The 138,479-nt window shown below is 47.6% G+C and overlaps 2 protein-coding genes, 1 non-coding gene and 2 pseudogenes across 23 annotated transcripts, besides 21 other annotated features; 2 read left to right on the top strand and 3 right to left on the bottom strand.

The window, feature by feature from the left end:
- Nucleotides 18,185-18,684: an enhancer, noted in NCBI's record as "H3K4me1 hESC enhancer chr17:41669551-41670050 (GRCh37/hg19 assembly coordinates)". NCBI's record gives its function as "activates a minimal SCP1, AML or CMV promoter by ChIP-STARR-seq in primed H9 embryonic stem cells {active_cell/tissue: H9 hESC(primed)}" and the evidence as "EXISTENCE:reporter gene assay evidence [ECO:0000049][PMID:30033119]".
- Nucleotides 31,241-31,858: an enhancer, noted in NCBI's record as "NANOG-H3K27ac-H3K4me1 hESC enhancer chr17:41656377-41656994 (GRCh37/hg19 assembly coordinates)". NCBI's record gives its function as "activates a minimal SCP1, AML or CMV promoter by ChIP-STARR-seq in naive H9 embryonic stem cells {active_cell/tissue: H9 hESC(naive)}" and the evidence as "EXISTENCE:reporter gene assay evidence [ECO:0000049][PMID:30033119]".
- Nucleotides 31,241-31,888: a biological region, named in NCBI's record as "NANOG-H3K27ac-H3K4me1 hESC enhancer GRCh37_chr17:41656377-41656994".
- Nucleotides 31,839-31,888: an enhancer, noted in NCBI's record as "active region_12246". NCBI's record gives its function as "activates an Ori minimal core promoter by ATAC-STARR-seq in GM12878 lymphoblastoid cells {active_cell/tissue: GM12878}" and the evidence as "EXISTENCE:reporter gene assay evidence [ECO:0000049][PMID:35858748]".
- Nucleotides 33,952-34,246: an enhancer, noted in NCBI's record as "tiled region #2376; HepG2 Activating DNase matched - State 5:Enh, and K562 Activating DNase unmatched - State 12:CtcfO". NCBI's record gives its function as "activates a minimal TATA promoter and a strong SV40 promoter by Sharpr-MPRA in HepG2 and K562 cells {active_cell/tissue: HepG2 | K562}" and the evidence as "EXISTENCE:reporter gene assay evidence [ECO:0000049][PMID:27701403]".
- Nucleotides 33,962-34,081: a silencer, noted in NCBI's record as "silent region_8561". NCBI's record gives its function as "represses an Ori minimal core promoter by ATAC-STARR-seq in GM12878 lymphoblastoid cells {active_cell/tissue: GM12878}" and the evidence as "EXISTENCE:reporter gene assay evidence [ECO:0000049][PMID:35858748]".
- Nucleotides 54,222-54,291: an enhancer, noted in NCBI's record as "active region_12245". NCBI's record gives its function as "activates an Ori minimal core promoter by ATAC-STARR-seq in GM12878 lymphoblastoid cells {active_cell/tissue: GM12878}" and the evidence as "EXISTENCE:reporter gene assay evidence [ECO:0000049][PMID:35858748]".
- Nucleotides 55,719-56,219: an enhancer, noted in NCBI's record as "H3K4me1 hESC enhancer chr17:41632016-41632516 (GRCh37/hg19 assembly coordinates)". NCBI's record gives its function as "activates a minimal SCP1, AML or CMV promoter by ChIP-STARR-seq in naive H9 embryonic stem cells {active_cell/tissue: H9 hESC(naive)}" and the evidence as "EXISTENCE:reporter gene assay evidence [ECO:0000049][PMID:30033119]".
- Nucleotides 64,102-64,261: an enhancer, noted in NCBI's record as "active region_12244". NCBI's record gives its function as "activates an Ori minimal core promoter by ATAC-STARR-seq in GM12878 lymphoblastoid cells {active_cell/tissue: GM12878}" and the evidence as "EXISTENCE:reporter gene assay evidence [ECO:0000049][PMID:35858748]".
- Nucleotides 64,352-64,401: a silencer, noted in NCBI's record as "silent region_8560". NCBI's record gives its function as "represses an Ori minimal core promoter by ATAC-STARR-seq in GM12878 lymphoblastoid cells {active_cell/tissue: GM12878}" and the evidence as "EXISTENCE:reporter gene assay evidence [ECO:0000049][PMID:35858748]".
- Nucleotides 64,383-65,160: an enhancer, noted in NCBI's record as "H3K27ac-H3K4me1 hESC enhancer chr17:41623075-41623852 (GRCh37/hg19 assembly coordinates)". NCBI's record gives its function as "activates a minimal SCP1, AML or CMV promoter by ChIP-STARR-seq in naive H9 embryonic stem cells {active_cell/tissue: H9 hESC(naive)}" and the evidence as "EXISTENCE:reporter gene assay evidence [ECO:0000049][PMID:30033119]".
- Nucleotides 64,422-64,561: a silencer, noted in NCBI's record as "silent region_8559". NCBI's record gives its function as "represses an Ori minimal core promoter by ATAC-STARR-seq in GM12878 lymphoblastoid cells {active_cell/tissue: GM12878}" and the evidence as "EXISTENCE:reporter gene assay evidence [ECO:0000049][PMID:35858748]".
- On the top strand, nt 64,527-83,021 carry ETV4 (ETS variant transcription factor 4). Of its 10 annotated transcripts, none has more exons than NM_001079675.5 (13): nt 64,527-64,682; nt 65,199-65,309; nt 65,500-65,593; nt 65,845-65,892; nt 74,388-74,441; nt 76,882-77,008; nt 77,519-77,680; nt 77,928-78,193; nt 80,686-80,760; nt 80,915-80,983; nt 81,191-81,363; nt 81,631-81,732; nt 82,124-83,021. In NM_001079675.5, the coding sequence occupies exons 2-13, from the start codon at nt 65,250-65,252 to the stop codon at nt 82,346-82,348; spliced, it is 1,455 nt and encodes a 484-aa protein (NP_001073143.1). In that variant the 5' UTR covers nt 64,527-64,682; nt 65,199-65,249; the 3' UTR covers nt 82,349-83,021. The 10 variants fall into 10 exon arrangements, with proteins under 10 accessions (NP_001073143.1, NP_001248366.1, NP_001356296.1 ...); NM_001369367.2 differs by lacking the exon at nt 64,527-64,682 and adding an exon at nt 64,968-65,006 and having other exon boundaries at nt 76,885-77,008; NM_001369368.2 differs by lacking the exon at nt 64,527-64,682 and adding an exon at nt 64,968-65,006 and having other exon boundaries at nt 80,686-80,745.
- Nucleotides 64,612-64,731: a silencer, noted in NCBI's record as "silent region_8558". NCBI's record gives its function as "represses an Ori minimal core promoter by ATAC-STARR-seq in GM12878 lymphoblastoid cells {active_cell/tissue: GM12878}" and the evidence as "EXISTENCE:reporter gene assay evidence [ECO:0000049][PMID:35858748]".
- Nucleotides 65,161-65,938: an enhancer, noted in NCBI's record as "H3K27ac hESC enhancer chr17:41622297-41623074 (GRCh37/hg19 assembly coordinates)". NCBI's record gives its function as "activates a minimal SCP1, AML or CMV promoter by ChIP-STARR-seq in primed H9 embryonic stem cells {active_cell/tissue: H9 hESC(primed)}" and the evidence as "EXISTENCE:reporter gene assay evidence [ECO:0000049][PMID:30033119]".
- Nucleotides 65,182-65,231: a silencer, noted in NCBI's record as "silent region_8557". NCBI's record gives its function as "represses an Ori minimal core promoter by ATAC-STARR-seq in GM12878 lymphoblastoid cells {active_cell/tissue: GM12878}" and the evidence as "EXISTENCE:reporter gene assay evidence [ECO:0000049][PMID:35858748]".
- Nucleotides 65,272-65,331: a silencer, noted in NCBI's record as "silent region_8556". NCBI's record gives its function as "represses an Ori minimal core promoter by ATAC-STARR-seq in GM12878 lymphoblastoid cells {active_cell/tissue: GM12878}" and the evidence as "EXISTENCE:reporter gene assay evidence [ECO:0000049][PMID:35858748]".
- On the bottom strand, nt 66,068-126,892 carry DHX8 (DEAH-box helicase 8). Of its 12 annotated transcripts, none has more exons than NM_001322219.2 (24): nt 126,682-126,892; nt 121,333-121,418; nt 120,404-120,476; nt 119,617-119,702; nt 118,575-118,684; nt 117,827-118,186; nt 117,278-117,422; nt 116,981-117,184; nt 114,599-114,686; nt 111,908-112,005; nt 110,764-110,911; nt 106,042-106,223; nt 103,670-103,864; nt 103,179-103,364; nt 102,848-103,058; nt 102,347-102,528; nt 97,365-97,505; nt 93,545-93,700; nt 90,600-90,737; nt 89,988-90,116; nt 89,302-89,498; nt 88,641-88,820; nt 74,369-74,455; nt 66,068-66,705 (listed from the first exon to the last, which is right to left on the bottom strand). In NM_001322219.2, the coding sequence occupies exons 1-23, from the start codon at nt 126,827-126,829 to the stop codon at nt 74,389-74,391; spliced, it is 3,510 nt and encodes a 1,169-aa protein (NP_001309148.1). In that variant the 5' UTR covers nt 126,830-126,892; the 3' UTR covers nt 66,068-66,705; nt 74,369-74,388. The 12 variants fall into 12 exon arrangements, 8 of the variants coding, with proteins under 8 accessions (NP_001309148.1, NP_001309149.1, NP_001289552.1 ...); NR_136228.3 differs by lacking the exons at nt 66,068-66,705; nt 74,369-74,455 and adding exons at nt 84,077-85,888; nt 86,682-87,239; NR_136225.2 differs by lacking the exons at nt 66,068-66,705; nt 74,369-74,455 and adding exons at nt 85,197-87,239; nt 92,805-93,035 and having other exon boundaries at nt 117,827-118,205.
- Nucleotides 69,965-70,465: an enhancer, noted in NCBI's record as "H3K4me1 hESC enhancer chr17:41617770-41618270 (GRCh37/hg19 assembly coordinates)". NCBI's record gives its function as "activates a minimal SCP1, AML or CMV promoter by ChIP-STARR-seq in primed H9 embryonic stem cells {active_cell/tissue: H9 hESC(primed)}" and the evidence as "EXISTENCE:reporter gene assay evidence [ECO:0000049][PMID:30033119]".
- Nucleotides 81,731-82,272: an enhancer, noted in NCBI's record as "H3K27ac-H3K4me1 hESC enhancer chr17:41605963-41606504 (GRCh37/hg19 assembly coordinates)". NCBI's record gives its function as "activates a minimal SCP1, AML or CMV promoter by ChIP-STARR-seq in naive H9 embryonic stem cells {active_cell/tissue: H9 hESC(naive)}" and the evidence as "EXISTENCE:reporter gene assay evidence [ECO:0000049][PMID:30033119]".
- Nucleotides 84,732-85,026: a silencer, noted in NCBI's record as "tiled region #5739; K562 Repressive DNase matched - State 17:Gen3'". NCBI's record gives its function as "represses a minimal TATA promoter and a strong SV40 promoter by Sharpr-MPRA in K562 cells {active_cell/tissue: K562}" and the evidence as "EXISTENCE:reporter gene assay evidence [ECO:0000049][PMID:27701403]".
- LOC124904112 (U7 small nuclear RNA) lies at nt 124,409-124,469 on the top strand. Its single transcript, XR_007065986.1, has one exon. It is a non-coding gene; the product is annotated as a U7 small nuclear RNA (small nuclear RNA).
- Nucleotides 126,357-127,199: an enhancer, noted in NCBI's record as "OCT4-NANOG-H3K27ac-H3K4me1 hESC enhancer chr17:41561036-41561878 (GRCh37/hg19 assembly coordinates)". NCBI's record gives its function as "activates a minimal SCP1, AML or CMV promoter by ChIP-STARR-seq in naive and primed H9 embryonic stem cells {active_cell/tissue: H9 hESC(naive and primed)}" and the evidence as "EXISTENCE:reporter gene assay evidence [ECO:0000049][PMID:30033119]".
- Nucleotides 126,628-127,057: an enhancer, noted in NCBI's record as "active region_12243". NCBI's record gives its function as "activates an Ori minimal core promoter by ATAC-STARR-seq in GM12878 lymphoblastoid cells {active_cell/tissue: GM12878}" and the evidence as "EXISTENCE:reporter gene assay evidence [ECO:0000049][PMID:35858748]".
- RPL29P31 (ribosomal protein L29 pseudogene 31) lies at nt 134,102-134,713 on the bottom strand (annotated as a pseudogene).
- On the bottom strand, nt 137,177-137,282 carry RNU6-971P (RNA, U6 small nuclear 971, pseudogene; annotated as a pseudogene).

The following is a 138,479-nucleotide window of genomic DNA, read 5'->3' as shown; positions in this document are numbered from 1 at the left end:
GGCTGGGCGTGGTGGCTCATGCCTGTAATCCCAGCACTTTGGGAGGCTGAGGCGGACAGATTGCTTGACGCCAGGAGTTCAAGTCCAGCCTGGCCAACATGGTGAAACCCCATCTCTACTAAACTTACAAAAATTAGCTGGGTGTGGTGGTGCACGCCTGTAATCCCAGCTATGTTGGGAAGCTGAGGCACAAGAATCACTTAAACCTGGGAGGTGGAGGTTGCAGTGAGCTCAGATCATGCCACTGCACTCCAGCCTGGGTGACAGAGTGAGACTGTCTCAAACATATACAATATTCTAGAATACAATACTCTAGAATACACTACAGTACAATACAATACATAAAACCCACTCATGAAGTCAACGGTCATTTACAAGACACCTGTTATATGCCAGGCACTGATCTAGGTCCTGGGACTAAAGAAACCTTAAGGCATTTCCAGTCTAGGGGGAGGGACAGACATGGAAATACATAATAACACTCTAACACAGCAATAATGGAGCATTATTGCAGTAAAACTCCAAGTGCTGGAACCAGGGTCTGTGCAAGCTGCTGGAGGACGGGGAAGCTTAGCACAGGGCTACACAGAACAAAGAACCAAATCAGCTTTCCTTTGTTTTCTTTTGTTCCCAGCCAGCCCTCCTACCCATCCAGAAACTTGAGCCTGGTCCGGAGTGAGTGCTGGAGTCCAGGAAGTGCTATGGAAGCAGCTGTGAATCAGTTACTGCTCTTTCACAATAACAACCAATGCTTATTGGGCATTTACTAGGTGCCTTCCAGACAGGAAAGGCACATGCCCTGCCCTCAAGGAGATCAGAGTCTCCTCGGGAAGACATTCAGGAGACAAAGTGGTGAGACCTACCCAATAAACAGACAGTTTTTTTGGATAAACATAGATATTGCCCCTTCTGGTCTTAAAGCTTGAAACTTACATTTGTTTTTATCTGAGTTCCTTCCTCAGGAAAAGAAGTTCAGGCCTCTAAAAAAAAAAAAAAAAAGTATCAAAGAACTGAAACTCACCAGATCGCCACATCCGGACATTGAGATAGATGCCCATTCCTTATTCATTATGATTGCTTCCTTGCCCCTCCCTAGTTCCTGTTATCTTGAACATTGTTACATTTCTTCCCTGCTATATAAACCCCTAGTTTTAGTCCACTGGGGAGATGGATTTGAGACTGAGCTCCCAACTTCTCAGCTGTAGGACCCGATTACAGTCTTCTTCCTTGACAATATTTGTCATCTCAGTCATCATTAGCTTTCTATGTGGCGAACAGCAGGACCTAGACCAAATGCCTAGTGTTTTGGTAACAGTGGCACTTCTCTCTGCAATGGCACCAGGACTGATGGCATGGAGTTCTGACTCTGTGGCCTTGGGCAATTCATTTAGCCTTTTTTTTTTTTTTTTTTTTGAGACACAGTCTCACTCTGTCACCCAGGCTAGAGTGCAGTGGCACGATCTCAGCTCACTGTAACCTCTGCCTCCCGGGTTCAAGTGATTCTTCTACCTCAGCCTCCTGAGTAGCTGGGACTGCAGGCGTGCGCCACCACGCCTGGCTACCTTTTTTTGTATTTTTAGTAGAGATGGGGTTTCACCATGCAGGCCAGGCTGGTCTCAAACTCCTGATCTCAGCTGATCCTTGGCCTCCTAAAGTGCTGGGATTACGGCCTGAGCCACTGCACCAGGCTTTTTCTTTTGTTTTGTTTTCTTTTTTTTTTTGAGACAGAGTCTTGCTCTGCCACCCAGGCTGGCGTGATCTCAGCTCACTGCAACCTCCACCTCCCAGGTTCAAGAAATTCTTGTTCCTCAGCCTCCTGAGTAGCTGGGACTACAGGTGCACACCACCACACCTGGCTAATTTTTGTATTTTTATAGAGATGGGGTTTCACCATGTTGGCTGGGCTGGTCTTGAACTCCTGGCTTCAAGTGATCTGCCCACTTCCACCTCCCAAAGTGCTGGGATTACAGGTGTGAGCCACTGTGCCCGGCCTATTTAGCCTTTCTGTGTCTTAGTTTCTGCCTCAACAGAAAGGTGATGTGGCCCCAAATATCCATCCTCCTCTTCTTCCATTAACGACAGACTAGAATTTCAGCTGAGCATATGGCTGCCCAAGAGAGACTATATTTCCCAGCCTTGCTTGCAGTTAGATTTGGTCATGTTGAGGTAGGAGGTGGGACTTGACTCCAGAGATGGGGCTCAGCAATGAATCAGACTGAGTAATAGCTAAAACAGGGAAGGAGGGGAAAGCACCTCTCTTTAAGACATGGCCTCCACTGTGCCATGTTACTTTGCCATTGCCATGGCAACACCCAGAAGTTACTGTCCCTTTCCATGGTAACAACCTGACAACTTAGAAGTTACCACCCATTTTTCAGAAATTTCTGCATACATACTCTGCCCCTTAATTTGCATATGACTAAGGTGGGTATAAATATGACTGCAGAACTGCCTCTGAGCTGCCACTCTGGGCACACTGCCTATGAGGTAGCCATACTCCGCAAGGAGCAGTCTCTCTGCTGCTGCTGTACACCACCACTTCAATAAAAGTTGCTATCCAAGGCTGGGTGTGGTGGCTCATGCCTGTAAATCTCAGCACTTTGGGAGGCCGAGGTGGGTGGATCACCTGAGGTCAGGAGTTCGAGACCAGCCTGGCCAACATGGTGAAACCCTATCTCTACTAAAAATACAAAAAATTGGTCTGGCACGGTGGCTCATGCCTGTAATCCCAGCACTTTGGGAGGCCGAGATGGGTGGATCCCCTGAGACTGGGGGTTCAAAACCAGCCTGACCAGCATGGAGAAACCCCGTCTCTATTAAAAATACAAAATTGGCCGGGTGCGGTGGCTGACACCTGTAATCCCAGCACTTTGGGAGGCCGAGGCGGGCGGATCACGAGGTCAGGAGATTGAGACCATCCTGACTAATATGGTGAAACCCTGTCTCTATTAAAAATACAAAAAAAAAAAAATTAGTCTGGTGTGGTGGTGGGCGCCTGTGGTCCCAGCTACTCGGGAGGCTGAGGCAGGAGAATGACGTGAACCCGGGAGGCGGAGCTTGCAGTGAGCCGAGATCACACCACTGCACTCCAGCCTCGGCCATAGAGCGAGATTTCATTTCAAAAAAAAAAAAAAAAAATTTTAGCCAGGTGTGGTGGCACACACCTGTAATCCCAGCTACTCTGGAGGCTGAGGCAGGAGAATAGTTTGAACCCAGGAGGCAGAGGTTTCAGTGAGCCGAGATCGCGCCATTGCACTCCAGCCTGGGCAACAAGAGCGAAACTCTGTCTCCAATATATATATATAGTTTGTTTGTTTGTTTTTTGTTTTTGAGAAAGAGTTTCATTCTTATTGCCCAGGCTGGAGAGCAATGGCACGATCTCAGCTCACTGCAACCTCTGCCTCCTGGGTTCAAGCGATTCTCCTGCCTCAACTTCCCAAGTAGCCAGGATTACAGGCATGCGCCATCACATCTGGTTAATTTTTTTTTTGTATTTTTAGTAGAGATGGGGTTTCACCATGTTGGTCAGGCTGGTTTTGAACTCCTGACCTCAGGTGATCCGCCCACCTCAGCCTCCCAAAGTGCTGGGATTATAGGTGTGAGCCACCGTGCCCGACCCAAAATATATACATATATATTATACAAAAAATTAGCCGGGCATAGTGGCGTGCACCTGTAGTCCCAGCTACTCGGGAGGCTGAGGCAGGAGAATTGCTTAAACCCAGGAGGCAGAGGTTGCAGTGAGCTGAGATTGCGCCATTGCATGCCAGCCTGGATGACAGAGCAAGACTCCGTCTCAAAAATAAAAAAAATTTTAAAAAGTTGCTATCCTACACCACTGGCTCACCCTTGAATTCTTTCTTGGGTGAAGCTAAGCACCCGCCTGGTCTAAGCCCCAATTTGGGGGCTCACCTGTCCTGCATTTTTATGGTGAATATAAAATTGGGGTGGGGGTGGGGCTGGCGTGAGGGATCAAGTTTGTGACTTGAACTTCCTGCTGACACCAAAGAAGGGAACTCCTGGGATTTGCTTTTTTTTTTTTTTTTTGAGACAGAGTCTCGCTCTGTCGCCAAGGCTGGAGTGCGTGGCATGATCTCAGCTCACTGCAACCTCCGCCTCCCAGATTCAAGCAATTCTCCTGCCTCAGCCTCCTGAATAGCTGGGACTACACGCACGCGCCACCATGCCCAGCTAATTTTTGTATTTTTAGTAGAGACGGGGTTTCACCATGTTGGCCAGGATGGTCTCAATCTCACGAGCTTGTGATCCGCCCACCTCGGCCTCCCAAAGTGCTGGAATTACAGGTGTGAGCCACAGTGCCTGGCCGGGATTTCTTTGTTTTGTGATTGGGTCTCCCTATGTTGCCCAGGCTGGATTCGAACTCCTTGGCTCAAGCAATCCTCAGCCTCCAGTGTACCACCATGCTAACTTTCCTGGGCTTTTTCAGCTAGCCAGACATGGGCACAAAGTGAAGAGAGAGGGTAGGGCTTAAAAGCTGTCAGCAGTCGCCGAGCGTGGTGGCTCACGCCTGTAATCCCAGCACTTTGGGAGGCCGAGGTGAGTGGATCACGAGGTCAGGAGTTCAAGACCAGCCTGGCCAAGATGGTGAAACCCTGTCTCTACTAAAAATACGAAAAAATTAGCCAGGCGCTGTGGCAGGTGCCTGTAATCCCAATTACTCAGGAGGCTGAGGCAGGAGAATCGCTTGAACTCAGGGGGTGGAGGTTGCGGTGAGCCGAGATCGTGCCACTGCACTCTAGCCTGGGTGACAGAGTGAGACTCCATCTCAGAAAAAACAAAAAAAACAAAAAACTGTCCGCAGACAAATATAAAAAATAGTCAGACCTTTTCCTACACCCTTCTTTTATCCTTGCTTGGGAATACAGAAGTGGTGGAGAGCTGTCTTGGGCCATGCAGACAAAGGCAATGCTCTAAGGCTGGCTGAGCAAAAGAAAGAAGGAGCCTGGGTCCCCATCACTCTGGAGCCACCATATTAATCCTAGGAGCTTGACTGTGAGATGGGAGAGTTGTTAGCAGGAGTAAGTGATACAGTACTTGGCCTATTACAGAGGCTCAAAAGATAGTCCCACCCACTTGCTACCACGTTGTAGAAAATCCTACTTTCAAAAAGTGAAAGAGCTTACTATTTAAGTAGATTCTGCTATGATTAGGTAGAGATTGCTTCACTAATCATTCCTAAATTCCAAATACCTGAAAGTTCAAACGGCAGAAAATCAGAGGCTTGCCTGACAGTACAGCCTGCCCCCCAAAGCAGAACCTTCTCTACCACTTCCCTGACAGGGCATCAGCTTCTGCTTGGATACAACCAGTGACAGGGAGCTCACTATCTACCTAGGCAGTCCTTTCCATTATTGGGCAGTTCTAACTGACACACCAGCTGAATAGGCCTCCCTGCCATTTCTCACTCATGAGTTCTCCCCTCTATGTCCACAATCCACATGCAATTCAACAGCCGCCCCTTCTTAATAAAGAGCATGTCTGTCCTCTGTCCTCCCCTCCCACCTCGTATTCCCTCCTCCTCCCCTGTGGTAGGCAGCCTCTAAGGTGGCTTCCAAGGAGCCCCACCTCTCGTACCCCCTCCTCTTGAGTGTCAGCTGGACATAGTGACAAACAGAACAGGGTAAGAGTGGTGGGCTGTCACTTCCAAGATTAGGTGACCAAAAGTCTGTGACTTCCATCTTGCTTGCTCTTTCTTCCTGTCCCTCAGAGCCGTCACTCTGGGGGAAGCCAACTGTCATGTCGAGCTGCCTAGCACAGGGCAGGAACTAATGTCTCTGGTCAACAGCCATGAGAATGAGCTTTGAAGCGAATCCTCCTCCCCTGAACCACAGCCCTGACCAAAGCCCTGACTGCAGCCTTGTGAGACCCTGAGCAGAGCACTCATACCAGATTCCTGACCCACAGGCACTGTGAGATAATACGTGTATGGTTTCTTAAGCCAGCAAGTTTGGGGATAACCTGTTACACAGCAATTAATAACTAATACACAGCTCAGCATCTCAGTTCCTTCAGCCTCCATTTATTTCCAGACCCTTCTGTAAGAATTAAAGAAAGAGGAAGGAAACATGAAAGGTGGCTCACCAGTCAAGACAGGTTTATTTTAGAGAAAACAAACATGAGAGGAGCTTCTGGCTGAGTTAGGTGGGAGGCACACTCTCTTACAGACTAAGAGTTTTTAAGGATTCAGGGTGGGAGAGTTTATCAGAGGCTTGGAATGCTTCTGTGTCTTGTTGTTGTGCTTATCTGGGAGGGAGAGTTGTGTGTCTGTTCCCATACATCTTTGTGCAGCTGCAGGCATACCCCTGAGTCTGCTTTTAGCTTCCCTGTCTTAGTGCACCTGAAGGGAAAGGAATGTGCTTATTAAGGCCCACTATTTTACTGGGGCCTTATTGTATGAGGGGAAAGTTTGGCAGTTACCCAAGAGACTTTCCCCCACCTCCCTTTGTGCCCAAGCTGTCTTATCTGTTTTACTGTCTGCTCTTTCTGGCTGTTTGTAGTTAGAAAAGAAGTGATTTCCCTGAAATGCATGAGGCTAGAAAGGCAGCTGGAACTTAAAGTGACGGTGTCTGTCTGAGATGACGGTGCTCCTGCTCTGTCACCTTCCCCATCCTTTCTCTGTATATACTCCAATATATCAGTGTCCTTCCTAAAATATGGGTCCTAGAATGGGTCAGAACACTCTAGATGTGGTTGTGCAGTGGGACTGTTTCCCCCTGTGTGATGGACACTGTCCCTGATTCCTGCCCAAGATGCCATTAGTATTTTAACGGATGTATCTCACAGACAATTTTCTTTTGATCTTGTGGTTGACTAAAACCCCTAGGTCTATGCCCCATGAACTGTAAGGAAAGCCTAGTCACCCACCATTGCATAATTGTGCCACTGATTTTTTTTTCTTTTTTTTTTTTTTAGACAGAGTCTCTCTCTGTTACCCAGGCTGGAGTGCAGTGGCGCCATCTCGGCTCACTGCAACCTCCGCCTCCCAGGTTCAAGCAATCCTCCTGCCTCAGCCTCCCCAGTAGCTGGGACTACAGGTGTGCACCACCATACCTAGCTAATTTTTGTATTTTTAGTAGAGACAGGGTTTCACCATGTTGGCCAGGCTGGTCTCAAACTCTTGGCCTCAAGTGATCCTCCTGCTTTGGCCTCCCAAAATGTTGGGATTACAGGTGTGAGCCACCTTGCCCAGCGGAGACACTGATTTTCAAAACCCAAATGTAGGACTTTACAGTAGCTCTAGAAAACAGTCATTCTGCCTGCCCTGGCCAAGTGAGGACCCTGCAGACTTTATTTTGCATTTGCTGTATTCATTTACTCTCCCAGCTCTGAGCCATCTGCATATGTGGTCAAGCATCCACCCAGCCCTGAACCATCTTGTTGACTAAAATGATGAGCAAATACAGAAGCTGCTCTCAAGGGTCCCAAAAGGAAGGCAGGAACCCCACACTGATGGAGACTCATTAAATGCCAATCTTTGCCTGGTCCTTTTACATAGGACACCTCACCTCATTCTCCTATAACCCTACAGAGTAGTCACTATTTGCAGATAGACTGAGGCTCAGAGAGGAGAAATAATTTTCATTTATTCCAAGGAAATAATTTTTAAAAAGAAAAAAGCCAGCCAGGTGCAGTGGCTCACACCTGTAATCCTAGCACTTTGGGAGGTCAAGGGGGCAGATCACTTGAGGTCAGGAGTTCAAGACCAGCCTGACCAACATGGCGAAACCTGGTCTCTACTAAAAATACAAAAATTAGCTGAGCATGGTGGCGCGTGCCTGTAATCCCAGCTACTTGGAAGGCTGAGGCAGGAGAATCACTTGAACCTGGGAGTCAGAGGTTGTAGTGAGCCAAGATCACAACACTGCACTCCAGCCTGGGCGACAGAGTGAGACTCCATCTCAAAAACAGAAAAGAAAGGAAAGGAAGGGAAGGGAAGGGAAGGGAAGGGAGGGGAGGGGAGGGGAGGGGAGGGGAGGGGAGGGGAGGGGAGGGGAGGGGAGGGGAGGGGAGGGGAGGGGAAGGGAGGGAAGGGAAGGGAAGGGAAGGGAAGGGAAGGGAAGGGAAGGGAAGGGAAGGGAAAAAGCTGGAGGTGGGGTGCAGTGGCTCATGCCTGTAATCCCAGCACTTTGAGGGGCTGAGGCGGGTGGATCACCTGAGGTCTGGAGTTTGAGACCAGCCTGACCAACATGGAGAAACTTCATCTCTACTAAACATACAAAATTAGCTGGGCGTGATGGCGCATGCCTGTAATCCCAGCTACTTGGGAAGCTGAGGCAGGAGAATCGCTTGAATCCGGGAGGCAGAGGTTGTGGTGAACCGAGATCATGCCATTGTACTACAGCCTGGGCAACAAGAGCAAAACTCTGTATCAAAAAAAAAAAGAAGAGGGCCCAGCGCGGTGGCTCACGCCTGTAATCCCAGCACTTTGGGAGGCTGAGGCGGGCAGATCACGAGGTCAGGAGATTGAGACCATCCTGGCTAACACGGTGAAACCCCGTCTCCACTAAAAATATAAAAAATTGGGAGGCTGAGGCAGGAGAATGGCATGAACCCGGGAGGCAGAGCTTGCAGTGAGCCAAGATCGTGCCACTGCACTCCAGTCTGGGCAACAGAGTGAGACTCCGTCTCAAAAAAAAAAGAAAAGAAAAGAAAAAAAAAGCTGGAATCAAAATGTAATTCATCATTGTGATAGTTATAATAATCAGACAAAACCTAAAACACATTTGTGATCTGGGCAAATAATTTATCCACTCTGAGCCTCAGTTTCTTCATCTTTAAAATAATATCCATCTCACAGGGTTTGGAGAAAGACTTGATGAGAGCCCGTCTGTGGCACATCTGGTACAATGCCCTGCACAGAGTAAGCCAGCAATCAGTAGAAGGCATTTGTAACTAACTTAACTTGCATAAAACAAGTGGTTAAATCAGAGGGAGAGAATACCATCATAGTGGCGTAGTTGAGAGAGCTCAGGCTTAAAGTCTAGCTCGGCTACTCACTCATTGTGTAAACTTGGACCAAGTGCCTACCCAGCTCACAGGGTAATCGTGAGGAGGCAGGCGGAGTAATGTGAAATGCAGGGCAAATGTTGGTTCTTCTCATTACTGGACTTCTAGGTTGTTGGTGATTAGTGTCACTACCATACCAGTGGACACCTTCTTGCCTGTAGTGCTTTTCTTCTTTTGAATTATTTTCTTGGGACAAATTCAAAATCCTTTCTCCAACGCTTTCTGTAGTTGTCAGATCCAAGAAAAGCAGGTAGTAGTAAATCCTGCAGCAGCTCAGGCTCAGGACCAAGTTGTTACTGCTCCCCTGCCAGGAGCGGCCTGCAGTGGGTGACCCGCAGCTGCTAGTTCTAGCTAAGGCCCATGTGCCAGGTATGACATCATCGGGAAGGACAGGTTCTCAGCAGTGGGGACGGGAGGGGTGGGGGTAGCAGGAGACTTTTGATTCTCTTGGGACTGCTGCATCATCCTGAGGGAGAGGAGAACTGGTACAAATGCAGAATGCCAGGATTGCCCAGTGGTCCTTTGAGGACAGTCCAGAAAATTCCCAGGGAGTGTATGTATCACATCTCAGAGTAGAGCTAGAGGGGCCTGAGTGTTAGGGGTGGGGGCCTCAGCCCTGGAATCTGTGGCGTGAGAGGAAGTACACCGATGAGAGTGGTTAAAAAAAAGTGAGAACCAAAAAAAGAGATAGGATCCAAAATGGGGGCTCTCCACTGCATGAGTTTTGGGAGATCCTGAAGTCCCAGAATTGTATGCAGTATTTTGTGTGTATAATCCAGACATCAGCCAAGATATCCAACTTTTTTTTTTTTTTTAAGTAAGGGTCTCATTCTGTCACCCAAGCTGGATTGCAGTGGTGCAACCATAGCTCACTGCAGCTTTGAACTCCTGGGCTCAAGCAATCATCTCGCCTCAGCCTCTTGAATATCTGGGACTAGAGGCATGTGCCACCACACCTGGCTAATTTTTTTTTTTTTAATTTTCATAGAAATGGGGTCTCCTTATGTTGCCCAGGCTGTTCTCAAACTCCTGGCCTCAAGTGATTGATCCTTTCCCCTCGATCTCCCAAAGTGCTGGGATTACAAGCATGAGCCACCACACCTGATCCTTTGAGTTCAAATAAAATCAGCATCTACTCCATCCCACATGCACCCCACTCTCAGGCCCCCCAGGGATTCTGGGAACTGGCTAATGACTTCCTGGTTATCACTGGCTCTACAATCTTCCAAGGTAATTCAGTCTGTGAATCATCTTGTCATCTTGCAGGTACTACTCGTGTTCTGTTCTCTTCTCCATGACTCCCTTGCGAAAAAAAAAAAAATCACTCATATACAAGTGTGTTGCAGATTTGGCTAGATGTTCAAGGATCAGTAAGACAGAGTAGATGTTCATGTTACATTTGTGTGTGTGTGTGTGTGTGTGTGAGTGTGTGTGTTTGTTTGTTTTTCCTGCCTAGTGTCCCTTTCACTATCTGGTAAAAACAGAGAACTGCCTTTCCCCAATTCCATGTTTCTGGAAGTTCTGCCATCTATGATATCCCAGCCCACCCAGCCACAGGTGTTACTAGGCTGGTGTGCAGTAGGTCTAGAGTTATTGGGGCCATCTTCTCAACTGTAGGGAAGAGGCCTCTTTACGGGGAAAGAGACTGAAGCCAAGGTCAAAAGAAGCTGAGCCAAGAGAGACAGGGGGACAAGAAGAGAAGTGTCCTTTGAGTCCCTAGATCCAGTTGAGCCAGATGTGAGAGCTGCCAGAATGTGAATGGTGCCCCCTTTGAGTTGTGCAACTCACAATCTTGGCTCCACTGGCAACTTCCCAGTAAGATGAGTCAACTTATTCCATCTGCCTTTCTTTGTTCTTTTTTTTTCTGAGACAGAGTCTTGCTCTGTCACCCAGGCTGGAGTGCAATGGTGCGATCTCAGTTCACTGCAACCTCTGCCTCCCAGGTTCAAGCAATTCTCCTGCCTCTGCTTCCTGAGTAGCTGGCATTACAGGTGCCCGCCATCATGCCCTGCTAATTTTTGTATTTTTAGTAGAGATGGGGTTTCACCATGTTGGTCAGGCTGGTCTCGAACTCCTGACCTCAGGTGATGCACCCTCCTCAGCCTCCCAAAGTGCTGGGATCACAGGTGTGAGCCACCGCGCCGGGCCCGGTTTTTTTGTTTTTAGATACAGGGTTTCACTCTGTCTTCCAAGCTGCAGTGCAGTAAGCACAATCATGGCTCGCTGCAGCCCCAACCTCCCGGGCTCAAGCCATCCTCCTGCCTCAGCCTCCTGAGTAGCTGGGACAACAAGTATATGCCACCATGCCTTGCTAATTTTTAAATTTGTTTTTCTGTAGAGATGGAGTTTTGCCATCTTGCCCAGGCTGGTCTCAAACTGCTGGGCTCAAGTGTTCCTCTAACCTCAGCCTCCCAAAGTGCTTGGGATACAGGTGTGAGCCATCACGCCCAGCCTCTTGCAAGAAATTCGAGTTGAGATTCAATCACTCACTACCAGAAGACTAAATACAAAGGAGGTTCAATCTACTCTGCTTTGCTGGCCCTCAAACCTTTAGCCAAGTCTACAACACAGCTTCTGGTATTGATGTCATGGAGAAGGGCTGATTTCTGTCTAGGTCAATCAGAGCAGAGCAAGGGCAGTGCCTGCAGGGTGGTGAGATAATCCGTGAAGTTAACCCTTTTCTTACGCAGAGCAGCAGGGTCCTCCCTTGGTTCTGCTCCTGCCTTTCATACCCTGCCCTGGGGCCCATAGTCCCGTCAAGTAATTTTCCCAAACAAAGACAGGTTCTTGATCAAAAGGGATCTGGATGCTCCAATAGTTATATTTTCACTGTATGCATATATATTTTCCTGTGTATATTTTTCCAGGGAGAGGATTGGTAGCTTTCATCAGATTCTTGGAGTTCCATGGCTCAGAATAGTAGAGCAAAAAAAAGATGGCAGTGGGAGGGGCGAGGCCCTCATGCACTAACGCAGGAAGCAGCTGCCAGATAGAAGCAGAGCCAGACACTAAAGGGCAGATCACAGACCCTTCCAGCCAGAAGGATCCTCGGAGGTGTTCAAGCATTTTCAGCCTCAGCACCCTTTGTTCAAACAAAATCTTACAGGAAAGCCCAATCTGTGAAACAGACAAAAGGAGGCAGGGAAGGGGGCAGGAGGAGGAGAGCCTTGACCCTCCAAGACTCCTGAGAGGTGCTAAGGAGGGTTTTGTGAAATCCTTAAAACTCCTCATTGTACACCTTGGAAAATCCCTGGTCTAGCCTAATCAACCCATCTTACAGATGGAGAAACTGAGGCCCACAAAGAAGTGAGTTGCTCATGTTGCCCGGCTAATTGTGATGTCATTGAGACTGGAATGCAAGACTCCTGGGCTTCAGTGGCCAGGTCTATGCCCCTCCTTCTGCCTAGGAAAAGGTGAAAACCACACTTTCTCCCCAAAAGGCTAGGTGCTCAGTCCCTCCCACAGCTCACATGCAGGGGCCTGCCTCCAGTCCCATGAAATACCCTTCATCCCAGCCTTGTGACCCTCCTGGCCTTTAAGGGCAGGACACTGGGGATCTCTTTCACCCAGGAGAGAGTTTGGAGGAGGAATCGGAAGACGCCTCCTCCCTTTGCTGGCAACAAGGATCCTGGATGAGGCTGTGTCTTCTCTAACAGGGCCCAAGGAGGAGCCAGCGTGAACCTGGGACCCCAGGGACCGAGATCGGCTCAGGGCAGAGTTCTGAGATGTCTCACTTTACAAGGATGGAATTTCACGACTTGTGTATTTTAATTAAATTTTTATTTTTATGGAATTTTAGCAAGAGTTCCCCCACTCCTGCAGCTCGCTCATTGTTATTAAAAACCATGACAAGATGAGGGGGAAAAAAAACCAACAAAACGCTGTCCAAGTGGCCAAAATGAGGCCATATTTTAGCAAAGATCTGACCACAGTGTACACTTGAAACCCGCTCCCTGCCTTCGGATGCTGATTCCACCCCCGTGACTTCATAGACCAGATTTTAAGTCTGTGGCTTATTGCTTTCTGAGCCTCCTGGGGCTTATAGGATTATTCTGGATTTAATCCTTTAATAATTTTTCCTCCCTCCTATCTAAGGTCTCATTTTCCAGTTGAAATTGGCCTGGGTGGAGCAGCTTGCTTCTAGCCCTGATGGACTCCCCTCTCAGACTGCTGTTCTCTGTCACTGAAAGAAAATTAAGGAAGGGGCATGTGTAAAGCTGACCATTGCAGCTGGCCGGGCACGGTGGCTCATGCCTGTAATTCCAGCACTTTGGGAGGCCGAGGCAGGCGGGTCACGAGGTCAGGAGATCGAGACCATCCTGGCTAACACGGTGAAACCCCATCTCTACTAAAAATACAAAAACATTAGCCGGGCGTGGTGGCAGGTGCCTGTAGTCCCAGCTGCTGGGGAGGCTGAGGCAGGAGAATGGCGTGAACCCGGGAGGCGGAGCTTACAGTGAGCCAAGATCACACCACTGCACTCCAGTCTGGGCGACAGAGCAAGACTCCGTCTCAAAAAAAAAAAAAAAAGCTGACCATTGCTGAGACTTACAAGAGAAAGCTGAAAGTCCTTGTTCGGAAGCTTTGATGAAGAGGGAAAGGCGGCCCATGCCAAGGCCTGTACCTGAAGCTTGGTGTATGTCATCTTTATTCCTTCCTACAGCCTTGGAAACCACATAATTATCCCCATTTTACAAAAGAAGAAACTCAGGGTCAATAACAACAAATGACTTGCTCAAATTGACACAGGTGGTCAGAAGTAGAACCGGGCTTTGAACCCTCTCTGGCTGGGGTCTAGAGGCCTCACTCCCTGAGCAACACCAACTGCCTGGCTCTTTCCTCTTTCACCCCAACCAGTTATCCCTTCCAGCTGAGCATGTGGCTAGCAGACAGGAATGAGGAGTGGGGAAGGAGACTCCTTATTCAGCCAAGCAGCTCTGGCAGTCTAAGAGTGGGAGCAATGCCCCAACCTGATCTACCTCAAACAAGAGCTGCTAAGGAAGATGAGCAGGTGTGATCCACTTCCAAATGCCCCAACTGAACACCCACCGTCAACCAGGCACAGTGCTAGAGGCTGGAGAACAGGCATAAAGAATGAACGAGACAACCCATCTAGTACAGGAACCAGACCCATGGCAGTAAAGCTGCCACCATGTGAGAGCCCAGAGAAGCAAATGAGCCTCTAAGACCTGCCCAGAAGTAGCCACATTTGGACTCAGTCTTAAATCAGTGAGTTGGATGTCCACCTGCAAAGAAGGAACACAGGAATGCTGAGCAGGGGAAACAGCATGAGCAAAGGCTTGGAGGTGTGAATGAAACGATACATTGAAGGAACTATAGAAAATAGATCCAGGCAGTGGGGCGCAGAGGCTCAGACCTGTAATTCCAGCACCTTGGGAGGCCGAGGTGGGCAGATTATTTGAGACCAGGAATTTGAGACCAACATGGCGAAACCCTGTCTCTACAAAAAATACAAAAATTAGCTGGGAATGGTGGTGCGTGCCTGTAGTCCCAGCTACCTGGGTGGCTGAGGTGGAAGAATCACGTGAGTTCAAAGAGGTCGAGGCTGCAGTGAGCCATGATCATGCCACTGCACTCCAGCCTGGGTGACAGAGTGAAACCCTGTCTCAAAAAAAAAGGAAAGAAAACACAGATCCTTATGTGGAAGGTGAAGGAGTAGTTCTCAAGATTATTAAGACTTAGGATGTGTCCTCAAGGAGTTTGTAGTTTGGGCAGGGATTGAGATCTTGCCCTACTGTGTGGCCAGAGCATAAGATGGCAGGAAAGGGGGCTGGGGTCCAGACCTAATTCAAAGGAAAGGCCGGGGTTCTGGTATCCTTTCATCACTTGGCATTTCCAGGTTTCAGAGGAAGAAAATCAAGTTAAAATCCTGATTCCCCATTTCTCCTTCTGGCATCTCTGATTGGCATCCTTTACAAGGATGGAATTTCATGACTTGTGTATTTGTGTACTTGTGAATCAGTGACCCTCTTGTTTTGGACTTTATGGGAGACTTGCGTGGGGAGAGGGAATTGTGCTCATTCACCTGGGGGGGTTGGGGTGATCCCCACTTGTCAAAGGTGTTTGAACCAGAGCAACGCCATCTTGAGTAGCAGCTGGGCAAAATGAGGCTGAGACCTGCTGGGTTGCATTCCCAGGAGGTTAGGCATTCTTAGTCACAGGATGAGACAGAAGATCAGCACAAGATACAGGTCCCAAAGACCTTGCTGATAAAAGAGAATGCAGTAAAGAAGATGGCCAAAACCCACCCAAACCAAGATGGCCACGAAAGTGATCTCTGGTCGTCCTCACTGTTCATTATATGTTAATTATAATACATTAGCATGCTAAAAGACACTCCTACCATCACCATGACAGTTTACAAATACCATGGCACCTTCCGGAAGTTACCCTATATAGTCTAAGAAGGGTAGGGACTTTCAGTTCTGGGAAATCTCTGCCCTTTTCCCAGGAAACTCATGAGTAATCCATCCCTTTTTAGCATATAATAAAGAAATAACTATAGCCGGGTGTGGTGGCTCATGCCTGTAATCCCAGCACTTTGGGAGGCTGAGGCAGGAGGATCACTTGAGGTCAGGAGTTCAAGACCAGCCTGGCCAACATGATGAAAACCTGTCTCTACTAAAAATATAAAAAATTAGCCTGATGTTGTGGCGCACAGCTGTAATCCCAACTACTTGGGAGGCTGAGGCAGGAGAATTGCTAGAAACCAGGAGGCGGAGGTTGCAGTGAGCTGAATTGCACCACTGCACTCCAGCTTGGACAACAGAGCGAGACTCCGTCTCAAAAAAAAAAAAAAAAAACCGGAACAATAAGCATACTCAGTCAAGCAACTCATGCCGCCGCTCTGCCTATGCAGTATCCATTCTTTATTCATTTAGTTTCTTTTTTTTTTTTTTGAGACGGAGTTTTGCTTTTGTTGCTCAGGTTGGAGTGCAATGGCGCGATCTTGGCTCACTGCCACCTCCACCTCCTGGGTTCCAGCGATTCTCCTGCCTCAGTCTCCTGAGTAGCTGGGATTACAGGCGTGAGTCACCACGCCCGGCTAATTTTGTATTTTTAGTAGAGATGGGGTCTCTCCATATTGATCAGGCTGGTCTCGAACTCCTGACCTAAGGTGATCCGCCTCCTCGGCCTCCCAAAGTGCTGGAATTACAGGAGTGAGCCACCACGCCCAGCCCGTTTACTTTCTTAATAAACTTGCTTTCACTTTACTCTATAAACTCGCCCCGAATTCTTTCTTCTGCAAGGTCCAAGAATCCTCTCTTGGGATCTGGATTGGGCCCCCTTTCAGGTAACATACTCATGACCCCAAAAGCCCTGAGAACCAGCCCTCTCACCAGCAGACCTCCTCCCCTCAACTGAGCTCTACAACTAGCAGGTTGGTTCCAAATCCACAATTCATTCAGTCAACAAACCTCCAGTGATCAGCTTCACTGTTTGCCAAGCAGTAGGATAGAGAAATGGAAAAGACAGTCCCAGCCCTCCCAGTGGGAGGGAACAAAAAATAAGCAGGTGGCCGGACAGGTGGCTCACGCCTGTAATCCCAGCAGTTTGGGAGGTCGAGGCGGGTGGATCACTTGAGGTCAGGAGTTTGAGACCAGCCTGGCCAACATGGTGAAACCCCGTCTCTACTAAAAATACAAAAATTAACCGGGTGTGGTGACAGGCACCTGTAATCCCAACTACTCGGGAGGCTGAGGCAGGAGAATTGTTTAAACCCAGGGGCAGAGGTTGCAGTGAGCCAAGATGGCGCCACTGCACTCCAGCCTGGGTGACAGAGTGAGACCCTGTCTCAAACAAAAAAAAAAAAAAGAAAAGAAAAGAAAAAGGCGGGTAATTGCAGCACAGCAGGGTAAGTTCCACCAATGGAGGAAGTGATCACAGGGGGCTGTAGCAGCATCAGTGTCTCCTGAGATCTTGTTAGAAATGCAAATGTGCAAGCCCTACTTCAGACCTATTGATTCTGAAACTGGGAGGGGCCCAGCAATCGGTGTTTTAGCAAACCCTCCATGCGATTCTGATGAGGGCTAATGTTTGAGAATCAATAAGCTGTAGGAACACAGAAGAGAAAGTGGAATTTTTTTTTTGAGACAGAGTCTCCCTCTGTTGCCCAGGCTGGAGTGCAGTTGCAGTGATCTCGGCTCACTGCAAGCTCCGCCTCCCAGGTTCACGCCATTCTCCTGCCTCAGCCTCCTGAGTAGCTAGGACTACAGGCACCCACCACCACGCCTGGCTAATTTTTTTGTATTTTTAGTAGAGATGGGGTTTCATTGTGTTAGCCAGGATGGTCTCGATCTCCTGACCTTGTGATCCACCTACCTCGGCCTCCCAAAGTGCTGGGATTATAGGCGTGAGCCACCCTGCCCGGCTGAAAGTGGTAGTTTTTTTTTTTTGAGATGGAATTTTGCTCTTGTTGCCCAGGCTGGAGTGCAATGGCATGATCTCGGCATACTGCAACCTCTGCCTCCCGGGTTCAAGCAGTTCTCCTGACTCAGCCTCCTGAGTAGCTGGGATCACAGGCGCCTGCCACCATGCCCAGCTACTTTTTTGTATTTTTAGTAGAGATGGGATTTCACCATGTTGGCCAGGCTGGTCTTGAACTCCTGACCTTAGGTGATCCACCAGCCTCGGCCTCCCCAAGCGCTGGGATTACAGGCGCGAGCCACCACGCCCAGCAAGTACTTTTTTTTTAAATTTAATTTTGTTGTTGTTGTTGAGATGGAGTCTCACTCTGTCACCCAGGCTGGAATGCATTGGCGCAATCTCGGCTCACTGCAACCTCCACCTTCTGTGTTCAAGCGATTCTCCTGCCTCGGCCTCCCGAGTAGCTGGGATTACAGGCATGCACCACTGTGCCCAGCTAATTTTTGTATTTTTAGTAAAGATGTGGTTTCACCATGTTGGCCAGACTGGTCTCGAACTCCTGAGCTCAAGTGATCCGCCTGCCTCCGTCTTCCAAAGTACCAAGACTACAGGCATGAGCCACTGCTCCCAGCCAAGAAAACAGTACTTAACCCTGAATGGAGTGATCAGGAAATGCTTCCTGAAGGAAGAAACTCCTGAGGTGAATCTTCCAGAAGGAGCCTGATGAAGAGGTAAAAAGATGCCCCAGGTGAATGAAGCTGTGTATGCAAGAGCACGGAGGGTAAGGAGTTTGCAAAGAACCACAGGGGTGGGTGGTGGGTTGGCAGCCAAGTGGCTAGAGATGGGGAGAGTGGCTGGGAAGAGACATCGGGAATCAGAGATTTCAGTTTCTGAGTGAAGGAAGGCGAGAGAGTGTGGGTGTGCCGTAGACCCCATTGCAGTAAACAGCCTCGCCTAAACCAGGCAGGGCAGATACCCCAGGCCTCCCCTGGGGCCTAGAAGCCTCCCCATCTCACTCTGCAACTCCTCGGGTTAACCAAAGCAGCATGACCTCATGTGTTATGGCTGCAAAGGCGCGGGGGAGGCCATATCCGGTGTTTGTATTGAAATTAATTGGGGGCTCCTTGGATGATGGAGGCTTTGAGGAATGCACAGGCCCCCGCATATGATCCTGTGAACAATGGTGTCACTTCAGACCACCGAGGCCCCCAGCGGCCCGCATCTGCACGTCCACAGCCCTTCTCGATGAAATAATAATCATAGACAGATATGAATATTTACAATACGAAGCAGCAACTTGCGATGGGGAGAACTCAGGCAAGCACCCCAGAGCTATTTTTAGCCTTGGAAACGGAGCCCCATTTTACCAGGGCAGCAGCGTGTCGATCAGGAAAATCAGGAAAATCCCACCGCTCCCCGCCAAGCCCTGATTTATGATGATTCAGAGGGGAGATGCTGCCAGGAATGGGCCGGGGCCAGGAAAATTTCATCTGTCTGGAATCCGACAGGAAAAAAGAGGCCTGGAAATTTCAGAGGAAGCTGGGATCTGCGCCGGTTACAGCGCCTCTGTGTTCGCTCAGCTGGCTCCTGTTAGCCAGTGAAGGGTCCGCTGAGGAAAAGCGTCAGGCCAGGTTTTTCCATCATTCCAGAACCTTGAGCCTGATCCCCAGGCAGCCGCTGCTCCTGCGACCTCCGACCCCAAACAACAGGAGCCTTCACCAGGTTTCCCCCAGCCCCCCAGCCCTAGGCTATATCTTAAATCAACATCTTTGTTTTTTTGTCTTTTCCCTTACCACAAAAAATGATAGCAAAGTGATTCTATCTTTTTAGCTATTTGTTTAACCAGACATTTAGCACACTTAAGAAGCAGGGTTCAATATGAAAACCAATTAATGCAATTTAGTTTTAATTTCCTCCCCTGAAATGGCCCAGCTCTCCCAAGGTGGCCTTCTCACCCTCCTCTCTGGTGCTGGGGCACCAGGAACCCCTAGCCTCCAAACCTGATGCTACAAGCTCTAAAATGAGGCCAGAGATTAGGATTTTGCTCAAAATCTTGCTGGCAGATCCTAAAGGGGCAAACAAGATGGTGATGGAGTTCAGGACATGCTACCCCAAAATACAGCACCTCGGCAAAAGCAGCAGAAGGAGGAAGATCTCTCTGACTTGCTGCTACTATTCTCCCCTGAAGCAGATCATGAAAGAATTTTCTGTCTTTCTTCTAAAGTAGGTCATAAGACCCTCATTCCAGAGGGGTCCTCCCTATATCCAGAGGAAAGGAATGAAGAAGCAGAGAAGAATCTGAAGAAACAGGCCTTGCTAAGCTCCCCCAAGTTGATTACTATTAGATCATACCCCCTTTCTTCCATCATATTTCTTCTTCTTTTTTTTTTTTGAGATGGAGTCTCGCTCTGTCTCCCAGGCTGGAGTGCAGTAGTGTGTTCTCCGCTCACTGCAACCTCTACCTCCTGGGTTCCAGCAATTCTCCTGTCTCAGCCTCCCGAGTAGCTGGGATTACAGGCGTGCGCTACCATGCCCAGCTAATTGTTTGTATTTTTAGTAGAGACGGGGTTTCATCCTGTTGGCCAGGCTGGTGTTGAACTCCTGACCTCAAGTGATCCACCCGCCTCGGCCTCCCAAAGTGCTGGGATTACAGGCGTGAGCCACCACGCCTGGCCTCGTCCATCATGTTTCTACACAACGCTCTACTCCTCATTAAACCTAAGCATAAAATATACACAGTATTCCCTATTTCCCTGGGTCTTCATCTCCCATGTCACGGAAACTTATTATATAAATGTGTATGCTTTTCTCTTGTTAATCTATCTTTTGTTATAGGGATCTCAAGCCATGAACTTTGTGACAGATAAGGAAAAGATATATGCCTAGAAGTGGAAATTAAAAGTTTTTTTTAAATAAAAGTAATAGATATTACTCTTTCCCCCCTACAATGGCATCCTTTCCATCCATTCATTCCTTCATTCATTTACTTAATGCCTATTTTGTGCCAGAGTCTGTACTGGGGGTAGGGGGATGGTTTTCGGGGGGATACAAAATGGACATCGCCTGCCTTCAAGGAGCTCACAGTTTGGTGGGGGACACAGACCTGTAAATAGGTTTAACTATGGTGCAGAGGAACAAATGGGGTAACAGCTAAGCAGAGAGGAGTCAGGAAGCACGGAGAAGACTCTTGGGGCTGGCTCAGAGGCAGACGAGAGGAGAAAACGTATCAAAGGAAAGGGACTGTGTGTATAAAGACAGAAGCAGGAAAGAAAGGGGACACACTTACCCCACAACATGAGGAGTCTGGTGTGACTGCAGCGTAGGATCCACGGGCAGCTGGTCCGACTCAGGGAGGCAATTTGTTCTGTTAAAGAAAAAATTATTCTTTTTTTTTGAGACAGAGTCTCACTCTGTCACCCAGGCTAGAGTCCAGTGGCACCGTGTTGGCTCACTGCAACCTCCGTCTCCTGGGTTCAAGCAATTCTCCTGCCTCAGCCTCCCGAGTAGCTGGGATTACAGGCATCCACCACCACCCCCGGCTAGTTTATATATATATGTATATATAAACTATATATATAAAAACTATATATATAAACCATATATATAAACTATAAACTATATATATAAACCATATATATAAACTATATATATATATATGGTTTTTTTTTTTTTTTGAGACAGAGTCTCACACTCTCACCCAGGCTGGAGTGCAATGGCGCGATCTCGGCTCACTGCAAGCTCCGCCTCCTGGGTTCACGCCATTCTCCTGCCTCAGCCTCCTGAGTAGCTGGGACTACAGGCGCCCGCCACCACACCAGGCTAATTTTTTGTATTTTTAGTAGAGACGGGGTTTCACCATGTTAGCCAGGATGGTCTCGATCTTCTGACCTTGTGATCCTCCTGCCTCAGCCTCCCAAAGTGCTGGGCTTACAGGCACGAACCACCACGCCCGCCTTTAGTTTTTATATTTTTAGTAGAGATGGGTTTTCACCATGTTGGGCAGGCTGGTCTCAAACTCCTGACCTCAGCTGATCCACCCGCCTCAGCCTCCCAAAGTGCTGGGATTGCAAGCATGAACCACCGTGCCCGGCTGAGAAAAAATTATTCTTAACACTTATTAAAGACAGTAAGGAAGATCTTATTTAAGGGGGGCGGGGCTGCTACACTGGGGTTTGGCAATAGGGAAAAGCGATCAAAGACAACAAGGACAAGTGGAGATTTATAGCCAAGGAACAGGGTGGGGTCAGTGGATGGAAAATCACTAAGGAGAAGCATTCAGGCCAGGGGATTCCTGCTGAAGGCAGGCCAGGGTGATGCGATATCAAGGGTGGAGGATGAGGAATTTCATCAGATAGGAAGGATAGGGGATTTTTGCTAAATGGGCCTGGCAGGATTCATGCTACAACTGGACTAAATTGCCCAAGGACACAGCCCAAGGTCAAGATGCTGTCAAAAAGAGGACCCAGAGGACCCTGACTCAGGTTTGATCAAGGAGAAAGTCTGTCAGGTCAGGGCATTGGTGAAACTGCCTTTGCATTGGGACTCCGTGCCGAGGGCACTGGAGAGTTGAGCAGGGAAACACCAAGGGGATATGTGCACTTTGTCCAGGTGACCCTGGTGGCACTGTGAAGGCTGGTGTGGAAAGGGGTGGGGCTGGAGGCAGGAGGACAGTCAGAAGAGAGCAGGGCTGACAAGCAGGGCAGTGGGGATGCAGAGGAGGGCAGGCTTTAGAAGACATTTAGAAGCCAGGCCGGTGCTTGTAATTGCAGCACTTTGGGAGGCCAAGGAAAGCAGATCACTTGAGTTCAGGAGTTTGAGGCCAGCCTGGGCAACATGGTGAAACCCCTTCTCTACAAAAAGTACAAAAATTAGCCAGGTGTGGTGGTGCACACCTGTAATCCTAACTACTTGGTGGGGCTGAGATGAGAGGATCACTTGAGCCTGGGAGATTGAGGGTGCAGTAAGCCATGTTTGCACCACTGCACCCCAGCCTGGGCAACAGTGTGAGAAACCCAATTCTGTCACGTTTGGTGGCTGGCTGATGACAGCTGTTCAACAAAGAAACACCAGTGGATGAAGGGAGACCTAATTTCCTAAAGAAGCCAAACCAAAACCTCATGCAACAATTCCTGAGGGACAGGAAGTATCTGCCCACAGCTGTTTTGTCCAGGCTGCTTGGGGCTGCAGTCAGCCAGGGAACCAAGGGAACTGAACCCCAGGGCCCAGTCTTTACTGGCAGCTGCCCATCTTAGAACCCACGGTACAATGGGGGAAGGCCCTAAGAGACAATTAAGGCATTTGCCTCCAACACAACTTAAGGGAGTGCCCCAAAACTCAGAAATCAAGATAGATAACTGATATGGTTTGGCTCTGTGTCCCCACCCAAATCTCATCTTGAATTGTAACTCCCACCATTCCCACGTGTCATGGGAGGAACCCAGTGGGAGGTGATTGAATTATGGGGGTAGATCTTCCTGCACTGTTCGTGTGATACTGAATGAGTCTCATGAGATCTGATGGTTTAAAAAAAAAAAAAGCAGAAGTTTGCCTGCACAAGCTCTCTCTTTTTGCCTGCTGTCATCTGTGTAAGATGTGACTTGCTCCTCCTTGCATTCTTCCATGATTGCGAGGCTTCCCCAGCCACGTGGAACTGTGAATTCTCTATTAAACCTCTTTCTTTTGTAATTTGCCCAGTCACAGGTATGTCTTTATCAGCAGCGTGAAAAGTGACAAATACAATAATACTTTTTTGTTGTTTTTGAGATGGAATCTCACTCTGTTCCCCAGGCTGGAGTGCAGTGGCATGATCTCGGCTCACTGCAACCTCTGCCTCCCAGGCTCAAGCGATTCTCCCACCTCAGCCTCCCTAGTAGCTGGAACTACAGGCATGCATCACCACCATGCCTGGCTAATTTTTGTATTTTTAGTAGAGACGGGATTTTACCATGTTGGCCAGGCTGGTCTCCAACTCCTGACCTCAGGTGATCCACCTGCCTCAGCCTCCCAAAGTGCTGGGATTACAGGTATGAGCCACTGTGCCCGGTCCAAGATAGATAATACTTTAACGCAATTTTTAAAAATCAAAATTGGCCAGGTGCATTGGCTCACGCCTGTAATCCCAGCACTTTGGGAGGCCAAGGCGGGTGGATCATGAGGTCAGGAGATCAAGACCATCCTGGCTAACACGGTGAAACCCTGTCTCTACTAAAAGTACAAAAAATTAGCCGGGCATGGTGGCGGGTGCCTGTAGTCCCAGCTACTAGGGAGGTTGAGGTAGGAGAATGGCGTGAACCCAGGAGGCGGAGCTTGCAATGAGCCAAGATCGCGCCACTGCACTCCAGCCTGGGCAACAGTGCGAGACTCCATCTCAAAATAAAAAAAAATCAAAATTAATGTAAAAATTGATGATGAACAAAATATTAAGATTTCAAATAAACACAAGATCCAACCCTTCCCTCAATATCGTGTCTCATTCACCTCACCCTAATCTCAGTCTTGGTTCCAATAAAACCTTGTTTTAAAAAACAGGCAGCCAGCTCACAGACTGTAGTTTACTGACAACAAAAATATTGCATTAGGCCAGGCACAGTGGCTCACATCTGTAATCCCAGCACTTTGGGAGGTTGAGTCAGGAAAAGTTTTTTTTTGAGATGGAGTCTCGCTCTGTTGCCCAGGCTGGAGTGCAATGGCGCAATCTCGGCTCACTGCAAGCTCCACCTCCTGGGTTTACGCCCTTCTCCTACCTCAGCCTCCCTAGTAGCTGGGACTACAGGTGCCTGCCACCATACCTGGCTAATTTTTTGTATTTTTAGTAGAGACGGGGTTTCACCATGTTAGCCAGGATGGTCTTAATCTCCTGACCTTGTGATCGGCCTGCCTCGGCCTCCCAAAGTGCTGGGATTACAGGCGTGAGCCACCATGCCTGGCCTAGGCAGGAAAATTTTTTGAGGCCGGGAGTTCAAGACCAGCCTGGGAAACATAGCAAGAACCTGTCTCTACAAAAAATAAATAAATTAGCTGGGCGTGGTGGCACATGCCTGTAGTTCCAGCTACTCAGGAGGCTGAGGCAGGAGGATTGCTTGAGCCCAGGAGTTCCAGGCTGCAGTGAGCCATAACTGTGCCACTGCATTCCAGCCTGAGGCACAGAACAAGACCCTGTCTCTGAAAGAAAAAAAAAATGCATTAAATTTTATTTATCTTGATTACTCGGTGCCCCTTACATTTTGGGCCTGTGGTGAGTTCCTCACTCCCCTCACTCTAAATCTGGGCCAGCCAGAGAAGGCCCCTTCCTGGAATACAAGCCCCAGTGAGAAGACCTACAGCCTGCAGAGAACAATGTGCCCACATTAATTCTGCTTGGGATCACAATCATTCCATGTGTGCTGAGGGCTCCACATTGGTCAGTAACCCCTAATGCCCCTGTCCCTTAGATTATCTGATGCCACCATACACCTAGGACGAGTTATTTAAGCTTTCTTTTTTTTTTTTTTTGAGACAGAGTCTCGCTCTGTCGCCTAGGCAGGAGCGCAGTGGTGCGATCTCGGCTCACTGCAAGCTCCGCCTCCTAGGTTCACGCCATTCTCCTGCCTCAGCCTCCCGAGCAGCTGGGACTACAGGTACCCACCACCACGCCCGACTAATGTTTTGTATTTTTTAGTAGAGATGGGGTTTCACCGTGTTAGCCAGGATGGTCTCGATCTCCTGACCTCGTGATCCACCCGCCTCGGCCTCCCAAAGTGCTGGGATTATAGGCGTGAGCCACCGCGCCCAGCCTGCTGAGTTGTTTAAGATTTCTAAGCTCATCTGTCTCATCTGTAATAGGGAGAGAGGAATGTTAATTTGCTGCTCTTCATGCCAAAGAAATCTAAATTGGCCTGAACCCAGGACCTTTTGCACATCCAATGCATCAGCACTGAGAGCATTGTGCCAGGCATTGTCCTGGGGAAATGTTGACAAACAGGGTGTGAGATGTATTCCCAAGCCCTACTCACCACAGTTTATATTCACAGCCTAGGAAGAGATAGGCCCAGGAGCCAGGTGCGGTGTCTCATGCCTGTAACCCCAGCACTTTGGGAGGCCGAGGTGGGCAGATCATGAAGTCAGGAGATCGATACCATCCTGGCTAACATGGGGAAACCCTGTCTCTACTAAAAATACAAAAAAATTAGCCGGGTGTAGTGGCGGACACCTGCAGTCCCAGCTACTTGGGAGGTTGAGGCAGGAGAATGGCGTGAACCCAGGAGGCGGAACTTGCAGTGAGCCAAGATTGCGCCACTGAACTCCAACCTGGGTGACAGGGCCAGACTCCGTCTCAAAAAAAAAAAAAAAAAAAAAGAAAGACGTAGGCCCAGAAACCAAAATCACTCATTCATTTGTTCATTCGTTAATTTCTTCAGTAATAGGCATCCACTGACTATATATGCCAGACACTGCCAGGCATTGGTTGAGTCAGACATGATCCTTGGCCTCAAAATATTTACAGCCTAGTACAGTGAGATAGATAAAGAAAAATAACTGCAATACGAAGCTATGTGTGCTCTTTGAAGATAAAGGAATGTGGAAATTTAGAGAGGACAACTATTTAGCTGATAGTGGGGAGGGATTTCGCAGAGTAGGACACAAGTAGAATTGTGCGAGACAGACGGACTAGCACTTTTCAGACAAGAACCTGTATGTGCTAAGGCAGAGTGTGAAAGAAAGCATTGTGATTACAGGCCAGGAGGCTGAGCAAAGCATACAGTAAAAGTAGGTGATGGGTCCAGGCCTGGTGGCTCATACCCGTAATCCCAGCACTTTGAGATGCTGAGGTAGGAGGATTTCTTGAGGCCAGGATTTCAAAACTAGCCTAGGCGTCATAATGAGACTTTGTCTCTACAAAACAGTTTTTTTTAATTAAAATTTTTTAATTTAAAATTTTTAAAATTAAAAAGTAGGTGATGGGCTGGGGTGGCAGGTGAAATAAACTCAGCATAGACTATGAAAGGCCTTGAATGCTGAGATTAAAAATGGGATTTTATTCTGTTGGCAATGGGGAGACTCTGGAAGCTTATAGACAGAAGATGGCATGTTTTGATCTGTTTTTTGAAAGAGAATGCTGGCAACCATGGAAAGGAGGGATTGAAACTGGAAGTGTGGGGAGGTAGAAAAGTCAGTTGGGATATTTTGCATTAATTCAGGGAGGAATGATAAAGGCCTGAACCAAGGCACTGCTGGTGGAAACAGAGAGCAGGGATGGAGTTTAGTGAGATTTCTGGTAAGAAGCTATACAACTTAGTGAGTAACTATATGTGCAGGGTGAGGATGAGAAAGGAGTCTAGCTTGATTTCCAGTTTTCTCATTTGGGCAATTTTACATAGTGGTAACCGTATACGAATAGGTAAATACGGGAGGAGGCACAAGTTGGGGAGCAGAAGATGTGCTCGTCTGTGGGATTTGTTGACTCAGACATGCATGGAAGATTGTTCTGATAAAATGATCAGATGAGATATGATATGCTTAGGGCTCAGGGAAAAGTTTAGGCTGGAGATACTGCTGTGTGAGCAGAGGGTATATGAGCCTGGGTGAGCTGACCCGGGGAGAGTTTAGAGGGAGAAGACAGCTGAAGGTGAGAAGCCAACAGTGGAAAGTGGAAGAAATAAGGGAGACCAGGGGGCAGCAAGGGAGATCTGGGAGGAAGAGCAGGAAAGAGTGACATCCAGGAGACCAGGAGAGCTTATAAACGAAAAGAGGAGAAAGGGTTCCACCCACCAGAGCGAGAAGAGCATGAGGACAAGAACCAAGCCGTAGTTTGAAGACAAGTTGGCCATTGATGACTTTAGCAAGAGCAATTTCAAAATTGACCAAAGTCTGCACCTCATTAAACCACAGATCATTTCCATGGAAGGGTGGAAAGCGAGTTGAGGAATCCATGGGAGGTGAGGAAGTGGAGGCAGTGAGTGTGGACAGCTCCTTCGATAAGTTCTGGGGAAAGAGGAAAGAGGTGGTAGTATGTGGGAGCCACAGGGTCCAGAGGTAGCGAGAAAATGAGCAGGCTTTAGAAAGTGAGAGAGACTTGGGTAGCATTTTAGATTCGAGACGCAATGGAAAGAGAAGTGAGATCCCAACTGGGCAGCACAGGAGCACCCTGTTCAGACCCCAGCCACAGAGAGCCTTGGTCAAAATTCAAGACTCGTTTTCTCTCATGGTGCTTAGGTTCCCCAGTCAGACCCCCAGAACCCATTTCCCACATAATCCACCAGAAGCATGGTACAAATTATGCATGAGAAACACACTCCCTGTTCCAACTCAAAGTTCTAGAGAATATCTCACCATCTGAAGGATGCTGGAAGGTGGGAACAAGGCTCCCAGGAGTGGGCAAGACAGATCTCTATTCTGGTCTGGCTCATTTATCTACAAGGAACAGAGGTCCCCTTAAGTCACCTCAAGGAAAAGGGGAGTTTGTGGCAAGGATATATGTGGCTAGCAGTTTAGAAACAGAATGGGAATGGGAAAGCCACTGAGAAGGGTGACGGCGGTTGGCCCCTGACTCGTGGTCACTCTGCTTCTCTCTGGACATCTGTCCTCTTGTTCTCCTCTCTCTGCCAACAGCTTCTTTCACTCTGTTTTCTCACTTCCCTTGTCACTTTGGCTTAATAAGGCTTTGGCTTTTCATCCTCAACCTCTTGGAATCTCTTTCAACTACTATCCCACCTGCTAGTGGGTCCAACTTCTGTTTCCCAGTTGAGACAGGAATGTGACTGACCCAGCTCCTGGTTCAGGGCAGGGCTTTGGGTCACTAGCCAGGCTGTAGTTGGCCGTCTTTAGATAAACTGCCCACCTCTGCTCCAATCACTGGGGGCAGTGAGCAGAGACAGGGACTTAGGACACCAACACTGTTTAGCCTGGTCCCTCCTACAGAGGCTGGAATGAGCAGGCGATACCCCAAAGCATGTCTGGCACAATAAATCTATGTTCCTGGCCGGGCGCGGTGGCTCACGCTTGTAATCCCAGCACTTTGGGAGGCTGAGGTGGGTGGATCACTTCAGGACAGGAGTTCAAGACCAGCCTGGCCAACATGGTGAAATCCTGTCTCTACTAAAAACACAAAACAATTAGCCGGGTGTGGTGGCGGGCACCTGTAATCCCAGCTACTCAGGAGGCTGAGGCAGGAGAATCGCTCAAACCCAGCAGGCGGAGGTTGCAGTGAGCCAAGATCACACCATTGCAATCCAGCCTGGGCAACAAGAGCGAAACTCTGTCTCTAAATAAATAAATAAATAAATGTTTCTTTCTAAGCCAACTGCCTGATGACATGGTCTGAATTGGGGGAACAACTAGGGATGGGAAATGACAAGGCTTTGAACCACTATTCAAGGGTTCTTATGGTAGTGATCACCTCTTATAGACATTTGAGATTATTGCATGAAGATCAGGAAGAGAATCTGTAGCAGAGAATTAGGAAGAAGATGGTGGTGAATGCCCATTGCCCCCACTACACACATCATGGCTCCCTCCACCCAGAGATCAAAGGAGTTGCCTCCTCTCCAGAGGGCTCAGGAGATGCCCATGCTCAGTGCCCTCCTGGTGTGCTGACTGCGTGCTGGCCTTTAGGAGCCCGCCTCCTCCAGTAAGTGCCAGGCCTGGGGAGACCTTGGATGTAAGCCCGAGGGAGTGTCCTGGACCTTGGACCGCAGGCCCACCCAGCAGGGTGTCCTGTCCCCAGCACAGTGGAAAGGTCTTCAGTCCCCTCTCCCTGCCCTCCAGCCTTCAGCTGGACTCTCCCAGATGTCACTGGCTATATTTTCAAAAATAGGAAGAATTCCAAAACCAGATTCCAAGTGCTATACCTCCCACACCCTCCCGTAGCCCCACCAGCCTGCCAACCTTTTGAGGCAATTATAATTAGAAACCAGGGTCAGGAGCAGTGGCTCACGCCTGTAACCTCAACACTTTTGGGAGGGCAAGGCAGGAGGATCCCTTGGTCCCAGGAGCTCAAGACTAGCCTAAGCAACAGAGAGAGAGAATTAGAAGCCAGTGTGTGTGGAAGACAACATCAGCAGACATTGTTCAGAGACGTGCAAACCACAAAGGGAGCCAGTCTGTGGAGGAGGCCAAAGAGTGGGGACCTTAGCTGACCCATCACCCCTCCTGTATTCCGGCTTCTTTCTCCTCCAGCCCTTCTGGACTCCAAGGACCTAGCTCCACAGGAAGCTTAAAGTGAGGTGGAATGTTCGCCACTGTTATTATTAACAGAACATCCGCTAACATTCTAATTGAAAATTTAACTCTAATTATTCCAGTTTACCAGGAATGCAAGCAAAAGCAGGACCAACTGTGATGCACCAAATAGATACACGTGAAAAGACAGATAAGCAAATAGGAAGAGACAAAGCTGGGACCAGTGAACCAGGGGACCCCGGGACATTTATTCCACTCACAACTCAAACACCATGTCGCCTCCCACCTGGAGAACCTTCTACCCCTCAAATCGTCCCCAAATATACATCCTTTCCCACTGCCCCTCTGCTCTTCCCAGCCCTACACTAGCCAATGATCCCTACTTCTTGCTCAAATCAGAGCTGCAATCAGAGATTTTACTGCTGTGAATACAAAAAATGCCTAGAGTCTTTTTTTTTTTTTTTTTTTTTTGGAGATGGAGTCTTGCTCTGTCACTCAGGCTGGAGTGCAGTGGCGCTCCAGATCTCAGCTCACTGCGACCTCTGTCTTCTGGGTTCAAGCAATTCTCCTGCCTCAGCCCCCCAAGTGGCTGGGATTATAGGCACCCGCCACCACGCCCGACTAATTTTTTTGCATTTTTTTCAGTAGAGACGGGGTTTCACCATGTTGGCCAAGCTGGTTTCGAACTCCTGACCTCAAGTGATCTGCCCACCTCGGCCTCCCAAAGTGGTAGGATTACAGGCGTGAGCCACCATGCCCGGCCTAAGACTGTCCTTTGAAAATGGTGCTTCACCCTCCACAGAGCATGTGGCAGTATGCAGCACAGTCTAAAAAGCCACAATAAATAAACATGGTGGCAATATTTTACTGAAATGTTTGGCAGGGAGAACCTTTATTCTTACCTAAAAACAACTCGGATAGGTTATAAGGAAGAGAGCAACACTTGCATGCATATTACATAAAACACCATCTTCAAAATCATGCAGGCTAAATACAATGCTGTATCCAGGATTAGATCCTGGAACAGAATGAAGATATTAATGGAAAAACTGGTGGAATCCAAATGAAGACTGGAGTTAATTACTAGTAATGTACCAACGTTAATTTCTCAGTTTTGACAAAAGTACCAGAGTTACATAATATGTTACCATGAGGGGAAACTGGGTAAAGGGTATATGAGAACTATGTGCTATCATTGCAGCTTTTCTATAGGTCTAACATTATTCTAAAATGTAATGTTCATTAAAAAAAAAAAAAAAAGCATGTGGCTGCTTCCAGCTTTCTGAATCCCCACCGCACCCTCACCACTCCCCAGCACAAGGTCATCGTCCTCCCCAGCACAAGGTCACCGTCCTCCCCAACAGAGTTCCTTGGGCAGCAACCACTAGAAACCCCACAAAGACCAGCTGGGGCCAGAGGCAGGATGTGTGGTCCTGGGCAGGTCTGAGACAGATCAAACACAAGGTAATCAGTCTGCAGAACCACAGACAACACAGACCTACGCCATGGAATTCCAGATCATTCCAGATCTACAAGTCATTGGTTCATTCCATAAGTATTTATCATAGCACATAGCACGCGCCAAGCACCGTGCTAGGCTGTCTTGAGAATGGAGGTGTGGGGAAAGAGGGATGAGGTACAAAGATGCATACCCAGAGAAGGAATCTCCTCCCTTAAGGAAGCAGTGAGGGGAACAGACGAGCTCCACACACAAAGGGACGGGAGGAGAGGGATAGACACAAAGCCTGCTAGAGGTGATCAGGGAAGGCTTCACAGAGGAGGCAGTATCAGTCCCAGCAACTGTAGCCCAGTTGCTCCCCGTCACCCAAAGACAGCCACACCTGATCCCCTGGCTCAGGCAGCTGGAAAGAGGAGCTGAGAAAAAGGAGAGTCATGCTCTCAGCAAACATCAAGTGCTGTAAGCATCATAAAATCATCATCATCATCATCACCATCAGACACTGATGGCCCAGTGGGAGGCCTGGGACCCTGAAGAGAGCCCAGGTAAGGGGCAAACAGGCTTGGAGGAGGCAATTGCCTAGGGCAGTGGTGTGGGGGTGGGGGGCTGCTTCCCCATACCTGTAGCTAGCAGGGCCGCGGGGTAAGGGGCATGTTGACACAGCTGGTAAGAAAGGCTTTGTCCCTGCCTCATTAATCACTTCAGCACAGGAGCTCCGAGGGAGGGGACGCCCCAGGGGCACTGGGCTAGCTCTCACGGGGGAGCCCCTCAGAGGCAGAGAGAGGTGGCCCGGCTTCAGGCCCAGGAGCCAGGGGAAGGTCTGAAGAGGGCAGGATGGCGTGGAAGGAGGCTGCCCAGGCCCTAGGGACCTACGGGCCAGGGGATTTCCCAGCCAGGATGTTTGTCGCAGAACATCAGCCTTCCTGCCCAGAGGCTAAAGCACTTCCAGCAGGCAGCCCGCAGATGGTAACCCCCTAACAAGAAGGTCCCAGGAGGGGCATATATATTTTCCTTTCTCATTTGGCCAAGCCAGTGTCAGCTGCTTGCCATGCGATTCCTGACCCTCCTGCCCGGGTGTGTGTGTGTGTGTGTGTGTGTGTGTAAAGGGTCACAAGCCTTTACTGAGAACAGAGAGGAGGTCCATCCACCTTTGCTCTGAATGCAGCAAGGGAGAGGATGGGGAAGCAGTGGAATTGTTTCCACTTCTATTATTTACTATTCTCTCCACAAACACTTATGGAACACCTACTATGCGTCTGGCACTGTTCTAGTGACTGGGAGCAGAGAGAACACAGAACAGAGAGAAGGTCTGCTTTTCTGGAGCTTGCCTTCTAGAGGGGGCAGCAGAGAATGGGAAAACATTATGTTCACCAGAGTGGTCAGGCAGGCCAACACCCTTCTGGGCCAACTGAGCTCAGACCTAGTTTCCAGAACCACCCTCCCTGGGCATCCTCTTCCTCCCTCCCAGCCCTCACTGAGGCCTCTCCCAAATCTGAACGTGGAGGCCCCAAGGTGGGCTGGCAGCCGGAAGGCATGAAGAACTCCCCAGGATCCCCTGTCTCTAATGAAAGAGAGAAGCCAGTTCCGGGCAGCTCGCGTCCAGTTTCATTGTAAATCCTCTAGACTGTCGGATGGCCAAGTGGCCCAGGGTCTCCTCTGCCCTCTCTCCTCTGCCTGGGGGGTGAGGGGCTCTTTGCCTCTCCCTCTGTCACTTCCTCACTCCTTTCTCTTTCCCTCCCGCATTCTCTTTCATTCTTTCTCCTCCTTTCTTCTTTCTGCTTCCCCTCCCCAGCCTCTGTTCTCTCTCTGAACCCCCCTCCCCTTCTTCCTGTCTTGCATTTTCCTGCCCAGGAATCAGACCCCAGACAGTACCTAGGAAGTCTGCGGCCTTGCCTAATAGAACCGTAATAGTCCTCAGGGAGGCGCGATAATGACATCCTCCTTAAATAAAAGGACTTAATGGAGATTTCCCAAATTTGAAAACCACATTTCCACTAGCAACCCATTCAGCAAGCGACGGCTCTGGAAAGGAACTCGTGGGAAGCTGCAATGGGGAGGGGGTGAAGTGGCAGGAGGCAAGGAGTTTGTGCAAAGAAGGTTCTATTCATAGGGGGCTTTCTGTGGCAGGACAAAGAAGCTGGTCTGAGGACACAGATCATAAAGGTGGGCCATCTCATCCCTCCTCACCCTATTGGGCCAACTCCTTAAGAGAAGAGGCTCAGCATCAGGAAGTCCTGGATGAGCTACTTCACCCCTCTGAGCCTCAACGTCCTCAGCTGGGAGTTGGGTGTAATCTTCTCCCAGTTACTCAACGAGGGTCAGGAGATTAGCACTCACCTAGTTCCTGACATGTAGCAGAAGCCAAATGCACTTCAGGCTGCCTCCTTAACAAACACAGCCAGACGGGGTCCTCCTAATCCTGGGACTAAGCAGACAAACCAGCCCAGCCCACCCCACCCATTCACCCTGGACTTAAGGGAATAACAAGCTATTGCTGGGGAGGGGGTGGTGGAGGGGAGATCATGGGTTTCTCATCGCCTCTGTCACTAGGATACTGATAAACCGTTAAGTGAGGTGTGGATATAGAGTCAAGATCTTGGGGACTCTGGGATCCCACAATTTATCTCAGGTAATCATGTAAACCTTTTTGGGTCCCACTAGCTCCACTGAAAACAGAGATGCAAAGACTGAACCAAGGACTCTGGAGCCCCCAAGTAATTCCCACTACCCCCCAAACCCAAGCCAAGGATGTGAATGAAGCTAAGGGAAGAGCAGTATGGCAAATGCGTGTTTCATGAATAAACTGTCAGGAGTCCCAGATAAAGGGCACAGCTCTGCCACCAACTCATTCTGTGATATTGGGCAAAGCTCTTCCCCTCTGTGGGCCTCCATTCCCAAGGTGTAGAATCATGGAATTAAGTATTCCCTTTCTAAAAAGAATTTAAACTGGAGGTAAAATTCTTCCCATCTAGGCCTCGTAGCAGTGGAGGATGTGGTTTGTTTGCCAACACTGCCACCTTGTGGCAGCAGCACACAACTCCCGACAGACCTCTGGACTTGGCACCCTGTGGTCAAAGCCCAAGGGACACACGCCCCCTGCCCACCCCACCCCGTTCTACAACGGACACGCATTCCTATCAGCAGAGCGACTCTGTTTCAAAAAATCCCTCACTCACAGCTTGTAACATAGGATGCTCGTTTTTGCAAATAAGACCCTGTCTTGGAAGAGTAAAAGAACTACCATTTCCAGCCCAGCGCTGTGGCTCACTCCTGTAATCCTAGCACTTTGGGAGGCGGAGGCGAGCAGATCACAAGGTCAGGAGTTTGTAGACCAGCCTGGCCAATATGGTGAAACCCTGCAAAAATTAGCAGGGCATGGTGGCACATGCCTGTAGTCTCAGCTACTTGGGAGGCTGAGGCAAATGAATTGCTTGAACCCAGCAGGTGGAGGTTGCAGTTAGCCGAGATCATGCCACTGCACTCTAGCCTGGGTGACAGAGTGAGACTCTGTCTCAATAAATAAATAAATAAATAAATAAATAAATAAATAAATAATAAAAAACCTACCATTTCCAAGCTCCTTTTTTGTGCCAGTGACCACGATAAATATGTTATACATACCTTGTCTTGTTTGATCCTAAAAGCAACACTGTGAGGGAGATATTATCGGCCCTCATTTTACAGATGAGGAGACTGAGGCTCGGAGAGGTAAAGTGATGCCCAGTTTCACACAGCTAGAACGAGATGACCGTGAAACTCCGAGAAAGCTCCCCTAACTCTAGAGCTCAGGCGGCCTGCCCAGGAATGAGTATTCATTATCCTCAGCTACATCAGGCTCCATCTTCACAGGCCTCTGCAGTTGAGGGGGTCACTGAGTTGAAGGGGATGAGAGAGCGAGGTCTCTAAGGAACACCCCTGCCCTACTCCTGGGATGGGAGTGGAGGAAGCCTCACCCTAGCCTCTGGGCTCACCATGCTGACTTAGGGCACATCAGTGCTTTCTGAATGCTCCCTGAAATGCCAAAGAAAAACCACCAGACCCTAAAAAAGGCGTAAACTCATGACTCAGAGGAACCAGGGACTCGACTCCTGTGTCTGGGGCATATTTGTCAATTTATTCTTTTACCACTAAACACCCCCCACCAACCTCCCAGAGTCCATGGCCAATCTGAGGGGGTGAATGAAGACAGAGACCCATCTGGTTCTCATACTGTTAGGAAAAGTGATTCTCCTGGTGCGTTCCTGTGTTATAGGAACAGGACCAGCCCAGTTCCAAAAATTATATATTCATAAAATTGCTTATAAGCAACCCCCACAAACATATTAGAACATCTTTCACAACCCCCACTGCATTTAACCACTCCTATCCCCATAACAGCTGACTTCCCATAAGCAACACGGGCAGCAGCAGGAGAGAAGGAAGGGGGGAGCTGTGAGGATGCCCTTTACCTCTATCTGGGGATATGTATCTGTGATCAACTAATCTTAGCTTAGCTAATCTTAGCTAAGCTAATCTTAGCTGATTCGTGTGAGCTTTGTGGCTTCTTGAAGCACAGTCACCCACCTGTGGGCCCTGGAACTGTCCCAAATAGACCAGGAAATTGTCAATATCTCCCCTACAGTCGGCTGATCTAGATGACATAAATACCGTGGCTCTGTGACTCCCGTTTCTAAAGAGAGACTGTAAAACTCAAAGATTAAACAATAGCAATAATAATAATAAAGGGTGCATGTAGTCACTGGACAGAGAGTTCACCAGCAAAAGGTTGTGTCCAAAAGCAAATGAAAGGAGGAAAGGCACAAGTCTTGCTCCCTGCAACCCTCTGCCCAAGCCAGGCCCTGTCAAGCTCACCCCAATTCCATGTAAACATGCCCCCTTTTAAACTTACTCTAACATTTTCACATTTATTTGCAATGCATCAGCATGTCCAAATGTCCTTTACTGAAGACATTGTCACTGTCTGTTGGTGACGTTCTTTAGCAGCAGCCTTGGCTCTGTGAGACAAACTCAGCAGCTACACACACAGACACAGACACAGACAGACACAGTATGTGCAGCCTGGTGCTGCTGGTGACAACAGGCATGGCACAGGCTGTGCAGCATTCCCAGAACCAGCACACACTATCACAAGAGCTGCTCTCCTACCAATGTGCTCCCAAGTTTTTCTGTTTAACATAGCTTTACCCTGAAGCCCACCAGCCCACCACAGTGTCCCTCGTTCCCTGCCCTGCTTGATGACAGCGAGCTGGAAGAGTCGCTGAAGCAGTGTGCAGGCCAAGCGAACGCCACTGTGCCACGCGAACGCTATTGTGCCATGCGCTTTACCTTATCTTCAGCCGGTTTCTTGGGGACAGGTTTCGCTTCCTTTTAAACTCTAGAGGAGTGGCTCCTGCTAACTGGCAGGACGGTGTCAGGAGGCCTGGTCAAGGGCAAGGCATTGACCTCTAGCTCCCAACACCCAGGTCAGAGCAGGTGTTATAACTCGGAGGGAACTGAGGCAGAGACCTCCAGCTCATTTCTCTGTGGGCCAGAGAGGTGTCATCTCTAGGCAGCACCCCAAACAGAGCCTCAGGCCAACCCCACCTGCTGACCACCTAGGAGGGAACACGTGCACCCCAAAGCACCAGTTTGAACAGGCAAGTGGCACAAAGAAATTAGACAGCAGGTACTCCTCAATATGGTGTGGGGAGACCCAGGGGCCCAGCGAAGCTGCAGAAGCTGCAGGCTCTGCTGCCGACTGAGTTGGGGCAGAGGCTACTCTGGGCCTCGAGAGGGTTAAAAACTTGCTCTTGGATCCATGGCTCCATTCCAAAGGGTCTCCGTTAACACCAGAGGTCTCCTGATATCTCACTCTCTTTAATAGATTTTTCCCATTGACGTCTCAGTTTATTGACTATCATTTCCTTTTCTGCAGGGGAGCTATTTTCTGGGTCACTGATCCAACCAACTTAAAAGGGGTTGCATTGATTAAGTTTTATTGGTGGTGACTTGCACAGAGATGGGCTGATTTGCTCCTACCTGCTAACAGCTCCTTTGTTCCCCCTCCCAGCCCCCACCCACCCTGTTGACTTATGAGAGGGACAAAGCTGGAGCACTTAGGTGGTGAGCTTTATGAAGTGATGGGGAACTCCTGGCTGCCTTGCCTCAAGGTCTCTGCAGAGTTAGGTTAAAGTCCATTTAAAAAAAAAAAAAAACTCTAAAGAATTGACGTTCACAGAGCTGGAGTAAAAATAGAAGCAAGTCCAGAAAGTCACCCATTCATTTAGTGAGCCTTTCCTGATCACCTCCTATGTGGGATAATCATAAATAACACCTTAGTGACGTTTGCAGGTTTCAAAACTCTTTTGAACATATTATCTCACTTGATGCTTGTAACTGAGTGATAAACACAATGATTATTATTCCTACTTCGTGGATGACAGCCCAGAAGCAAAGAGAAGAAACCTGTCCTAAATCACATAGTTAGCTAATGGCAAACTCAAAAATTTAAACCAAGGGTTGTTTGACTCCAGAGTCTCCATCCTCCTCTACTAAGAGTTCAAGGGGCTACCAAGAGGAATTAGGCAAAATCCTTTCCTTTTTTTGAGATGGAGTCTCACTCTGCTGCCCAGGCTGGAGTGCAGTGGTGTGATCTTGTCTCGCTGCAACCTCCGCCTCCCAGGTTCAAGTGATTCTCCTGCCTCAGCCTCCAGAGTAGCTGAGATTATAGGCGTGTGGCACCATGCCTGGCTAATTTTTGTATTTTTTTAGTATAGATGGTTTTCACCATGTTGGCCAGGCTGGTCTCGAACTCCTGACCTCAAGTGATCCGCCCACCTGGGCTTCCCAAAGTGCTAGGATTATAGGCATGAACCACCACGCCCAGACGGCAAAATTCATATTTGATGTAAGTATATGATTATATCATATACTTTGATATTGATGCATGTGCAGTGCATGTACCACTAATTGACAAAGGGGAGATGGGAGACGTGGCAGTGGAAACCCTGGAGGTGTCTAGTTCAACCCCCCACAACTTACAGGTGAGAAAAAGTGAGTCCCAGAAATGTAAAATAGTTTGCTCAAGGTCAAACAGCATTCATTCATTCATTCATTCATTCATTCAATGTGCCAGATACTTGTATTTGGTCTCACTAGAGCCTAAGAGGGTTCAGCAGAGGAGTGGCTGGTTGCCTGCAGGAACACTCATCTATATAGAGATAGCATCTGTAGGCAGCCTTTGATCCTTCTCTACTCTGAGTCACTGATCTCTTTTCACCACAGGCCCTCCTGCCCCAGTCCATTACCACATTCAGAGTAGCCCATTTCCGACCAGGACCCCAAAGCTCAAAGCCCCCCAACTTGGTCTTGGTTCAACATTGGAATGCCCCTCCAGTCCCACTTTTCTCCCTCATCCTGTGCTGCTCAGGTAAACCTTGTCTAAAAGGACAGCTGTGCCAGGCACGGTGGCTTACTTGGGGAGGCTGAGGCAGGTGGATCACTTGAGATCAGGGGTTCGAGACTAGCCTGGCCAACAAGGTGTAACCCCATCTCTACTAAAAATATAAAAATTAGGCTGGGTGCAGATCCCAGCACTTTGGGAGGCCAAGGTGGGTGGATCACCTGAGCTCAGGAGTTCGAAACCAGTGTGGCCAATGTGATGAAACCCTGTCTCTACTAAAAATGCAAAAATTAGCTGGGTGTGGTGGCTGACGCCTGTAATCCCAGCTATGTGGGAGGCTGAGGCAGGAGAATCGCTTGAACCTGGAAGGCGGAGGTTGCAGTGCGCCAGTGCACTCCAGCCTGGGCGACAGAGCAAGACTCTGTCTCAAAAAAATAAAAATAGGGCCAGGTTTGGTGGTTCACGCCTGTAATCTCAGCACTTTGGGAGGCCGAGGCGGACAGATCACGAGGTCAGGAGATCGAGACCATCCTGGCTAACACGGTGAAGCCCCATCTCTACTAAAAATACAAAAAAAAAAAAAAAAAATAGCCGGGCGTGGTGGCGGGTGCCTGTAGTCCCAGCTACTTGGGAGGCTGAGGCAGGAGAATGGGGTGAACCCGGGAGGCGGAGCTTGCAGTGAGCTGAGATTGCACCACTGCACTCCAGCCTGGGTGAGAGAGTGAAACTCTGTCTCAAAAATAATAATAATAATAATAATAATAATTAAAAATAAAAATAAGGCTGGTTGTAGTGGCTCATGCCTGTATTCCCAGCACTTCGGGAGGCCAAGGCGGGCAGATCACCTGAGGTCAGGAATTCGAGACCAGCCTGGCTAACATGGCAAAACCCTGTCTCTACTAAAAATACAAAAATTAGGCCCGGCATGGTGGCTCACGCCTGTAATCCCAGCACTTTGGGAGGCTGAGGTGGGCAGATCACGAGGTCAGGAGATCGAGACCATCCTGGCTAACATGGTGAAACCCTGTCTCTGCTAAAAATACAAAAAAAAAAAAAAATAGCTGGGCGTGGTGGCGGGCGCCTGTAGTCCCAGCTACTCAGGAGGCTGAGGCAGGAGAATGGCGTGAACCCGGGAGGTGGAGGTTGCAGTGAGCCGAGATCGCGCCACTGCACTCCAGCCTGGGTGACAGAGCGAGACTCTGTCTCAAAAGAAAAAAAAAATACAAAAGTTAGTCGGGCATGGTGGTGGGCACCTGTAATCTCAGCTACTCAGGAGGCTGAGGTGGGAGAATCACTTGAACCCGGAAGGCAGAGGTTGCTGTGAGCCAAGATTGCACCATTGCATTCCAGCCTGGGTGACAAGAGCAAAACTCTGTCTCAAAAAATATATATAAAATAATAAAAATAAATAAATAAATGAATTAAAGGACTGCTACAGCTACCAGAGCTCTTCTGAAAGCAAAATGCCAATGTGTGCAGAACAAGAATCAATTGTTAGAATTCAGTTCAGCCACCATGAGTTATGGGTGAGAAGTATGCGTTTGCAGGAGTGAATATTTGTGTAATGACTCTGGCATAGGAGGTGGGATGGTGAGGAACTATGTGGGTGTCTGTGCAGTTCATCCTGTCCATTCTCCTGATTGTGTGCTCATTCATTCATTCATTCATTCAGCAAGCTTCTAGGCCAGTATCTCCTGCGAGGCAAGGACTGCACTAGGATCTGATGATTCAGAGATGAATAAGACACAACCTGTACCCAAGAGAAACTGATGGCTGAATGTGGGAGAAAAACACATGGGCAAAGAATTATAGCTCAGTGTGGTGAGCATCACAGTCAAGATATTTGCAAGGGATGGCTGGGCGTGGTGACTCATGCCTGTAATGCCAGCACTTAGGGAGGCTGAGGCAGGTGGATCACTTGAGGCCAGGAGTTTGACACCAGCCTGGCCAACATGGCAAAACCCCATCTCTACTAAAAATACAAAAATTAGCCAGGCGTGGTGGCACACAACTATAATTCCAGCTATTTGGGTGGTTGAGGCACAAGAATCACTTGAATTGGGGAGGCAGAGGCTGCAGTGAGCTGACATCATGCCACTGTACTCCAACCTGGGCGGCAGAGCAAGACTCTGTCTCAAAAAAAAAAAAAAAAAAAAAAAGATATTTGCAAGGGAGAGGAAATGGGAAAGCACATCATAAAAAGCAAAGTATGAACTGAGGACATAACAAGGACAAATAAGGGTTCAACAAGTAGGCCAAGAGTGAAGGAGGGCTGGGTGTGGTGACTCATGCCTATAATCTCAGCACTTTGGGAGGCCGAGGTGGGCGGATCACTTGAGGTCAGGGGTTCGAGACCAGCCTGGCCAGCATGGCGAAACCCTGTTTCTACTAAAAATATAAAAATTAGCCGGGTGTGGTGGTTGGTGCCTGTAAGCCCAGCTACTCAGGAGGCCGAGGCAGGATATCGCTTGAACCTGGGACGTAGAGGTTGCAGTGAGTTGAGATTGCACCATTTCATTCCAGCCTGGGTGACAGTGTGAGACTCTGTCTCAGAAAAAAAAAAAAAGAGAAAGAAAGAAAGAAAGAAAGAAAGAAAGAAAAGAGTGAAGGAGGATGTTCCAAGCAATAGAGAGAAACATGCAGAGGTGTGGTGTGTTCTTGGAAGGAAAACAGTCAAGTTCAAGGGAGGGAGAGAGAGGAGCCCACAGAGGTGGGCCAGGAGATCGCACTGGGCAGGCTCTGCTGCTGGAGACTGAGACTGGGGGAAGCCCGATCTCCAGAAGGGCCAAGCTGGGTGACAGAGGGTGGAAGGAGGGAATGTTCTTTCTCAAATCTCACCAACGAGACCAGTTGTTTTTCACAGAAAAGTCCCAAAGACAGGCCCTTATTCTTTGGGCCACCATAACTACGCCCAGTTGTGAAGTGTGTTCCCTTGGACAGAAGTCTTCTCCCAGCTCCAGCTGAAATCACCACATTTCAACCTTCTGCATCCCTCTGTCTTTCTCACTCTCTCCTTCAGGCCCCTGTAATGCAAAATGTGTGTTTTGTTCCCTCTGAATGAGAGAATTAAATCATCTGAATAAAATAAATGTCTTCTCGTAGGCAGGAAGCTTGACACATTTCAGACAGAATTGCAGCAAACCCTCCAGAAACAAATAGAGGGCCTGAGATCCACCCAAATGAGCAACAGCTAAAAGGGTCGGCCCGTTACCAGAACCCGTTTTCTCTGCATAAATCTGCAGCAATCAAGGGACATGCATTACAAAAACACATAAAAGCTGCTCACTGGAGGAGCAGCAGCAAGTGTTTGCCAGGCACTCGAGCCAGAGAAATGAGTCCCAGCACCTCTGCTGTACCACACACTACACACGTGCGCCCACACAGGCCCCCAGAAAGTCCCAAATCGCAACTCCAAAGGGAGAGGAAAGTTTCTGGGCTCTGTTTTAGGGTGGTTCTCACAGACTCACACACACACTTATACCCACTTACACACATCTCACACATCATACATATACACACATATACACAATCATACCCATGCACAGGTACACACACACCCATCATATCTACACACACATCTCGTATACAACCCATACATATACTGACACATACTCATACACCTCACTCTCACAAACACAATCATAACCACTTGTACATACACACAGCTCACACCACACATATCCTCACAAATACATCCACTCATGCATACACAAAATTAACACGTTCACTCACACACACTTCCCACCCACAAACACACCATTAATACACCCTACACTCAATCACAGTTGCTCACACATGCACACACATCTCACACATGCATACTCACACATAAACACCACACAAACATCTCACACACACACCACACATATACACTGTCACACACATACACTCACACATTTTCTGCGCTCCAAGGAAGCAAACTTTTTTTTTTTTTTTTTTTTTGAGACAGAGTCTTGCTCTGTCGCCCAGGCTGGAGTGCAGTGGTGCAATCTCGGCTCACTGCAACTTCCATCTCCGGGGTGCAAGCGATTTTCCTGCCTCAGCCTCCCAGGTAGCTGGGACTACAGGCGTGCACCACTATGCTCAGCTAATTTTTAAATATTTTTAGTAGAGACAGGGTTTCACCATGTTGGACAGGTTGGTCTTTAGCTCCTGACCTCAAGTGATCCGCCCATCTCGGCCTCCCAAAGTGCTGGGATTACAAGCATGAGCCACTGCACCCGGCCAACCAAAACTAGCACTTTCTTTTTTTTTTTTTTTTGAGACGGAGTCTCACTCTGTCGCCCAGGCTGGAGTGCAGTAGCGCAATCTTGGCTCACTGCAACCTCCGCCTCCCTGGTTCAAGCGATTCTCCTGCCTCAGCCTCCTGAGTAGCTGGGATCACAGGCGCACATCACCACGCTTGGCTAATTTTTGTATTTTTAGTAGAGACGGGGTTTCATCATGTTGGTCAGGCTGATCTTGAACTCCTGACCTTGTGATCCGCCCGCCTCGGCCTCCCAAAGTGCTGGGATTACAAGCGTGAGCCACCGCGCCCGGCAAAACTGGCACTTTCTATGTCAAGGTGCCAGATGTGTATGGATGAGAGGACCTTCTGTCCCACCTGCAAGGCTTGTGGGTGATGTCCTTTGCTGCTCAGCACAGCAATAGTGCTTGGATGACATCAGTTCTGCTTCCTGTCCCTAAAACTAAAAGTGAACACTAAAAGTTTACTGCTTCACCAAGATGGCTTTAGGGCTATTTCTTTTTCTTTTTTCTTTTTTTTTTTTTTTTTTTTGAGATGGAGTGCTGCACTGTTGCCCAGGCTGGAGTGCGGTGGCTCAATCTCGGCTCACTGCAAGCTCTGCCTCCCGAGTTCACGCCATTCTCCTGCCTCAGCCTCCCGAGTAGCTGGGACTACAGGCGCGCCACCATGCCCGGCTAATTTTTGTGAGTGTGTATGTGTGTGTATTTTTAGTAGAGACGGAGTTTCACCATGTTAGCCAGGATGGTCTCGATCTCCTGACCTTGTGATCCACCCGCCTCGGCCTCCCAAAGTGCTGGGATTACAGGCATGAGCCACTGCGCCCGGCTGGGGCTACTTCTATGTACATTTTATTGGATTAGAACATCTGCCTAGAAATGTACCCAGTGTAGGTCTGATGCCTTTTCACGAAGTCCATTCCCAGATCAAGAGACAGAACGTTTCCTCAACCCCAGAAGCCTCCATGTGTCTCCTTCCAGAGGTAACCACTCTCCTGGCTTCTTTATTTATTTATTTATTTTTGAGATGGAGTATTGCTCTGTTGCCCAGGGTGGAGTGCAATGGCGCGATCTCGGCTGGCTGCAACCTCTGCCTTCCAGGTTCAAGCGATTCTCCTGCCTCAGCCTCCCGAGTAGCTGGGATTACAGGCACCCACCATCAAGCTCAGCTAATTTTTGTACTTTTGTAGAGACAGGGTCTCACCATGTAGGCCAGGCTGGTCTTGAACTCCTGACCTCAGGTGATCTGCCTGCCTCAGTCTCCCAAAATGCTGGGATTATAGGCATGAGCCACCGTGCCCCGCCCACTCTCCTGGCTTCTAATAATAATAGCACAGATTAGCTTTGCCTGGATTTGAACTTTATATAAATGTAACTAGAGGTGCACTTGGATGACCCATAATGACATCCACATCAGGAAATTCAGCACACTGCTGCTGCAGGAAACAAGAGCATAGAGGAGCTCTAGTCTCTCTAGAAGCCAGACTTTGTGCTGCAAGATGTGGGCCCTGGAAAAAGGGATGTCATGTACAACTTAGACTCTTTCCTTCTTGAGCATTTGTTCAAAGTGGATTGAGACTCAGGAGATCCAGATGAGAGGCCCAGTTCTGCCGTGAACTCCCTGGTAAACCTGGATAAGTCACTTTGCCCCTCATCTGTACAACAGGGGTGAGAATGATAATAACTGAGGTTTCTTGAGCACTTGCTATGTGCCAAGGACTGCTCCAACTCATTTATCCTCTAGACCAGGGGTCAGCAGTTATGGCCTCCTACCTGTTTGTGTACAGCCTGCAAGTTGAGAATCATTCTTACATTTTTAAAAGGTTTGAAAAAAAAAATCAAAAGAATAATACTTCACAGCTGGGCGTGGTGGCTCAACCTGTAATCCCAGCACTTTAGGAAGCCTAGGTGGGAGAATCCCTTGAGGCTAGGAGTCGAGACCAGCCTGGGCAATGTAGCAAGACCTCTGTCTCAACAAAAAATTAAAAAATTATCCAGGTGTGATGGCATGTGCCTGTAGCCCTAGCTACTTGGGAAGCTGAGGCAGGAGGATCACTTGAGCCCAAGAGTTCCAGCCAGCAGTGAGCATGATGGTGCCACTGTGCTCTAGTCTGGGCAACAGAGTGAGGCCCTGTCTCTCTCTTTTTTTTTTCTTTGAGACGGAGTCTCGCTCTGTCACCCAGGCTGGAGTGCAGTGGTGCGATCTCAGCTCACCGCAACCTCTGCCTCCCGGGTTCAAGCTATTCTCCTCCCTCAGCCTCCCAAGTAACTGACACTATAGGCCTGTGCCACCACACCTGGCTAATTTTTGTATTTTCAGTAGAGATGGATTTTCACCATGTTGGCCAGGCTGGTCTCAAACTCCTTACCTCAAGTGATCTGCCCACCTTGGCCTCCCAAAGTGTTCGGATTACAGACGTGAGCCACCATACCCGGCTGACCCTATTTCTAAAAAAATAAATAAATAAACAAATATTGGGTACTGGGCTTAGTACCTAGGTGATGAAATAATCTGTACAACAAAACCCCGTGACACAAGTTTACCTATATAACAAACCTGCACATGTACCCCTGAACCTAAAAGTTAAAAAAAGGAATAATACTTTGTGACATATGAAAATTACATGAAATTCAAATGTCCGTGTCCATAAATAAAATTTTGTTGGAACACAGTCATGCTCATTCATTTACATCTATGGCTGCTTCCAGAGTAGGTATGACAGAGACCTTATGGCCCTCAAAGGCTAAAATATTTACCACCTGACCTTCTATAGAAAAAGGTGGCTGGGCCGGGCACAGTGGGTCGTGCCTGTAATCCCAGCACTTTAGGAGGCTAAGGCGGGTGGATCACCTGAGGTTAGGAGTTCAAGACCAGCCTGGCCAACATAGTGAAACCCTATCTCCACTAAAAGTACAAAAATTAGCTGGGCGCAGTGGCGGGCACCTGTAATCCCAGCTACTCCGAAGGCTGAGGCAGGAGAATCACTTGAACCCAGGAGGCGGAGGTTGCAGTGAGCCAAGATCGCACCATTGGACTCCAGCCTGGGTGACAGGAGCGAAACTCTGTCTCAAAAAAGAAAAGAGAAGAAAAAGGTGGCTGACCCCTTCTCTAAACTGTGTTCTAACTCCCCTCTCACTCTAGACATTCTTTTTATCATCCCCATGGCCCAGATGCAGAGAGGTTAGATCACCTGCCAGGGAAACCCATCTTGGGGTGGTAGCAGGCGGGCTGGCTCCAGTTCACTCCCTCCAGGAAACACCCTATGTGAGGCTCTCTGAGGTGGTAGACATGGCATTGCTTTGCAAACTGCAGAGAAGTTTACAAATGCTAGATCTGTACCTCCCTTTCCTCCTGGTAGGCATCAGTGACTGAATCTACACTCACTCCCCAGATCAAAATGCCCCAACACCCTACACATACCACACCCAGCCCAAAGACCTCCTGATATGATTAATTAGCACTTTTTCTACAAGCTTCTACTTCGGAAGGAGAGGGTTGAGTCTACCATACTCTCCGTTCATGGCCTGTTGTCATAACTGGTCTGTGTAGTGCCCTGCTCTTGGTTTCATTCATTCATACATTCCCTTTTTTTTTTTTTTTTTTTTTGAGACAGGGTCTTCTCTGTCACCCAGGCTGGAGTGAACTGGTGAGATCAGAGTTCACTGCAGCCTTGACCTCATGGGCTCAAGCAATCCTCTCACCTCAGCCTCCTAACTTGCTGGGACTACAAGGACATGCCACTGTAATTTTTTTCATTTTTTTGTAGAGATGGGGTCTCACTGTGTTGTCCAGGCTGGTCTTGAACTCCTGGGCTCAAGCGATCACCCCACCTCAGCATCCCAAAGTGCTGGGATTATAGGCATGAGCCACTGCACCCAATCTGTTTGCTGAGTTCTTTCAGGATGGGTAGTTATTTCGTAGGCATGGGGTTTATTTACATAAATAGCATTGTGTTATATATTTTGTTTCCTACAATTTTTTTCCTCTACAACATTTGTTTGCTCTTTCCTTTCCTGTTGAGGTATAACATATATACGGTAAAGTGAGTAATGTGCACTGATCTGAAATATGAAACTCGATTTTTAGCCTACATATACATCTGTGTAATCATCACCGAGATCAAAATATAGAACATTTCCAGTACCCCAGCCAAGTTTCCCTTGTGTCCCTTCACAGTCAATAAACTGCCCCCTTCCCTGCCTGAGGTACCCACTCTTCCAGCTCCCATCTCCACCCATTCATTGAATTTTTTCTTGAACTTCCTCTGCATGGAATCGTACCTGTCTTTCATGTCTTGCTTCTTTTGCTCAACTTGTCTGGGAGACTCCCCTATGTCGTTGCGGGTAGAGAGAATTTGTATTTTTTGCTGTTGCGGAGCACTACGTTTTTGAGATCTATCGCGGGGCTCTGTGTACAGGCGTCAGTGCTTCTTGCTGCTACCTGGCGCCCCTTGGTGCTTCCACCCACTTGACCTTTCCACTCTCCCAGTGAGGGACACCCAGGGTGCCTCCTATGAGGCTGCTCTGATCATCCTCATCCACATCTCCTTATGGAGCCGTGTGAACATTTCACTGGATGAATACCTAGGAAAAGAATCTTTTGGGCACAGGGAATTGACTGCCCCAGCAACTGACAAACTGCTGAAATTGACTAGCTCTTTTCCATGTCTACCAAGGCAGGAGCAGGGAGAAGGGAAGAAGAGCTGCTGCTTTGGTGATCCTCCTCTGACCCCACTCTCCCCTCCCCCTTGCCCTCCAGGAAAACCTTTCAGCTCCCCCACCTCTTCTTCTTGCAGGACCCAACTAAGCGCTTTGCTTCCTGAATGTCGCTGCCTCCGCAGCAGCCCGCACCATCCTGCTGCATTATAACAGGACGATAATCAATGAACTGCTAACTCTATTGCAATAAAGGAGCGAGCCCAACCTTATATAATTCTTTTTAATTGTTTTCTCACATTACAAGGTTTTTTTTTTTTTTTGGCTAAACTTATTCCGCCGTAAGTTATGTCGTTTAATTTCTCAAAGTGCTAATAATTTAATTGCTTCCTTCCTGCAGACAAAGTGCCTGAACTGTCCTCCCTCCCCGGCACGGAGATTATAAAACGGAGTTGGCAGGAATACCTAAGAGGAGAGTCTTTTTGGCGGCAGGATTTGATGGGAAGCAGCTTTCTCAGAAGTCAGTGTGTGAGGCTGGGAACCTGGCTTGGGACTTCAAAGGGGCATGGGGCCCAGCCAAGCCTGCCTAACTCGAGAGGGTTTATGATAATCACAGGGGAGGGGAAAGGGAAGAGCTGAGATTAGAGAGGCTGGACGAGGGTGGGGAACACTAAACATGGAGCTTCCCGTCCTGAAAGGCTGTCAGGGAAGCTGGGCTCCATCTGCAGCAGAGGGATTTAGATCAGACTGGTAGGCGGAGTGGGGGCATTCCTGAGAGTCAGGACTTCGAGATGCTGACTGGACCCGGGACAGGGTGGGGAGGTAACATCTGATAACAGGAACTAGCCTTTATTGATCCCTTACTGAAAGCCTGAGCTTCCCTAGAGCATCTCAATTTACCTGCACACCCAGGTCTCTGAGGCAGGTACTACTAGTATTGCCGTTTTACAGATGAGGAAACTGAGGCATAGAAAGGTTCCAGGCCCCATAGCTTGTTGGTGAATGATGAGTTGAGTGATGGCATCACATCTTATGTGGCAAAAGGGGGACAGGATCAGGGATGAGCGACTCTTGAAGATTCCAAGGCAGTGACCTCCTTCCTCTTGCCTAGGGTCTGATTCAGTCAGAATTGCTTTAACCTACCCATGCTCCGCCACCCTGCCCCCGACCCCAGTGACTCCCATGATCTATAGGATATAATACAAGCTCCTAAACAAGGTCTTCAAAATGCTCACACTCCCTAGCCTGAGGGTAGGAATTTTGAGGACTACCCCCAAATTTGTCTCTCCCCTAGGATTTCCTTTCTGGCTCCTACACCTTGGCAAATGCTGCTTCTTTAAACCTGGAACCTTCTCCCCTCTCCTAGGAAGAAATTTCATTCATCCCATGAGGACTGGCTCAAATGCTGCCTCCCCACTTCCCCAAGCAGAGCCCCTCTCTCAAATCCCTGGGACACTCAGAGCACACCTCTGCTGGAGAGAGATCTGATTTGCAGGGTTGCTGGCCTGAGCTTACTCATTGACTCCCCTTGCTATTCACTAGCTCTGTGACTTTGGGAAACTTTCTTTTCTTTCTTTTTTTTTTTTTTTTTTTTGAGAAGGAGTTTCGCTCTTGTTGCCCAGGCTGAAGTGCAATGGTGCCATCTCAGCTCACCACAACCTCCGCCTCCCAGGTTCAAGCGATTCTTCTGCCTCAGCCTCCCGAGTAGCTGGGACTATAAGCATGCGCCACCACGCCTGGCGAATTTTGTATTTTTAGTAGAGACAGGGTTTCTCCATGTTGGCCAGGATGGTCTCGAACTCCTGACCTCAGTTTATTCACCCACCTCGGCCTCCCAAAGTGCTGGGATTACAGGCGTGAGCCACTGCGCCCAGACACTTAGAAACTTTCTAACAGAGAAGTTAGAAAGAAACTTCTCTACGCTGTACACATATATGATGTGGAATAAATGAGTAGCACATGCAAAACATTTAGCCTGGCACATGATGAACGATGAAAGATTTGCTGTTGTTCTTGACTGTCGTTGACCCTGTATTCTCATCTCCTAACACAGTGCCTGGCATGTAGCAATTGCTCAATAAATGAATAAAATGGAAATAATTACTAACTACCTCCTCCCTCTACCCCAGCCCCAGGAATATTCCTGTTTGGAACCCTAGTTGAAACCCCAGGTATAACACCTATTTGCAGTTTCCATTACCCTGGTATTTCCACTGGAAGGCAGGGGCCCAAGGGTTCTGTCTAAATTAAGGCCCTATCCTCCTCCTCACCTGACCCCAAAGGTTCGGCCACAGAGGGCATCTTGAATCAACAGCCACTAGGCATAGAGAAGCCAGAGCTTCACCACCAGCAATCCCTTTCTTTCTTAACTTCCTTTCTCTGACTTTAGCTGTCATCTCTGTTATCAGGAACTAGGATTCCTCAACTGAGCCTCTGCCTCCTTGCCCTGCGCCTCTGGACATGGGTGTCTGGGTCAGACCTCAGGTCTCCTGTTTTCAGTCCATTGAATCTACTGATACACTAGACAGAAGTTCACAGGCATTCAAGCTCCAACTGCCATTCTTGGCTGTGTGAGTCAGGCAAGTCACTTAACCTTTCTGAGCCTCCAGGTTTTGGTACAATAATATAGAGGGCTGGGTGAGACTCCATGGTGCAAAGCTGCACAGAGACGATTCTGTTGGGCTCCCTTCCCTGTAGCAGCGGCCTGCCCTGGGAGAGGGAATAGAGCAGGGTCAAAGCTGAATGACTTGAGGTCTCCAGAGTTTGAGATCCTGAGGGGACCAGCGAAGAGGGGTGGGCTACAGAGCCCTGGAGAAGTGAGTGACTTGGAGGCATGAGCAGACACCCTCCTACCATGGGACAAGCAGGGCACTAGGAGTGTGACTCAAAGCTGCCGTGGTTCTCCCTCACATGCAGTTGCTGAAATTGGGTTGGGCAAAAAGAACAACTCACTCCCCCAGCCCTGTCTGAGCAGAGAAAGTAAGCTTTGTAACTCCCAGAGGGGGGCCAGCAGGACCCAAGGTCACAAATGCCCCCTTCCTCTACCCCCAGGAGACCCACATATACCAGTGATCCCTCTGCACGAGGTCATGGTTCTGAAGTCTCCATCCTCAGTAGAGAGCAGCAGAGACCAAGTGAGGGTCTAGCACCTAGAATGATGGAACTTCCAGGACAAGCCAGCACTAAGCAGGGCAGGAACTCAGAGCCTCTGTGGGCTAGAACGGGAACACCTCCAGGAGTGGCTTCCTCTGCCCTCCTGTTGATATGTACCTATCCTGGGTTGCCTTTAGTGCTTAAACCTCAGTTATGAAAAATGTTATTATTATAACAGCACAGTGCCACCTCCCACCCACCTCCCCGACTAAACAGGAAGTGTCTGGCAGGTAGAGGCCTGTTTTGCACCCCTGTGGACAAACCCCTTCCCCCAGCACCCACTCACTCATTCCTTCACTCACAAACATTTATTAAGCACTGATGTAGTTGCCAGGAGGCCTAAGGCTTATCCTTTAGGGATGTCAGCTGCTAAATCTCCAGAACTTTGGCCTCCCAGGTTCCCAAAGGTAAAATTTCCTCCACTCCATCCCAGAAGGGAGGATGGGGTCCAGCTAGGACCTCTAAGGAGAAGCCACCAGCTTCATGCTTGCAAAGGAAAACCACTTCCCCCTTTTTCTTTCCTCAGTTCCAGGGGTGTGATGGCCCCATGGAAAATTCACAGGCAGGTCTTGGAATCTCTACCAGGGAGATAGCCCAGGCTCCACTCAGGGAAAGCCTTGCCACCGAGACCAGGCCTGCATCCAGGAAAACGTGTCCAAGGCCACTGATGTACAAAAGCTTAGGCAACCAGACACTCTGACCTACCAGGGCCTCTCACGCTAGCCTGGAATTACTCTCAGCTTCGTGGCCAGCCGGCAAAGACATCAGGCCTGGGGCCACAGAGCCAAGATTCCAAAGAGAAAATTCCAAGGCAAATATCTCAAGGGTTTCCAAGGACTATCTCCCCACTTCCCAAAACTCCCTTCCACCGCACCCTAGAGTCTTCCCCCTCCCCTAATTTAACCTTGTGCTTCCCAGACTCCTGCCCTTGGTCCTGATATTCCCTAAGCCCGGAATATCCTCCCTCTAGCCCCACACCCAAATCCTACCCACCTCAATGCTAGCTCCAATGCCACCTCCTCCAAGAAGTCTTCTCTGATCCTCTCAGTGAGGAGGGTCTCTATCTCTCCTTTAAATACCAAAGTCCAGGCCTCTTCTGTGGCTGTGGACAGGTATTTGGCTTCTGAAAGCAAACAAGCCTGGGTTCACAGGCTAGCTCTACCCCTTCCCAGCAGGGCAACCTTAGGCAAGTTCCCTTCCTGCTTCCTGCTGGGCTGCCCTTGCCCCTGCCTTGCCCAGAGACACTTGACCACCTCCCTTGGGCTGCCCAACCTTCAACGTGGATTCCTAGTATTTGTGAATTAGGTTCTCTGCCTGCGAACTTTTTCTGTTCAGGGCCAGAGAGTAAATATTTTAGGCTTTTCAAGCCATACTGTGGCTCTTGCAAATATTAAACTGTCCTGTTGTAACACAAAGCAACCTAAAATAGTAAGTAAGCATGGCTGTGTCCTAATAAAACTATCTCTGCACACTAAAATTTGAATTTGTCGGCCAGGAGCAGTGGCTCATTCCTGTGATCCTAGCACTTTGGGAAGCCAAGGCAGGCGGATTGCCTGAACACGAGTTGGAGACCAGCCTGGGTAATGTGGCAAAACCCCATCTCTACTAAAAATACAAAAAATTAGCCAGGCGTGGTGGCATGCACCTGTAGTCCCAGCTTCTCAGGAGACTGAGGCATAAGAATCGCTTGAACCCGGGAGGCAGAGGTTGTAGTGAGCTGAGATCACGCCAATGCACTCCAGCCTGGGTGACAGAGTGAAACTCCAAAAAGAAAAAAAAATGAATTTCTCATATATTCACATGTCAAAAAATATTGTGTTTAAAAAATGTTTTTTCAGTCATTGAAAAAAAGCACTTTGTAGCTTACAGGCCATACATGTCCTTCCATATCTCTCCTGAGAGCACTCCTTGGCTGTGAACTCAGTTCCAGAGGCTGAACAAAGCTACTCCCTCTGATTCAGCTTCAGCAGGGAGTTTGCAAAGCCCTGACTGTTCCAGGGGCAGGCTTGGGTGCCACAGGGAGCACAGAAGTGAGGCACCCAGCCTGCTCTCTAGGAACTTCTAATCCAGTGGGGAGACTCAAGCCAGATCCACAGTGGGGAGACTCAAGCCAGATCCACAGAGGATTTCATAGTAACACAAGGTTGGGGAAGATGAGCATCATGAAAGAGACCTTATCTTTTCCAATGAACAAATACTTTCTTTTTTTTTTTTTTTTTTTTTTTTTTTTGAGACAGAGTCTCGCTCTGTCACCCAGGCTGGAGTGCAGTGGTGCGATCTCGGCTCACTGCAAGCTCCGCCTCCCGGGTTCACTTCATTCTCCTGCCTCAGCCTCCCAAGTAGCTGGGACTACAGGCATCTGCCACCACGCCTGGCTAATTTTTTGTATTTTTTTTTTAGTAGAGACAGGGTTTCACTGTGTTAGCCAGGATGGTCTCTATCTCCTGACCTAGTGATCCTCCTGCCTTGGCCTCCCAAAGTGCTGGGATTACAGGCATGAGCCACCATGCCCGACCAACAAATACTTTCTTCACAACTTACATTGACAAAGCTGAAGGAGAGCGCTGGTTCCCTGGGAGAAGAAATGCACCAGGAGAGACTTCATGGAGGAAATGGCATTAGACATGGGCTTAAAAGAACAGGAATTCCGGCCGGGCGCAGTGGCTCATGCCTGTAATCCCAACACTTTGGGAGGCCAAGGTGGGTATATCATGAGGTCAAGAGCTAGAGACCATCCTGGCCAACACGGTGAAACCCCGTCTCTACTAAAAATACAAAAATTAGCCGGGTGTGGTGGCGGGCGCCTGTAGTCCCAGCTACTCGGGAGGCTGAGGCAGGAGAATCACTTGAACCCAGGAGGCAGAGGTTGCAGTGAGCCGAGATTGCGCCACTGCACTCCTGCCCGGCAATAGAGTGAGACTTCACCTCAAAAAAAAAAAAAAGAAAAAAAGAATAGGAATTCCAGGACCGAAGCCGTCACCCTTCACTGTTTCCTCCTGAAAGGCAGCCCCTGACTTTTGCACAAAAACATTGAAGACTTATAGCCCCACACACCTATAATGCCATCACGAGATGGCGGGCTCCTTGGGCAGGGGCAAGGGCCTTCCTCATTTCTGAGCCTCTGGACATTTTTCTGAGCCTAGCACATGTTTTTTTGCAGAGTGTATTTCTGTAAATGCTTGTTGAGACTGTATTGAAGTTGGAGTTAGGGGAGATGATGACAAAGAAGATTCCTGATAGAAATTGGACCAAATGAGGTCGGGCGTGGTGGCTCACGCCTGTAATCCCAGCACTTTGGAAGGCCGAGGCAGGCGGATCACTTGAGGTCAGAAGTTCGAGACCAGCCTGGCCAACATGGTGAAATCCCTTCTCTACTAAAAATACCAAAATTAACTAGGCCTGGTGGTGTGTGCCTGTAATCCCAGCTACTTGGGAGGTTGAGGCAGGAGAATCACTTGAACCCAGGAGGCAGAGGTTGTAATGAGCTGAGATCCCGCCACTGAACTCCAGCCTGGGCAACAGAGTGAGTTTCTGTCTCAAAAAAAAAAAAAAAAATCAATTGGACCAAATGGATTAGGTCATTCCCTCCATTTTATCCAGCTCCTCAGGCCCTGAAAGACATTTCCCAAGGAACAAGCCAACTGTCTTGGGCACAACCTTAGACCACCTTAAAGGGGACTCCTCATTCTCACTTCTTACCACAACCTTCTGACTTCTTAAAAATAAGATGTGAAACAGTGATTACTATAACCTGCACGCGTGTGTGTGTGCATGCACACAGACACACACTCACCCTTCCCTCTTCTGACAGCCTCCTTCTGCCTCTTTAAGTGGAAGCTCCACTTCTCTGCCCAGGAAGGTGGGGCCTTTTCTCCCAATAGCCACTGCAGACTGGGCCCCGAGGAACTCAAAGCCACCTCCCCACAGAACCCAAATGAGTGCAGCCAGCACCACCTCGTAAATCAGAAAGGTCATTGCCTCTAACCTGGCACGCCCCAAACCATGACTAAGCAGTTGTTGATACTTCCCCAAGACAACATCATGCAGGAGAAGTTTTGTAACCAAAGGGGAAGGAATTAATTAATGTATGTATGTGAGGTATGAATTGGTTTGGATATACATGTATGGATCGTCTCACCAAGGATACACCAGAAACTGAACATAATGGCTGCCTCCAGGAAGGCAAACTGAGCTGCTAGAGGACAGAGAGAGGAGAGATTTAAAAATTTCACTGGCGAGTACTACATTAGTTTTGAATTTTGTGCCATGTGGGTTTTTTTTTTTTTTTTTTTTTTTTTTTTTGAGACGGAGTCACTCTGTTGCCCAGGCTGGAGTGCAGTGGTGTGATCTCAGCTCACTGCAAGCTCCTCCTCCTGGTTCGTGCCATTCTCTTACCTCAGCCTCCCGAGTAGCTGGGACTACAGGCGCGCGCCACCATGCCCAGCTAATTTTTTTGTATTTTTGGTAGAGACGGGGTTTCACCGTGTTAGCCAGGATGGTCTCAATCTCCTGACCTCGTGATCCGCCCGCCTCGACCTCCCAAAGTGCTGGGATTACAGGCGTGAGCCACCGCGCCTGGCCGCTATGTGGATATCTTATCTATTCAAATAAATAAATGTTTTACAACATGCACAATGTTGTCTTAAGCAAATGCACAATGTTGTTTTAAGCAAATGCAACCTAAAATGTGGATTCAATAGCTTGTTTTCAACTCTGCAGGCACAGCTGGGACAATAAAAGCAGAGATCTGGTTACTACCTTGTAGAAGGACAGAGGGGAAAACAGAGAACCAAATGCCATTTAAAATCTCACCAGGCCGGGCGTGGTGGCTCACACCTGTAATTCCAGCACTTTGGGAAGCTGAGGCGGGTGGATCACCTGAGGTCAGGAGTTCAAGACCAGTCTGACCAACATGGTGAAACCCTGACTCTACTAAAAATACAAAAATTAGCCCAGTGTAGTGGCTCATGCCTGTAATCCCAGCTACTCGGGAGGCTGAGGAAGGAGAATCACTTGAACCTGGGAGGTGGAGGTTGCAGTGAGCCGAGATTGCACCACTGCACTCCAGCCTGGGCCACAAGAGTGAAACTCCATCTCAAAAATAAATACATAAAATATAATAAAATCTCACCAAATGATCATGCCAAACAAGGATCCTGCCTGGGAAAAGACGGGAGTCAGAGAAGCCAGAGGGAGAGAATTGACAGAAAATAAACAGTACCCCCTGGGGAGGTGAGGAAGGGGAGCTCCAGAGGCCCATCCCCCCTCCCAGCATGAGTTTGCATGGGGAGGGGGAAGACATTAAAAGAGAGAGGAGTCGGAGCCTGGTGACTCCCACCCTGTGATGCACAGAAGTTGAAGCCAGAGAGAGAAGGTGGTGCGCAGGAAAACAAGCCGCAGTGCCTGGCTCCACCTCAGCCACTCACGCATCCCCGGCACTTCCCCAATCTGAGACTCAGTTTCTTTGTCTCTACAATGAAGGATTTGGCCCAGACAGATCTCCAAGGTGCCTCACAGCTCTAATATTCTCTGATTTGATGGCTGCAGCCTTCTGCAAATGTGCATAAAATAGATTAGTTTTAGTAGTAGTAAAAACAAAACTGAATATCAGATTTATCATTTTAATTAAATATACTTTACATTCTCAATTTCTAGGGAGCAAAATGCTCCCCCCTCCATCAGTTTTCCCTTTGTGGAAGACATTCATGTGTGACATGCAATTTAAGAAAATGCCAAACCACATTGTAAGATACACAATTAACAAGATCCTAACAGGCATTTCTTAACAGGAAAGTGGGGTTTGGTGGGGTGGGGGAAGAACATAAAAAGGAAATGTCAAGAAGGGGAGGGTCAGGTGGGATCAGGATCCCAGAGAACTGGGGATCAGGCTAGAAAGAACAACGTGCTATTGTCTTTACTCAGCCCTCAGAAGTCACTATCTCTGGAACTCCGTGGAGCTGGGGAGTCTGAAGCGGGTGGTTTGGTTGGTTCCCTCTCCCTGGGTGACATAAAGCAAATTACTCTCTGGACTTTAGAGTGCTCAACTATAAAATGGAACTAAATATACCTACTTTGAGGAATGCTGGGAAAATGTAATAAGATATCTTAAAAGGCTTAGTAAAACAATAAAGTGTAAAGCGCATATACAAACACTGTACTTTTTTTTTTTTTTTTTGAGACGGAGTTTTGCTCTTGTTGCCCAGGCTGGAGTGCAATGATGTGATCTCGGCTCACTGCAACCTCTGCCTCCTGGGTTCAAGCAATTCTCTTGCCTCAGCCTCCCAAGTAGCTGGGATTATAGGTATGCACCACTACGCCTGGCTAATTTTGTATTTTTAGTAGAGGCAGGGTTTTGCCATACTCAAATGATCCATCTGCCTCTGCCTCCCAAAGTGCTGAGATTACAGGCGTGAGCCACTGCGCCCGGCCCAAACACTGTATTTTGGAAACTCAAGTTGGGGTCCAGAATGCCTGGTCCCCCTCTGGTTAGGTATTATGTCCTCTCAGCATGTGTTCCCCTAACATCCTTTCTTTCTGCCATCCTCTTCTCCACCCAGGCATATGGTCCCCACAAAGCAAGAGGAAAGCAACGCCCCTACCCAGAAGGAGCATCATTTCCTGGGCTCTGTGCTCTGTGGCTCCAGATCATTAATTAACAACTGTGGTTGTAAATTACCAGATAAATCTGGGCTGGGGTCGCCAGTAGGATAGATGAGAATCAACAAGAAAAATAAATCTACAGCAGCAGCTCCCTGAGTTTCAGGAAAACCCTACAGCCTGGGGGCAGTCAGGGACTAGTGAGAGAGAAGAGTTTGTGTTTTGGATAAAAACAAAAACAAGGCTGGGCACGCTGGCTCAGGGCTTGATTGCCTGAGCTCGGGAGTTCGAGACCAGCCTGGGCAACATGGCAAAACCTTGACTCTACAAAAAATACAAAAATTACGGCCGGGCACAGTGGCTCATGTCTGTAATCCCAGCACTTTGGGAGGCCGAGGTGGGCAGATTGCCTGAGGTCAGGAGTTCAAGACCAGTCTGGCCAACATGGTGAAACCCCATCTCTACTAAAAATACAAAAAACTTAGCCGGGCGTGGTGGCGTGCCCCTGTAATCCCAGCTACTCGGGAGGCTGAGGCAGGGGAATCGCTTGAACCAGGGAGGTGGAGGTTGCAGTTAGCAGAGATCGTGCCACTGTACTCCAGCTTAGGCAACAGAGCGAGACTCCGTCTCAGAAAAACAAAAACAAAAACAAAAAATACAAAAATTAGCTGGGAGTGGTGGCACCTGCCTACTGAGATTGCACCACTGCACTGCAGCCTGAGTGACAGAGCGAGACCCTGTCTCTTAGAAAAAAAAAAAAAAAAAATCAAGGCCAGTGTGCTAGCTCACACCTGTAATTCCAACACTTTGGAAAGCCAAGGCAGGAGGATCCCTTGAGGCCAGGAGTTCAAGACCAACCTGGGCAACAGAGCAAGACCCTGACTCTATAAAAATAAAAATAATAATTAAATATAATTTTTTTAAAATCTCAGAAATAAAACCAGGAATTCTCCCCCCAACCCATTACCACCATTCTCCCAAAAAGATTCAGGTAAGAGTCAAGTCCCCAGGCTTCTGCCAGTGCTGACAGAACTGTCTCTGTCCCTGCCTTATCAAGCTGGGGCGTCCACTCGGTTGCCCATTATTCCTGACAACAAGAGCAAATACAGACACTCTCAGAGGGCTGAGGAGAGGCTAAGTGGAATAAACCGTGTTTAATCTTTAACGAGAGAAATTGCCTTCCCTTAGCAGAGCCCCACCCAGCAGGCTCTGTGGCCCCTCATAATTCAAGTCCGTACTTAATTAAAAAGGGGAGCATCCTGGACTTTCCCCAACTGGCACCAATTCCATTCTCATCCTTCAGCCTGCTGACATTTGTCCGTTTGTCTCTCTTCAACAGAAAGAGAAAAAAATCAAAAGGAAAAGAAAATGTTATATCCTGCAGCTTTCTGAGAGGGCCCGTCCTTGAGCTGGGGCGCTTCATCTAGAAGCAGAGAGGGTTGAAATCTAACAGGAGGAGACAGAACAGGACAAGGAATGCTTTGCATTTGGGAGAGAGCCCTGAGCTACTGCAAATAGCAAGTATGAAAAGCTAGTCACCAGCACCTTCTAAAAATAAAACTTGCTCTCCTTGGGGCATCCTTGATTGCTAGCCTTCCAGCACTGGGCTCCAACATTTCCTCCTGGGACAATATTCCAGAAGAAAGGACGATGCATTTATTTAGCCTTGTTTAAAAATATTAAGATGTGGCCGGGAGCGGTGGCTCACGCCTGTAATCCCAACACTTTGGGAAGCTGAGTCGGGTGGATCACGAGGTCAGGAGATCGAGACCATCCTGGCTAACAAGGTGAAACCCCATCTCTACTAAAAATATAAAAAATTAGCCGGGAGTGGTGGCAGGCGCCTGTAGTCCCAGCTACTCGGGAGGCTGAGGCAGGAGAATGGCGTGAACCCGGGAGGCGGAGCTTGCAGTGAGCCGAGATCACGCCACTGCACTCCAGCCTGGGCGACAGAGTGAGACTGTCTCAAAAAAAAAGAAAGAAAGAAAGAAAAAAAATTAAGATGTTTCTCACTGGGATCCTGACAAGTTCAATTTACAGCTCCTCAGAAGGTAACACTCCTTCCCCAATAAATAATTCTAAAACAATCCCTTGTAGATTTGGCTCCACAGAGGTCATTGTGTTCATTCTTTTACTCCTGGGAATGTCACACTGTCACACACAAGTGGGGGTGAGGAGGGAACCAGAATCTCCCACCTGAAACTTTTTTTTTTTTTTTTTTTGGAGATAAAGTCTCGCTCTGTCGCCCAGGCTGGAGTGCAGTGGCGCGATCTCGGCTCACTGCAAGCTCCGCCTCCCGGGTTCACGCCATTTTGCTGCCTCAGCCTCCCGAGTAGCTGGGACTACAGGTGCCTGCCACCACGCCCGGCTAATATTTTGTATTTTAGTAGAGATGGGGTTTCACCGTGTTAGCCAGGATGGTCTCGATCTCCTGACCTCGTGATCCACCCGCCTCGGCCTCCCAAAGTGCTGGGATTACAGGCGTGAGCCACTGCGTCCAGCCATTTTTAGTTTTTTTATTTTTAGTAGAGACGGGGTTTCACCATGGTCTCGATCTCCTGACATCGTGATCCGCCCGCCTTGGCCTCCCAAAGTGCTGCGATTACAGGCGTGAGCCACCGTGCCCGGCCTCCCACCTCAAACTCTTAACTGCATCTCGGTCTGCTCTGTCTGCCAGAAGAAATCCTTCATGAGTCAGGCTGGGACAATCTGATCTTCTGTTTCTCCCAAGATTCTTGAGGACGTCCAATGCCTGCACCACCCAAGGGAAAAAGAGTCCTCATCTTTAGAACTTTTATATGGAGACTGCTCTCCTCCTCCACAGGGTGCCCCTAGGAATTGAGCAAGACATCAGCTTTATCTGTGCGCTTCCTCTTTAGCCCAATATACTCCCAGCTAGCAGGCTGAAGGAGAGCCCCATTTCTTTGGAGTCTCAAGAGAGATCTCAGGCTGAGTAAAAGATGGAGAGGAACAAGGGAAGTAGTTGTTTTACCTCCCTCCCCAGCACGTTCTCCAAAAGTGGTGCCTTTCCAACCATGTTGAAGGTGATATATATTGACAAGATATTTGTAAAGACATCTATGATTAAAAAATAAAAACCAGGCTGGGTATGATGGGTCATGCCTATAATAACCCCAGCACTTTGGAAGGCCAAGGCTGGAAAATCATTTGAGCCTAGGAGTTTGAGACAATCCTGGGCAACATAGTGGGACCCCATCTCTACAAAAAATTTAAAAATTAGCCAGTCGTGGTGGCGAGCACCTGTAGGCCTAGCTATTCAGGAGGCTGAGGAGGGAGAATCGCTTGAGCCCAAGAGGTCGAGGCTGCAGCAAATGAGACATGATCGTTCCACTGCACTCCAGCCTGGGTGACATAGTGACAACTTGTCCCTGCACCTCCTCCACAAAAAAAAAATCTGCTTAGTTCTATAACATTAAAATAATAAATACATAAGAAAAAGAAAAATGTGCACCAGGCATCTTGGTGCAGGCAGTTAATTTCAGGGGTACATATCCACGTACCCATCATCCAGAAGCCCTGTAATTTAGAGGAAGCAATGTGAAAAGGGGACAATGACACAAGACAAAAGGAAGTCAAAGAGTGGCATGTTTTGGTCATCCTGACCCACCAGCCCATGGGGAGGACCGCAGGCTCCCCATCTTTCATCCCCACCACCTGACCCCTCTGTCTGGTTCATTCCTCTAGTGTCTCCAGTCTGGGAGACACTAAAGGGACATAGGACATTACTTGACCCTATTTATCTCATCCATCTGACCTTGCAGAGCTGTCTCCCAAGGTTACCCCACTGGATTCCACCCTTTAAGGCTCTGGAACTCAGCTCTTCCAGACCATGAGGAAGCTAGGCCTTGAGGATACTTCCATCCTTCTCTCACAGTCACATGGCATAGGTCACCCACAGGATGTCCCCAGCTAACCCAACCCAGAGAACCAAATCCAGCCCTATGCCGCTCATTCTTTGAAACCTGCCCTGGGGAAAGCCTGCTTCTCTGATGGCTCCTGAGCCACCTTGATGTCTGATCCAGATGAATCTATAGCTTCCTCTCCCTACTCATCACAGTGCTCTGATATTCCAGTCTCCTGAGCAAGCCACAGCCTGCCTTTATATGAACATTTGCATATCAAAGCCTCACATTTACATTTTATAACTTAGGCTCCTGGGAAACAGGTCAGAGCTCAGCCCCCAATCTACTAGCGTAGCCGGGAAAGAAGCATTTACCTGTGCAACCCCCACCAAAGATGTGCTGGAGGGTGTCAGGGAGTACGCTGCATGTGTCCACGAAGCTGTGTGTCCAGGAGGGGACTGTGAGCGTCCTGCATCCAAGAGTGTTCCTGTGTATCTCTGGCTCAGGTGTGGCCTCCATCTGGCCTGTTGTGTCTGCATGCCTGTGAGTCTGTGAGTTCAAAGTGTCTGCATGCCTGTGAGTCCATTTGGGGTGGTCCTCAGTCTGTTGTGGGGGGCCTTGGGGTAGATGTGTGTTTGTGAGGGCTCTGTTTCCTCATTTGTAAAATGGTAATGAAAATCCTAATACTTACCTCACAGGATCGTTATGAGGTTGCCTGAGTTAATGCAGGTCATGCACTTACAGCAGGGCATGGCTGTACATGTCGGTTATTGTGACTCGATTCCCAACAGAAATTCCAGCCCCTCTATACCCTCCCCACCAACTACTTCCAGTGGTGTAAGAGGCTAATGTTCCCCTTGGAAATATCACTGTTTTGAGCCTGGACATTCAATCAGAGGTCAGTGACAGCAGCAGTATCTTCTCTTAGCCTGAGGGAGGAAGGCCACTCAGCCTCTGCCAGGGCTGGAGAGGATTGGGAATGTGGAGGGGGCACTTACTCACCAGGGAGCCAGGGGCCCTCCAGAAGAATATAAGAACTCAGAACCTGCAGCCTGGGCAACATAGTGAGACCCTGTCTCTACAAAAACAAACAAACAAATGAACAAACACATTAGCCAGGCATGATAGTGCATGCCTGTAGTCCCAGCTGCTTGGGAGGCTGAGGTGGGAGGATAGCTTGAAGCCAGGAGTTTGAGGTTATAGTAAGCTATGATGGCACCACTGTACTCCAACCTGGGTGACAGAGGGAGACCCTCCTGTCTCTCAAAAAAAAAAAAAAAAAAAAAAAGGCTGGGCTTGGTGGCTCATGCCTGTAATCCCAGCACTTTAGGAAGCCAAGTGGATCACCTGAGGTCAGGAGTTTGAGACCAGCCTGACCAACATGGTGAAACTCCGTCTGTATTAAAAATACAAAAAATTAGCCAGGTATGGTGGCGGGCACCTGTAATCCCAGCTGCTCGGGAGGCTGAGGCAGGAGAATCGCTTGAACCCGGGAGGCGGAGGTTGCAGTGAGCCGAGATTGCACCTTTGCACTCCAGTGTGGGCAACAAGAGTGAAACTCTGTCTCAAAAACAAAAACAAAAAAACTCAGAACCAGAGGGGCACTGGCATCCCTAGAGAGGTCCCATCCTACTGAAGTGCCCAGTACCAACTTAAAGACCTACTGGACTCTTCTTCGTTGTCATGGAGACCACATCAAAGCTGCCTTCCAGGAAGAGCCCTCTGTCCTCCTCTCCACTTCTCTTGGCCAGAACTCACACTTGTCTCTAAACTGGTTCCATCCAGCCCAAAGCTGGGATTTGCTTGGGCTTGTTTCTCCTTCCTTGGGCAGGGTTCCTGCTAAGCTCAATTAATTTGGTCTTTATTGTACCTATTCACTACACAAGCATTTCATGCCACCCTCATAAGCATGCTAACAGGCTGAGGAGGACTTTCAGAGGCAAATGAGCTCTGGAGAGCTCTCCATAGATAAGGATGTCTATACCATGAGGCAGGATGAAAAACATCCACACCAGAGATATAGTCAAGAATGTTGTATATGGCTAAAGGAACTGATTCAGGCTATCATGGAAGGCTTCCTGGAGGAGAGGGACAATAGACATGAGCCTTATAGAATATTACAGCACCTATAGAAAGGGAAGTTTACTTCCATTTGCACAAGCAGATCTCATGGAATGAGCCCTTATGAACACTAAACAGCAATTGTATGTTTTAGCCTTAGTTCTGGCCAGACAGGCCCAAAGAGCTTACATGTGTCATTTCCTTCTCTGAAACTCCACTGCCTCATCTGTAAAGTGGCGGGTGTTAGGTTAGATGAATTTGGGAAGCCACTCCTGCTGGCCTGGCATTTGAACATTCTTTTGTGTTTATCACAAACAGGCAGGATAAAAAATCAGGCTGTCCTCAAAGGAGTGCATAGGCTGGAGACATAGAGAATTGTCTCAGCAAAAAGGCCTTTGAGGATTCATGTCCTTTGTGCCCCCATGGCCACAGCCCAAGCACCCCAGGTCCCCTCAGATGTCTGTCTTGGACATAGCTGCTTGCCTGGAACCCAGCACTGTATCTGACACGATAAATGTTTATTGAAAGAAGTGGTGAATGGATGAGATGACAGAGACTATGACCAGCTTCTTAGCTAAAACTGAAACCCATCCTGCCTCCAGATCATCAGAACCTTTGGGGCTTTTGCTCCTTTTGCTGGCTCTCAGATAAGAGGGAAGATGGCTGAGAGGGAGCTACACTTTCGGAAATCATCTACCCTGGGGCTTCTGGTTTCTGCTGCAATCAGTAGAAAGTGGGTCACAAAACAGCTCTGCAGAGAACAGACCCTTGAGGAAAAGCCTGGATTCTGTGCCAGTTTACATTTATTGATCACCTACTGTGTATCAGTTGTCACATAGCTTAACTCATTTAATCATGGCTTCAGAGGGGTGTACAGGAGAGTGTGAGGGATTTGAGGCTGTAAACCCCAGAGGTGCTGACTAGCTGAGTGACCTCAGGAGAGTTACCATCCCTCTCTGAGTTTCATTTTTAATATCTGTAAGATACAAACGATCCATTTCGCCGGGTTATGGGAACGAAATGAGCACGTGGAAGCGGAGCGCTTCATAAATGCTAGTTATTATTGTTCCTCTGGGCACACAAGCCCGGTCGCCTCCCTCCTGGGCGCACACAGACATGTTCATACTCCCACGTACACGCAGATGCAGAGACGTGTGCAGACGCCAGCCGGAGGAGCACGCGGCGCATCAGACCCAAGACCGTGGCGAGACGGTGAAGAAGCCGCGGGGTCCTCGGCTTCTCTCTTTTTCTCTCGGTTCTTTATGAATGAACTCCAGCCGCGAGTTTTATTTTTTTATGAATGGGAGCCGGAGCACTGAATGAAGCCGGGAGCCAACCCCTACATTCTGATTGGCCCCCGCGGCTGGGAAACTCCGCCCCCCGGCCAGGCCGGACGACTCTCCGGATTGGCGGGCGTGCCCAGCCCTGGGGTTCCATTCACAAAAGTCAATGAAACAAAGGGAAACGGGGGGCGGTGTGGCGGGGCGGGGGGTGGAGAGCTGAGGCCGAGCGAAGGAAATGCACCAATCAGCTGCTCCCCCGGGCTCACAACTGTCTGCTGCGCCCGAAAAACAAGTCGGTGCGCTGGGGACCCGGGGCCGGGGCCGCCTTACTCCGGCCTAGCCCCGCGGCCCTCGGTGCGGGCTCCAGGGCATGCTCGGGACCCCCCGCGGCTCCAGCCCAGACGCCCCGGCCTCAGGTGAGGCTGCGGGAGGGAAAGGGAGGGAGAGTGTCTGTGATTCCCCGCCTCGCCTCCAATGCACACCACACTCACTCTCACCACCCGCCTCCGCAGATTCCAGGGCGGGGGTGGGAGGTGCTGGGATTCAGGGTTGGAGGGGGCGCGGGAGTTGTGGGCATGCGATGGTGTGCGCTTCGCCTGCTCCTCCGCGCGCGCGCGCGTACACACACACACACACACACACACACACACACACACACACACACACGTTCTTATGTAACCGAGCCCGGGTAAAGCAGGGCTGCAGAAAGCAGAAACGGCGAGCCCGGCTCCTGGGAGCAGGTGGGACCTCCTTTGGCCTTTGGCGGGAGGGGAGTGGTGGTGGCGCTCGGCCTGGCAGGCGGAAACCTCGCCATCGCCCCAGTGAGTCGGAGAAGTTTCGCCGTCGGACCCAGAGCCTTGGGACTGCCCCCTCCCCGCCCCCATCGCAGCCCTCCCTGGACGGTGTGCGAACGCAGCCCCCTCCCCCACCAGGTCTCGGCCCCCGCTTGGGGCCCCGGCCGTGCGGCCGGAGGGAGCGGCCGGATGGAGCGGAGGATGAAAGCCGGATACTTGGACCAGCAAGTGCCCTACACCTTCAGCAGCGTGAGCGCCGCGCCGGCCTCCACGCCCGCCCCGCCCCGCACCCAGCCCCTACTCTCACCACAGCCCCCCTCCCCGCAGTCCCAGCGGAGTCCTGGGCTGCCCCGCCCCTGAGTCACCCGAGGACCCCAACCTCGTCCCCCAGACTAAGCGCCTCAGGGTGACTCGCGGGCATTCTCCCCGCTTCTCGCAGAAATCGCCCGGAAATGGGAGCTTGCGCGAAGCGCTGATCGGCCCGCTGGGGAAGCTCATGGACCCGGGCTCCCTGCCGCCCCTCGACTCTGAAGGTAAAGAGCAAGAGAGACAAACCGCGACCCTCCTCCGCCACACACACACACACACACACACACACACACACACACACACGGCCGATTCTGGAACCCCCGCCTGTTTCCCCAAAAAACTCGCCCTCCAAGGGATTTTGGTCATTCTTCTCGGTCCCTACTCCCAAGGCAGGGGAGTCACCGGGTCTTGCTAGGGCCCCTTCTCTCTTACCGTCCCCTCCACCTCACCTCCAATTCCACTATTTACCCCTCAGATCTCTTCCAGGATCTAAGTCACTTCCAGGAGACGTGGCTCGCTGAAGGTGAGTAGTTTTGTGACCTTTTCTATTTTGGGAGGCTGGACAGGGGGACACTCCGTAGCCCCTGGTATTCCACCCTAAGCCCTACACTTCTCCTCTCCCTTCCCTGCCTCAAGGAGTTCTCCAAGGCCCTCTCCCCAGGTCCCTTGCCACTCTACTCACCCCAGCACCCAGCGTGGACACTTATATTGATATTTATTTTCTCTACCCTGAGCCAGGCTTGTGTAACTAGGCTTGAGGATGAATCAGACCATTGTGTGGGGTATTTGCTTATTTGAATGGAACTTGGCCCCAGGCCCATTTTCCTGGTTGAAATTTTCATTTGTAAAGTTTGTTTTGCAGAAGCCGCCAGGCCAAGGTGCATGTTGGGGTGTTGTTGGTGGGGGGTGGGGGGAGAAATTAATTTGTCACTCATCCTCCAGAGTTGCCCAAGCATTGATTCTTATCCCCTGGGTTTCTCTTCTTCCCAACCCCCAGCACCAAACAATTTACTGTCCAAGCCAAAAGAACAACAAAAGTTTAAATAATTCTTTTCGGCAGTCCTTTGGCACAGAGAGCCCAGGGCTCCCTCCCCAAATAGCCTTGATTGTAATTCTAATAGCAAGTGTTCCTCCCTCTTCCATCCCGCTTGAATACCTCTGCCTCCAGGCAAATTCCCCCCTTCCTGTGTGCTGGGGAGTTAGCTGTGAGCTGGCTGGGGTGGGGTCCGTGGCTGGGTCCGTGGCTGGGTCTGATGGGGAAGTGGTGTGTTCAGGAGGTTTCCTGGTTGGATTCTTCAGTGCGTTTTGGTGGGGCCTGAGGGTGTCGCTGGTGGGGCTGCAGGTGGGAGGGAAAATGGTGGTTTAGACAGTCTCTGAGAGGGAAGGGTTAACTACCCCCATCTTAGGGTTTATTTTAACACTATGAAAATGAAGAAGCCAAAACACTAGGAACTCCTTTTTTGAGGTCTTTTTGAGGTATTTTCCTTAGGATCTCCTCATCCCTCCACCCTGGGTATCTAATTTTTTTAAAGCTCAAATCCAACTACCCTGGAACTCTCCATAGAAGCTCGGAGTAAAAAGAAAATGACCCCTGACTAGATCCTTGGAGTGAGACTAGGTCTGTCTTGCCCACTATGATATTCTAAAAATATATATGTTGACAGAATGACTATTTAGCATAGAGCAAGCACTCAAGACATTTTGTGGAAATAATGGCTGAATGGCTGTGTGAGTGCTGGAGGGATCTGGAGGTTCTGAGGGTATTGTGTGCATCATCCCCGACCCTGCAAGTCCTGCATGCCCAGCTCCAATTTACAGGCAGAGCTTTGCCCCGTCTCCCCATCCTTCTTCTGAGGTTCTGGAGCTGGGCTAGAGCTGAAGAATGCAGAGGTGTCAGTTTCCGTGGGCTCTCAAAGACTTCCTTTCCCAGTGCCTGATTTCTCTCTGGCTCACCGGGCTTCATTCCTTGCCTGTCAGCTGAGAGTCCCCACAGTGGGCAGCTCCTAGGGCTGTGAGCTAGGGGTGGGCTGAGGTTGGCATTTTGGCAGCAGCTGGTCCATCTGTGCCTGGGTTTGAGATGGGAGGGGGAGGAAAATGCTCTCATCTCTCTACCTTGGAAGTCCCACCCCTTGGCCAGGGGTCTGGAGAGGGTACAAATGTCTGTCTGTGTCAGTGTCGGTGTGACAGCAAGTGTGTGTGTGAGAGAGAGAGAGAGAGAGAGTGTGTGTGTGTTAGTTACATGCTGCTGCCCTGTACATTTAAATCCAGTGGGTGGGGAGGTGGGGTGGGGATTGCAAGGCGGAGGTGAGGGGGGTGGGCGCTGGGATCTCCTTGGTTCCCTCTCCTTCCTTCTGAGGGAGCAGCTCAGGTTCCCAGCTGGTGATGGATGGCCAGGTCTGAGGGGGGGATGCTGAGGCCGATCGCTCCTTCTCACTTTCTCTGCGGAGACAGATGCAGCTGCCGGGGCCCTGTCCCCCTGCACCATCCCAACACCACCCCAGCCTCCTCTCCTGTCTCTTCCCACCAGGTCAGTGACCCCGGCAACCCATGGGGAGCTTTGGGGTGGCAGGGAGGGACTAGCTTCTTTGGAAACTTGCCAGTGGTGGGACGCATTAGGAGGAAAGGGGACCAGAGCCCAACCTCCCTTTCTCAGTTTGGTTTTTTCCAAAGCCCCAATTTGAAGAGAAGCAGCAGGGGGGTCCTGGTAGTGTGGGTGGGTCTGTGAAGACAGCATTTGGAGGAGGCACAGGTTGGAGCCGGGCAGATACAGGAAGATTCCAGTGTGGTTGCAGGTTCAGTGTCCTGCGTCCGGGCGTTGAAGGGTGAGTGTGAGTGCGGCTTTATGGAGGCAGCTCACATATCCTTGGGGTTGGGTTTTTGTACACAGGGGTGAATGATGTGAGGCTAGGAGGGCGTGTCTGATTTGGGGGTGCCTGGGATCTGTTGAGATGTTGGGGAAAGAATCAGGCTGCTACAGGGAGACCCAGGCTCAGGCAGGCTGAGCCCAATATGTGTCTGGCTATGGTAAAAGATATGCTGGTTTTTTGTCCAAGGTTCCTTTCCAGGCTTGTCAGGAGCCCTGAATCCTTGGGGAAAATGACTTTGTTGTCTATTTGGTAGTAAGGGCCATTGACTCTAGGCCATGACCCCTTTGTGTGAGGCTCAGGTCTGTGGATTCCCAGAAGCCCTATGGATAGGTTGCTGGGATCCTTGATCCCTCTGATACTGTGTGTAAAATTGCTGGAAGTGCACCATACATAAAGGTGTATGGATTTTTTTAGGAAGAGAATGACCCATAGCTTTTATCAGATTCTCAAAGGGATCGATCGATCTGCGCTCCCCTTTTCACAGGAATCACTGCTCCCCAACCCTCCTCCAAGGGCTCCAGTCCCTTTGCCCTTTGGCTGTCCCAATCATATTTGTAGGTCAAAAAAAGACCCCATGTGTGGAGGGCATGCATGGAGGGCACATTTCACCCTGTGCTGTCTTGCTGCTGCAAGAGTGAAGTAAAAGGAATTAGGGTGTGTGCATCCCTGAATATGCGTCCGAGTGCATGTACACTGGTGCCTCGGCATGTCTGTGGGGAGGGATGAGGTTAATCTCCTCCCTAATCTTTCCCAGCTACAATGCCTCCTTCTCCATCTTTCTGTCTCTTCCCCTTCCTGAAGACTCTTGGGGACAAATATGTCCCCTCCACAACTAGTGAACTGGTTCCTTCCAGTACAGAGGCTGCCAGGGTGGGGGCAGGGTAAGGGACAGCGGTGACACAATGGAGCAGAAGCTCTGGAGAATGCCTCTACCCCCTTCACCCTATGACTGGATCCTGGGAAGAGGGTGACCGAGCATATGTAGTGTGGGTGGCTAACCTATGGTGAGCTTCAGTGTATCTCTGTTTTAACCTCTCAGTTCTTCCAGAATCCAGCTTGGGAGACCCCCCAAGCCCCTCCTCTTTTTTTACTAACCCCCCTTTTTGAAAGGAGAGTCCCTAAAATTCTTTCTCTCTCTCTGGGCATTATGCTGTCTTGGCACTTTTCCCACCCCCTCCTTAATCATCTGCCTCGTCCCCAGACAGATAAACTCCATCTTAGTACCGGGATGGAGCTGGGGACAGACCCTGGCACACTGGCTTGGCAGCCAAGACTCAGCCAAGTTAACAAATAAATAAAGAGAGTGGTGTACACTTAAGACGAAACATGGTAATTAAAAATTCTCCTGCTCTCCAGGAACGCGAGGCTCAGTGTTCCTGTTTCTATCCTGTTGACAGTCTCTGGATGACTGAGGGCCCTGGCCTACCCCTTTGGGAGAAGGCCAGTGTTTGGGGGAGGGGCTGAGCTAGGACAGATTTCTCCTGGCTCTGGGAAGAGGATGGCACCACCTCTTTTGGGGTGTGGTCTGTGTGCTGGAGGAAGCCTCCTCCTGGATTCCGGGCCTGGAGGGGTCCCTGGTTAAACTGTCAGGCCCGAGGCAGGAAGAAAGGCAAGATGATGCTGAGGGTTCTCTGCTCTCCAGCACCAGTGACGCCAGCAAGAGATACCCCCAGCCCATTACCTCAATGGAAAGTAGCAGTTAATGAGGCCCCAGGGGTGGGGCCGGAATGCGTCAGCCACCCCTGAGTTCTGCACCACCCTTTCCCTTGGGACCCTTCTTGCCTAGTAGGAGGGAGGGAAATGTTGGTCACTCTGCTCCCATCACCCCAGCTTCCTGCCACCTTGGGGGATGTTGCCTCTGAATGGACCAGAGGGCACAGTGGGGAGCCTGGCTTTGCATCCCTGGGCAGGTGGACAGATTTGGCCTCTTACCCTCTATCCAAATGTGCCTATTTTTAAGGTTGTGGTGGCTGAAGTGAAAGGATTACCTGAGCCCAGGAGTTAGAGGCTGCAGTGAGCTCTGATTGTGCCACTGCACTCAAGCCTGACACAGGAGACTTCCTTATAATAGATTTTAAAATGCAGATGCCTGGGCCCCACCCCAGTCCTATGGAATGGGACTCTCCGGAGGAGGGGACTGGGAATCGTGTTTTTATTTTATTTTTATTATTGTTATTTGAGACAGGGTCTCACTCTGTTGCCCAGGCTGGAGTGCATTGGTGCTATCTTGGCTCACTGCAACCTCCACCTCCTGGGTTCAAGCGATTCTCCTGTCTCAGCCTCCAGAGTAGCTGGGATTACAGGCGAGAACCACCATGCCTGGCTAATTTTTGTATTTTTAGTAGAGATGGGGTTTCGCCACATTGGCCAGGCTGGTGTAGAATTCCAGACCTCAGATCGTCTGCCTGCCTCAGCCTCCCAAAGTGCTGGGATTACAGGCGTGAGCCACCACACCTGGCTGTAATCGTGTTTTTAACAACGTCCTGGTGACTCTTGAATCAGGCCAGTTTGGGAATGGTTGTCTTTTTGCCGTGTTTGTGCTCCTGAAAAGATGTGTGCTGGCTGTGTGTTTCTGTTTGTTCTTGCCAGCGGATTTCATGTCTCATTGATGTCTTTGGTCACTTCAGACCAAAGTATTATTATGTTGACTTGTCCTAAGTTCTCGTTTAGCTGCTGGTGGCTTGTGATTGTTAAACTCCCTCTCCCTAATGCTTCTGTCAAGAAATCAACTATCTATTAATATAAGCCTATGTTTATAAACACTTGGCACCTCTGATATTTAAAGCAAATTGTTGAAGAATATTCTTGCCAAGCAACATATCACAACCTAAAATATCCCCTGTGAGATGTGCTTTCCTGGAGAGGACCTGCCTCTAGTGTTGCCTTGTGTGTGGAGAGGGGGAGCCTGCAGGGAAGGGCTAGGATGGTCAGGATCTCTTCAGTGCATGCCCTCAGGCCCACAGTGCTGACTTCTGCCAGCCTGAGGACAAACGATTATTGCATGTTTATTCATGTAGTCAAGAAATAACAGCACTGAGCGTCTACTCTAACCCTGTGCTGGGTGCTGGGGCATCAGATGACAAAAAAGATAAAGCTCTTGCCCTCACAGAGCTTAACTTCCTGGTGGAGGAGATAGGTAGATAACAAACAGGTAAACATAAATTAATATATTCAGGTGGCAATATGTGCCAGGGAGAAAACAAAACATAGATGCAATAGAGAGCCAGGAGGAACCACTTTGGTTTAGGGGTGGTCAGAGAAGGCCTCTCCAGAGATGTCAAAGTGAGCTGAGACTCTGATGGTCAGGAAAAAAAGAAAAAGGCAAGAAAGCATCTGGGGAAGAAGGAACAAGCTCAGCAGCTTTGAGGGCTAGAAAGGAGACCAGAGTGCTGCAGATTCACAGGCAAGGAGAGGCAGGTCAGAGAGGTAGGCAAGGCCAAGTCATGCAGAGCCTTGGAGGCCAAGGGCAAGCGTTTGGATTTCATGCTTTAAATAACAGAGAGAAATGATTTTATTTCTGTTGTAAAAAGATCACTGTGACACCTAGGTGGAGAGCAAGGGACCATAGGAGGTAAGAATGAAAATAGGGTATCCTGGTAAGAGGCCGTGGGTGAAATCCAAGTAAGAAATGATGGAGCCTTAGCCTAGAGAGAAGCAAAAGAGATGGGATATGTATTTGTATAGGCCGGGGGTGTGGAGGTTTTTTCTAGCCATCTCATACCCCTCACCAGCCATTTTGACCTCTCTGGGCATTTTATCAGTTTCCCCATTGTCCAATCTGAGAGCAGTCTCCAGGGAAGGAGAGAGCAGTCTCCAGGGAAGGAGAGTCCAGCCTCCTCGGGCTACAGGTTCCACTGCATCACCCTAGAACCACTCTCTTCCTGGAATAATATCAGGAAGTTCTTCTTGGTGTCTACATTTCCTGCTGTGATCCATTTATTTTTGAGAGAGGGGCAAAAGTGGGCCAAGACTCTGGGATCAAGGGAGATTCTTAGCTGTATAACCACCTGAGAAGCCCCGCTCTGGGGAGGCCAGAATAAGAACTAGAAATCAGAGTTTGATGTTCAGGTTAGAAGCCATGGATGAGCTGCTGCTGTATTTCAGTTTTCCTGCCTATTCCCCAACCCAGCTCCACCCATCCTGGCATCCTGGGAGAGCTCTTCGGATCACCAACCTTGGGAATCCCTCCCCTCCTTAGCTGCACATTAAGGGGATGAGGCACCTATGTACTCAGCCAGTGTCCTTTGCCTTCTGCAGTGGTCCCAGTCACCAGCCTCCTGCTCTCCCACTGTCATCCTCCTTTTTTATTTTATTTATTTATTTTTGAGATGGAGTCTTGCTCTGTCGCCAGGCTGGAGTGCAGTGGTGTGATCTCAGCTCACTGCAACCTCCACCTCCCGGGTTCAAGTTATTCTCCTGTCTCAGCCTCCGGAATAGTTGGGATTACAGGCGTGCCACCACGTCCAGCTAATTTTTTTTTTTTTTTTTTTGAAATGGAGTCTTGCTCTGTCACCCAGGCTGGAGTGCAGTGGCCTGATCTTGGCTCACTACAAGCTCCGCCTCCCAGGTTCACGCCATTCTCTTGCCTCAGGCATACTCCTGCCTCAGGATTAGCTGGGACTACAGGCACCCGCCACCACACCCGGCTAATTTTTTTTGTATTTTTAGTAGAGACAGGGTTTCACTGTGTTAGCCAGGATGGTCCTGATCTCCTGACCTGGTGATCTGCCCGCCTCAGCCTCCCAAAGTGCTGGGATTACAGGCGTGAGCCACCGCGCCCGGCCTAATTTTTGTATTTTTAGTAGAGACAGGATTTCACCATGCTGGTCAGGCTGGTCTCAAACTCCTGACCTCGTGATCCGCCCACCACGGCCTCCCAAAGTGCTGGGATTACAGGCATGAGCCACCATGCCCGGCCTTTATTTTTCATTTTTTGGAACAGAGTCTCACTTTGTCACCCAGGCTGGAGTGCAGTGGCATGATCTCAGCTGACTGCAACCTCTGCCTCCTGGGTTCAAGCAATTCTCCTGCCTCAGCCTTCCGAGTAGCTGGGATTACAGGTGCCCACCGCCACGCCTGACTAATTTTTTAATTTTTTAGTAGAGATGGGAGTTTCACTTTGTTGGCCAGGCTGGTCTCAAACTCCTGATCTCAAGTGATCCTCCCACCTCAGCCTCCCAAAGTGCTGGGATTACAGGCATGAACCACTGCGCCCAGCCACCCCCCTATGTGATTTTATTTATTATTTAATTTTATTTTTCTTTTGAGATGGAGTTTCACTCTTGTTGCCCAGGCTGGAGTGCAGTGGTGCGATCTCAGCTCACTGCAACCTCTGCCTCCCAGGTTCAAGCGATTCTTCTGTCTCAGCTCCTGAGTAGCTGGGATTATAGGCTCCCGCCAACACGACCAGCTAAGTTTTGTACTTTTAGTAAAGATGGGGTTTCGTCATGTTGGCCAGGCTGGTCTCGAACTCCGGACCTCAGGTGATCCACCCGCCTTGACTTCCCAAAGTGCTGGGATTATAGGCGTGAGCCACCATGCCTGGCCGCCTCCTATGTGATTTTTAAATCCACAGGATCCCACTGCTTATAATGCCTGCCCATCCTAGATATGACTGTTGTGAGCTTTAAGGGAGTTTTGTAAACTCTGAGGGGCGAGGCTGTTTCACTTCAGAAAAATGGAGGAAATAAAGACAAAGCATCTAGAAGAAGAAAGACTGGAATCTGCTCAGACAGGTTCTGAGAACAGTCTTCCCTCCTGGGTCTTAGTGGAGCCCAGAGGTGGAAGACACTAGGACCTAGGGTGGAGCAGCCTTTAGTCTCAAGCAAGCTTGTCCAACCCGTGGGCCTGTGGGCCACTTTCAGCCCAGGGTAGCTTTGAATGCGGCCCAGGCCCAACATAAATTCCTTGTAAAATTTCTTAAAACATTATGAGATTTGTTTGTGATTTTAAGTTCATCAGCTATCGTTAGTGTTAGTGTATTTGTGTATTTTATGTGTGGCCCAAGACAATTCTTACAATGTGGACACCCCTGATCTAAAGGCTGTTGGTCCTTTCTTGGCTGTTGCTAATCTGCAGGGCTGTAATAATGGAGCCTCCCAGGGGACAACCAGGGCTCCGCCCCAAACTCACCTCTGACTTCTCTCTGCAGCTCAGGTACCAGACAGTGATGAGCAGTTTGTTCCTGATTTCCATTCAGAAAACCGTGAGTAGAGGTCCCTGGGGAGAGGGTATAGGGAGTGGAGGATGGCAGGAAGTGAGTCATAGGATAGAGAATCACAAGAGAGCAGCTTGTTCTCTCCTAAAACACAGTGGGGTTTGATCTTAAAGACCAAGGCAATAACTGGAATGAAAACCTTGGTTGAAATCTGGGGCTTGACATGTTCTTGCTGTGTGACCTTAGAGCAGACACTATCCCTCTGGTTCTCCATTGCCTTATATCTGAAGTGAGGGGCCTGGGCCAGTTCAGCAGAGTCCAGTTCTAGTGTTGTTTGTTTGTTTGTTTGTTTGTTTTCCCCCCAAGACAGAGTCTTGCTCTGTCACCCAGGCTGGAGTGCAGTGGCACAATCTCGGCTCACTGCAACTTCCGCCTCCCGGGTTTAAGCCATTCTCCTGCCTCAGCTTCCAGAGTAGCTGGGATTACAGGCATGCACAACCACACCCAGCTAATTTTTGTATTTTTAGTAGAGATGGGGTTTCACCATGTTGGCCAGGATGGTCTCGAATTCCTGACCTTGTGATCCGCCCACCTCGGCCTCCCATAGTGTTGGGACTACAGGCGTGAGCCCAGTGCGCCCGCCCCCAGTTCTAGTATTCTAAGTCACTTCCATAAACTGGGGACAATTTTGCCTCCCAAGAGACATTTGGTAATATCTGTAGACATTTTTGGTTGTCACAGTTGAGGGTGGGGTGCTACTGGTGTCTAGTGGATAGAGAGGCCAGGGATACTGCTAAAAGCATCCTATGATGCTCAGGACCGCTCCTTACAATATTATTAATAAAACACTATCTGGCCCACAGGTCAGTAGTGCCACTGTTGAGAAACCCTGCTTTAGGCTGGGTGTGGTGGCTCACGCCTGTAATCCCAGCACTTTGGGAGGCTGAGGCGCGTGGATCACATGAGGTCAGGAGTTTGAGACCAACCTGGCCAACATGATGAAATTCCGTCTTTACTAAAATACAAAAATTAGCCGGGCATGGTGGCGTGTACCTGTAATCCCAGCTACTCAGGAGGCTGAGGCATGAGAATCGCTTGAACCTGGGAGGCGGAGGTTGCAGTGAGGCAAGATTGAGCCACTGCACTCCAGCCTGGGTGACAGAGCGAGGCTCCATCTCAAAAAAAACAAAAACCAAAAAACAAACCCTGCTTTAATGTCAGATACTTTGCTGTCAACTGTCTTCACCAGTGAAACAATGGGGCACAAAGAATCAAAAACAGCAGAGAATAGTTGGTTACAAACGGCATTTGACTGGACTGCGGTTAAAACTGAATCTCACACCGGCTTGGAACCAACTCTTTGCTGCTCAGCCTCGTGGCCAGAGTTTGGGAACCCCGCAGGGGCCACAGGAAAGGCCAGTGTTCTTCACAGATAAGTAGGAGCATGTGTATAATGTTAGTCAGCTGACATTCAAGTGGGCCAATATCCAACCTCAACCAGAAAAAGAAAGATTCTTTTATTTATTTATTTAGAGACAGAGTTTCACTCTTGTTGCCCAGGCTGGAGTGCAATGGTGTGATCTCGGCTCACTGCAACCGCTGCCTCCCAGGTTCAAGCAATTCTCCTGCCTCAGCCTCCCGAGTAGCTGGGATTAAAGGGATGTGCCACCACGCCCGGCTAATTTTTTTGTATTTTAGTAGAGATGGGGTTTCTCTATGTTGGTCAGGCTGGTCTTGAACTTCTGACTTCAGGTGATCCGCCCGCCTCGGCCTCCCAAAGTGCTGGGATTACAGGCGTGAGCCACCGCGCCCGGCCAAGAAAGATTCTTTATATCCTCAAATAAGAAAACATGTCACTCCCCTGGAATTTTCCAGGGCACTCAGGAAAACTACAGGCCCTAGGTTGGAGGTGCTCACTCCTTGAAAGTGTTTTCTGGGGCCTGGGGTTGCATTAAATGTTTTTGTTTTTTGTTTCTTTTTGAGACGGAGTCTCGCTCTGTCACCCAGGCTGGAGTGCAGTGGCATGATCTCGGCTCACTGCAATCCCCGCCTCCTGGGTTCAAGCAATTCCCTTGCCCCAGCCTCCTGAGTAGCTGGGACTACAGGCATCCGCCACCATCCCCGGCTAATTTTTTTTTGTATTTTTAGTAGAGACAGGGTTTCACCATGTTGGCCAGGCTGGTCTTGGACTCCTGCCTCCCAAAGTGCTGGGATTACAGGTGTGAGCTACCGTGCCCAGCCTAAATGTTGAACTTTAGATGGTTTATTTAGTCAATAATCAGACACTAGTCTGATGTATAAACTAGACATAATGTAAATAGCCAAAATGTTCTTGTCTCACTGCGGGTCTCAGAAAATTGATACCCAGAGAGGGAAGGAGGCTGTACCAGTCACCCAGCTGGTCCTCAAAGCTCAGAAGGTATCAGAAGCCCTGCCTGCCTCTTGTGTGACAGGCTCTGGCCTTGCTCTGTCCCCTCCACCCCCACAGTAGCTTTCCACAGCCCCACCACCAGGATCAAGAAGGAGCCCCAGAGTCCCCGCACAGACCCGGCCCTGTCCTGCAGCAGGAAGCCGCCACTCCCCTACCACCATGGCGAGCAGTGCCTTTACTCCAGGTGAGCCCCAGCCTGGACCTGGTGAAGGGTAGGAGAAGGGTTCCAGAGGAGGGAGGCAGGGGGCACCCATGAGCAGAGGCAGCAGCTGAGATGCAAGTTAGACAACAGAAAGGATTTTCTAGCACTTGTAAGGAAGCAATACAGCTAAGGATTTCCTCTGAATAGACGGAAAACGCAGCAGAGGGCCTCAGGAATATATACTGAGGCCAGAGCAGATTCTGTTTCCACCAAGAGGCCCACTGTCCCACCTAAACCATTGCTCTGAGCAACAAATCCCCCCTGTATGAATCCCAGGGGTTCAAGACTAGCCTGGGCAACAGAGGGAGACTGTCTCTGAAAAAGAAAAGAATTGGCTAGGGCTGAGTCTGTGGCTCCTGCCGTTCCCTTCTCAGCCCCCTCTATCCTTCCTTCTCCTGTAATCCCTGTGACCTCGCTTTCCTAGGAATGAAGGGTTCAAAGATGCTTTCCAGCTTCTCTGCCCCCTCACCCCTGTCTCCTTCTCAACTCCAGTGCCTATGACCCCCCCAGACAAATCGCCATCAAGTCCCCTGCCCCTGGTGCCCTTGGACAGTCGCCCCTACAGCCCTTTCCCCGGGCAGAGCAACGGAATTTCCTGAGATCCTCTGGCACCTCCCAGCCCCACCCTGGCCATGGGTACCTCGGGGAACATAGGTAAGGAGACAGGGAAACCCACTGCTCATGGGCCCAGGTGTTTTTTCAATTCCTGAGTGTTCTCCATAAAGACTTGAGCTGTGGGGTGGTAGAGGCAGGGGGCAGTGGAATAGAAAGGGAGAAATACTGACACCCCAACCCCCTACCCCCCATTCCGGAGCCCACTCTAAAAGCCTAGGAGTAACAGGCTCGAGGAAGGATTAATTTAAAGTTCTCTTCTCTTCCTTCTCCATCCAACCACATCCAGCTCCGTCTTCCAGCAGCCCCTGGACATTTGCCACTCCTTCACATCTCAGGGAGGGGGCCGGGAACCCCTCCCAGCCCCCTACCAACACCAGCTGTCGGAGCCCTGCCCACCCTATCCCCAGCAGAGCTTTAAGCAAGAATACCATGATCCCCTGTATGAACAGGCGGGCCAGCCAGCCGTGGACCAGGGTGGGGTCAATGGGCACAGGTACCCAGGGGCGGGGGTGGTGATCAAACAGGAACAGACGGACTTCGCCTACGACTCAGGTAAGAGACTGGGGTGGGGCAGGGTGGCATGTGATCAAGTGTTCAGTTAAGCCCAGAATGTCTCCCGAGTTTTTTTACATTGCTGTTTACCATTTCATACATCCAACCCACCCACCCACTTTTTTTCTTCATAATTTCAAAAGAATGTTATTTTTCTTTCTTTTTCTTTTTTTTTTTGAAATGGGGTCCTGCTCTGGCCCAGGCTAGAGTGCAGTGGCACGATCTCTGCTCACTGCAACCTCTGCCTACCGGGTTCAAGCGATTCTTGTGCCTCAGCCTCCCGAGTACCTGGGATTACAGGCACCAGCCACCGTGCCCGGCTAATTTTTGTATTTTTAGTAGAGATGGGGTTTCGCCATGCTGGCCAGGATGGTCTCGAACTCCTGACTTCATATGATCCATCGCCTCGGCCTCCCAAAGTGCTGTGATTATAGACATGAGCCACCTCACCCGGACAAATTATTACTTTTCAATGAGCAAACCTATATTCAGATTAAAAGATAAGGGGGGCCCCCGGGGCATGGTGAGTCATCTGTAATCCCAGCACTTTAGGAGGCCATGGCAGGAGGATCGTTTGAGCCCAGGAATTAGTTCAAGGCCAGCTTAGGCAACAAAGTGAGACCTCGTGTCTATTTATAAAAAAGTAAAATTAAAATAAAGGGGGATGTAGATCCTGCCCTCAGGTAGCTTGTGACTTAATAGGGAAGTTAAGGCATTTATTTCTATTTAACAGGTGTTTGAGGTTTTAATTACCTATTAAGACCAAACTACTGTGACAGGAACACGAGTGTGCAGAGTTGGGAAATACAAAGATGAATAGGATGTGTCTGGTCCCTATCCCCACAGAGGCTTAAAAATACAAAGGGATTTGAATGAAGAGAAACATGAATTTGAAACTAGCCAGGCTCATGGTTCTTGCTAGTTCTCAATAGGAGGGCAGGGTTTTCTTGTTTTGTTTTGTTTTGTTTGTTTTGAGACAGAGTCTTGCTCTGTTTGTTTGTTTTGAGATGGAGTCTTGCTCTCTCGCCCAGGCTGGAGTGCCACTGGGTTCAAGCGATTCTCATGCTTCAGCCTCCCGAATAGCTGGGGTTACAGGTGCCCATCACCATGCCCAGCTAGTTTTTGTATTTTTAGTAGAGACGGGGTTTCACCATGTTGATCAAGCTGGTAGAAGCACAGGTTAATATGTGGCTTACATATTTGAGCCTCCCAATTGATGTATGCCCTGGCCAGAGGCAAGGGCAGAGGAAGTAGGGACTTCTTTAAATTCTAGTTCCACCTGGCTGTTGACTGGAGTGAGATGCACTCACCTGTGTTCATAAATAGCTATAGTTCAAAGCCTCAAGGGCCGAAGGAGGGCCAGTCCCAGGAAGGGTCCAGAAAACCCTGCCTTTTCTTCTTTCCTCCTGGCTTTTGTTACATTAGTAGCCCTAGATCTGAGTTTATTAGAGTAGGCCCAGAGCTAGCTAGAACTTTAGAATTTCCCTTTTTGTGGTGCCCACAACCGTTCAAGGGCAGGGGGATGAACCACAACCCCCCAGGCTGTCCAACTAAGAACCGGATGGTGCTCCTGTCCTCAAATCCAGGGCATAAGCCTGAGCCAGGCTTGGCAGTGAGCTGGGGAGAGGAGGAGGGAGGCACTCTTGCCGCTGACCTTCAAAGGCTGTAGACCGGAGGGGATTGTGTTACATGCCCTTGAACTCCTGCCCCTCCCCCCAGCTACTCCTGAATGGAGTCAGGAATTCCATTCACAAAATGGAGGCATGAATGAGCCCACCCTCCCGCCTCCTCCCGGAGGTGTCATGTTTCACCATCTTCTCATTCATAGGTGGGAGTGCAGTGGGGGGAGGGCGGGAAGGGGTTGGAACTTGAACGGGTGGCTTCACACAGCCGCCTTCCCGATGTGGAGTGGGAAGGTTCCTATCCTATGGAATGGAATGAAACGAAGTGGAATGTGCTCTGTTAGACCTGAAAAAACAAGGCCCAGTGCCCACTGCCTCTTCCCCAGGTGCATGCAGGCGCACGCTCTGTTTCTGTCACACACACACACACACACACACACACGCGCGCGTGCACAGGGCTGGGAACCTGACCTGCTGACCGGACATTTTTGTCCATTCTGAGGGAGTCTTAGGCGTGGACACCGAACTCTTTCCCCGGACGTTCATCTCACCCTCCCTCCTCCCCCTGAACTCGCAGGAAACAGCTGCTCCCTGGCAGCTTGGGCCCTTCAGAACAGCTTGCCCAGCCCCCGCTGCTGCCTTCCATGGCCTCAGCCGCAGCCCTCAAGTTGAGGAGGGGTTCCAGCATCACACTCCCTCTGGGTGAACTTTCCCTGGGATTTTGTGGTTGGCAGGCAACCTGGGCAAAGAACAGTCACCAGGAAGCAGGCTGGAAGGAAGAAATTCTTGAATGTGGATAGGACTTCCTCCTCCCCTGCCCTCGAGCTCCACCCCAAGCCACTTCTCACATCACCCCTTCTTCCCCCACAGATGTCACCGGGTGCGCATCAATGTACCTCCACACAGAGGGCTTCTCTGGGCCCTCTCCAGGTGACGGGGCCATGGGTAAGGCAGCCCCCCTTCCCCTGCCAAGCCCTCCATGTTGGGGGAGGGAGCGCTGCCATGGGGGAGGGTCTCCCTGGCCAGGAGTCCCTCTGGACTCTCTGGGGTCTCATCGGTGAACCCCCAGATCTGAGCAACCCCCAATTTCCTCCACAAGGCTATGGCTATGAGAAACCTCTGCGACCATTCCCAGATGATGTCTGCGTTGTCCCTGAGAAATTTGAAGGTCAGAGAAGTGACTGTTGATGGGAGGGTCAAGGTCTTATCACGCTGTGTCCCTGCAGGAGTCACATCACGTTTCATTGTTGCAAGAGGGTGGGACCCATAGAAAAGTACCTGGGGAGACCCCTTCGAGAAATCCCTCGGGTGGGAGGCGGTTGCTTGGGGGACCAAAAGACACAAACCCCACACCTCCTATTTTCGTGTTCCCCAGGAGACATCAAGCAGGAAGGGGTCGGTGCATTTCGAGAGGGGCCGCCCTACCAGCGCCGGGGTGCCCTGCAGCTGTGGCAATTTCTGGTGGCCTTGCTGGATGACCCAACAAATGCCCATTTCATTGCCTGGACGGGCCGGGGAATGGAGTTCAAGCTCATTGAGCCTGAGGAGGTGGGCCTCTCGGATGTTCCCAGCCCTCCTTTCCAAAGTTTACAGCCTGGAGGTGGGAGAACCTGGGAAATGGTGGCACGTGCCTCCATCATGATTCTTGCTTTACCTAACCTGAATTCTTGCCAAGCCTAAGTCTGTGGGCTGATGCTTTGTTGCAGAGCTAGCTTGGCACTTTGCACCAAGAATCTCAAGTGCTCTTTCTGACCTTACCCCCATTTTTTCCTCTGCCAAGGTAGCATCTCTACCCCAAAACTGTTTTGTTCCCAGGTCGCCAGGCTCTGGGGCATCCAGAAGAACCGGCCAGCCATGAATTACGACAAGCTGAGCCGCTCGCTCCGATACTATTATGAGAAAGGCATCATGCAGAAGGTGGGGGCTGTGGGTCTAGGGACAAGGTGGTGGGGGGCAGTGGCTGTGAGAAGCTGACTGGGGAGAGGGTCAGCAGGGCAGTTCTCAGCAACTTTGTAGGATCAGATAATGAATCAGTCAGAGAGACAAGAAATTGTGGAGAATCCCAAGGTTCTCCTCCCCCAAAAAAGTGCAACACTGTAACTGAGAAGCCCAAGCATGGAGAAGTTGAGATGAAAAAGGAGTAAGAACTGTGAAGGGAGAGTCAGCTTCTCAGGAACCAGCATGGGAGAGAAATGCCCCGAGCATCTGCCTGTACTGGTAGAAGGGCCACATTCCCCACTCCCCCACCTTACCCCATACAAAGGCTGGGCGGCTAGCCAGGCTGACCAGACCTTCTCTCTCCCCATAGGTGGCTGGTGAGCGTTACGTGTACAAGTTTGTGTGTGAGCCCGAGGCCCTCTTCTCTTTGGCCTTCCCGGACAATCAGCGTCCAGCTCTCAAGGCTGAGTTTGACCGGCCTGTCAGTGAGGAGGACACAGTCCCTTTGTCCCACTTGGATGAGAGCCCCGCCTACCTCCCAGAGCTGGCTGGCCCCGCCCAGCCATTTGGCCCCAAGGGTGGCTACTCTTACTAGCCCCCAGCGGCTGTTCCCCCTGCCGCAGGTGGGTGCTGCCCTGTGTACATATAAATGAATCTGGTGTTGGGGAAACCTTCATCTGAAACCCACAGATGTCTCTGGGGCAGATCCCCACTGTCCTACCAGTTGCCCTAGCCCAGACTCTGAGCTGCTCACCGGAGTCATTGGGAAGGAAAAGTGGAGAAATGGCAAGTCTAGAGTCTCAGAAACTCCCCTGGGGGTTTCACCTGGGCCCTGGAGGAATTCAGCTCAGCTTCTTCCTAGGTCCAAGCCCCCCACACCTTTTCCCCAACCACAGAGAACAAGAGTTTGTTCTGTTCTGGGGGACAGAGAAGGCGCTTCCCAACTTCATACTGGCAGGAGGGTGAGGAGGTTCACTGAGCTCCCCAGATCTCCCACTGCGGGGAGACAGAAGCCTGGACTCTGCCCCACGCTGTGGCCCTGGAGGGTCCCGGTTTGTCAGTTCTTGGTGCTCTGTGTTCCCAGAGGCAGGCGGAGGTTGAAGAAAGGAACCTGGGATGAGGGGTGCTGGGTATAAGCAGAGAGGGATGGGTTCCTGCTCCAAGGGACCCTTTGCCTTTCTTCTGCCCTTTCCTAGGCCCAGGCCTGGGTTTGTACTTCCACCTCCACCACATCTGCCAGACCTTAATAAAGGCCCCCACTTCTCCCATTAGTTCTCCTGTGTCCTCTTTGCTGCCATGTGGGAACAGACCTGGGGGTAGAAAGAGCTCTGGTCTTGAAGCAGAGCTGACTGGTTTGGGGCCAGGCCCTGGCGCTTAAATCCTCATGTAGATTTGAAAAAAGGCAGTTCACCTGACTGTTTCTCTTCTGAAAAATGGGCTTAATGATACCTGCCCTTCCCCCTTCCCAGCATTACTGTGTGAGGATCCAGAAATAATGGACAGGGGGTACTTGATAACCTGGACAGGCGCCCCTTGTGCACTTTGGGCCTGCTTCCAGCAGCAGTCTCCCTGCCCCTGTGGGCGGGTCAGGTGGGCTACTGAGTGGCAAGGGTCTCCCTCCTGGGACTTCCTCAGACAGGGTTTTGGTCTTTGGTTTCTGTGATCCCAGTTGTTCCCATGACCCTGCTGTCCCACATAGACCCCAATTGCATGTCCTCCCTCCTACCTCAGCTCTAGGTTGCTACTTTTGCTGGGGTTGGGGACAAGTGTTTGTCTGGAGAATGGGGCAAAGGAGAAAGGCTCCCAGGCCAGATGGTACAGAGAGAGGCTAGAGCAGGCCCTGGATTCTGGCCAGTGGAGATTAGATCTTCCGGGGAGTGGGAAACACCTAGATTCTCCTTGCCCAAATTTGGGAGAGATCAGAGTCCTGAGGCTGAGTTTTTTGGGGGTAGGTAGAAATGGCAAAGTGGACAACATGGTGACACCTATGGAGGACGTATGACTGAGATGTGACAACAGGTGGGAGGGGCAGAATGGGTGGTTCTAGAGCCAGCTGCTATGTAAACCGCTGCCCAGGAGACATGCTCAGGTAAAAACCGGTGCTCTCCTGTTAAATAGAAACTGCAGCTGTGCTGAGGTTGGGCCAGCCCAACTCTGTTCATGTCTCAGGTTGGCCCAGCACCAACCTGAGACCATCCCTTGCAGGAAGGGATGCCCCTCGACTACTACCCACAAATAAAAGGCAACATTACTTCTTCCTAGAAACACAAAATATCAATGTACTGACATAATTTAGTGCAAGAAACAAAATTTTAAAAACAGGTTTTAAAAATATATAATTTAATTCCACATTAAAGCCAAGCTATCGTGGTGGGAAGAAGGTGTAAAAATCGGTGGAAACCCTGAAGGCCGAGTACACACACGAAGAGAGAGGGAGTTAGCTGAGAAGCAGCATCCAGGGAAAGAAAGGTCTCCACAAGCTGAGATGATGGCCCTCTGCCCTCTGAACTGTTCATTAACAAGTCACCAGTCCCAGTTCTTTGTTCAAATCCTCAAACTTGGAGAGGCACTGCTCCAATGAGACAGCTACAGCAACCACAGGGAGGAAGTGCTTTGGGCTGCAGGAGAGACAGTCAAAGCCAAATCACGTCCAGGCGGGATGAAGTAAACCTGGACCGAGGAGCCTGACCCAGCTGCGGAGCTCACACATGCCCCATAGGGACGGTCCTGCCATATACACAAACAGCACACTCAGCATGTGTGCAGAGGCAGGCAACTCCTGAGCTTGGTTCTCGCGGGGTGGGGGTGAACAATATACTTTAATGGCCAAGAAGATCCCAGCTCTCTGCATGAGACCCACATCCTCTCCTGGGCTGTCACTCAATCTTGGGAAATACTGGTTCAAGGAAGAGAAACAAGGGCTCCATTGTGTGAGAGCAGCAGGCAAGCTCCCCTTCTGCATCTGGACAGGACCCCCCCCTTCTCCCTCAGAGCAGGCTCAGCTCAGCTGCTGACATTGCTTTCCTGATGGTCAAAAGGTCAGAACCCAGCTATGTTGTCATAGCAGAGAAGTGACCTCAGCTCTAGCGTAGAGAGATGGTCAAGGAACACCCACAGAATGGGGATCCTTCTTTTTCCTCCACCTGAGCCAGAAAAGATAACGAACCCTGCTGTCTCTTATCCTTAGCCCATTCAACATCCCTTTTCAACCTCAGCTTGAAACCCAACCCTCCCTCCCCAGGTGTCAACATTGTCAGTGCTGGGCACTCAGTCAGGACAGGCTGGGCCACTATATCCAGGAGTGTTTCTGAATGGGGAAAATTTAGGCTGGAATTAGGACTGGGAGCCAGGTGTGGTGGCATGCACCTGTAGTCCCAGCTACTCAGGAGGCTGAGGCAGGAAGATCACTTGAGCTCAGGAGTTTGATGCCAGCCTAGGCAAGATGGCAAGATCCTGTCTTAACAAAAACAAAAACAAAACGAGATTGGGGAGGTGGGTGCCCAGTCCCCGTTTCCCCTTTGGTTTCATTTGAGGTCCCTGTACTGTCTCTCCCCAGAAGGCCTTCAAGGTTAACACACAACAATGCCCTGCCCCTTGATTACTGGCCTGGGCTTACAAAGGCGAATACTCAGACAGAATCAGGAGGCACTCAGCTTAATGAAGGGGCAGGGATCTGCAGCCAGCAGATTGCCTGGCCTATATTCCTCTCCCTCGGACTCTTTCTGAATTGTCTTTAGGGTGTGGTTTGCTGCCCAGTGACAACATACATTCCTTTATATCCTGGAATGTTACATAGTCTCTCTTAGTGTCTGGCATACAGTTCTACAGTAGTTCTAGCATTTACATCACTTCAGAACTTACTAATAACATAAGGACAGGAGAAGCAGCAACGTAACAGGATGTGCCCAATCTCTCAGAAGCTTCTCTACAAGCACTACATCCAGACCAGCTTTCCGTAAGTTCCGAAACCTGGCCTGGCAAGACCTGCCTGATGTTCCGCCAGGTAAGGAGCCTCCTCAGTGCAGAGGACAGTGGCTCTCAACTGTAATCCCAGCGCTTTGGGAGGCAGAGGCAGGAGGATTGCTTGACGCCAGGGATTGGAGAGCAGCCTGGGCAGCACAGTGGGAACCCATCTCTATGGGAAGAAAAAAAAAAAACCCTCCTCAGGAGCTGTGAGGAGGGCACAAGGAGGTGGCTATTCTCCAAGCAAGTGCTAGGAAAAAACCACTAAGAACAAGCCCTGCAGCACAGATACTGGCAGCACAAACCAGCTGAGAGGAGAGGTGTTATGTTTGTTTTCTGTTTGGAGTGGGGAAAGGGAGGTTTTGACCATAAAATCCCTTTGTTAAAGTCCATCCAGGACCTCAGGGGAAAAAAATAAAAACAAAATAAAATAAAAGCTGTGTTGTTACTTAGTATGTTTCAAAAGGAAATGGGACATGCTGCACATTGCGAATGTGGGAGGTGGAGGGAGCAAGGGGAAACCTTCTGTATTTAATATGTGCCATCTGTAGCCACTCAGGCCTCCAGACTGAAGTGCTCTGTGGAGAGGACATGGTTGATCATCGGGTGATCCCCCAGCACGGCCCGGCTAGTGCTGATGCTGAAAGACAAGGCTGGAAGTCTGGGTTGTACGTCGTTTCCGAGCGCAAAGAGGCCCTGCGTTCTGGTTTCAGGGGATTCAGGGGATTCTCATCATGTGTGCCAGAGCACAGATACTAAATCTCCCTCACCCTGAGCCCAGGCCAATATCCTAACCTTTCGGCTAAAAGAAAACAGTCACAGAAAACCATTTTTGTTTCCTTAAGAAAATAAATATTTCCACGAGGTCAAGCCAAAGTACAGGGGCTGGAGACGGGGTGGGAAGTGGGGCAAACACTTTAGATGAGCACAGTAGCTCCTGCTAGCTGGGGCATCAGGGCACTCACCATGTCCCTGCACAAGATGCTCACCCACTCCACCTTCCCATCCTGGAGCTGCACAAATTGTCCCTTTCTTGAAGTTGATGCAATGTGTCTCTGTGTTAGATATGAGCTCCCAACTGGGCCCAAGGACTTGGGGTGATGGAGGCTGCAGGCTCTTGCCAAAGCCAGGTTTAAATCCCTGTTTCTATTTTACCAGCAGGGAAGAAATGAGAGTCGAGTTGAGAAAATGCTCAGTTAAGACAGTCAGTCACGGGACAGCTGTATCCTCAGGACCAGCCTGTCATCGATAAGTCCAAGCCCTGGCTACTGCTGCTGGAGAGGCAAAGGAACAATCTTGCCTTTCAGCGCCGTCGGAAAGCTCGAGATATTCTCCAGGCATTGGGTTCCTCATAGCGGTTGTACAAGGGTTCAAGACGCTGTTGCTTCTTCTGTTTGCTTAGCTTAGTTGGGTCTGAGACCTTGAAGAAGGCTGGGGCAAACTCCACAAGCCACCGAGGGTCGATGGTGGTAACTTCACGCATGTATTCCTTGGTGGTGAGCACCAGCTCATGGTACACCACCCTGAGGGGGGACAGAGATAGTACTCAAGCCTCTGGATATAGGCCCCACTCTACAGTCAACCTGGTCCCTAGTAGGCCTCAGCTGAGCTTACATTTTATACTATTACCTCTCCTGCCTGACACCTATAAGACTGCAGTCTGTTTATGACAGCCACACCCCAATACTGAAGCACCCGCACACCTCTAACCACAAGAAAGGTCTCAGGAGAATGTATTCTAGTCCTGGCTCTGGCTCTAACTAGTTAAGTGACATGGAGCCAATCACATCCCTTCTCTAATCTGTTTCTTGCTCTATAAAATGTGAGGATGTTTATTAGAATGTTTCCACAGAATTCTAGGGCTCTGAAGAGGGGCCTCACACTGCCACAAGGGATGGAGAAGGCCAAACATGCAAGGAGCCACATTTCTAACCCTTCTACTGTGATAACATGGTGGTTTTAAATCAGTTTTATATTAGGGTTCTAGATAGAGTCCAATTTTTTAAAAATGCTACTTTAAAACAAGTTTTTTTTTTTAAACTACATCACTAGGTAGTTGTTTTTTTCTTTCTTTTTTTTTTTTTTTTTGGGACGGAGTCTCACTCTGTCTCCCAGGCTGGAGTACAATGGCACAATCTCAGCTCACTGCAACCTCTGCCTCCCGGGTTCAAGCTATTCTCATGTCTCAGCCTCCCAAGTAGCTGGGATTACAGGTGCCTGCCACCACGCCTGGCTAACTTTGTATTTTTAGTAGAGACATGGTTTCACTATGTTGGTCAGGTTGGCCTGGAATTCCTGACCTCTGGTGATCCACCTGCCTCGGCCTCCCAAAGTGCTGGGATTACAGACGTGAGCCACCATGCCTAGCCCCTAGGTAGTTGGTTTTTTTTTTTTTTTTTTTTTGAGATGGAGTTTCGCTCTTGTTGCCCAGGCTGGAGTGCAATGGGTGATTTCGGCTCACTGCAACCTCCACCTCCTGGGTTCAAGCGATTGTCCTGTCTCAGCCTCCCAAGTAGCTGGGATTACAGGCATGCGCCACCATACCTGGCTAATTTTGTATTTTTAGTAGAGACAGGGTTTCTCCATGTTGGTCAGGCTGGTCTTGAACTCCCGACCTCGGCTGATCTGCCCACCTCAGCCTCCCAAAGTGCTGGGATTACAGGCATGAGCCACTGTGCCTGGCCACTACGTAGTTTTTTAAACCACAATTTTTTTTTTCAACTAGGTCTCACCCCTATGATTTTAATTCTCTCATAGGGTTTGATACATTGTGCCTAATTCAGGTTTCTGCTGCTCTAGAAAGGCAAGCAGTGTTATACTAGGACATACTGGGAGTAGTGAAGACACAATCACAAAATACCAGGAAATTTACAGGTTTTTCTCTGCCCAGAAAAGCCCCTAGACCCTGGGACATGTCCACCTACCATTCTGGCTGTCTGTTGAAGAGGGCACTGGAAGGATGGATATAGACCACCTGCTGGTCGATCAGTGTCCGGTAACCCTCCTGCGGGTCTTTCTTGGCAGCATTACGGAAGAACCCACTGCAGATGGCCTTCTGCACTCGGACTGTGGACTTGCCACAGGAAACAACATCCAGCTTGTGTCTATCAAGATAGGACAAAAGATATGAGCCCACTCAGCTTTCACAGGTCTATTTTCACAATGACAGTGCCCAACACATCCATCTTGGGGTGCCCAGAGTAGTCACCAGGACCTTCCTTCCAGCCCTAAGTGTACTACAGAGGCAGCTCTACACAGTGGGCAGACGGAGGCACTCAGAGACAGACACTTTGTTTAGACAGGTATTCAATTCCACAGTAATAATGTTCCAGAGGGTTGCAAACAAAGAGCATTTTTTTCAACAACTAACAGATAATCTTCCTCTTAGGTATCTGAGGTAATTCTCAGGCATACCCTTACTTGGGGAGAAGGAATATAACAAAGATGGAAAAGCTGGAGGAAAAGGGTTATGTGAGGAGCAAGAGAAAAGGTGCCTATAGCTTTATAGGTACACACAGAGATGAAAAGACATGATACTCAAGGTGGTTCAACTCAAACATGCAGAGTCATCAGATTCCAGCTTACCTGTCCATTATGCCTAACATCTGCTTGCGAATGTCCTGGGCCCGGCGCAGGGAACGAGCCTGGATAAAGTTCTCATAGCACCATGGGTTGGAGAACTTGTTGTTCTTCCAGGAGTTGTACACAGCTAGCAGGGTGAGGTGGTCCCCTTCAGTCTGGTGGAATTTGGCCTTCTTCTGATCTGCAAGGGCTTGTTTATCCTGCCAAGCAGTGGGACAGAGGAACATTTCCGACTCAACAGCTACTAACTGAACATGGAGCAATTCTAGGGAGCCCTACAAGACCCTATCAAAAGTGTCCACATCAGGCTAGGCATGATGGCTCAGGCCTGTAATCCCAGCATTTTGGGAAACTGAGGCAAGAGGATCACTTGAGGCCAGGAGTTTGAGACCAGCCTGGCCAACATGGTGCAACCCTGTCTCTACTAAAAATACAAAAATTAGCAGCACACGGTGGCGCACGCCTGTAATCCCAGCTGCTCTGGAGGCTGAGGCAGGAGAACTGCTTGAACCCGGGAGGTAGAGATTGCAAGATCATTCCACTGCACTCCAGCCTGGGCAACAGAGTGAGACTCCATCTCAAAAAAAAAAAAAAAAAAAAAAAAGTCCACATCAAGCATTGGAATGGCAACAGGCCAACTACCCCAACTTCATGGCACCCCCATCTAAACTTGGATCTGAACTTCCTACCTTGGGCCTATAGAAGACGTTCTGCACAGACAGCATGGATACAATGGTCAGCATTTCCTCACTGCAGCCCAGATGCACAGACATGATGAGCATTTTGCATAGCATTGGCTCCAGAGGGAACTCTGCCATCTAGAGGGACAAAAAAAGACTACAACTGCTTCCCTGTGGAAGACACATTTGGATTCACCAGAGCAAGACCTTGGTCAGAGTGGGTAACAACACAGATTTTCCCAAAGCATAATGATGCCTTGGGATGCCTTTCTCTATCAGAAGAATGCTGTTGTTTATTCTTTTCCCAAATAAACTCCAACGGGATGTATGTGACCAAGCATATAACTACTGTTGGGGTAGATGAGAATTTTGCAGATGCCGTTTCTAATTAAGGCTACATTCAGTAATACATCCTCAGGCAAAATTATGAACAGAACACCTTTTTGTATAAAGAAGAAACAGTTTAAAGTGACAGTGGAGAAATTCAGGTTAAAAACAAACATTTAGAATTTTACTCAAAGCTTATCCACGGCCTCAGCCTGATTTTGTACAGACCGAAGGATGTGAAAGGCTGACCAGGGAATCTTCCCAAAAGCACAGGAAGTTGAGTCTGTCCCTTACCCGGCGGCCCAAGCGAGTGAGCAGGCCCTCGTCATCCAGGGCCCCCAGTGTGTACAGCTGCTCCATGGCTGTGATCAAAGTTTCCATAGGTGGGGCATCCATGAAATCAAAGGACAGCAGATCATTGATACCCATGGCCTAGAACAGAAAGGAAGAAGGCATGTGATAAGAGGGTCAGTCTAGCCAGTGTCAGCATGTGGGGAAGCTACTTGTTACTTTATTTCCCATTTCTTCAATTGCAATTAGGAAGCCACCGGTGAGACTGGCGGTAACTTCCAGGGCTGGGCCACATAAAACTCAGACTATTATAATAGAAAGCACATACTTGAGACAGAGTCTCACTCTGTCACCCAGGCTGGAGTGCAGTGGCCCAATCTCAGCTCACTGCAACCTCCACCTCCTACGTTCAAGCGATTCTTCTGCCTCAGCATCCCAAGTAGCTGGGATTATAGGCACCCGCCATCATGCCCAGCTAATTTTTGTATTTTCAGTAGAGATGGCGTTTTACCATGTTGGCTGGGCTGGTCTTGAACTCCTGACCTCAAGTGATCCGCCTGCCTCGGCCTCCCAAAGGAAAGCACATAATTTCTCAGGAAACTTTTTGAAAATATTCTCTCAGTTGGGCATGGTGGCTCACACCTGTAATCTCAGCAGTTTGGGAGGCCAAGGAGGGAGAATCGCTTGAGTCCGGGAGTTGAGACCAGCCTAGGCAACATGATAAAACGTCTTCCAAGAAAAAAAAAAACAAAAAACCCTAACACTCTCTCAAAATGACAATATGTACAACTCAACAGCAAAAGGACAAACAACTCAATTTAAAAAATAGGCACAGAGCTTGAATAGACATTTCTTCAAAGAAGATATACAAATGGCCAACAAGCACATAAAAAGATGCACAGATGCACAACATCAGTAGTAATTAGGGAAATGCAAATCAAAACTACAATGAAATATCACTTCATACCCACTAGGATGGCTATAATTTTTTTAAAAAACAGAAACTAACAAATGTCAGTGAGGACGGGAGGTATCAGAAACCTCATGCATTGCTGGTGGGAATGTAAGATGTTGCAGCCACTGTAGAAAAGTTTGGTGGTTCCTTAATAGGCTAAATACAGAATTAGCACATGACCCAGCAATTACACTTCTAGGTATATATCCAAAAGAACTGAAAGCAGACTCAAACAGATACCTGCACACTAATGTTCACAGCAGCATTATTGATAATAGCCAAAAGGTAGAAACAATCCAAATGTCCATCTGCTGATGAATGGATAAACAAAATGTGGTATATACATACAACAGAATACTATTCACCCTTAGAAAGGAATGAAATAAATGGATAAACCTTGAAAATAACATGAATAAATCTTGAAAACATTATTCTAAGAGAAACAGGTCAGATACAAAAGAATATTGTATGATTCCACTTAAATGAGGCTATCTAGAATAGACAAATTCAGAGAGGTAAAAAGTAGAAGAGTAGTTACCAAGGGATAGAGGAAGGGGGAAAGGGGAGTTACTGTTTAATGGGTACAGAGTTTCTGTTTGGGACAATGAAAAAGTTCTGGAAATGGATGTTGGTGATGGTTGTACAACATCTTGAATGTATTTAATGCCACTGAATTGTATACTTTAAAAAGCTTACAATAGTAAATGTTGTTATGTATTTTACAATAATAATAATAATAATATAGTCTACCAACTTGTCCTGTCTCTTGCATACATCATTTCTACTATATATCTATGAGGGATCTCATACCATGTTAGGTGGGAGGGATATAAAGATGGCCAGGATATGGCCCCTGCTTTCAGAGAGTTCACACTGGGTAAAAACTATGTTCACAAAACCACCACAGTGCAATCTACATGCCTGGCATGTAGCATGTGTTCAATACATTAGCTAATTCGATGAATAAAAGAAACGACTGAATGATGCACGATTCAAGTGTATATAAAGTGTGATGTGGTAGGACCTAAGCTTTCTATTTCTTTCTCATAAAGTGATTGTGACCATAAACACAGCAGGTGTTCAATAAATGTTTATTGTGTGAATAATAACTATGATGAATTATGTTAGCAATCATCAAGCACTGTGCCAAGTGCCTTTACCTACATTATCTCACTTATCTTTCCAACAAATACTATTAACAGCCCCTTTTTCAGAGCAGAACACAGAGCAGAGGGCAAAGTAAATAAACTTGCCCAAAGTCGCAGTTTGGAGCTGAAGTCCAAGCCACAGATGCCTCTCTGTTGGCACTTCAGAGACTGGAGTAGGTTTCTTTTTTCTTTCCAAAGCTCTGTTTTAGCCTCTTTGACAGGGAATAAATAATAAATGACAACAGAGCACTCTGCACCAGAAAGTACCAGGGCTCCAGGGTAGCATCAGTGTCGGGGGAAACGCCATCAGCTGGGAAATTACTCATACAGCTCCTCCTGCCAAAAGAGAATGAAGTCCTCACTGGGGACTGAGAGAGGAAGAACAATGATTCAGAATGAAAACCAAGCCCCTGAGAGCCAGTCTGAAATCTGTACTGACAGTTCCCTTGCAAAGTTTTTGAACAGGGGGTTTTCTCTCGTTCTAAAAGAACAGAATTGGATCTGAGCGCTAAAGTGGTTGAGGTTAGGTGTGTGTGTCCACAGTTTGGCATTGATTATATTTTTCTAATTTCCTTTTAGAAAATGCTCCTAACTAGAACCTTTTACAACCTAATATCCTGCTGGTTGTTATGGTAAGAAAAAATGTGTGTTCACAGCAGACATGCCAACTTAGCCCCAGACCTGCCGTGAGAGGCTGTTATCACAGCCATTTGCATTTCACTCAAAGGGACTGCTTTCATGAGGTTACTAAAGTATTTAACAAGGTTCATAAAACTGAAATTCATTTATGAAGGCCAGGATTGGACTGTTCCACCAACCCATTTTAACAAGACAGTGATTTCTACCTTGAGTGACAGCACTGTGCTTGCTAAGTTGGTTCTCTGGATTTCCGGCACGTTGGTGGTCAGCATTTCATCTCGGTAGGCACGTTCTGTGTACAACCTGTAACACTTCCCTGGGCCTGTTCTCCCAGCTCTGCCAGCTCGTTGCTTTGCCTGAGCCTAGAGGGGTGGGCATATAAAAGCAACATATCTGTTAAACACTGCTTAACAGCTTTACCCAGGATATCTGTTAAAAGGGGGACAATTAACAACTGGCAAAATCAGAAATGGGGTTGATTTCACTTCCTTTGGGACCATTTCCAAGACTACCAATGCTCTTATCTTCCCCTCTCCATACTCAGCACTTCGGGGAAGTTTGTTCGAGGGAGGCAATACAAGCAGGGTTAATGGAAGAAATATTATACAGATCTGAGACATATATCTTCAAAATAGTGTGGCGCAATATAAAAGAGAAAGCATAAAACAAGATGACAGAACACCATCCCCACAGTTATGACCAAAAATGTAAGTGAAATAAACATATTACGTCAATCATCCCAATGATGACTCTGCAGTCATTTTAAAAATTATGTTTGCAGGCCAAGCGTCGTGGCTTATGCCTATAATCCCAGCACTTTGGGAGGCCAAGGTGGGCAGATTGCATGAGCCCAGGAGTTCGAGATCAGCCAGGGCAATATGTTGAAACTTCATCTCTACAAAAAATACAAAAATTAGCTTGGTGTGGTGGCTCACGCCTGTAGTCCCAGTATTCAGGAGGCTCAGATGGGACGATCACCTGAGCCTGGGGAGGTCGAGGCTGGCTGCAGTAAGCCGTAATCACACCACTGCACTACAGCCTGGGCAACAACAAAGACTGATCCTGACTCAAAATAAAATAAAAAATAAAAATAAAAATCATGTTTGCAATGTTAAATGACAGAAGAAAATGTTCATTCGCATTAAATGCAAAATGCAAGTTACGAAACAATGTAAAATAATTTTAGTAAAAGTCTTTATATATCAACTACTAGAAGGAAATGACTAGGCGAAAAAAACCCTAAAATGTTAACAGTGGCTAACTCTGATAGTAGGCTTGCAGATGAGGTCTATTTTCTTTAGATTTTACCAAATATTGAACATGTATTATTCTAATAGGAAAATTAAATACTCAAAAAAATATACAAAACTGCATACTTACTTGACTACTAAAATTGCAACCATGAAAGAAATAAACATGAAAAAAGACTGGAATGAAAAACAGCAAAATAATAACAGTGGAGGTAGTAGGATGGTGGGTAAATTTTTTTCTTCTGTTTTTCAAAAATAATAAAACACTACTTCAAAAACACTGATTTTTTTTTAATTAAAAAAAATGTAGTTTAGCCATAGGTTGCTAGGAAACAATGAATAGCAATCTGAAGAGGGCCATTTTCTGACAAAACCATCTGTTGTTACAAACAGTACCAGGATTTACAAATTACTATGCCAGCTCCAAACCAAAGGATAGGTTATGAAAGGACAACTAACCACACAAATCCAGGCAGCAATCACACACAGTGGCTGGACTCTACAGCATTCTACACATGTCTCTCTCCAAATCAGGACAGGCATGTGTAACTAATTTTTTGATCACCGCCACCCTGACAAGTAGTATAGAGCATACAAGCTGGAGCCAGGCTACCCAGGTTCAAATCTTGGCTCCACTAGCTCTGTGATGTTAGGCAAATCACCTAACCCCTCTGTGCCTCAGGTTCCTCATCTGTGAAAATAATATCTACCACATAGGATCAATGCGAGAATGCACCAAGTCAATGCATGTATCTAGGACGTTAAGTACACTGTAAGTGTTAGCTATTATTGGGCCAGGCGCGGTGGCTTATGCCTGTAATCCCAGCACTTTGGAAGGCTGAGGCGGGTGGATCATGTGGTCAGGAGATGGAGACCATCCTGGCTAAGACAGTGAAACCCCATCTCTACCAAAAATACAAAAATTAGGTGGTCATGGCGGCATGCGCCTGTAGTCCCAGCTACTTGGGAGGCTGAGGCAGAGGAATCACTTGAACCCAGGAGGCCGAGGTTGCAGTGAGCTGAGATTGCACCACTGCACTCCAAACTGGGCGACAGAGCAAGGCCCCATCTCAAAAAACAAAACAAAACAAAAAGTGTTAGCTATTATTATTACTTAAGTTTCAAAATAAAAATAGCCTTAAGGCTTTCACAAATTATGAAAGTAATACATACCCACTGTAAAAGATTAAGACAACATATAAAAGTATAAAAGAAAATGCACATCATCTAGTAGCACCACCCATAAATAATCTTGGCTAACATTTAGACTACATGCTTTCAATCTTGGGCACAGCTCACTCACACATACTCTGAAGAAATGCTCACCATCTATTTTTAAACAAAAATTGGATTATACCATTCATGCTGTTTTGTAGGCTCACTTTTTCAAAGAAAATATTATAGTTACATGTTTATGTCATTAAATATAGATACACACCACCATGTTAATGCCACCAACATTCTATGGCATGAATATACCATAATTTATTAAACTACTTCCCTTTTGGAATACATTTAGAATTTTTTCCAGGTTTCCTCTGATATAAACCAATCCTTCGATGAACATCCTTTTCTATTACCTTTGGACATGTATTTAATCATTTCTAACTTTCAGATAAATTTCTATAAGCAGAACAGTTAGGTTAAAGAGATGAACATTTAAGTTTTGGATATACTGTTGCCAAACTTCTCTCAAAAAAGTGATCGGGTAATTCATTTTTAAATGTCATTTAGGCAGGAAATTATTCCATAATTACCAAAAAACCAGAAAATCATATAATTTATTATTATCTCAGATATCTATCTCGTAGCTAAGCAAGGTACTAGAAAATAAAGTACTGATCTTTCCATCTAAAATAGGTAATATAGGGTACTAGGATTCAAACTTTTTTTATGTTCTAGTTTTATGGGGCATTTAAACAAATTATTATTTTAGAGACACAGTCTGCTCTGTTGCCCCAGCTAGAGTGCAGTGATGCTATCTTAGCTCACTGCAGCCTCAGACTCCTGGGCTCAAGTGATCCTCCCACCTCAGACTCTTAAGCAGCTGGGACTGGTGGCACATGCCCCCATACCAGGCTAATTTTTTTTAAATTTTTTATAGTGACAGAGTCTTGCTATGTTGCCCAGGCTAGTTTAGAACTCTTGGCCTCAAGCAATCCTCCCACTTCAGCATTCCAAAGTGCTGGGATTACAGGTGTGAGCCAAGGTGTCTGGCCTTACGGGGGCATTTTAATAGTGAAATACTATTCTAAAGATTAAAAAGGGCCGGGCGTGGTGGCTCACACCTGTAATCCCAGCACTTTGGGAGGCCAAGACGGGTGGATCATCTGAGGTTGCGAGTTCAAGACCAGCCTGACCAACATGATGAAACCCCGTCTCTACTAAAAATAGAAAATTAGCTAGGTGTGGTGGCACATGCCTGTAATCCCAGCTACTTGGGAGGCTAAGGCAGGAGAATCGCTTGAACCCAGGAGGCAGAGGTTGCAGTGAGCCGAGATTGCGCCACTGCACTCCAGCCTGGGCAACAAGAGTGAAACTTAGTCTCAAAAAAAAAAAAAAAAAAAAAGATTAAAAACTTCAAGGATCAATCAGACTTCAGGGATAAAAAAAGATTAAAAACAAATAACAAAAAATCCTTCCCTCATGTCATTATAGTACCCAGTATCATAAAAGTTCATCTTTGAAAACAAGTTTGAAATATATAACCATAAAAAAGTTTCAGAAAGGCCCTAATCAGGATTATCAGGAAAACTGTTGATACAAGCCGTCATACCTGAGAAATAGGCGTCACCACGAGCTGGTCAATCCCTGTCTTGGAATTGTAAACTTTCTGTTTCACGAATCCTGGGTCCACCACATAGTAGATACCATCAATAGTCAGCGATGTCTCTGCGATATTGGTGGCAATCACAACCTGCAGGCAAGAGGGGCAAAGCTGGAGTGAGGTGCCCAGGCTCAGCCCTGAGGTGTGAAAAGGTCTTCTGAACCCAGATATCTTCCCAAAGGAATATGTGGCTATCTCTCTCTCTAGACGGTTAAAATGACACTTAATCCCAGCTCAGCCTCCAACAGCAGAAGGGAGGTACCTTCTGCTTAATGGTTAAGTTGGAAAAGGGATGGTACCTGAGAGGTGAGTGGAATAGGAAAAAGCTACAGCCAATAAAAGCCAATTTCATTTGGTGCAAATAGCTACTGTGTATCTCATTTTCTAGATCCAATGTTGATTACTACAATTTTAATTTTCTAGCACCCTGGGAAAGCAGAGATTTCCTGGCATCACATGTGCCAATGCAAAATGAGATTTTTCTTTCCCCTACCGAGACATCTGGACTAAAAAATGAGCTGCTTGTATTTTGCGGAATATGTATGTGGAACAAGAGGGAGATTGCTTCTTTTTACTGATCATAAAATGAACCATGAGATGACACAGGAATTTCACAGTTTGCGTGTGTGTAGCAGTCTATGTGATCTGGAGGATTATTAGTCTCAGCTTGGCACTGTCACTGTTCTTCCACCCAAAGGTTCAGCTAATAAAACACAATTGCTTGGAAAAATCATCACTGGGGGCACCGGAATATCACGCATCATGCCAGCATCTTACTGGTCCTGAAAGGCTTCTACCTGCTACAGAACTACAGAAGCCCTGCTTAGAAAGAACTCTCATTATTAGGAATAGAATAGGGGAGAAATTCACCATCTTTCCACTCAAGCCTCCTCCCATGTTTCCCTCCTCAGTGCCATCTTCCATCCAGCTGCCCAAGCCAGAAACCTGACAGTCATGCCTGACTTCCCTCACCCTTCTTCCCTTTACCTGCTAGTACCCACCAAGTCTTGTCCATTTTAACTCTTTAACATTACTCAAGTCCATCTGCCTTTTTTTTTTTTTTTTGAGATAGAGTCTCACTCTGTTGCCCAAGCTGGAGTGCAGTGGTGCAATCTCGGCTTACTGCAACCTCCACCTCCCGGGTTCAAGCGATTCTCCTGCCTCAGCCTCCCGAGTAGCTGAGATTACAGGCACGTGTCACCATGCCTGGCTAATTTTTGTATTTTTAGTACAGACTGGGTTTCATTATGTTGGCCAGGCTGGTCTCGAACTCCTGACCTCATGATCCATCCGCTTCAGCCTCCCAAAGTGCTGGGATTACAGGTGTGAGCCACCACACCCGGCCAAGTCCATCTGCCTTCTACTCTTAGGTATATGTCCAAGAGAAATGAAAACATACGTCCACACAAAAACTTGGTTTTCTTTTTTGAGACAGGGTCTGGTTTGCTCTGTAGCCTTGGCTGGAGTATAGTGGTGTGATCATGGCTCATAGCAGCCTCACCCTCCCAGGCTCAAGTGATCCTCCCACCTCAATCTCTTGAGTAGCTGGGACTATGCATGTGCCACCACGCCTGGCTGATTTTTTTTTTTTTTTTTTTTTGTAGAGATAGGGGTCTCACCATGTTGCCCAGGCTGATCTTGAACTTCTGGGCTCAAGGGATCCTCCCACCTTGGTCTCCAAAAATGCTGGGATCTGCCAGGCGTGGTGGCTCATGCCTGTAATCCTAGCACTTTGGGAGGCTGAGGCGGATGGATCATCTGAGATCAGGAGTTCGAGACCAGCCAGGCCAACATGTCAAAACCCTGTCTCTACTAAAAATACAAAAATTAGCCAGGCATGGTGGCACATGCCTGTAATCCCAGCTACTCAGGAGGCTGAGGCAGAAGAATCACTTGAACCTGGGAGGCAGAGGTTGCAATGAACCAAGATCATGCCACTGCATTCCAGCCTGGATGACAGAGAAAGACTCTGTCTCAAAAAAAAAAAAAAAAAAATGCTGGGATCACAGGCATAAGCCACTGCGCCTGGCTCACACAAAAATGTGTAAACAAATGTTCACAGCAGCATTATTCAAGAAAGCCCAAAAGTGAAAATGACTCCTATGTCTATCTTTATCTTCCTTTTGAGATAGTTTTGCTCATTGCCCAGGCTGGAGTGCAATGGCACGATCTCGGCTCACTGAAACCTCTGCCTCTTGGGTTCAGGTGATTCTCCTGTCCCAGCCTCCCAGGTAGCTGGGATTACAGGCACCCGCCACCACGCCTGGCTAATTTTTGTATTTTTAGTAGAGACAGGGTTTCACCATATCAGCCAGGCTGGTCTTGAACTCCTGACCTCAGGTGATCCATCTGCCTCAGCCTCCCAAAGTGATGAAATTACAGGTGTGAGCCACTGCGCTCAGCTCCAATGTCCATCAACTGATAAATGGATAAACAAAATGTGTTGTGCCCATACAACACAACAGTATTCAGCAAGAAAAAGAAATGAAGTATTGATACATACTACAATGTTGATGAACTCTGAAAACATGCTAAGTCTGGAAAAATCACTGGAAATAAGCCAGCCACAAATATGTGATTTCATTTATATGAAATGTCTAGAATAGGCAAATCCACAGAGATGGAAGATATAGGTTAGTGGTTTCCAGAGGCTGAGCAGAGGAGTAAATGGGGGTAGATGACTGCTAAAGGGTACAGCATTTCTTTTTAGGGAGATAAAATTGTTCTAAATATAATTGTGGTGATGGCTGCACAATTCTGTGAATATGGTTAGCCCTCTGTATCTGCTGGTTCCCCATCTATGGATTCAACCAACAGCAGATTAAAAATATTTGAGGAAAAAAATTCAACAATAAAAAAATACAAATAAAAAATACAGTAAAACAACTGCTTATATAGCATTTACACTGTATGAGGTATTATAGGTAATCTAGAGATAAAGTATCACACAGGAAGATGTGCATAGTTTACATGCAAATACTATGGCATTTTACATAAGAGACTTGAGCATACTTGGATTTTGGTATCCTCGGGGGTCCTGGAACCAATCCCCACATACCATGGGTAAAAGCCTTTGAACTGTACACTTTAAAAGGGTAAATTCTGGCTGGGCACGGTGGCTCACACCTGGAATCCCGGCGCTTTGGGAGGCCGAGGGGGGCAGATCATCTGAGGTCAGGAGTTCGAGACCAGCCTGACCAGAATGGAGAAACCCTGTCTCTACTAAAAATACAAAATTAGCCGGGTGTGGTGGCACATGCCTGTAATCACAGCTACTCGGGAGGCTGAGGCAGGAGAATCACTTGAATCTGGGAGGCGGAGGTTGCGGTGAGCCAAGATCGCACCATTGCACTCCAGCCTCGGCAACAAGAGCGAAACTCCATCTCAAAACAAACAAACAAACAAACAAACAAACAAAAAACAGTAAATTCCAATCTGGGCAACATGGCGAAACTGTGTTTCTACAAAAAAAATACAAAAATTGGCTGGGCGCAGTGGCTCACGCCGGTAATCCCAGCACTTTGGGAGGCCGAGACCGGCAGATCACATGAGGTCAGGAGTTCGAGACCAGCCCGGCCAACGTGGGGAAACCCCATCTCTACTAAAAATACAAAAATAAGCCAGGCGTGGTAGTGGGTGCTTATAGTCCCAGCTACTCGGGAGGCTGAGGCGGGGGAATCGCTTGAACCTGGGAGGTGAAGGTTGCAGTGAGCCGAGATTGTGCCGTTGCACTCCAGCCTGGGCAACAAGAGTGAAACTCTGTCTCAAAAAAAAACACAAAAACAAAAACAAAAACCAAAATTAGCCAAGAATGGTGGCATGCACCTGTAGTCCCAGCTGCTTAGGCGGCTGAGGCAGGAGGATCACTTGAGCCTGAAAGGCAGAGGTTGCAGTGAGCTGAGATCACATCACTGCACTCCACCTTGGGTGACAGACTGAGACCCCATCTCAAAAAAAAAAAAAAAAATAAGTGGGAGGTGGAGGGAGTTAATTGAAAGGTATGTAAATTATATCTCAATAAAACTGTTACTAAAAAAATACCTACATCCATCTGTCTCCTTTCCTGTTGTCTCATACACACAGTCATATACTTGGTTCCAGCCACTGGAACTATGCCATTCCCTGAACTGGCCCTACTTGCTCGTCTCCAGGCCATCACAGATAGTTCTGTGTCCTTAGAATGCTTGTCCCCTTGCCTTTCAAGAGTTCTCCAGGACTACCTTAGATCCTTATTTCCTCTAGGAAGACAGGGTTGGGTGCTCCCGCCTGGGTATCCAAGCATGAGTGGCATTTTCACACTAAATGCTGAAAGTCTGTTGACTGGGGGATGCCCCACAGCAGATAGAGGCTTGTTCTCACAATGCAGCTCCCATGTGTAGCCCAAAGCCTGGTAGATGCTCAAAAAATATTTGTCAAATGAAGAAGAGGAAGAAGAGGAGAGGTCACATACTAAACAAATTGGTTGGACCTCATTCCTAAACAAATTGGTTGGACCAGTCTCTGAAACCTAACAAACAAGACTTGCATACACCTGGCCGGGCGCGGTGGCTCACACCTATAATCCCAGCACTTTGGGAGGCTGAGGCGGGCGGATCACGAGGTCAGGAGATCGAGACCATACTGGCTAACACGGTGAAACCCCGTCTCTACTAAAAATACAAAAAATTAGCCAGGCGTGGTGGCAGGTGCCTGTAGTCCCAGCTACTCAGGAGGCTGAGGCAGGAGAATGGCGTGAACCCGGGAGGCGGAGCTTGCAGTGAGCTGAGATGGTGCCATTGCACTCCTGCCTGGGTGAGAGCGAGACTCTGCCTCGAGGAAAAAAAAAAAAAAAAAGACTTGCATACACCCTAAGCAATCCCTACTATGGCTGACAGGCTGCACACAACACATGGTTTCAGGGCACATGGAAGCTTCATTTTTGCCCATGTTACCTTTCTGCTGCCTGGTGGAGCTGGGTCAAAGATTCGGGTCTGCATCTCACTGGGAAGAGCAGAGTACACTGGGAGGATAATTAACTCTGGAACATCAGGTCCCAGGGATTTCATTCTTTCATACAGGATCTCACAAGCAGTATCAATTTCTTCCTGACCAGTCAGGAAGACCAGGATATCACCTACGAGCAGAATAGAACATTCATCTACTTTCTGTGTGTGTATGTGTGTCCTATACAAGGGCTATGGTGATATTAATAAAACTTCAAATAACAGAACATATGCATTCATATTCTGACCAGTAAGTAAACAATACAAGTTTGTTTATATATGACATTATAACCACCATCATTTCAAACATACAAGCCTGAGGCTTGCAGAGAGATGAATATTTAGAAGTTGTTTTTAAAAAGATTAGCAAAAAAGATACCCATATGAGGACTTTTGGCCTAAGAGGGAAAATTAGGCCTCCCAAAAAGGAAAATTGCTTTTTCCCCTTACCTGGTGGTTCTGTTAAATGAATCTGCATAACAGTAATCAGGCTGGCATCCAGATAATCTGTCTCAGGTTCCTTTGTGTACAGTATTTCCACTGGATATGTTCGACCTGGGATGGTGAAAATGGGAGCTTCATAGAAGTATTGAGAAAACTTCACTGCATCCAAGGTGGCTGAGGTGACAATCAGCTTCATGTCCTGCCGTTTCTGAACTGTCTGAAGAGAAATATTATGTGGCTTACTGAAAAGGACTACCCAAAGACACAGGTACTCAAATCCAACTGCCAGAATTCAGCTTCCAACAGGTAGAGGGGTCATTAAAGAGCATCTAGTTACCTTTTTCAACAATCCAAAGAGCACATCAGTGTGAATTGTCCTCTCATGTGCCTCGTCCAACATGATGATCGCGTACTGAGTGAGGTCAGGGTCAATCAAGCACTCTCTAAGCAACATCCCATCTGTCATGTACTTGATGACTGTTTCAGGGCTAGTGCAGTCCTCAAATCGAATGGTGTAGCCCACCTAAAGCAGAAGAGAAGGGGAAAACCTAGGATACAAATGTCTCCTTTTCCCAATCACCAGGCAAGATTTCAGCCCAGTCACTCTCACTCATAATCTTAAGAATCTGATCAAGATGTACAGTAATTTCCTCATAGTAAGGTATGTCTTAGACTATACTCTGAACAGACTGATTATGACAATGGGAACCCTCTCTCCCTCAGGAGAAACCTGAAAAAAGGCAGTATTATTAATATTTCCATTTGATAGATTAAGAGACCTGGGCCTTTGCTTCTGGTATTTTTCGAGCGACTCCACTATCTACTTACCTCTTGGCCTAAGCAACAACCAAACTCCTCTGACACTCTTTTGGCCACCGACATAGCTGCCACTCTTCTGGGCTGGGTACACCCAATCTTGCCCCTGGAAGTGTAGCCTGCCTCCGCCAGGTACTGGGTGATCTGTGTTGTCTTTCCAGATCCTGTCTCACCAATGACAATCAGGATCTGATTGTCATGGACGGCCTGAAAGCAACAGAATATAAATATGGTCATTAAAATCTGCCAGAATATAAATATGGTCATTAAACAGAATATAAATATGGTCATTAAAATCTACATTACTCTGGAATAAAATAATTACTATATTCTAACACCAAAGAAAAGAGGAATATACACATATAGTTAAAGAAGTCAACAATGAATTTAAAAGATACATAAAAAATGTTCCTTCCCACTGTAACTCCCAAATTTCTATATCTTTCCCCAAAAGTTATTTCTTATTTCTACGTTGTTTGTAACAGCCAAGGATTACAATCAACGATGTTTCTATGGATATAGGACTAGTTAAATAAACCAGAGCCTATCCAAATAATACAGCCCATAAAAAAAGGCTTTTTTTTTTTTTTTGAGATGAAGTCTCACTCTGTCGCCCATGCTGGAGTGCAGTGGCATGATCTCAGCTCATTGCAACCTCCACCTTCCGGATTCAAGTGATTCTCCTGCCTCAGCCTCCCAAGTAGCTGGGACTGCAAGTGCCCGCCAGCACGCCCGGCTAATTTTTGTACTTTTAGTAGAGACAGGGTTTCACCATGTTGGCCAGGCTGGTCTCGAACTCCTGACCTCAGGTGATCCGCCCGCCTTGGCCTCCCAAAGTATTGGGATTACAGGTGTGAGCCACTGTGCCTGGCCTGGCAATTTTTTTTGTTTGTTTGTTTAAGAAGGCCAGGCACAGTGGCTCATGCCTGTAATCCTAGCACTTTGGGAGGCCAAGGAGGGAGGATTGCTTGAGTCCAGGAGTTCAAGACCAGCCTGGACAATATAGTGAGACCGCATCTCTACAAAAAATACAAAAAACTAGCTGAGCATGATGGTGTATGCCTTGTAGTCCCATCTACTTGGGAGTCTGAGGTGGGAAGATCACTTGAGCCCAGGAGGTAGAGGTTGCAGTGAGCTGAGATCAAGCCACTGTACTCCAGCCTGCACAAAGCGAGACTCTGTCACACACACATACACACACACACACACAAATCTCTGAGATATATCATTAAGTGGAAAAAGATGTAGAACAGTGTATATAATATCACTGCCACCTGTAAACACACACAGTACTCATATAAAATGTGTGTGCGTGTGTGTGCATATATTTGTACTTGCTTGTATACATATAAGATATTGTTGAAAGGATTCACTAGAAACTAGTAAACCTGATTACCTCAAGGAAGACTCGGTGGTCTTAAAATCAGAACTCCAGAATATAGAGTACCGAAGCACTCTATGAGTTGCCCATATGAGTTTATTGACTGAGTATCCTCATTTTTAATTACTGAACAGAGCTGTTGGTCCATGCAACACAATACTCTGCCCACTTGGAAACTGTTCTAGGGGCCCCAGGAAAAAGAAGATATACAGACACATACATAAGTATGTGTGTCTGTACACGCACACACAAACATTTGTGATATGGGGTCTCACTTGGTCGCCCAGGCTGGAGTGCAGTGGTGTGATTGCAGTTCACTGTAGCCGCGACCTCTCAGGCTCAAGCAATCCTCTTATCTCAGCCTCCCGAGTAGCTGGGATTACAGGCATGGACCACCACACCCAGGTAATTTTTTTTTTTTTAGACAGAGTCTCTCTCTGTAGCCAGGCTGGAGTGCAGCGGCGTGATCTTGACTCACTGCAACCTCCGACTCCCTGATTCAAGCGATTCTCCTGCCTCAGACTCCAGAGTAGCTGGGATTATAGGCATGCGCCACCACGCCCAGCTAATTTTTTGTATTTTTAGTAGAGACAAGGTTTCACCGTGTTGGCCAGGATGGTCTCGAACTCCTGAACTTGTGATCCGCCCACCTTTGCCTCCCAAAGTGCCGGATTACAGGTGTGGGCCACCACGCCCCACCAAATTTTTTATTTTTTGTAGAGACAAGATTCCCTATGTTGCCTCAGGCTGGTTTCAAACTCCTAGGCTCAAGTGATCCTCCTGCCTTGGCCTCTGATGTGCTGGGATTATAGGCATCCACTACCGCGCCCAGCCCCATTTAAAAAAAAAGTATTTAGAAAGTTTTATCCTTCTTTCTTAACTCTTTTGGATGAGCCACTTCAAGTAGGCACATACTTGTCCCGTTAGTTTCAGTTTAAAAATATCACCCCTCTTTTAGACAATAACCCTACTCCCCACCAATACATCATAAAAGTCTTCTCACCTGGACCAATTGCTCCTTCAGTTTGTAGATGGGCAGGCTCTCCCTCTGCTCAAGGATTGACATCTGGGTCTTTTTTCCGTAAGAGGCTTTGTTGCCCCCAAAGGCATGCTTCTTCCACTCAGGAATATCATTGGGCATCATCCCAATACCCCTCATGTTGGCAGCAATCTGTCTGCCTTCCGCTGGAAAGGAAAACAGGCAACTTAGTATTGTCCTCAAGCTACCTCAAGATGTACCAGGAAAAAAATAAAATGGCATGCGGGCACTGCACATGCAGCATCTCAATTCAGCGACCCGTGATCAAAAGTACTCAAAGAAACAAATTAATGTGAAGAAAAGAATATAGAAGGGGCAGCAGGGAATGGGAAAGAGACTGTAACAAGTGGTGCTACACACCTGTGATGTCAGAAAAAAGGTTAGTTGAGAGAAGTGAAGACCTGACTGCTTGACACTGGAATTATTTTTTTTTAGGTAGGGTCTTGCTCTGTCATCCAAGTGGGAGTGCAGTGGTGCAATCCTGACTCACTGCAGCCCCGACCTTCTGGGCTCAAGCGAGAAGAGGTCACTCTATGTTGCCAGGCTGGTCTCGAACTCCTGGGCTAAAGCAATCCACCCATCTCACCCTCCCAAAGTAATGGAATTACAGGTATGGCCACCATGCGCAGCACTCTCCCCTTTTTAAATAACTGCTATATCGAGATGTAATTCACAAACCATGTTACACTTTTTTTATTTTATTTTATTTTTTTGAGACAGGGTCTTGCTCTGTTTCCCAGGCTGGAGTGCAGTGACGCAATCACGGCTCACTGCAGCCTCAAATTCCTGGGTTCAAGGAATCCTCTCTCCTTGGCCTCCCAAAGTGCTGGGATTACAGGTATGAGCCACCAAGCCAGGTCTCCGTGTTACTCTTTTTAAGTGTTTAACTCAGTGTTTTACTGTATATTCATTAAGTTGTGCAACTATCCCCACTATTTAGAGTATTTTCATCATATCAGAAAGAAACCCTGTACCCATTAGCAGTTACTCCCCATTCCTCCCTTTTCCTTTCCCTTGGCAACCATTAGTCTACTTTCTATGTCTACGGGTTCTATTCTGGATACTTCATACAATATGTGGTCTGTTGTGCCTGGTTTCTCTCAGATTAATTTTTTTCTTTTTCTGAGACAGGGTCTGGCTCAGACGCCCAGCAGGCTGGAGTGCAGTGGCGAGATCTCAGCTCAGCAACCTCCACCTCCTGGGCTCAAGCAATCCTCCCACGTTAGCCTCCTGAGTAGCTGGGAATACAGGTGCACGTGATTACACACGGCTAAACTTTTTTTTTTTTTTTTTAGATGGAGTTTCGCAATTGTTGTCCAGGCTGGAGTGCAATGGCGTGATCTCGGCTCACTGCAACCTCCGCCTCCCAGGTTCAAGTGATTCTCTTGCCTCAGCCTCCCTAGCAGCTGGGATTACAGGTGCGTGCCACCACATCTGTTAATTTTTCTGTTTTTAGCACAGATGGGGTTTCACTATGTTGGCTAGGCTGGTCTCAAACTCCTGACCTCAGGTGATCCACCCGCCTCAGCCTCCCAAACTGCTGGGATTACAGGCATGAGCCACCATGCCTGGACTAATTTTTGTATTTTTTTAGAGACAGGGTTTCACCACATTGCCCAGCTTGGTTTCAAATTCCCCAACTCAAGTGATCTGTCTGCCTCAGCCTCCCAAAGTGCTGGGATTACAGGTGTGAGCCACCTTGCCCAGACCTAGCTTATATTTTCAAGATTCACCTTGGAATTGTGGCTTGAGGAGCAAAAAAAAATGAGCAGAATTTTAGTGGCTCTCTAGCATATGCAAACATTTTACAAATTTGATGCCAAAAGCTGGCTACGAAAAAATACTTATGCCTACTAACCAAATAAGTGAGCTTAGGCAGAGGCCAAAGGAGGGTCATGGAGAACATTTCACTAAAGGGTAAAAGGGAATGAATGGGTTTATTCTGAGGAAATGGAAGATGATATTGTTAAACAATGAACGAATATGTCCAACCTTCTACTGTAAATCTAATATTTTGGTTTTTATTTTTGTCGTTTTTAAAAATTTAATTTTAAAATAGAGACAAGGGCTAGGCACGGTGGCTCACCAGTAATCCCAGCACTTTGGGAGGCCAAGGTGGGCAAGATCATTTGAGGTCAGAAGTTCGAGACCAGCCTGACCAACATGGTGAAACGCTGTCTCTACCAAAAATGCAAAATAATTACTCGTGCGTGGTGGCGGTCACCTGTAGTCCCAGCTACTTGAGGCTGAGGCAGGAGAATCGCTTGAACCCAGGAGGCAGAGGTTGCAGTGAGCCAAGACTGCACCACTGCACTCCAGCTGGGGCAACATAGTGAGACTCCATCTCAAAAACTAAACTAAACTAAACTAAAATAACAAAACAAAACAAAATAAAATAAAATACAGATAAGGTCTTACTATGTTGCCCAGACTGGTCTTGAACTCCTGGCCTCAAGCAATTCTCCTGCCTCGGCCTCCCAAAGTGTTGGGATTACAGGCGTGAGCCATCATGCCGAACCTAATCTAATATTTGAATCTCTATTACATGCAGCCAAACTGATATCTAAATTAACACAATTCCCAAACTTCTGTCTCCAGCCCAGACCTCTCTTCTGAGCTCTTATACTCAATTCTACACTGGATACCTCAACCTAAGATGTCCTCTAGTTGCCTCGGACACAAGTCCAAAACGGAATTTGACCATCTTTCCCCACAAACCCATTTCTCCTCCAGTGTTCCCATCATTCATCCTAGTGCTCATACCAGAAACCTGGAAGTCATCTTTGACCATTCCTGTTGCCCCACATTCAACAAATTACTTTTCTCAAGTACATCCCTCCTCTTTGCTACCTCCATGTTCAAGCCACCATTCTCTCTCTTCATAAAAGCTTTCTAAATCATCACATGTGCCCCATCCAACTCATTCTGCAGGGCACCCTCAATCATCCTTTGGAAATGCAACTCTGGTCATGCCATGTGCCAGCTGCAAACTTTCAACATCTGGCTGGGCACGGTGGCTCACACTTGTAATCCCGGCACTTTGGGAGGCTGAGATGGGGGGGGGATCACCTGAGGTCGCGAGTTCGAGACCAGCCTGACCAACATGGAGGAACCTCGTCTCTACTAAAAATACAAAAAATTAGCTAGGCGTGGTGGTGCATGCCTGTAATCCCAGCTACCTGGGAGTCTGAGGCAGGAGAATCACTTGAACCAGGGAGGTGGAGGTTGCAGTGAGTCAAGATCATGGTGTTGCACTCCAGCCTAGGCAACAAGAGCAAAACTCTGTCTCAGAAACAAAAACAACAACAACAAAAGAACTTTTCAACATCTCCCAGTGCTATTAGAATTGAGCCCAGCTTCCTAATGCCACCTACAAAGCCCTGGCCTGATGTTCTTATCTCATCCCCTACCACTGCCCACTGCTCTCTCTATTCCATCCACACAAGCCTTCTTTCAGTTCCTTCTTTCCCACCCCACAAACCCAACACGGGCTACTCCTCAGGCTGGAACATACTCCCCAACCTCCATCCCATCTCCACTTGACAGACTGAGTCCAATTTATCCTTTGGGTCTCGATTTCCCCAGGGAAGTGACCCACCACAGTCAATTACACTGCCTGTACTTCTTCACATGGCACTGATCATAATTTAATTATTTGGTGATTATTTAATTAATATCCATATCCCCGACTAAGTTGTAGCGCATAAAAGCAGGGATCATATCTGTTTAATTCAAATCGTATCCCCAGTTGCCAAACACAAATTAAATTAATAAGTATTTGTTATGACTATATCTAGTAGCTAATATTTACTGCACAAAGAATTATATGAAAAAGGAAGCTTCAAAGCTGTATTACCTTTAGAATAAAAATTTTTTTTTTGAGACGGAGTCTCACTCTGTAGCCAGGCTGGAGTGCAGTGGCGCGATCTTGGCTCACTGCAACCTCCGCCTCCAGGGTTCAAGCGATTCCCCTGCCTCAGTCTCTCGAGTAGCTGGGACTACAGGCGCGCACCACCACACCTGGCTATTTTTTGTATTTTTAGTAAAGACGGGGTTTCACCATGTTGGCCAGGATGGTCTCGATCTCCTGACCTTGTGATCCGCCCGCCTCAGCCTCCCAAAGTGCTGGGATTACAGCATGAGACACCGCGCTAGAATAACATTTTTAAAGTGATTCAGAAGAAAAACTCAGTCTAATGATTTGACCATGGCTATTAAAACATTTTTGGTTTTAAACATGTGTTTAAGAAAAAACCAAACATGCTCTAACTGAAGTGAAAAACCAAGGGTAAATTTTTTTTTCGAGATGGAGTGTCATTCTATCACCCAGGCTGGAGTACACTTGCCTGATCTCAGCTCACTGCAACTTCCACCTCCTGGGTTTAAGCGATTCTCCTGCCTCAGCCTCCCGAGTAGCTGGGATTACAGGTGTGTGCCACCATGCCTGGCTAACTTTTGTATTTTTTTAGTAGAGACTTGGTTTCACCATGTTGGCCAGGTCGGTCTCGAACTCCTGACCTCAGGTGATCCACCTGCCTTGGCCTCCCAAAGTGCTGGGATTACAGGCATGAGCCACCGCCCCGGCCCAAGGGTAAATTTTTAGTGTGTGCCGGGAGTGACCCCTCCCTGTGTTCTGAAAGGCTCAGATTTTTAAACAAGGTCCATACACCCCTCCAAGGGTCCTACCATCAGGCAGAGGGTCAACCCAGTGTTTGTTGAGTCCCATGGGAATAGAATCCATCTCAGCTTCCCGCTGGGCCTGTTTGAGTTCCCGCCTTTCTTTGGCCAAGGCACTCTGCATCATTGCTGCTTGGGAGAGGGAGCCGTCTGGGTTCTGGTGCAACAGAAGAAAAAACAACATGGATTAAATGTCCGGGAAATAATATGTAGAAGTTAAGCTCCTGTAATCTAAAACATGAGACTACATCTGGAATAAAGTTCTTATCAATGTAACAGACTATATGAAAGAAATGGATAAACCGTAGCATATTCAGATAAAATGAACAAGGACAATGTTACATCATTGAAGGAACTGGATGTTTAGTTTGAATATGAGAACCCCAAAAGAGATAGGAATGATGTGCTACCTTTAAACGTATGAAGGACATAAGAAAGGTATAAGAATTTTTCTGTATGACCCTGGGAACCAAAATCAAGACCAATGTGGACACTTCAGTGAGCGAGGTTTCAGGTATGCCTAAAGAAGAACTAGCGATCAGATCCATCTCATGATGAAATGTACCTCCTTAAGGGCTGGTGAATTCCCTGTCACTAACAATGTCATGCAGCTATGAGATGACCATATGAGAAGAACACCGCAGAAGAATGATATGCGTGGATTATAAGCATTTCATATGTGCTGGGCTGGGAGACCTTTAAATATACCCTTTTCCATACCTAAAATGTTTATTGTTCTATGAATTCTGGTTTGGATTCCCCTTACAGCTCTGCCCTCTCCAGCACCCAGTGCTACAGCTTTCTATGGTGGCCAGCCCCAAGTGCTCAAGTAAATCCTTCAAAATTGCCTTTGAATCTGCAAGATTCAAGCCCTAAGGAATCCAGGCAAAGGCAATGATGGCAGATTAAGCATTCCTATCTATCTCTGCTTCCACCCAAAATACACAAAAGGAGCACAAAAGAATTCAACAGGCAAAAGCAATAAAGCCAACCCAACCTCCATTTAAAATAAAACTATTATAGACCCTGGCTAACAGCCAGTAATACTTTCTGTGGCCCAAGTTCTACTTACGCAGATCTAATAACCTGACCCATTACTTTAGAAAAAGAAGTCCACTTGACATTTCCAGGTTAAAGGTCCAGTAATTCTCACCTTGACAATTTTAATGGGGCTCATGTCCATGCTTTGCTTAGTGTGCCCTCTCAGGAATGGAGGCTCTTCCTCAACCAATTCAATCTCAAGGTCCTCATCTAAAAGTCCCCCCAAAAGAAGAATTAGCCATAAACAAGAAAAAATAACAATTTTCACCAAGACAATTAATTTCCATAGGTACCAACAATCTTTATCAAAAACAGCTTCCCCTGGTGGGGCATGGTGGCTCACGCCTGTAATCTCAGCACTTTGGCAGGCTGAGGCAGGAGGATCACTTGAGGTCAAGAGTTTGAGATCAGACTGGTCAACACAGTGAAACCCCATCTCATTAAAAATCCAAAAATTATCCAGGCTTGGTGGTGGGCACCTGTAGTCCCAGCTACTCAAGAGGCTGAGACAGGAGAATAGCTTGCACCCAGGAGGCAGAGGTTGCAGTGAGCTGAGATCAAGCCATTGCACTCCAGCCTGGGTGACAGAGTGAGACTCTGTCTTAAAAAAAAAAAAGAAAAAAAAGGCCGGGTGCAGTGGCTCTTACCTGTAATCCCAGCACTTTGGGAGGCTAAGGCGGGCTGATCACCTGAGGTCAAGAGTTCCAGACCAGCCTGGTCAACATGGTGAAACCCCATCTTTACTAAAAATACAAAAAAATTAGCTGGGCTTGGTGGTACAGACCTGTAATCCCAGCTACTTGGGAGGCTGAGGCAGGAGGATCGCTTGAACCCGGGAGGCAGAGGTTTCAGTGAGCCAAGACCGTGCCACTGCACTCCAGCCTGGGCAACAAGAACGAAACCCCGTCTCAAATTAAAAAAAAAAAAAAAACACCTTCCCAGGTCAAAGGACAGCAATGCAAGTAAAACTCTAACCCAGGTGACTATTCCCCCATCACCAGCCATTTCTAGAGCATTTGTGCTCCAGCCCAAGAACTGATCAGACCTACTTTGAAAAGAAGTTAAGCCTGTGAGAAAATGCTCTCCTGACATTCTAAATGGTACTAGGGCATTTGCCATCCAACTTCATTGTGGAATAATTCTTAACCCAAAATAAATTTGTAAAAAATTAGTTCGACAATTGAACAACACCAAGCGGAACTTGCTTACACTTATGGCAGAAGTATAAACGGTACAGAAACCAACAGAAAACAATTTGGAACTGCCCAGCAAAGTCAAACACACACATTTCTTACTACCCAGTAATTTTTTTTTTTTAAGACAGGGTGTTGCTCTGTTGCCCAGGCTACAGCACAGTGGCATGACCATGGCTCACTGCACCCTCGACCTCCCAGGCTCAAGCAATTCTCCCACTTCAGCCTCCCCAGTGGCTGGGAGTACAGGCACACATCACTACACCTGGCTAATTTTTTTTCTTTTGTAAAGACAGGGCCTAGCTATGTTGCCAGGGCTGGTCTCAAACTCCTAGGCTCATGCAATCCTACCATCTCAGCCAGCCTCCCAAAGTGCTGGGATTACAGGGCTGAGCCATGACACTTGGCCTACCCAGTAATTCTATGCATTTAGGGAAAAAAGAACATTTTGCACATAAGCACTAAGAGACAATATAGCAATTTCAAAATACTATTATTCACAAAGATTAACCAAAAACCAAGAAACAACTCATATGTCCATCAAAAGTAAAATGGATAAATTATAGACAATTTATATATAAACACTCTATAGCAATAAAAGTGAGTGAAATACCAATATAAATATCAACATAAATATCAAAAATATGTAAGTCAAAAAAAAAGAAAAATGAGTTAAGTTCAAAAATAGACAACACAATATAATGTTTAGGGATAGATACGTAGATGGTAAAACTAAAGAAAAGCCAGGGAGTAATTAACACAAATGTGGGACGGTGGTTACTCCTAGAAGGAAGAAAGAAGATCTAAGCAGAGGGGAGCATGTAGGGGCTTCAGAGGTGCTTGTAAAATTCTACTTCTTAAGCTGGGTGGTGAGTACGTAGGTGCTCACTTACTACTACAATATAAGTTAGAGAATTCTATCATAAGATTTCATAATTTCAAAAAAGTCATTATGGGCTGAGTTAAAAGTTGTTTCCAGGGCAACTCAGAGGTAATCTAGGTGGATCCAGGGTTTTCAGAATAATTACTAAGAATATGAGATCAAATTTACTCCCAAAAATACAATTATAACTTTTTATATCCTGAAAGCTTTTTTTTTTTGATAGAGTCTCACTCTGTCACTCAGGCTGGAGTACAGTGGCGCGATCTCGGCTCACGGCAACCTCCGTCTCCTGGGTTCAAGCAATTCTCCTGCCTCAGACTCCCGAGTAGCTGGGACGATAGGCATGCGCCACCACACCCAGCTAATCTTTGTATTTTTTTAGTAGAGACACGGTTTCACCATGTTGGCCAGGCTGGTTTCAAACTCCTAACCTCAGGTGATCTGCTGGCCTCGGCCTCCCAAAGTGCTGGGATTACAGGCGTGAGCCACCATGCCTGGCCCTGAGAGCTTATTATAAGCAACAGGTATAATAATAATAATACATAAGCACTTGTCAGAAAAATGAACTTCTTGCTTCCATCATGGTGAGATCCTTTTTTTTTTGAGAGATGAGTAGTGAGATCCAAAGAACAAATGATTAATAGCCACTGGGTTAAACTACAGGCAAATCACCCAATTCAATGGCTCAACTTGCCAATTACCCTTCTCGATCCAACTGACTAGTTACCTTCTTCATCATCCACCTTAGGGAGAATGCCAGTCTCTTCATCAAAGTCTGGAAATTCTTCTTTGGAAAGGACATTGGCAGCAATCATCTAGCCAAAGAAGAGAAGGCAGCATTTGTAACCTGCTAAGATCAAAACTTTTTTTTTGTTTTTTGGTTTTGTTTTGTTTTTTTGAGACAGGATCTTGCTCTGTCACCCAGGCTGAAGTGCAGTGACCTGATCAAAGCTCACTGCAACCTCAAACTCCTGGGCTCAACCAATCCTCCTACCTCAGCCTCCTGAATAGCTGACACTAGTGGCGCACACCATAATACCTGGCTAATTTTTAAATTTTTTCTAGAAACAGGGTCTCACTACTTGTCCAGGCTGGTCTCAAACTCCTGGCCTCAAGCAATCCTCCTGCCTTGGCCTCCCAAAGTGCTGAGATTACATGTGTCAGCGACATGCCCAGCCAAAACTCTTCTTTTCTAGGAGAGTTAATTACAGAGGTTTCATGTAGGAAACCCAGTTTTTTTCTCCTCTGACCCACGATATCGGGAGCTCAAATGTCATATATCCCATTCCAGGGTTGCAGAGGTGGTTCTCCAACATGGTGCTGTAAAGTATAAGCTCAAAAGTATTATCCCCAGGAAAAGTTATCTGCTCTTTCCCTTGTTTCCACAGCACTCTGGTACATTTATTATATAATACGTAGGCCAGACACGGCAGCTCATGCCTGTAATCTCAACACTTTGGGAGGCTGAGACAAGAGAATCACTTGGAGCCCAGGAGTTTGAGATGAGCACTGGTAACACGGCAAGACTGTCTCTACAAAAAATTAAAAAATTAGCCAGGCATGGTGGCATGTGCCTGAGGTCACAGCTAATTGGGAAGCTGAGATGAGAGGATGGCTTGAGCCTGAAAGGTTGAGGCTGCAGTGAGCCATGGTCATGCCACTGCACTCTTGCCTGGGCAATAGTGCAAGTAAGAACTTGCCTCAAAAATAAAGGAAAAAATATGTAACCCCTCACAATTATTTGTTTAGATCTGTCTCCTCTGCTGGACTTTGAGTTCCTTAAGCATAGCAACCATGATATATTCGCGTTTATAGCCCTAGCCCTGCATGGTGCTTGACACACCACGGTTATGTTATTTAGTGAAGAAGGATGAAAACAATAGGCTGGGCACAGTGGCTCACGCCTGTAATCCCAGCACTTTGGGAGGCCGAGGTGGGAGAATCACCTGAGGCCAGGAGTTCAAGACTAGCCTGGCCAACATGGTGAAACCCCGTCTCTACTAAAAATTCAAAAAAATTAGCCGGGCGTGGTGGTGGGCGCCTGTAATCCCAGCTACTCGGGAGGCTGAGGCACGACAATCGCTTGAACCCGGGAGGCAGAGGTTGCAGTGAGCTGAGATCGCACCACTGTACTCCAGCCTGGGTGACAGAGCGAGACTCCGTCTCAATTAAAAAAAAAAAAAAAAGGAAAGAAAACAAAAGAATGAAGACTTACATAGCAATTACCATATGCTAAACACTAACCTAAGAGTTTCACTTTTTTTTTTTTTTTTTTGAGACAGAGTCTTGTTCTGTTGCCCAGGCTGGAGTGCAGTGGCATGATCTCAGCTCACTGTAACCTCCGCCTCCCGGGTTCAAGCGATTCTCCTGCCTCAGCGTCGTGAGTAGCTGGGATTATAGGCGCGCACCATGACGCCCGGCTAATTTTTTGTATTTTTAGTGGAGATGGGGTTTCACCATACCGGTCAGGCTGGTCTCGAACTCCTGAGCTCGTGACCCGCCCGCCTCAGCTTCCCAAAGTGCTGGGATTACACGTGTGAGCCATCACGCCCAACGACTTTCACCTTTAATTAATCCTCACACCACCAACACTGGTCCTGTTTTATAGAAAAGGGTACTGAGGCATGAGGTAGAGTAGCTTAGCTAAGGATTACACGGCTAATAAGTGGCTGATATGGTTTGGCTGTGTCCCCACCCAAATCTCATCTTGAATTTCCACGTGTGTGGGAGGGACCCAGTGGACGGTAACTGAATCATGGAGGCAGCTCTTTCCCACGCTGTTGTCACGATAGTGAGTAAGTCTCATGAGATCTGATGGTTTTAAAAAGGGCATTTCCCTGCACAAGCTCTCTTGTCTACTGCCATGTGAGATATGCCTTTCACCTTCCTCCATAATTGTGAGGCCTCCCCAACCAAGTGGAATTCTAAGTCCAATAAACCTCTTTCTTTAGTAAATTGCCCAGTCTCAGGTACGTCTTTATCAGGAGTGTGAAAACAGACTAATACAGTGGCCAAAAGTTATCCCAGGCCATCGTGCTCCAGGGCACACCCCTAAGCACCATGCTACATGCTGAATGACTATCTGGTCATGAAAACTAAAGGCCCCAACCTGTTTGATCTCCCACTTCTCTGGGTCAGAGATTCGGGTGAGGCGCTTGCGTTCCAGTGAGTCGTCCTCTACTTCAGGAGCACTGACAAGGGACAAGTGAGTGGGTCTATCAGGATTCCGCATTGAGGTCTCCTCATTGGTCTCCCCGACAAGATTTCGCCGTCTATTTGGGTTTAGATCTTCTCCAGTCTCTTGATCCACATCCTAAGGCACAAAAACAAGGGAGCTGTCTCACTTGCTGTCCTCTTCCATTCCCTTGGCCATCACATGTAAGAACAGGCTGACCATCTCACCTACCTTCATGCTCAGGCTGGTCTTGGTCCCAGTGAAGGACAGCACTTTGACTTTGACCCTCTGGCCTTTGCTCACGACATCAGCTACATTGGCCACACGACCCTCCCGCCGGAGCTCAGAGATGTGCACCAGGCCTTCCCACCGCTTCCTGAGGGAGAGCCAGACACATCTGGAACATGCCAAAAAATATTTTTCCCCCAACCAATTTCTACCCTTACTGGAACTAACAAAAGAAAATGGTCTTAAACTCAAGAGAAAAGTACCATGAAGGTGGTCAAACAATAAAATAGTATTAACACTCTCCTCATGGGGAGACATGGGGTGGGGAAGCAAATTCTATCTGTCCCAACAAGCAAAGGACAGATCTCCTGAAGACAGAGAAAGGAATAAATGGCTCTGTAACATTTCAAAAGAGTCAATTTCTAAGAACCATGTATGGCTGATTTGACTAAAGTGTCATTAATCAAAGTAACTTTTTAGAATGTGAACATCCTCAGTGATAAAAGAAATTCTGCCCATCACTGGTGTGAACAAAAGAGCACCAGTCATTACCTTAGTCCTTCCAGCTGCACAAAGCAACCAAACTGCATGATGCTGGTAACTTTGCCATTATAAATGTCACCAATGGTGGGCTCTTCTGGAGGAGGGCGGTCCACATGCTTATCCCGCCATCTATCCAGATTCCGCTCTCCATATTTGTCCCGGTCCTTCCGGTCTTTGGGGGGACTCTGACTCCTGCTCCTGGACCGATATCTAGACTTCACTTTATTCCTCTCCCGGGTCCTGGAACGTGATCGAGAGCGGGATCGGTGTCTCCGCTTGTGGTCTCTATCTCGGTTTCGTTCCCTATCTCTGTCTCGATCTCGGTTTCGATCTCGGCTTCGACTCCGCTTCTTCTTCTTTGTCCTGTCCCTAACAAATCAATAAGCACCTGTTTAAAAAAGAAACCAATCCGATTTCATCTTCGCATCCCCAAGCACCCAGTACAGTGCCATGCACATGGTAGGTACCCACTAGGTTTTGAACTGAATTAGAGTTTCAATAACTACGACATCCCTATAAGCCAATAAAGAATTGAGCCACAAACATATTCAGCCTCTTTCAACCCTGACTTCTATATTCTGAACAACCTAGCATTTGCTACATACACTTAGCAGGAAGCAATGAAAACAGATCCAACAATATGATATATGACCAGTCCAGATTCTGTAAACTTGCCCAAAATTTTGCTTGGCTGGTCCATAATATTCAACTGTCACAGTACCCTAAACTTCCAAAGGACAGGACACTAAGGACAAACCGGTGTTCAGCATCTCTTTGCTTCTCCTGGCCTGCTGCGCTGGGCATTAAAGCTTCCAGTTCTTTCAGGACATCCACAGCAACTTTCACATCATCTTCATCCAACATGGTCTGCAGAGGTAGAGGCCGGCAAAGTTAGGAAAAAAAACTACTCAAGAATCTGTATGTACCTCAGGTACATCTATAAATCACTAATCACTATGTGAGGGAAATAGAAGAGGGGCAGAGATTTCAAACTTGATTCAGGATAGATGCAGAAGAAATGGAAAAAAGGCTCTTGAGAATTACTGCTACATTTGACAAATCCCCTCTGTCCTTAATAGAATTCTATGAAAGGCAGTTAGATATTAATCATCCCTGCCATGAAAGAATGCAAGTGATGATTATATTAATAGAAAACAGGTGTTAAAAATTTTAAAAAGCAACTCTCCCTCTGCACTCTTCCTCCCTACCCCCACTCCAGCTTTATTTTTTTAAATAGCCCTTATTGCTATCTGCTATGTTACATACCTATTTGTTTGTTTATTGCCTATCTCCTCCCCACCAGAATGTTTACATGTTTATTTCCTGCTCCCTACCCCAAAATTAGGATATAATCTCCAAAGGCTGAAACTCTTGTCTGTTCTGTTCACTGCTGTTATCCAGGTACTTAGAACAGTGTTTGGCATACAGTAAGTACTCAATAAATATTTATTAAAATGAAATTTAAAAATCAAAATGCTTTAAAAATTAGACCTTTAACAAGTAACAGAGCAAAAAAAAAAAATCTAATTTCACACCTTAGGCATCTGTTCCAGAACCTTATTTCATATTCCTAATCACTACTTCCCCAAATTCCCAATCTCATTTCCCTTGAATATCATTCTCAGAACCCCTTAACAAATTCAATACATAGTACATGCTCAGGGAGTGATCAAACACTTTCATTCTTAAAAATAAGTTACAACAAAGGCAAACTTAAAATTAATAAAATTACTATGAGACAAAGAAAAGGGGTTGAGAATATATATTTATAGTAGACACTCTTAAAATGGTATCAGTACCCGAACAGAAGGGTTGTCCGGTTGGCAAAGGACTGGGAAGAGTTCCTTCAGCTTTTCTTTTTCTGTTTTAGGTTTAACAACTGGATCTTGTTTCATTAAAGAGCATGAAGGGGTTAAAAAAAGAGATATATATTTAATATTATTAATGATTAACAAAATAACTTCAACAATAGATTTGTATCAAACTGAAACAGAACATGGCATTTTGCTATATATTAATCATACCTGTTACTATAAATGTAATTTAATTTTCTAAATACATTGATCACAAACTATCTCGAAATGTAGCAGAAAGAGGAGTGTAGCAATACTCATTGGGTTATGTCTTATCTTTTTTATTTTGTCTTAAGTCGTTTGAAATTTTTTTTCCCCTTGAAACGGGGAAAAAAACCTCTGTCACTCAGGCTAAAGTACATTGGTGCAACTATGGCTCACTGCAGCTTCACCCTTTTGGACTCAAGCAACACTCCTTCCTTAGCCTCCCAAGTAGCTGGAACTACGGAGGCACGCCATCATGCCTGGCTAATTTTTTTATTTTTTTGTAGAGATGAGGTCTCTCTATGTTGCCCAGGCTGGTCTAAAACTCCTGGGCTCAAGTGATACTCCCACCTTGGCCTCCCAAAGTGCTGGGATTCCAGCAGTGAGCCGCTAGGCCCAGCCCATTTGAAAAATCTTACTGGAACATTTACTTGCTCAGCAACTGCTGAGAGGAAAACAAATGCAATTTACAGGATGTTCAAAACCTACACCATTCTAGAAGCTAAGCTCAGCTGGAAGCTCTGCTTACCTTTGCTAGTGGAAGGCTTCGCTGGAGGCCGCATGGTTTGTATGAGACGCAGCAAGTTACTAATAAGAGAATCCTTTGAAAAGAAACATAGAACGAAAATTGTCAGCTCCCATATCAGTGCTTAAATACACTTAAAAGGCAAAGAATGTCCTGTAGGGAAGGGTGGTTACGCACTTGAATTTAGCTAATTGGAATACATGAAACATAGTGTGTCAACCTGGTGTAGCATGAACCTAGTATAATAGCTTCAGAGAAAGCCGATATTTAGGACTCTTTGGGGAGAAAAGTTATTAGGCTCCCTGCAACCATTTTATTTCCCAAGGTTTAGAACTACCCCCAAAACTTGTTTCCAACTTCCTGACTCACAGAACAAGAATGTAAATACCTACAAAGACTTAATGATGAAAATCCTGCCCTGTTTTCCTAGAGGTATCACAGAAAATCTGGTTAAATCATCACTACTTAATGGCATGAAAACATTACACACTTAATGGCTTATTTAATTGATATGTATAAAATTGTCTCCTTCCTATATCAAAATCCTATATTAAACCCTATCAAAATTTAAAATCAATAGTGACATTAAAACATAAATTATGTAATCCCAGCACTTTGGAAGGCCGAGGCGGGTGGATCACGAGGTCAGGAGATCGAGACCATCCTGGCTAACACGGTGAAACCCCATCTCTACTAAAAATACAAAAAATTAGCCGGGCATGGTGGCAGGCACCTGTAGTCCCAGCTACTTGGGAGACTGAGGCAAGAGAATGGCGTGAACCCGGGAGGCGGAGCTTGCAGTGAGCTGAGGTGGCGCCACTGCACTCCAGCCCAGGCGACAGAGCAAAACTCTGTCTCAAAAAAAAAAACAAACAAACAAACATAAATTAAAACATTAATATCTACAGATTATCTTCTCCACATATACATACCGTAAATTCTGCACCATTTTTGACGAGAGAAGCCTTAAAAGTATCAAAGGTGGTATTTTTCTCAGCAAGACTGATCACAAATTCAGCTGCAAATAAGAAACAGAATTCAGAAAAGAAGAGACATGAACAAGAAATCAGTTTCAAGTATGGTGAAAACAAAACTAATTAGGTTATCCAACAGTAATAAAAAACAAAGACCACCATCTGGTAAGGGTAAAGAGAGAAAATCTGGCCAGGTGTGGTGGCTCATGCCTGTAATCCCAACACTCTGGGAGGCCAAGGCAGGCGGATCACTTGAGGTTAGGAGTTCAAGATGAGCCTGGCTAACACAGTGAAACCCCGTCTCTATTAAAAATACAAAAATTAGCTGGGTGTGGTGGCAGGCACCTGTAATCCCAGCTACTTGGGAGACTGAGGCAGGAGAATCACTTGAACCCGGGAGGCAGAGGTTGCAGTAAGCCGGCATTGCGCCACTGCACTCCAGCCTGGGCAACAGAGTGAGACTCCGTCTCAAAAAAAAACAAAAAAAACAAAACAAGAAAACAAGAGAGAAAATCTAGACTGCTGAAATTATCCACACATATTCTAGAGAATTTATACAAATGAAAGGAAGATATTACTACAAAATGGCTCAATGTAGCCCTTGAGTGCATTTAAACTAGGAAGACCTATTTGACCCACATCATGGTACCCTCTTCTCACAAAACCACTACCTGGGCACGCTGCCACCTAGACTAGACTGTAAAGGTGACAATAAAAAGCATGAGCCCATGTAGACACACAGAGGCACACAACAGAAGGACAGACCCAATCTGTATATGAGGGCCAGGCAGCTGCTGGGTGGTGCAATCTCCACATTGATGAAAGACTTTTTTGCCAAATTTTTCTCCACAAACCTGCCTAGTTCTTCTTTTTTTTTTTTTTAAGACAGAGTCTGGCTCTGTCGCCCAGGCTGGAGTGCAGCGGTGCGATATCGGCTCACTGCAACCTCCACCTCCCGGGTTCACGCCATTCTCCTGCCTCAGCCTCCCGAGTAGCTGGGACTACAGGCGCCCACCACCACGCCTGGCTAATTTTTTGTATTTTTAGCAGAGACAGGGTTTCACCATGTTAGCCAGGATGGTCTTGATCTCCTGACCTTGTGATCCACCCGCCTCAGCTTCCCAAAGTGCTGGGATTACAGGCATAAGCCACTGTGCCCGGCACACCTGCCTAGTTCTTGAAACTTTCTTTTTTTCTTTTTTTTTTCTTTTTTTTGAGACGGAGTCTCGCTCTGTCGCCCAGGCTGGAGTGCAGTGGCGGGATCTTGGCTCACTGCCACCTCTGCCCCCTGAGTTTAAGCGATTCTTCTGCCTCAGCCTCCCAAGTAGCTGGGGCTACAGGCGCATGCCACCATGACCGGCTAATTTTTATATTTTTAGTACAGACAGGATTTCACCATATTGGCCAGGCTGGTCTCGAACCCACGACCTTGTGATTTGCCTGCCTCGGCCTCCCAAAGTTCTGGGATTACAGTCATGAGCCACCGCACCTGGACTTTTTTTATTTTTTCATTTTTTTTTAACAGTCTCACTCTGTCTCTCAGGCTGGAGTACAGTGGTACGATCTTGGCTCATTGCAACCTCCGCCTCTCGGGTTCAAGCAATTCTCTTGTCTCAGCCTCCTAAGTAGCTGGGATTACAGGTGCCCTCCACCACGCCTGGCTAATTTTTGTAGTTTTAGTAGAGACGGGGTTTTGCCACATTGGCCAGGCTGGTCTTGAACTCCTGACCTCAGGTAATCCTACTGCCTCAGCCTCCCGAAGTGCTGGGATTACAGGCATGAGCCACTGTGCCCGGCCTAGTTCTTGAAACTTCTAATATTAGAGCTATTTATTAAGCTACTTTCAGACAGTGGCTCACGCCTGTAATGCCAGCACTTTGGGAGGTTGTGGTGGGCAGATTGCTCGAGCCCAGGAGTTAAAGACCAGCCTGGGCAACATGGCAAAACACCATCTCTACAAAAAATACAAAAATCAGCCGGGGGTGGTGGTATGCATCTGTAGTCCTAGCTACTCGGGAGTAGACTGAGATAATAAGCCTCATACTATGAGACCCACAAAAAAACTGTAATGCTTTCATTTGAATGCTAATCCTAGAAAAGTAAATGAATAAATAACATGAAAGATCTAGATGACTAACTCATAAAGTAGTACTACCATACAATTTCCATCCTGGAATGTGCCTTTATCTTTCTGATAAAGTGAAAGCCAAATGCCATCAGGCTACACGAACACATCTTATGCATAATAAGTTAGTAACGATAATGTCAATGGTTAATACTTTTTGAACATTACTACGTGCCAGGCACTATGCTAAGTGCTTTTTATGGGTTACTTCATGATCCCCAAAACAACCCTCATAAGTAGGTGCTATTATTGTCATGTTTTACAATGAGGAAGCTGACGGTTTGAGACACTGACCTACCCAATAATAACTGGGGGGAGCTAGGAATAAAACCCAGGCAATCTAACTTCAGAGGCTACATTCTTTCAAGAAATGTGGAGGGAGAACTAAGTCCCATGGTGCTAGGCATGTCATGCTCAAAAGAGCCCCTCCCAAAGCAGTCTGAAGCACATTCTCACTGCCAGCCATCAGTAATCTTTTTTTTTTTTTTTTTTGAGACGGAGTCTTGCTCTGTCACTAAGGCTGGAGGGCAGTGGCACGATCCTCTCACTGCAACCTCCCCATCCCAGGTTCAAGTGATTCTCCTGCCTCAGCCTCCTGAGTAGCTAGGATTACAGGCGTGCACCACCACGCCCTGCTAATTTTTGTATTTTTAGTAAGACAGGGTTTCACCATGTTGGTCAGGCTGGTCTCGAACTCCTGACCTCGTGATCCACCCGCCTTGGCCTCCCAAAGTGCTGGGATTACATGTGTGAGCCACTGCGCCTGGTCCCATTAATCAGTATTTTTAATTTTCACAATTATACAGGGGAATTGTTAAATTAACTGAATCCATTATAAAAAATTAATTTATAGTTTAAAAAAATTCATTGGTGAAAACAGTAAAAATAACACTAATTTAAATGATAATCCAGTATTACAGTTCTTTTAGAATTTGTCTAGCAGGTTTTCCAGTTTTCATCGGAAACTCTACTATCTCAACTCTCCCAAAAATTAAATACATAAATTAATAAGTCATCCATCAGGGTCAAAAGCAAAAGAATCAAGTCAGCAAACAAAACATAAAAGAAGCAAATATATGCCTTTCTGTTATTAAACCCAACTCTGCCAATTTAGTTTCAACAAAAGACACTGTCTATTGCATTAAACCAATATTAGTACTTTTTTTTTTTTTTTTTGAAATAAAGTCTTGCTCTTTTCGTCCAGGCTGGAGTGCAGTGATGTGATTTCAGCTCACTGAAACCTCCGTCTCCTGAGTTCAAGCGATTCTCCTGCCTCAGCCTCCTGCATAGCACCAGTCACCATGGCCAGCTAATTTTTGTATTTTTTTTTTTTAGTAGAAATGGCGTTTCGCCATGTTGGCCAGGCTGGTCTCAAACTCCTGACCTCAGGGGATCGGCCTGTCTTGGCCTTCCAAAGTGCTGGGATTACAGGCGTGAGCCACCAAACCCAGCCAATGTTAGTACTTTTAATGTTACTGGTTTTATAATTCTGTATGTAACAGAAAAAGCATATTTGTGGGTTTTCTGCAAATTAATTGAGATCTTTAGCTATAAATAAACTAAAAGATTATGAAGTTTATACTTCGCTCTATTTTTGTACACAAATGAAGTTAACATCAAAACAATTAAACACTGGGGGTTAATGTCAATAACTTTTTTGTTTCTTCTAAAAGGCCAAGGTATTAGGAGTTAAAATGAAAACAGAGAGAAAGGTAAGCTCCCTGAAAGCAGAAATCTGTCTTGTTCTCTGTGGTATGCCTAGCCCCCAGCTCAATATTTGCTGAATAAAGGAAACATATTAACGAGATAGCAAAACCGACGAAATTATCACCTCATTATCAACTAAAAGAGAAGAATCCTGCGGGAAAAGTTATATAGGACAGACACATCTTGGCTGGGAGGCAAGAGAAAAAAGTAAACTAAAATATACTGGCTGCAGGGCATCTTCCTAAATGCTATATGGTGACCCTGTGAAGACATCGTCCCACTTCACAGATGAGAAAAACAGCTTCAGAGAAACTATGAATCTTACCAAAGGTCACTCGTCTAACTTCCCTAACCCCTCCTGTCACCTGCCCCTTCCCTTCCATCCCTCCGGTTGATGACTTTATCTTCATTTAGGAAACTGAAGAGTGGGCTGGAACTCTCTCACTCATCTTCCCACCACCAATCTCTAAACTCATCTGAATCTGCAACTGTATTCTCTGTCCTCGCTCCTGTTACAACTGAAGAAGCCTTGCTGTACGTACCAAAGGTCAATCCATCCATTGGTTGCCCTTGATCCCATCCATCCTCTGTACCTTCATAAAGGCTCCATCTGTCTATGGCTTTAGCTTTAGGACCCTAGCCTTTTCTAATTCCTCAGTTTCGGCTCCCCAGATGTAGTTTGCCCCAAAACATCTAGTGACTGGTGTTTAAGACATAGTACAGGACGCAATGGCTCACGCCTGTAATCCCAACACTTTGGGAGGCCGAGGGAAGAGGACTGCTTGAGCCCAGAAGTTCGAGACCAGCCTGGGCAATACAGTGAGACCCCCGTCTCTACAAAAAATTTAAAAATGAGTCGAGCTTGGTGGCGCCCGCCTGTAGTCCCAGCTACTCGGGAGGCTGAGGTGGGAGGACTGCTTGAGCCCAGGAGGTGGAGGCTGCAGTGAGCCGAGATCGTGCCACTGCACTCCAGCCCGGGAAACAGAGCGAGGCCCTGCCTCAAAAAAGAGTACAGGATGAACGGTCAAAGAACACAGTTAAAAGCACAGACGCTAACTACTATGTCACAGAGTGGCGTGAAGACCAAATAAAATAATGTCAATAAAGAGCTGAGCATCGCATCTAGCACATAGTGAGCACCCAATAAACGTCAGCCATCATCGTCGTCATCGCAGCATCTGCTGCTGTTGTTGTTAAACATGTTTAATTGAGGCTGAAAAAACAAACAAAAAACAATCAAGCAGAGATGACCGCCCCGGGCTTCACTGACAGCTCTGGGAAAGTTTCTAAAGTTTCTCGAGGGCTCTCAAGCCGAGGCCACGGCAGCGTGTACCCTGGGCACCGGTGTCTGCGACAGAGAGAGACAGATTCACACGAACATACTTTCGGTCCATCAACCACCTTTCTCCTTCCTCCTTCCTCCTTCCGCTTCCCTCAATCCCAAACTGAGGTCCCAGGGACCTCCCCGAGCTCACCAAGGTCCTTGTCGTTGATCCCCAAGTGATTGTCCAGCTCAGTGCAAACCTTTGACACCAAAGACAGGTACTCGAGTTTGGCAAGTTCTTCCGCGGGGCCTGGCTCCGACCCGATTAAGGCTCCCGCCATGGCTACAGCCACAGCCATGGCTATAGCTTGCCCAGAACCTCCTTCCTCACAGCCGGCGCTCAGAGCTACTCCGGCCGGGTTCCAGCTTTCACTTCCGGGTCAGCGCGCGTCCCCTTTGTTTACGGTAAATTGAAAATTTGAGGAACGAATCAAGTCCCAACAGGATGGATCATAGAGATCAAACAGGAAGTGCTTAAGGAAGGGACAACTAGAGTGGGTTACTCTGCACGCCGATCTGCGCCCTCTACAGGCGAGAAAAATCTCCGCCCGCCCTCAGGCCTGGAAACGTTCACTCAGCGCGCTCCCGCCCTGGGTCGGCAGAGGGCGACCCCGGCCTGCACAAGAGGCGCCGGGAGGCAACCGCAAAACAGCCTGCGCCTGCGCTTTAGAACACTTGAAAAAGGAATCTTAATGCACGTCTGGAAAAAGACAAACTTGCTTTACTGTGGATCCGCAAATTCCCGGCCTCACTTCTTTGTGGTTCCTGTCGTCCGATCTCAAGTGACCCTTGACAAGCCAGTAGGCAGTAGATTGCCTTCTCTTGTTTTACACACGAAGAAACTGGCACTTCCACTGCCAGCTGGCTGCTTGGGCAAATCAATCTCTGGGGCCTTAGTTTTCTCATCTGTAAACTAGAATAATGTTGCTCTACCCTAAATGGAATAACTGCAAGGAGTGTGACACAGAGTAGGCACACCGCAAATGACAGTTACTGTTAATATCACAAGGCTAGGCCGGGTGCAGTGGCTCACGCCTGTAATGCCAGCACTTTGGGAGGCCGAGGCTGGTGGATCACTTGAGGTCAGGAGTTCCAGACCAGCCTGGCCAACGTGGCGAAACTCCATCTCTACTAAAAATAGAAAACTTAGCCGGGCGTGGTGGTGGTGGGCGCCTGTAGTCCCAGCTACTCGGGAGGCTGAGGCACAAGAATCGCTTGAACCCAGGAGGCAGAGGTTGGAGTGACCTGAGTTCACACCACTACACTCCAGCATGGGCGACAGAGTGAGACTTTGTCTCAAAAAAAAAAAAAAAAAAATTCAAGGCTGAGATGATGGTCACAGAACTGGCCTCTGGTCTGTCAAGCACAGATCCCCTTAGTCTGGGAACCCACAGAGCCAGCTGCCTCCACTCTTGTGAAAACCTGCTTTTCAATCCCCAGTTTTCCTGTGTCCTCTCAGAACTTATTCCCCCAGGGGCTGGGCACTGTGGCTCACCCCTGTAATCCCAGCACTTTGGGAGGCCGAGACGGGCGGATCACTTGAGGTCAGGAGTTCAAGACCACTCTGGCCAACATGGTGAAACCTCGTCTGTACTAAAAATACAAAAATTAGCTGGGCGTGATGGTATGTGCCTGTAGTCCCAGCTACTAGGGAGGCTGAGGCGGGAGAATTGCTTGAACCTGGGAGGTGGATGTTGCAGTGAGCTGAGATCTCGCCACTGCACTCTAGCCTGTGCGACAGAGTGAGACTCCGTCTCAAACAAACAAAACACACACACAAAAACAACAACAAACCTTATTCCCCCAAATATCAGCTGTGCTGTAAGTCCAAGGTCATAAGCTCAGGTCTCCCAACTTCTGCTTCAGGTCTTTTTTACCTTTGTGGCAACCTTAATGTGGGATGGGGATTTTTCCCACACTCCAGTGCTCTGTGTGATGAGTAAGGAAACAGAAGCACCCTAAAGTGAATGGCTCTCCAATCAATCGGAAGGAGGAAATCAGTCTCCCACTTTTCACTTTGGCAACATTTTTACACTGGTGTACCTTTGGACTCTGTTTCTTCAACATCTCATCATGGACTGAAAAATGACAGGCAGAGAAAAACCCAGCCATTGTTCTCACTGTCTCCAGAAGCTCCAGGTTTCCAGGTTCCTAAGGAATCACTACTAAACCCTCTGAGTTCTTCCTACCCCTCCCCATTTCGCTTCCTCTTTCTCCCCATGAATAGAATGGAAAACTCTGCACTTGATCCAATGTGCTCAATTTGCCAGCTTGGAGTTACGATTTCAAGGGCTTATTCTATCTGATGTTCATTCTCTGTGCTTCTTTCTCTTTAAAAATTAATATTACTATTCTGCTTTCCTCCAATATTTAACCGGAAGGAGGAACAGATAGGGAGTTTGTTTTGTTTTCAAAGCTCTGTCAGAATAGGGGCTATGGAACCATAACATGTAGCAGCAGTAGTAGCAATAAATACTAGAATTAATAAATACTAAATGTTAGAATTGTTTGGGAATTATTGAACATATATATCAATAGTAAATATTAACAGCAAAACATTACATTTTATTTAGATATGCCATTAACTGCACATTTTAAGAAGTGACAGTTTTTCTGCAATATACATATTTCTTGCAACACCAAAAATTTCTTTGAAGCCAAAGGAAAACAAATAGTTATGTAGATACAGATAACTTGACAGCCCAAACACAGATGCACATGGAATCCTCCTACTCTTCCTCCCCATAAGAGACCGTGAATCGAACGCAGTGCAAAAGTAAATGTTTCCGAACTGTCCTCTGGATAGAATATTTTTCAACATAATATCAGATATAATTAATTTTCATTATTAGGTCGGGTGCAGTGGCTCACACCTGTAATCCCAGCACTTTGGGAGGCTGAAGCAGGCAGATCGCCTGAGGTCAGGAGTTCGAGACCAGCCCGGCCAACATGGTGAAACCCCGACTCTACTAAAACTACAAAAATTAGTCGGGCGTGGTGGCATACACTTGTAGTCCCAGCTATTCGGGAGGCTGAGTCAGGAGAATTGCTTGAACCCAGGAGGCGGAGGTTGCAGTGAGCCAAGATCACGCCAATGTACTCTAGCCTGGGCGACAGTGATACTCTGTTTCAAAAAATAAAATAATAATAATAAATTTCCATTATTATTGTATGACTTTCCTTGGACAGCCTCCATGTGGCCCTTTAATAGCCCAGTAAATAATTTACCTCTACATATAACTTATGCTCATACTACCCATATCACCACTCATGATGGATAAGAAATTATTTCCTGATACCAAACTTGTAGTAACAGGGATGTTACTTTTCTGCCTGTTCCTAGACTTATAGATGTGTTTAACCCTACCCCCGATTTCCATGTTATTTCTGCTCTGTCCCAGAGACTGGTCCCAGCTGCTGGAATTTGGGAAAGAACTTGGGGGTTGGGATGAGGTAGAAAGCAGAGAGAAAGTACTGAACCTCTTAGCAACATCAGGTTGAGTTGGTAAGGGAGAAGAAATTATCTAAGTACGTGTAGCTGAAAGACAGCATCCTTAGGGAAGTTTGTGAGAAAAATCATAGGGCTTTCTGTCAAAACAGTGTTGCCACAACCCAGACAACCCTGGCCTTTTCTGCTGGGGTAAAATGGATCTTAGGGGAGACATCTCTGCTCTAGGAGGCAAAATCAGAATGGTTTGCTTCTAAGCATATGACTACCACTCAACTGTTACTGTCATTCATGCAGGGAGACTTCAGAAAGAGTGGCCCCTTCTTCCCTGCTCCACTTGGGCCCTGACCCAACCAGAGAGCCTGGGAGCCCCCAGAGAAAGTAAAATTCCTTATTTTTCACTGTTTGACTTTTCCCCAGAATTCATCTCCAAATTTGGACCAACTTATTAAATTTGTATTAAACTTCAACCTTGTGACCAGGCACTGTGGCAGGTTCTAAAAAGGATAGGAGGTCTGAAAGTGGAAAAACATCAAGGAAGAACTAGAATACTCTGAATGCCATTCTCAGCCAAGGGGTCTCCTGGCAGAGCTGTGTTTATAACTTAGATCTCTGCTGCCTAAACATGAGGGCAGGTGATTGGAAGACAGAAAAAAAAAAAAAAAAGCTGGTCTGTTTACCGTCATCTGAGGGCAGGCAGATTGGGGTTGGAGGGCAAGTCTACTTCACAGGGCAGTTTATCCTGTTGCAATCTGTTATTTGTTTGCCTTATTTTCTAATACCCAAGCGCAGCCTCATTTTTGCGCAAAACATTCCTGACCTACAGTTCCCTCTCTTTTTAGGCCATCAACCTGCCATCAGCAATAACAGATGCTTTAGATTCTAAATTCTCCAAGGCTTTATAGTATTAGGCAAAAAAAAAAAAAAAAAAATGTTCTTCCTAAGCAGATTTTTTTTTTGGTATAGTCAAGTTTCCCATTTCTCTTGCATTTTAAGACTCTTCAAAATGTCAGGCAAAAACAAACACAAAGCCAGGCACCCAGACACCATTATGATATGAACTTGTCAAGAAAATGGTATTCCCCCATCTCGGCCTCTCCACCTTCTGTGGAAATGGCAAGGAATTTTTTCATATTTATTTATCAGTTTTTCATCTTTTTTCTTTTTTTCTTTTTTCTTTTCTTTTTTTTTTTTTTTTTTTTTTTTTTTTTTGAGATGGTGTCTTGCTCTGTTGCCCAGGCTAGAGTGCAGTGGCACAATCTCGGCTCACTGCAAGCTCTGCATCCCGGGTTCACACCATTCTCCTGCCTCAGCCTCCTGAGTAGCTGGGACTACAGGCGCCTGCCACCACGCCCAGCTAACTTTTTGTATTTTTAGTAGAGACGGGGTTTCCCGTGTTAGCCAGGATGGTCTCGATCTCCTGACCTCGTGATCTGCCCGCCTCAGACTCCCAAAGTGCTGGGATTACAGCCATGAGCCACTGCGCCAGTTACTCATCTTTTAAGCGACCTTGATTCAGGATCTAGTTGGTATTTTTTAGACTTAGTTTAGGTTGATTTTATTTAAAAAGAAAAACACTGGGCTGGGCACGGTGGCTCACCCCTATAATCCCAGCACTTTAGGAGGCCAGGGCAGGCAGATCACCTGAGGTCAGGAGTTCGAGACCAACCTGGCCAACATGGTGAAACCAAGTCTCTACTTTAAAAATACCAAAATTAGCCAGGCATGATGGTGGGCGCCTGGAATCCCAGCTACTCGGGAGGCTGAGGTAGGAGAATCGCTGGAACCTGAGAGGTGGAGTTTGCAGTGAGCCGAGATCGTGCCATTGCACTCCAGCCTGGGCGACAGAATGAGACTCTGTCTCAAAAAAAAAAAAAAAAAAAATGGCCAGGCATGGTGGCTCACACCTGCAATCCCAGCACTTTGGGAGGCCAAAGTGGGAGGATTGCTTGGGGCCAGGAGTTGGAGACCAGCCTCGACAATAAAGCAAGGCTCCATCTCTATTAAAAATAATAAAGAACAAGAAAACAATTTTAATCCATATTATAAGTATGAATGACAAAGTGACAAGTTACACTGGGCTTTTTCTGTTTTCCCCCTCCCTAATGATATTTAGCCTCTGCTCCAGGGTACTAGGGATTTTTGTAGTATCTGGTTTCTATTTGAGGTAATTTCTTCAGAAATTAATAAGGATTTCCTCAGGAGAAATGCAAAAACAAAAACCAAGACAAACCAAGGAATGAGTTGATGGGAAAAGATGAGAGAAGAGGAACTGAAGTTCTGAAGTTCTGTTGATGTTCTGTTTGCAAGTCAAACATGTCAACAGCTGGGCAGTGTGGGCTGTGCAGTGAGCCGAGGGCCAAAGCTCTGTCTTAAGCCACAGGCTTGCCACTAACACAGAAGAAACTGCTCCTCCAGGATCTCCATTTCTCCCAAGTAAAGGATAATGGGCTCCGAGCACACCCTCCACCCCAAATCTAAGAGTGTCCTGGCAGAACCAGCCATATGCAACTCTTTCCCCAGCTCTCAGGTAGAACAGCTTTGGCGGTACAAATAGCTGCTGCCCTTGTGCCAGAATAGCAAGTCCCTTCGTCTTGGGATTACAGTAATTATGGTGATTTATGCCTCCAGAGTGAAAATTAGCAATCTGGTGAGGTAACTAAAAATGAATGCATCTCTTCCCAGAGTTCACTCCACCCAGCTGAGCCACCGAATAAAACCAGCATATGGGGCAATTAGAGAGCCAAGTGCTGCTTTCAAAATGCAGTATAAAGAGACAGAGTTCAGGGGCCCAGGTTCCCCTGCCTGGTTCAATAATGATCACAAGTTCCTAACAAGCGTCCTCTTTGCCTCACAATACCATGCCAAGTCTGAGTCCTCCCGTAAACACCAACCTGCAGTTGTGTCTTTCAAGCAAAGTAATTTGTTCCACGACATCACCACTTTACCTTTTTTAAATTATTATTATTGCAAATTGACTGAGGGAGGGGAAAGGGGGAAGTGAGGATAAACCTCTATTACATGGATACGTGTGAAGCAAAGGTTTTTTTTTCCTTCTTAGCCATACATTTGCTTTTATGTGACACAGACTCTGATCTTACCTAACTTCCACAGTCTACTATCAAATACTGGTGACAGTAGAATTTATATTAAAAGTTTTGCTGGGCATGGTGGCTCATGCCTGTAATTCCAGCACTTTGTTTTATTTATTTATTTATTTAGAGACAGAGTCTCGCTCTGTCCCAGGCTAGAGTGCAGTGGCACCACCATGGCTCACTGCAACCTCAACCTCCTGGGCTCAAGCAATCCTCCTCCCTCAGACTCCTGAGTAGCTGGGACTACAGACATGTGCCATCATGCCCAGCTAATTTTTGTAATTTTTGTAGAGGTGGAGTCCGTGTTGCTCAGGCTGGTCTCAAACTCCTGGGCTTAAGGGATCCAACCACCTTGGCCTCCCAAGGTGGTGGGATTACGGATATGAACCACCACACCCAGCCATTCTTAGTACTTTGGGAGGCTGAGGCAGGAGGATCCCCCGAGGCCAGGAGTTCAAGACCAGCTTGGTCAACATAGTAAGAACCCCCGTCTCTACAAAAAATTTAAAAATTAGCTGGGCATGTAGCTCATGTCTGTAGTCCCAGCTATTTAGGAGGCTGAGGCCGGAGAATTGGTTGAGCCCAGGAGTTTGAGGCCGCAGTGAGCTATGATGTCACCACTGCACTCCAGCCTGGGTGATAGAGTGAGATCCTGTCTCAAAAAAAACAAAATTTTTTTTTGAAAGACATATAGGTCCAATAGTGATTGATTATCCTTATCATTGAGCACATGCAGAAATTCCTAAAATAGTCCAAGTCTATCCCCATGGACTTGGACTTGATGGGACTTCATATGTAACAAGGATAGATTGGGGTCACACTGTCAGCCACTTGGAAATTTGGATGTAAGTGCAGTATTCACTCATTCATATTTCTCATAGAGTTTTAGAGTTGAAAGGGGTTTAAGAGGTAATATAATCAAACCCACACATTAGATTCTATCATTATTTAAAGTGGCTTGACTTCTAAATCTCATTCTGTGAAATTCCCTCTGACCCAACTTATTCTTTTTCTTTTCTTTTTATTTTTCCTACCTCAGGTTTATTTGAGGACCCCAGCCCCGTGCAGATGGCAGCCCGGGGGGTATCGCACCAATCCTTCTGTACTCACGTTGGCAGACAGAGATACCTACTCTGAAGCCTTTGTAGGGGCCTGGGCACCTTTGGGAGCCTGAGCTGGAACTGAAGCTGGAGCTGCAGCCTGGGCCTTGGTTTGATCCTTGGCCTTGGCCTTTGGCCAGCACAGCCTGAGCCCCTTGGCAATGCGGGCACGAGCCCGCTTCCCAAGCTTGGGGTGGGCAATGTAGGCAAGTCGATCGAGCTTGCAGCTGACACCCTTTGGGATCTTGAGCTTAACCTCCTTGGGCTTTACGAGGGCCTTGATAACCTCAGCACGTGCACTCATGGCCTTGTCACTGTTGGCCTGCATCTTCTTTAGGACCTTCTTGTTTTGCTTCTTGGCAAAGCACATGTTCCTCGGGAACTTGGGGTCCATCCCCTTAAGAGATTCATATCTTCGTGATCGGGGTTTCTTGATACCATTTCTGTGCCTTTTTCGGGACTGGTTGTTTGTGCTGTGGTTCTTGGACTTGGCCATGTCTGCACCTTAAGCTGTGGCTCCTGAAGCACCTAGAACTGGAAATATTCTGCTTTTTCTCTACCACTGAACATTTCATGTTGTCTCTAAGTCATTCATCTACACTTTTCTCTCCAATTATCAGCACTCTTTTCATTTCACTCATATTTCCTCCTGGCCTAGATCTCATGCTCAGCCATTTTGAAATTTGCTCATAAATGCCAAGGATTTCTTCCCTTCACTGGTTTTCTACTGCCCGTGTTTTCCCAGCCCCAGCTGGCTCCTATTGCCCTGTTTCTCCCCTCCCACACTGCAGGATATTGCTGGAGAAAGTCCCAAGGTCACGCTGGTTTGACCCAGTATAGATTCACAATTCCAAACCTCACCTGGGCTTCATTTGGGCTTTTTTTTTTTTTTAGATGGAGTTTCCCTCTTGCTGCCCAGGCTGGAGTGCAATGGTGTGATCTCAGCTCGCTGCAACTGGCTCACTGCAACCTCCGCCTCCCAGGTTCAAGTGATTCTCCTGCCTCAGCCTCCCGAGTACCTAGTATTACAGGCGCCCGCCACCATGCCTGGCTAATTTTTTGTATTTTTGGTAGAGAGGGGGTTTCACCATGCTGGCCAGGCTGGTTTTGAACTTCTGACCACAGGTGATACAGCCGCCTCGGCCTCCCAAAATGCTGGGATTACAGGCATGAGCCACGGCGCCTGGCCTGGGCTCTTTTTGACGGTGGCTTTCTATACAGTGTTGCCTAAGACTTCTCAACTCCCTTAAGCCCAAAATCCACCCCTGCCACACTTATTATAAGACCTCATTTTCTACTTACAGGGAAGATGGAGGTCATTCAAGACCCCACCCCCACCCCTGCCATCACCTTTATCTTAGAATTAGTCCATATCTTTACCTTCTGTCTCTAGGAACATCTCTTCCCCTGCAGAAAGCACATGCCTCATCTCATCCCCCTCCACTGATGACTCCTCTCATCCCTCATGTTCTTACCCTTTTTCTCTCTCCTTACTTCTTACCCTCTTCCCACAAACATGCTCAATTCTGCATCAACCTAAAAATAGAAAATCTTTTCCCAGCTGGGCACAGTGGCTCACGCATGTAATCCTAGCACTTTGGGAGGCTGAAGCAGGTGAATCGCTTGAGTACAGGAGTTCCAGACCAGCCAAGGCAACATGGTGAAATCCCATCTCTATAAGAAATACGAAAATTAGCTGGGTGTGGTGGTGGGCACCTGTAGTCCTAGCTACTCAGGAGTCTGAGGTGGGAGGATCATCTGAGCCCGGGAGGGTGAGGCTGCAGTGAGCTGTGATTGTGCCACTGCACTCCAGCCTGGGTGACAGAGTGAGACTCTGTCTCATAATAAAATAAAATAAAATAAAAATACAGAAAATCTTTTCCGTATCTGCTTCTCCCTCAATGTGCTACCCCTTCTCTTTTTCCTGATACAACCAGAGTTTAGGGAAGAGTAATCTGTACTTAAAGCTCTCCCCCAACCTCCACTTCCAACTTATTTCCTCAACCACTGACCATTTGCTTCTATCCTAGTGGTGTTATTCATTTATGTATTCGCTCACTCAACAGATAGTTGTCAAGAACCCTCTGTACGCCAGTAATTGTCAAAACTTCTGTCTCAGAGAGTTTACCAGTTACCTCCTGATCCCATAGTTCTCAAACTTTGCTGTGCATTGGAATCACTTGGTATTTTTTTAAAATCCTGGTGCCTGAGTCCCACCCTGAGATAGTCTGAATTAATTGGCCTGGGTGTGACCTGGGCTTCAGGACTTTTTTTTTTTTTTTTTTGACAGAGTCTAGCTCTTTTGCCCAGGCTGGAGTGCAGTGGTGTGATCTTGGCTCACTGTAACCTCTGCCTCACGAGTTCAAGTGATTCTCCTGCCTCAGCCTCCCTAGTAGCTGGGATTACAGGTACATGCCACCACGCCCGGCTAATTTTTGTGTTTTTAGTAGAGACGGGTTTTCACCATGTTGGCCAGGCTGGTCTCGATCTCCGGACCTGAAGTGATCTGCCGGCCTCAGCCTCCCAAAATACTGGGATTACAGGCGTGAGCCATCAGGCCCAGCCTGTCCTAATCTCCTAGTGCAGGGTTTTTCAACCTCAGCACAATTGCTATTTTGGGCCAGGATTATTCTTTGTTGTTGGGGGTTTTCCTATGCATTGCAGAGTGTTTAGCAGCACCTGTGTCCTCTAATTTCTAGATGATAGAAGCACACACATTTCCTTTCACAGTCATCACAAACCAAAAATGTCTCCAGACATGGCCAGATGTCCCCTGGAAGTGGCAAAATAGGCCCTGGTTGAGAAGCACTGCCCTCGTGTCTTCAGTTCTCCTCCTCCTTGATCTGTCTGTAACACTGTGAAACCCCTTTCAGAAGCCTCTCGTTATTAAAAAAATTTTTTTATAGAGATGAGGTCTTGCTATGTTGCCCAGGCTGGTCTTGAACCTCAGCCTCCCAAAGTGCTGGGAGCACAGGCATGAGCCACTGTGCCTGGACTTTTTAAAAAAATATGGAACATTTCACGAATTTGCACATCATCCTTGCACAGGGGACATGCTAATCTTCCTGTATGGTTCCAATTTTAGTAAATGTGCTGCTGAAGCAAGCGCTCTCCTTTCCTTTGGCTTTCACAGCACTGTTCTCTGTGACTCAGTATGGAAGGACATAGTGATATTCAAAAGATGTTTGTAGAATGGATCTAGAAGTTGCTCATGTGTATTTGGCTCACCTCTGATTGGCCACTTATCTGTACGGGAGACTGGAAATGTAATCTTTATTGTGGGTCTAGCATGAGTTTAGCTAAAGACCAGGGTTCTAGTCCTACAGTACATCCAGGTCATACTTTTAACTCGTTTTCTCCTTCCCACTGCCTGGAAGTACAGTTACAGTAGTGTTAAGCCATCTTGGACAATGTGAGCAAAGGCATGACCCTGGGCTTGGTGGAGCAAAAAGATAGGAGAAACCTGAGTCGCTGACGTCCCAGAGCCACCACACCAACCCTAGACTGCTTACTCTTGAATTATGTGAAAAAGAAAAAAAAGGCCAGGCGCGGTGGCTCATACCTGTAATCCCAGCACGTTGGGAGCCCAAGGCGGGTGGATCACGAGGTCAGGAGTTCAAGACCATCCTGGCCAAGATGGTGAAACCCCGTCTCTACTAAAAACACAAAAATTAGCCAGATGTGGTGGTGAGCACCTGTAATCCCAGCTACTCGGGAGGCTGAGGCAGAGAATTGCTTGAACCCAGGAGGCAGAGGTTGCAGTGAGCAGAGATCGCGCCACTGCACTCCAGCCTGGGCGACAGAGTGAGACTTCGTCTCAAAAAAAAAAAAAAAGAAGAAAAAAAAAGAGAGAGAGAAAAAAAAACCCTCTGTCTGGTTTAAGCCTACCATTAATAGGGTATCATGACTGCATTACCTGAACCTACATCCTAGTAAGTAGACCCAATCAGGTTCAACTTTCACTTTCAGCAGCTCTCAGATCTATATGTCCACCGAAACACTCCCAAGATCCAATCCCACATTTCAGCTACCTTCTGGACTCTCCAGCTGAATGTCCAACTAGAATCTTAAAACCTAGGACGTACATTTAAAACCAAAGTTGGCTGGGTGCGGTGGCTCATGCCTGTAATCTCAGCACTTTGGAAGGCTGAGGTGGGCGGACCACCTGAGATCAGGAGTTCAAGACCAATCTGGCCAACATGGTGAAACCCCGTCTTTACTAAAAATACAAAAATTAGCCAGGTGTGGTGGTGGGTCCCTGTAATCCCAGCTACTCTGGAGGCTGAGGCAGGAGAATCACTTGAAT

This window comes from Homo sapiens, chromosome 17, assembly GCF_000001405.40.
Source record: "Homo sapiens chromosome 17, GRCh38.p14 Primary Assembly".
NCBI classification, from domain to species: domain Eukaryota; kingdom Metazoa; phylum Chordata; class Mammalia; order Primates; family Hominidae; genus Homo; species Homo sapiens.
Note: the sequence above shows the minus strand (reverse complement) of the source record. Positions and strands in the feature narration are given on the sequence as shown.

Bases quoted from the DNA above. Each gene is read 5' to 3' on its own strand.
- ETV4 (NM_001079675.5), top strand. From the start codon at position 65,250: ATGGAGCGGAGGATGAAAGCCGGATACTTGGACCAGCAAGTGCCCTAC. The intron at 77,681-77,927 runs GTAAGGAGACAG...AACCACATCCAG, and splicing joins GGGTACCTCGGGGAACATAG to CTCCGTCTTCCAGCAGCCCC. The intron at 80,761-80,914 runs GTAAGGCAGCCC...TTCCTCCACAAG, and splicing joins TCCAGGTGACGGGGCCATGG to GCTATGGCTATGAGAAACCT.
- DHX8 (NM_004941.3), bottom strand. From the start codon at position 126,829: ATGGCTGTGGCTGTAGCCATGGCGGGAGCCTTAATCGGGTCGGAGCCA. The intron at 117,185-117,277 runs GTAGGTGAGATG...TTTGTGCCTTAG, and splicing joins AGACCAGCCTGAGCATGAAG to GATGTGGATCAAGAGACTGG. The intron at 102,529-102,847 runs GTAAGGGGAAAA...TTCTGCTCGTAG, and splicing joins TCATTTAACAGAACCACCAG to GTGATATCCTGGTCTTCCTG.